This window comes from Cheilinus undulatus, linkage group 4 (assembly GCF_018320785.1).
Source record: "Cheilinus undulatus linkage group 4, ASM1832078v1, whole genome shotgun sequence".
Taxonomy (NCBI): domain Eukaryota; kingdom Metazoa; phylum Chordata; class Actinopteri; order Labriformes; family Labridae; genus Cheilinus; species Cheilinus undulatus.
This window is the reverse complement of record NC_054868.1, coordinates 18,446,648-18,558,517: the sequence shown is the minus strand read 5'-3', so window position 1 is coordinate 18,558,517 and position 111,870 is coordinate 18,446,648. Positions and strand designations below refer to the sequence as shown.

The window sequence follows — 111,870 nt, the reverse complement described above, 5'->3', positions numbered from 1 at the left end:
GGATAGCTCTGTGAAGCAGCACTCTGGTCAAAAATGAACATAGGAAACATGGATGCGGATAGCATGACTATCATACAGTTAAGTAGAATTCAGCGACTACAGATGGAGTAATTCATATTGAATCCTATTCCCCAGAAAAGAAAGATATCACCCAGAAAATTAACAGAGTTTAGACACCTGCTTGTCTGTCCCTAACTACATGTAGTAGGTCTCAAGAAGTCTAAATAATAGTGCCACCCACAGTCGGTTCCATGTACTGCATGTACAGCATGTGCAAGTGTATGTATGAGTCTGTGTGTGGGTCCGTCTATGTCTGTCAAGCTATCACTTACTCTTAAAGTTAAGATTCCCATTAAAATCTCCACTATCAGACTTTCAAGCCAAGTTACAGATCTTTCTGTAACTCTATTTCCGTGCTTGTTACTGATCTCCCTCCCTCTCTATCCCTGAACTTTCTCTGTGCTGGACTCTTTCCCTGCCTCCCTCTTTCCCAACTTGTCTATCCCTCCATCTCTCCTACATGTCCTTTTCCGCCATTCTTCTCTATCTGTCCCTATCAGTTAGTTTTTTCTGTGTCGGGTCCCTGCCTAGTTAATCTAGAGGTGTCCCTCTGTCCCTCCCTCCCACCCGCCTACCCTCCCTCTATGGACAAACACATAGGGCGTGGGGGCCGTCCGTCAGGGGGAGCGGCCAATAGCGTCCCTCTCCCTCCCCCCAGATCTGGGCAGTGCAATACACAGATGGATGAGTTTCCCATTCACCCTCCTCCTGCTGGCTCACCTGGGAGGACACACATGAGAGAGCAGGATACAAAAAGGTCAACTTCACACCATTATACCTTCAATTTGAGTTTAGTGAGGCTCTGAGGGGGGCTACCTCTTGGGTGGGTGTAGAGATTCTAAACGCCATAGCAGGCTGCCAGTCTCTCCTTTAGCAGTGGGGGGAACTGCTCTGAGAACTGTTGCCAGTTCTCCTCTCCGACCTGCTCCTTAAAGCCGTGCAGGATCTGTGATGAGGGGCAGAGGACAGGGGAAGATTTATCTCAGTTGCATCCTCAGGTGATCGTGAACTTAATCAGCATTCAGAGTATGTACTTTCACAGCTGAGACAGGGAACAGTATTTTTCCAACTATTTGATCCTCAAACAGTTCCTTTATCCATTCTTTTATAACAGTTTCTCACTAATGGTACATCACATTTCTCTGAACCAAACAGAAAAACCTTGAACACTTTTAACCTTGTTAGACACAATTTGCCAAACTCATTCACCCTTTCTTGGCAAAACTCAAGAAAAAGTGTATGTGAGAGGTGGGAGACAACAAGGTGGAGGAAGTAAATTCACAATTATGCTACGCATTGTGCCCCACCGATTCATAAATGTTCCTTTTAAAGAAAAAAGCAAACAAATAGAAATACTAAGCAAAGACTTGGACACACTGTTTTCTGCTATTTGAATTCCAATTGCTTCACATAATTGCGGTGCTCAAACCATCATAATGTTGATTTTGATGAAAAATCAGTCTGCTGAAGGCCTGAGTAACCCAACATTAATGCAGGAAATCTTGATATTATGCTGAAGAAGTGTGCTGGAGTGTTCCCTCCTATGCACCTGTCCAGTAGAGGTGGGAGAAAAAAAATTGATTCTTCAATGCATTGTGATATGGAGGTGGAAGATTCTGAATCAATTTATAAACATCCAATAATCAGTAATTTAAATATTTGATACTGTGGAATAGCAGGAGCAAAAAGGTGGAACCCTGACACCCAGCTCGTTAACAGCAAGATTTAGATTACCAGTTGTTCATCTGTTTAAAAGGACATTTTTATGTTTGTAATTTCAGATATGTTACAAGGAAAGGATGCTGTTACCTTTGGTTCAGTGCAATTGTACATTTCCAGTTTACACACATCTGCCATCAGAGGATAGTGGACATTTAAACTTTTTTCTAAACACAAATGTAATGTTTCATTATGTCTGACACAGTGAGAAGAACAGAAATGCAAAAAAAACCAAAACAAAACAAAACAAAACAAGTGCATCAATATCTATTAAGAATCGAATCATAGCTCTATGAATCATAATCAAATCGAACTGTCCAGGTGTGCTTGAGTTTTTGTTCTTCAAATATTTAATCACGAAAATTTACATAATAGCGATTTTAGTATTTCTATCATAATAAACTTCACTTTCTTACTAACTAAGCACAGTCTCAAAAATAAACTGGATCAGTCACTGACCAGCATTTTCTGCTTTGTGATGTAGTATTCAATGACTGCTCAGTAGTGTCTGACCTTTGACTGCTGTCAAAAACTGTGAAAACTGTATTTGATTCTGAGCACATTTAAGACTGTTTTGATTCTAACAGAAGAATCAGAGGTTTTAGTGAGGGTACTCTGAAAACTGGGTTTTGTGTTCACAGTTTAGAGAAGAGGCAGAGCGAATTTAAGATGTGTCTTAGCAATTGTGAAAAAGTAATCAAGAAGTGATCAAGTCTTTTGTTTGAGTTTGACTGACAACAAGATTGCTGAATACTCTAATCTCTCTGTGCTCCAAAATCCAATCAGAGTTTCATCAGAGTTTGTAATCCAGCAAGCTACCAATACAGTAGCTGGGCTCTCAGCCTGTGGCGATAGTTATGAAGTACAAACTTACAGTACTCAAGTCACACTGTCCAGCTCCAATGGTCACTCGATGTTTTTCCACTGAGGAGCCTTTTTCACCAAACTGTCCTCCACTAGGATCCTTTACTTAGCTGTACACAGCTTTTTCCTTTGAATTAAATATCTAAGTCTATAGAGAAAATCTTTATATTGTGCCTCATTCAAATGTTGTGGTATTGACAAGCAATTTAATCTTTATTTTTGAATTTTAGGATCTCTTAAATGTTAGTGTTTCAATACTAATAAAGCTTTTTGTATTTGCATAGCTGGGCCCCGTTCCTGAAGGCTGGCTAAGTCCACTCCTCCACGGTTGAATCGCGCTAAATCAGTGACGTTAATTTGAACCAGACATGAGTGATCAGGATACTTGCACATGAGGACAAATCCTAACCTAATTGTTCAGATATCTTTACATGTTGTAAAGTCTTGTATTGCTCAGCACTGATAGCTTATTTTAAGTCTGGATGCTGATCCTGCTAAGCAAAGCAAACAGCACTCAACTGCAAACACAATGGTAAAAATTTTTCTAGCAGCATATATTGAAAGTACGGTATAACGGGAATTCTTGCTATGTTATTGTTTCAGTAACTTTGTTGCAAACTTGTAGGCAGAGCAGTCTGGTGTTTATGTGGTAAACTCCCTCTCTGTCCATGCCGCTGAGCTTCAAAGAACAAAATCTGATTTAAGCTCCCTCTTCTCAGCCTGAGGACTCTACACCTCACAGTGACTCACACAGTAGGGGGAGACTCCTGTGAAGTTTGTGATGATGCTATGGTTAAAAAAAAAGCCTTTAGATCAGACTGGTTGTGTAAACACATGAACGTAGAGTCAGCCTGAGTTTGTTTCAACCCCTGATACACCAGAGTCCCTTGGTGGGTCCCTCACCTTGTAAAACATGTCTCTCAAATCATCTTTAGGATTCACCCAGGAGGCCACAGCGTCACAGAAGAAGATGAAGTCCTGAACAAACACAGAAGAAGACATTAGAAGTTATAATAATAACTACAATACAACTACAAGATAGCTATAATAACTTTAGAAAACCTGATCAGAATAATTAAAAAAGAAAGCTTCATAAGAACCCAAGCATTAATGAGAGATCATAGGTAGACATCATAAAACATTAAAAAAGACAGAAACCTAGCCAACACAGAAACCCAGTAACATCAGTGGAGACCAAGAGAACCAAAGATTTAAGAGAATGAAACAGGCAAAAAAACAGACACAACAAGAGAAGAGATGAAACAGTAAAAGGAAGGTTGAAGTGCTGAAATGAGATAAGAAAGATTAAGTGATAAGTCAATAAAAAACAACTAAAGAAGTTTACAATTAAAGAAATAAGAAGGAAATTCACTAAAACATAAAAGCAATAAAATAAATGTGAAACAAAAGCAATAAAAAAAATAAAAACAACATAAAAGGTACAAATCAAAGGAGAGAGAAAGGCAAAACCATCCAGACAAATAAATTAAAGCCAAAAGTGCAAGTTGATAATTTGATAATAAAATGGAATAAATGCAATTAAAAGAATGAAAGAAAACAAGACAGGGTAAAACATAAAAACAAGTCAAACTTAAGAGTAAAAATCCAACACATTAAGCCCCACATTTAATTTGGGTTAAAGCCACAAACAGACATGTAGAGTAGAAACTTGCTGCCTACAGTGAACAACATCTCACCTGCACCACACCCCCTGGATTCACACCAATCATCATGCAGATCCCTCTGAAGGCAGAGTCTTTCTCCTCGTTGTCTCGGATGTTTCGCAGAGATGTACACCTGCAGTTTATAATGGTAAATATTACACAACAGCACTTTTTAAACCTGAAGACTTTCAGAATTAACTCTGCGACCTTGTCTAGTACAGAATGTAGCTGAGAGTATGAAATGAGAATAAGTTAGATAAAACCAAATTTGTAAGAAAACCTAAATGGTTGTTAACATCCAAACTGTCATTATCTTGCTGCATTATAAGACTTTTAAGATGGAGAAAACCAGTGTAAATTTTGGCAGCTATTATTAACTTTAGTCTCAGTCTTAGTCTTTTGATGAAATGTATTCTTGTTTTAGTCACATTTTAGTCATTTCTATCCTTTTTAGTTTTAGTATATTTTTAGTCAAGGACAACTCAAAAACATTTTAGTCTAGTTTTAGTCCATAAAAAGTCCTCACATTTTAGTCTTTACTTTTAGTCCAAGCATTTATTTTCTTGCCTAAATCTGGTACCAAATCATGGTAGTGGGTTCTATGCACCCTGCCAAACCCTGCTTTCTTCAGCTGAGAGGCAGAAGGGATACTGCTGCAATGTCTTTTTTTGACAGCTTTATCCACAGTGGAGAAATATTATGGATATTGAATGCCCAATGAAAACTACATTACATTTTAAACTGGTTTTAGTCATCTTGATGAAAACTAAACTTAGTTTTTGTCAGTTTTAGTCATCATAGAACTATTTTTGTTAGTCTTGGTCTAGTTTTTGTCATGGAAAAAAGGCTGTCAATGAACATTTTTAGTCATAGTTTTAGTCGATGAAATTTTCACAAGAGAAAACACTGGCTCCAGTGTGAACTGCATCTCTTCTTGCTGATTCAGATCATTTCAGATATTTTCCAGTGAATGCCAAACACTGCTGCCTTTCAAATTCTGCCACTGTTTTAGACAGCAATGTATAAAATCCAACTACAAACAAATTTGTAATGCCTAACACAAAATCATGCAAATGTGTCATGTGCACAAGTTTGAAATGATTAAGTGCAGATTGACCACGGGGAGTGTTGGAATAAATGTCTAATTAGTGTGTGATAATATGAAGAATAAAATATTATACAGTGACTTACCAAGGTCGGATAAACTGTGGCAGCATGGGAGCGACCTCCTGAGGACACACATAGCCCAGTCGGCCGATAGTGATTGCTGGAGGAGGAAAAAGACCATCTGTTAGAAATAGTCTGTGTTCAAGTGAGCTGTTGAATCCCTTGCCTCAGTATTATCTTCAGTAAAATCTGTGTGTTCATGTACCAGTGTTTTCCAGTAGAGTCTTGGGGGTGTTGGGTCGATTAATGATCTCAACCAGTTGATTCAGAACCATGGCAATATATGGCTGCATCTCCACTCCTGATGGAGAAATCATTAAACAGAGACACAATGATGCACTCTGTCTCATACTGAAGCACTCTAACTGTAATCACAATCCCACATGAGTAGCTCACCCATCTGCATACAGATCTCTCCTATGGCCCAGGTTGCGTTGTTGCAAACAGAGATGAACTCTGGGTTCAGATTAGTTCCAAGAATTGGCATAAATTCAGCTGCAGGAAACACATTTTTATTACATGAGACACATCATGAGAGGATGAGGGGTGTATTTTGTGTGCACTATATGTGTATGGAAGAGCGAGATCATTACCAATGCACGGTTTCACATGAAGGAAGCAGGCCTTGGTTAAGTCTCCCAGGAGAGCAAAGGAACTCTGTCTGACTTCAGGCATTGTATCCTGTGACAAATAAAAGAAACGGGGCAAAGAAAAACAGACCTAAGAGATAGAAAAAAATGCAGTGGTGCCAGATCAGAAAGAAATTGAAATTGGTTTGGGCTTTATTTCTTGATCTCAAGTCTTACATTTTTCAGCTCTGATTTTATAAAAGCAACAGGCATGAGTGAGGCATAAAATCCTGCAAATGTACAAAATTTGTGTATGCTGACCATCTCAGGTAAACACTTTCTAAGCGCATGCATTCATACCATTAATGTATGCCACTAACTTCAAATTTTCATGTACCATCAACATCAATAACCTTATCTCTTCCTTAGAGTTCCTGAGCTTCCTTGTTTCATAGGTTCCTCTAGAGCAGGGATGCACCAATATCAGTTTGGATATCAGGGCTGATACCATGCTTGAAGATGGTGTGGTGTAATGTTTATAATAAATGCCTTAAGAATATGCGTCCATTTCCAACAGCAGCCCCACTGACTGTTTGTGAAAATGCTTTTAAAAAAATGGCAGAACTCCTGCAAATGATTCTGGGCTAATTTGTGAAATGACAAAAGCATGCATGTATACTGGCGTATGAATACTCGTACGTCATGGCAGGGTACTGCCCAAAAGCAGTAGCCCTAAAGGACGCCGTTCTAGCAAGCACGCAACTTTGGTGACTTTTCGGGGTCTTGAAAGATTAAATCCACTGCTTTAGATCTGATAATAAGCTTCTTTTTATCCATTTTAAGCCATTTTTGATCATTTTCTTTGGCTCTCTGCCATTGGAATCGCCATATTGTTTACCTGCAATGCATTGTGGGAGGGGCTGCCAACTAATGGCAAGCTGTTGCGATCTCTACTGCTTTCAGGAATGGCAAAAACTAATCTAACTGCAAAAAAGTGCATGGACTTTTTTTGTTTACATGTAAATGTTTTAAAAACAGTTAGTCACTGAAGGTTTATTTTTTACTTTGTCCCCAAGAGATTGGAGAACAAGTCTGTGCAAAGAAAAGGCTTAGTCACTATTGTTTACTGTGTGCTATTAATAAAGATCTTTGAGTTTCAAATTTCAATTGTTTTTTTTTCTTTTGTCTTTAGAGTCCTATAACTTTTTGAAAATTCAAGTGACATTACTGTAGTAGATATATTCTTAAAGCCCAGGTTGTCCTGAAAATAAGTATGTATAGAGCACCACAGGGTTGATGTTTTACATGCTTTTTAAGACGAAAAGTCCAGACTAGACATGATGGTGAAAATAAAATCTGAGCTGTAAAGGTTGACATAAATGAGGATGCAAAAACCAGTACTGAATGCCAATAAAGCAATGCCAAACTGCCGAGAGGAGGGGTGAGGAACATCTGACGACCGTTAATATTTTTGAATAATTAATATTGGTTTTGAAAAGGTGTTATTGGTGCATCCCTACTCTGGACTGCTGGTGTGGATCCACTTACCCCCAACTGATTATTTGTTGTTACAGCTATTGTTACCATTACTACCACAATAAGGTTTGTGCGATATTATAGACATGATATTGGTAACAACAGATATGAACATTTCTGCTGATGATTTTAACCAGTATTTTGACTATATACATCTGCCTATATCAGATGTAAATATCGGCCCTAAATACGTTAGTGGCGTTTTAAGGCAGGACCACCAGACCTACAGTGCTTAACAAATTTATTAGACCACCCTAACCCTAACCAAAGTAAGGTTTATGCCACAGCTGCCCTAAATTAACAGCACTGGTAATTACCAAAATCATTTTTTATGTTTCTGCAATGGTTAATACACCAATATGTAGAAGCTCTTTAACCCAAATGATATTTTTAATGCTAAAATATAATTATTATTGGTATCCATGAATTTTCAAATTGACTGATTAACAAAAAACCTGAAAAAATAGTAAAGCACATTAATATTTCTTGATTGATATGTCAAATTATAGTTATTTACGTGCATTCCTGAACAGAAAAAGGAGTTTTAGTGGTTGAATGTTATGCTTGATTAATTTCTGACTTCTCAGAGAAGCCCAGTGAGCTGGCTCAAATTTGGGTGAATTCAGTTTGAAATCCCTCATTCCTGTTCAAAATTGTAAAGCGTGGAGAGCTGACTGAAAATGAAAGAGTCCGCATTAAAGCACTTCATGATGCTGGATGGTCTTTGAGACAAATATGACAGGAGGTCTAATTAATTTGTTAAGCACTGTACGTCAGCTGAAGTCTTTTTCTTTATTCACCATCATGTCTTGCACTTTAAAGTGTTTTAAGGACTGAAATTTATGGATTTGGTTATCCTCAAAGTTTAAATTGTGTGTTTTAAGGACTGAAGTTTTCAGTCTGAAATTTCGATATAGCTATGGTAGCTTTAAATCAGTTTTAGCTGTTGTTTGCTGTTGCTCTGTTTGTCATTATCCATCTCTTTTTAAGCACATCCCTCCAACCCAATCCAAGCCCAACAAAGAGAAAACAGATGGCTGCTCAACATAATCCTGATCCTGCTTCTGATGTTTGGTCTTTGTTAATAATACAACAAAGAGTACGGTCAAATGCAGCCATGATTGTTAAGTATACTTAGATCAAATATGTGGAATAGGGGCTATAAAAAGAGACTGACTAATTAATTGGGTAACTGATGTCTGCACATATAAACAGCATTTTCTTTTCAATTCAAGAATACTAATGATGAGTTTCCACCCAGCAATCTGATTGGATCAGAAAATGCTGATCTTGCTTGCTTTTTCAGCTGTCTTTTAGAGCAGTGGTTCTCAACTGGTCATGCATCAGGACCCACCATCCCCTCCTTATGAGAAACCGCGACCCAAATTAAAAAAAAAAAAAAAAAAAAAAAAAAAAAGCTTTCAACCACCCAAATGTATTCAATGAAAAATTTTAGGGTTTGGAAATATGATGGGAGAAAACATGATTAAACAAGGAGAAAGTCCAAAAATGTGTTAAAAATAAACCATAACAAAAGCCCTGGAAGGACACACATGCATACCTTTTATTATACTCCATTTTCCTAGCATGGACATTTTGGTAATTTCTACAGGAATTATCTTGCTATTTTGGAAAAGCTAGCTTTGTTATCCTGAGAAAAGGGGATAAACATATTAAAATCCTGAGAAATTGACCAAAATTTGCTTTTTTATAATAGAAAAATCTAATGTATGGATGTATGCCCACTTAGGGCTTCCATACATCACAGACTTTTCCCCAAAATTTTTTCTCAGGCACACCTTCATGACCCACTGGAAACAGCTATGCAACCCACTTTTGGGTCCCAACCCACCAGTTGAGAACCACTGTTTTAGTGCCCCAGCTATTTGGCTCAGCTCAGTAATAAGAGCTAGTCTTTAGGTTCCTATTGAGTTCTTCATTCAGAATCAGTCTGGCTTTTCTGTTTATGAAATAACAAAAAAAAAAAGAAAAGAAAAAGAAACAAATAAATTAACTCTTAAACAGGAGGTGGTGCCTGTCGTTTAAAAACAGACCCATCTCTTCACTTGTTCCCCAACAACACATCACTTTGGCTCTTATTGGGTTCTTATTTCAGTCCAACCAGTACCCCACAAGGTTTTTCCCACACTTTTTCCTTTAAGAGCATGTTTGTAATAAATAGGGGAGGAAAGCTGTTCCACATTTTTACTGCTGCTGCACAGAAATGAAAGATGTCTTCAGACAATCAATGGACTGCAGTGAGTCTAGCTCCACTCTTTAGGGTCAGACAGGTACATTTGGTACTCCAACACAAGGGTGCCAAAAAACAGGATGTTTTAGATCATTAATTTGGTAACTTTTCTAACTTGCTGAAGACAGGGACTCAGCCCAGACCAGTAGTCATTGATAAGCTGCATTGCTTCACAGTCTTAACACACTAATAGAGACAATGAAGATAATACCGGTTAAAGCAGCTGTGCTATGAGATAGACTGTGCTGGAATTAAGAGTAAAGCATTTGTTTCCTTATGTAAATCAGCTCTAAACATATATTTGTCAGGGCTGTCCATAGTCAATTAGACAAAAGTTTGAATTCAGGCCTCTCTACTAGTCCAAAGGTTAGAATCCACTACATGTCTCAGATTGTTGTGATGAGCTATGTTATCTTTACTTCAAAAGGATCACAGCATCTGTGGGTAAAACTTCTCCAACTGGTTTGCTAAGCATGGCTAACAGTAGCAGAGCTAGCACGCTCTGCTCAACTGGTTGAATGTCCGTATAAGCAGACACAGCCCACATACAACTTTAGATCAAACACTGCCAAATGTTGCTGCTCTTAAGAAATGCCTTCCCCACACTGTGCTGGTTTCCTCTCCAATAGTAGTGGTGGGTGGATGCTTTACAGCTCAGACACAACATTGAACAGGAATTGTTGGCTTACATGTACAAAAATATAAATAATTCTTTAAACCGTCTGGTGCTGCCTAGCAAGGGTGAAAATGTTATGCTTACAAAAAATACAAATATTTTTGGAAAACAACTATGGGTGCTTAAGAACAGATGCTCAAATTCTGAGATGTTCACATGAATACTGAAGCTGCTGAGAGCCTTAATGAGTAAATTTCAGGCGGCTTATGCTGTCCACAATGAGCATTGTACAAGTCCCATTCCAAAAAAGTTGGGGCGCTGCATTAAATGTAAATAAAAATAGAATAAAATTGTATTCAAATCTCCTTAATCCATATTTTATTCACAATGGAATATAAACCCATATTAAATGTTGTTCATTACATAAAAAATATTAGCTCATTTTAATTTGATGGCAGCAACACATCTCAAAAAAGTAGGGACAGGGCAACAAAAGGCTGAAAAAGTGGTACCAACGAAAAACAGCTGCAGGAGGATTAAGGAACCAATCAGGTTGTATAAAGGTGTATGACAAGGTATAACGGGAGCATTTTAAAAAGCAGAGTCTCTCACAAGTAAAGCTGAGCAGAGGTTCACCAATCTGCAAAAACTATGTCTGAAAATTGTGGAACAATTTCAGGCAAAAACATACAATTGCAAAGACTTTGAATATCCCACCATCCACATTACATAATATCATCAAAGATTCAGACAATCTCCAGAAATCTGTGTGTGCAAAGGACAAGGCCCTGAGGTCAATACTGATTGCTTGTGATCTTCAGGCCCTTAGGTGGCACTGCATTAAAAACAGGCATGATTCTGTACTGGAAATCTCTGCATGGGCTCTGGAAAACTTCACAAAATCACTGCCTGGCAACAAAGTTTGCTGTGCCATCCACAAGTGCAAGTTAAAGCTGTATCATGCAAAGAAGAAGCCATACGTGATTACAATGCAGAAACGCCGTTGTCTTCTCTGGGTCAAAGTTCATTTAAAATGGGCTGAAGCAAAAATGGAAAACTGTTTTGTGGTCAGATGAATCAAAATTTTAAATTCTTTTTGGAAAACGGATGCTTTGTCCTGCAGACTAAGGAAGAGAGGGACCATCCAGCTTGTTATGAGCACACAGTTCAAAAGCCTTCTTCTCTAATCATACAGGGTTGCACTAGTGCCTACGGCATAGGCAGCTTACACATCTGGAAAGGCACCATCAGTTAGATTTCAGAGCAACATATGCTCCCATCCAGACAAATTCCCTTTCAGGGAAGGCCTTGCATATTTCAGCAAGACAATGCTAAACTGTATCCATACATTTTTAATATTTTTCCATGAAAACGAAAACTTCACAGTTTCAACATCTGTTATATTGTCTAAGTTGTATTATGAATAAAATATGGGTTTATGAGACTTGCACATCATCGCATTCTGTTTTTGGTATATTCTGTACTGTGTCCCAACTTTTTGGAATTGGGGTTGTAACTTTAATGCTTAGCTTTAGTAACCCTCTGTGTAATTTAATCTAATCCAATTCTCCAATTTGAAATTCAGGTAAAACACAATTGCTCTTAAACTCCAATTTTCTGACCTTTGGTTTTTAGCAAACCCTTCATAAGCTGCTTTGATCGAAGCATCTGCTGAATTAAAATTATAACTTAATGCAGCAAAAAGCCCCCACCTAGGTCAAAAAATAATAATAATACATACAGGCAAACAGCACCTCATTTTATCTCCTCGCCACTTTTCAGCAGTGTCATGAAAACAAAACCCAATATATCCTACCTGTGAATATTTCCCTGGAAAAAGGTGAATAAAATAGTGGTGTGGATCACCACATCTCACTCTAAATTTGTGGAAGCAGCAGCAGGTTTCAAATATCTCTAAAGAAATGATCAGTCTTCTTTCTGATTGCCTTGTTTGGTAACACAGTGGTGTAAGTATCATTTTCATTCTTTTTGATAAAGGTTTGGTTTGGCACACCTCACACAGGCTCTCCTTACCTGCATACACTGGAAAAGCAGTGTCATGATGTTGCTGCGGGCAACAAGAGTGTCGACGTGTCCCCCTAGTCCTTCAGCTAGGCCACTTAATAGGTCCAGAGCCACGATCATGAAGTCCTTGTCAGGCGCTTCATACTGGTCTGGCTGTTGACTGTACATCTGAGACGCAGAGAGAAGACGGTGGATGAAAGGTCAGAAATGTAATGGTGCCATAAAGTGTCATTCAAGTAAAGCAATGTGAGGATGCTTAGCTCACCATGGCCTGAGCCAGAGTCTTCTGGACCAAGGTGACGCAGCGCTGGTACACTGGTTCACAGTAGGGGAGGAAACCACTCTGCAGCGCAGTTGCAACCGATGACAGACACTCAAGCAGAGGAAAGAGATCTTTGTCTTCATCCTTCAGCTCGTTCCACTTGGCTATCAGTGGTGGCATCAGCTTCTGAATGTACTCCTATGAATGAGGTTACATTTTGTTCAGTGACTCACCAGATAATGCAGAATTAAAGAAAATCAGGTATTTGTTAAATATGTTCACATGCTCACAGGCTGGTTCAGATGATGTCCTACTGAGTCTGCTAATGTTCCTATTGCATCGTACAGGATGAGCAGGTTCTTGTGCTGGTACTTCCCAAAGGCAAAGACCAAGGTGTCCAGAATGAAACTCAGGTAAGGCACCAGCTCTGTACACGCCTCCTCCTCTAGGGTAGCAAATGCACTGAGGGAAAGAAGAGATGGGTTTAAGAGATGAGGAGCTTGTGAGACATACAGAGAGATGGAATAATTGGGAATAACTACGAGCAGTACCTGCACGCTGCTTCCTGTACCCTCTTATTGCCATCCAGGATGCGTTTAAGCAACTCAGTCATGAGGGGTTTTAGGTGGGCATCAGGAGGCTGGCTGACCACCCAGTGGGCATAACGGCTCAGGGTCCAGCAGGCGATGGAACGGACCAGAGCCTTCTTGTCACACAAACACTGAATGAGGTGGGGGATGAGCTCTGGCAAGTAAGGTACCATGCCCTGCATACAGCCTGAAAGGAGCAAAAAGGGTTAAATGGAAAACATGATTAAAGGCATTTTCTTGCAAAAAGGTGAAAAAATAAGTTTACTACCATCCCATGTCTGTAAATTAAATATCAAACAACCAACAGCAGATGTGCTGGAGCCAAAATGTGTTTTTTGCCCTCATTTCCCCCTTTGTATGAAAAACAAGGTAAAGTGTTTTGTATATGTGTTGTGTGTACTGGGTTCACTGGTGGCTAAGATGTGAATGTTGGCCTGTAGTTCCTCCAGCATGTCAGCCTGTAGAACCGTTCTATTCTACTGCATGTGAAGGTAAAGAAATATTATTTGCATAAAAGTTGAAATGTGCTGAAAATATTGGAAATATGCATGTATCCAGATTGGATGTTCATTGGATTTTTGTTGATGCTTTGAGCTGAACTCGCATCAAACTACTACTATTACAAACACTAGTCTACAACTCGTAACCCCTCAGTGACTTTCAGAGAATATATTAGGTCTTACAAATTGGTCACTACAAGCTGGTTAGCTTAGATCTGCAAAGCATCTCAACTACATATGTCCAACAAACTTACTAAGCTTTTCATTTACTGTTGTGAGCATCCTACATTTTAAATAAATTTCCTACCATTTTTTCTACAGTTTTGCAAATGGTGTCACGTAGCACGTAGCATAACCATATTAAATACTGAGGTGTTCCAAAAGTAGTGAAATATTCAGGCAAAACAGGAAAACGTCTTTAAAAAGTCAGAGAAATGATAACAGGGAAGAATTTTCAAAAAGCCTCCATCTAAAGCCTCGTATATGGTCCATTTCCACAAAGTGGCCTGGTTTGGTTCAGCACAGTTTTGCCATGTTCTGACAGATTAAACAGCCTCGTTCATTGTGACTGGAAATCTGCCTCTGAATCTTAGAGATCCAGATCATTTGGCTCAGCTAGGTAGAGCATTTGGCTCCCAAATGGCTCATCATCTGGTCACAATTTGGCTTTTTGTAAGTGGATTTAATAACGACAGAAAATTAAGGAAAAGAAACCGGCACTTAAACAGGAGCAAGCTACTGCGGCTAAGAGCCGTCGTGTAGTACAGGCTCATTTGTGAACAACTCATCGCTCGTCCCTCATCCCACAAAGTTTATTTGGATGATAACACACCACCACTTCAACTAAAACCATGTTTATGAAAAAATAAGGAATTCTTTCGTAGTTAACGGGGCTCAGCTAGCCTTTTAGCTCAGTACAAGACTCCTCTAGACTCTTGTCTCCCTTCATCTGGAAAGACGACACTAGACGCTAGGAAATCTGCAGGACTGAGGAAATTTTTAATATTGATCACCCCCACGCCAGATAAACCATTTAAACAGTGGTAAAAAAAAATTACTTTTTTATAAAGTGTAGGAATCGTACTCAGTGTATGTAGACATCATGTGATGATATTTGCAGCGTAGAGGTCCAGGTCCAGAGGTTTAGTTCTGATAAGTACAAAATTTCCTCCATTCCTTACAGCTGCCCACCCACTACCTGACACCCAATAGACATTCTGGATCATGTGATTGCAAAGAACCTCTAGCAATAGTAAGTGAATATCTTCAAAAGAAAAAGGACACAGAAAAGTATACAAAAATTTTGGAAGACCATTTGGATGAAAGAGCGTAATTGAGTCTAATCAATCAGTATGGCCCTGATATTCTTTCAGGCAGACTGGATCACTCTTGACGCTCTTCACACTACAGGAAAATCTGGCCAGATGATCTTTAGAACCATGAAAAAAATCTGCACTTTACCTAGTTTTGCCAGAAGGGCCTATTACCAGCCTGAATATCTTGTGCTGTGTATCCATCAGTTTTACATTCATGTTTTGCTAAGCCTCACCTTCAGCAATAGCCCCCAGCACCAAGATGCCTGACTCCTTGATAACCCAGTCAGGGTGGAACAGCAGGCCTTTGAGCAGGGGCAAGAGATGAGGAAGCAACTCTTCACGAAATACGTTGGCAAGAACATCCAGAGCTGCAGCAGAACACTTCCCTGGTAAGGGAGACACAATCAGCATTAGAGAACTATTAAACTGAAAAAACAAGACCAGTTATGTTGTCAAAAAATAGTTACACTTGATTTTAATTCCCAGACCCTCTCTTTAAAAATGTTTAAATCTAAGACAATAAGCCCTTCAAGAGGAAGCAGAGATTGTTCCTGAAGCCTCAAATCTGAAACTTACGGAGGTTCCAGTCAGACAGGGTATCATCGTCATCATCCTCGTCTTCATCAATGTCCTCCCCCTCCTCCCCCTCTCCTCCTTCGTGCTGCAGAGTGACAGTGCGGGACTTGTGGAAGCGAGGCTTGATGTCCTGTTCGCTGTCAGGAATTGCCTCATCTTCTTCAACGTCACCCTGGATGACAGCAGAGAGAAAAGGTCATCGCTGAATCAACATGTGGGAAAAGGAAAAAGATAAGGAGAGAGGGCCGAGGGGCTCACCTTTAGAAGAATAATGTCAATCTCAGAGTATTTCATCCCATTCACCAAGATAGGGATCAGTCTGAACAAAGACAAAGATAACCACAATGCTGCTTAGATTAAGTGTCAACAAAATTGATTTTTTTTCCCAAAAAGAAGAGTAACCATCTGGAATAAGCTGGTGGTATGTAAACACTTACTGGACCAAGTGACCTGACAGAGCCTCTTTGCAGATGGGCTGTTCAGCCAGAGTCAGCCAGAACTCACAGGCCTCCAGAGCCACATTCTCATCTGGGTCCTGTGTGCGCTGCAACATGTACTAGTGGGACATAACAAAAGGTGGTTATGAGGTAAAGGAGGTAGACTAGTAGAGGAGGATTAAACAGCGGTTCTATAAAGAGGGTGAGATCAAGTCTCATGCTTACTTGGATGATGCTGTGCATGTGTGGGATGAGGCGGTCAATGCGGACTTCCAGCAGCATCACCAAAGCCCTGCACACGTTCTTTCGCACTTCACTGTCCTCGTCACCGGCAAGCGCAAACAGACTCTGTGAAGGATAGAGACAAGAAGACAGAGATGGATGGAGTCAGGAACAATGTAGGTGGAAAGAATCAAGGTTAGCAGACAAAAGAAGCAGGCTCTAACTGGCACCGTAAATAAATTTGAATATGATGCGAATGTAATGACCAGCAAAATATCAATAGACGCTAATACATGTTGACTTTAGTAGATTAATGACAGTGTTTTCTAAGTGTATGCCATCTACAGAAAAACATTTGATTTCCACATTTACAAAAAAACTTTAAAACAGTCACCAGTAGGCTGCGGTTTGTGTAAAATGCACTCTGAGTAGTGATGTCATCTGGCTGCAGGCTTTTCACATCTTAGACTGTACACACTTCAATCTACATTACATTTACTTCTTCTTCAATGTCCTCTTTGCTTAAATTGATTTGGGTTTAAAACTGAAAAAAGGTTTTAAGGCTGGACCTCCGCTGTGAGAAGAAAAACGTAGCCATATGACATCCCTAACCAGAATGCACTGAAAAAAATGCCAGCATACATCAGCAAAAAAAAAATCTCCAAATAAATCTACTTTATTTCTTTGTACAACTTCAGTGTAAAATACATTTATGTCATTTCAGCTAACTCAACATCTCCTGTTATGCAAGGTTCCCTTTAAATATCAAGCACCTTTCTTTACATTTGTACTGAGGTGTGGATGTGTTTAATAATCACAGTGAAACCATCAGAAGAATCCATCCTTTTTATTTTTATTTTTCAAAGCAACATTTAGTCTCTTACTTCCACTCTATGAAACTTGACCACTGATGCTCTTTCTCTTTGTACATATGCCAGGCATGTAAGTGGCGCTGTAACGCTGCCACGGTAAAAATAAATAAATAAATAAAACAAGAGAAGATGATTATGGAGCAACCAGACCCAAAACTTTTCTCTTTTCTCTCTCCAAGACCACTTCTATATCCCATTTCCTTACTTTCATTTAGTATTGTCAATGGAGGGCTTGCATAAACAAAGCCTGGGTGTGTATCTAAACGGTCAGTTCCACTTTCAAATAAACTGTTACTACTGTACTCTCCTGCTCCACTTATCACGGATCTATTTCACTTCATAGAATCAACACAATCAACTGACAAGTCATTGATAAATTCCCCTCCCAACCACTGTGATAATCAATCATAGACGAGATTTCATACATCAGCTATTGTCTGTTTCTTCAGTATCAGGATTTGCTGCTGTCAACATAAGGATTTAAAAGTTGGTAGGAGAATAAAAGCTATTTCTTTTGAAATCTCATTTTACTTCATTTCAATTTTATAAACTAAAAGACTGATGACTCATGAAATAACACACAGCTCTTGACTGAAAAAATAACCACATAACAGCAAAAGAAGCTGATGCCTTGTAGCAAAGGCCATCTTCACAAAGGGGCTGAGGACAAATCAATAAAAAAGTACAGAGATTCATATGAGTTAAGCCAGGCATACACTGCGTAATTATTCAGAAAATTCAGACACTAGTTTGGAGTTCCAAGGCTCACTTGAAAGTCAGGCCAACTTCCAGCCCAATTGTGTTTGATTTGTTGTAAAGTGTACAGGGAGACATGACAACTGACCATGACCCAACACTGCCATGGACAAATTGGATTGAGACGGCATGTCTGATATTTTGGTTGTACGACTGCACAGAGAGTAGAACCACCAGTAGAAACTCCAACTATGGGGCACTTTTTTCCTTTGAAACCTGTTGGACAGCATCCTTAATCATCATGAAAATAGTAGAAATGCCTTTCTGATGTGCCTTCCCTATAATAAAGGACATAAACACACAGGAAATAGGCATACCTGCTGTATTCCAGTTGACATTAAATATTTTTCATTTAGCTGCTAGTTGTGTTTGCCAGCAATGCTGTTTATGTTGGTGTGAAAGAGAGATGGGGAGCTTTCTGCTGTTTGCAGCTATTTGAAACGTGAAATCAAAAGACAAGAGATCTGAATTTTAACTTCTATCTGTGAGAATTTTCAGTCCGCCCTGACTTCACTTGTACAGTGTGAGCACTCAGGTCATGACTCACAGCATGAGCACACAAATCGTGTGTCATGGATGATCCAGTCTTACAGTTTGAGCTGACATCCTACCACGACTGTCACAGTTCGTTTGAATTTGCACGGTGTATGCCTGGCTTAAGAAAGGTTTGAAAACAATAGAAATATTTCAAGTATGATAACTCTTAAATGCTCACCTCAATAAAAGTGTCAATGTTATCCATTAGAGCCTGAGCTCGACCGATGATGAACTGGTTCACACATGCTATAGCATGGGACCTGAGAAGAAGACAAACAGGTGAAATCAACAGTAAATACTCTGGCATGAAGCGTAAAAAGCTGAAAAAGGAGATACAAAAGAACCAGTAGGGGCAGAATCAGATCAAAATGAATGTTTAACTGACCTGATCTTAGGGCTGCAGTGTTTGAAAAACTGTAGGAATTTGGGGATCATGATGTTGAGAGGTCTGTTCAGCGCATCACTGTCCAACAACTCGGATGAATCCTCACAGATTTTCTGCAAGGCTCCAAAAGAACCCTAAGAGACAAAATAAACAAAGAAGAGATTAAGACATAATAATAAGGAAATGTGAGAAGCCATGAGTGCTCACAAGCGGCCGAGTCTTACCTCACAGGTGTTATAGTCCTCTGAGTTGAGCAGATTACAGAGCTGAGGCAGCAGTTCTGGCCACGTCTGCAGTTCTCCTTTGGAGGCTATGGTCGTGATGAGGATACCTTTAGAATGCAAAAGAAAAAGGTCACACAATGATGAATCTGGCCTTTAAAATTCAGTGAAAACGTAATAAGTTGCTATCGCCCTCAGTCATTTAAAGCATCTTGAAAATTCAGCTCTCTCTCCCACACAGAAGCATTACCTGCAGAAATTTTACCACCTACATAGTAATCTGACTCACAATAGGAAAGGCAGCCAACATTAGCTTTCTCTTTCTGCATCTTCTGTTTCACACTCAAACACCCACCGATCGTAGCTCTGATAAGCGGCGATGGGTCTCCGATGTTGTTGAGGCATTCTCGTTTGATAAAGTCAGCCACATTTGGAGGGAAGTTCTGGTAGTGAGCCTTAACATTGTTCTTCAGTATGAGACCACTCAGAGAGCGAGTGGGCTCGTCTTGAGAAGATGAGGAGCAGAGAGACAGTGTGTAAATACATTTTAAAATAGGGAAAGACAAAGATGAATAAAGAAATATTTGCACATCACATTACAGGAGTTATCCAGTGGTTGGTAATCAAGTTTAATTCTAAAGGCCCTTACACACAAACCTACCCTCTGATTTGAGGCTTGTGAGAACAAAGATGAGATAGTTATTAAAATCCGGGAATTGATTAAGTTGCTCCAGTTTCTGTAGGATCTGTTAAGGATTTCATGCAGATGCTTAAACAAACCAAAACCACACTAACTTGTTAACACCTGTTCATTTCACTTGAGCTGCACTAGACAAAACACCCTATCAGTCCATGACACCCTCTCTTACACACAAACTCTCACAGTTGAGGCAGATCTCCCACCTTTTCTGCCCCCTTCACACTCTAACATGCACAGATGTAAGGATACTTCTTGCACAGCTCTCTGGGTTGCTGTGTCTGGAGACTGGGAGTCTTTGAGCAGCTGAAGCACTTGCTGTAGACCCTGTTCATCCGGTTGCCACTCCATCCTATATGGCACACCACATATATAATAAACGTAATGTCAGTAAACAATTACCACACGTGGCCCTGTCTCTAACATCAGCTGTCAGCATGTTAATAAATCTGTCACATAGAAGAAAGCTGACGTTACGCAGTTACGATAACAGGCAGGACTAACGACTGCAAGGAGATATCTGCCGTGACTAATATCATCAACTTGCCATGTGTTAGCGTTCATCTTAAAATCAATAGCAAACTAAGGCGTAATACAAGACTAGATTTGAATGTTAGCTTGATATGTACAAAACACCGCCCTGAACGAGTTAATGCTGGTGGTGAAGATTTCAGGTTCGGCAGCGATAAATCCCCGAAAGCAGTCACTCGTTTATGAATTACAGCTGAATAAACAAGACGCCGCATCAACAACCAATCGTGATTTGAACAGTTATTTCCACATTAGGGCCCGGGCGCCATAGGTGCAAATGTCTTTCTCTGTCTCTATTCGGATAGCAAGCTAGCTTAGCATCCTTCCGATTCTTAACACGTACAAGATTCTTACAAAACATGCTACAATTAAGCATTTCACTGTCGATGCGCCACTATGTACCGCCAATGTGCTGTTTGTAATCAAAGCAGCAAAGGCGGTGCAAACGGGGCTCATCATTACGGAGTAGACACCTATCAATCTCCGGCAGCAGCAACTAGTAGCATGGCTAGCTAGCATCATATTGAAAGTACCGCGAAAGGTTTTACCTGGTCACTCCGGTGTGGTAGATCTATAATTCTATAGACAATAGTGTAGTTAGGCGGTTATAGCTTACATTAAATACAATATTACTGCAATGCGATGCTAATAACAAACTTCTGATCACAGTGGATCTGTTGGGCTGCTATGGTAGCTGGTATGTGACAGAGATTGCATGCCTTGCAATCAAGCCGGCTGATGGTTTTTTGTCATGGTCGGCTTCCGTACTGGACTGGATCCTAAGGTAAAATAACAAGAAGATCAGATACTGAGCTTATCACCTATTTGACAGCCTGTACACGCTGTGTCTGTTTCTACTGGTTCCCTAAAACATCGTTCATGTATATTAAACATCAAATATTTCTTATTTCGGTTGCAGAAATTTTGGCATATTTGAATTGTGTTTGTTTTTTGACCACCAGATGGCGTCAGCTCCAAATTCTTAAAGCTTTCTGAATAGTTATCTGTGTGGAGTGCTGCAGGGCGTGGGCACAAATCTGTGGACCTAGGTCCAGACTTACAACAACTTCACAACTAAGGATCTTTTTTTCCCCTATTTGATGATATATGTTATCAAACATATGAGCTTGTCTAGATTTTAATTGATGCCATGTTGTTTTGATTATTTGTATGTTTTTACATCTTCCTGCCCAAGGACCACAGATGTAAATTAGCTTTATCGCCAACTCTGGCTCAACAGTTGTATTGTGCATTGCCCCTGTCAAATAGATTAATAAGCTAAAACATGAACGTGATGATTAATTTTGAATAGGAGAATGAGCATATGGCTATGATCAAAGAAATAAACAAAGAACAGCCCTTACAGAGGAGATATGCAGGTTTATTATACTTGACTCAAGAGAAGTGTTACTCTTCTTATAGCCTATATGAGGGTTATTTCCATCAGAAGAGAAAGCAGCTATAATTCAATGACAGTGCCTCTGTGTTTCATAGTGAGTATCACTTCCTGTCATTTCACAATCCTCCTCACAACTGTTTCTCTGTTGCTTCAGAGACTTTGGAAATGTGGAAGTGCTTTAATAGAATTAAACATAATACGAGTGACTGACTTTTAAGAGGAACAGAAACTCAAAACAGCTACACAAAACTTTATTTCCTATGTATAACAATTTGATTATCACATTTTGGATATGTGTTCTTCCTGGTATTAGTGGTCTACACATGGAGGACAGTTTAACTAGATGCGTACATTTGTAAAATTGAAGCATTAAGACTCTTGAATTACATTGTCAAAGAGTAACATGTCAAGATATTTTACACAGTGAATAATGAAATATAAATCTTCAACATAATGAGCTGATTTCACCCTTGCTACAGCCCCACTTGCAGCAGGCATTGGAAAGTCCAACAACTACATCCCGTCCTTTTCTGTCTGCACTCCGCAGAGCCTCCAGCACCTCCTCTGAGATTGGTGAACGAGCTGAGCGGAAGAGTCCAGCAGCCACATTTGATGTATGATCTTTCCTTGTTTGGGACTTTGCAGGATCCTGCTCTCCAGCAATTTGAGGGATGGGATTTGAGTGCCATGGGTCAAAGGCCTCTTCTCCAATAAGAGCTAACAGAGAGTAAGGGTAGGTTAATTAATGAAAGCATGTCTCAAAAACAGTGTCTGTGTTTACAGTCTCGTTAATATGTTCTTACCTGAGTCTCCCACGCTTCTCCTCCAGCGGGAACCACCACAGGTAAAGATGACAGCTCGTATGAACTCTCTTCCACACAGTTTCACCCCATAGAAAGAGAGACTTTCATCATTAGACCGCACCTTGTCTACCAATGCCACCAACAAGCACAAAGTCAAGATTACTGGCCTCCACATGGTGAGTTTGAGAAGGTTTTGAGGATGGTTTGAAGTCCCCAATGTCTTGATGTGGCTCTGTGCTATGTGTGTGCCCTTATATAGGCCTCAACATCTCACGGAAGAACGTGGGCCTTCCTGCACTCTTCATCACGCCCTGAGATAAGACCAGAGACCTTTAGGAGTGACAATGAATGTGGATAATAAGAAAAGTCTTGATTAAGTAGCAGATGATGCCAGAGGTGATGTCAGTAGAGTCCCTGGCTATCTAATCACCTGTGACCTTTTGATGGCCTTTCTGTCCCAACATCAGTGTGGGTCACAAGCGCAGTCTCCATCTCACTGTCTGTTCTGTAGTGGATTGGATGGAGATCAGTATCCATTCACCCTGAGATAACTCAGTAGCTCTATTTTAGTTTTTCTTGGAGTCACATTTATAAACAAAGATATTCTAAACTCAAATGAGTAGTGACCCCTCAATGATTAGCAAATGCAATACCAGAAATGCATTAAGGAAGTAAGACACGCCTGAGGCTTAAAGTAAGCACAAACCATGTGTAAATAGCAGCTTTCTTGAGCAGCCTGATAGCTGAAGGGTAAATAAGGTTGAGTATTGATTTCCTGGGGGGTTGCATGATAGCGCTAACCCGAGAGCATCAAAGAAACAGATGAGAGCACATGTCCAGGCCCATTTGTACTGCTGTCCACATTATTATGCAAATGACATTTTTCTCTCATTTTCCTAAATATTAATGCAAATGACAGGATATTTTTCAAGTCATCAGCTGTTAGAGCATAATTCAAATGTTTTGAACAAAATTCATAATCATAACCATTATGTTTTTTTTAAATAAAAACTTCAAAATGCACTGTTCCATATCATTATGCAAAACAGAGTTTTAAAAGATTTTATAGGTTGTAAAGAACTGAAAATGGTCATTCATTGAATTTGCAACATTAGGAGGTCATATTTACTGAAATCAGAAGCTATTTCAATCAAAAACACCTTAACAGGCAAAGTTACATTTTAACATAGGAGCCCTTCTTTAATATCCCCTTCACTATTCTTTCATCCATTAAACTTACAAGTTTTTGGAGAGTTTCTGCTTGAATTTCTTTGCAGGATGTCAGAATAGCCTCCCAGAGCTGCTGTTTTGATGTGAACTGCCTCCCACCCTCATAGATTTTCAGCTTGAGGATGCTCAAAACATCTTAACAGGCAAAGTTACATGTTAACATAGAAGACATTTGTGGCTGATTCAGAGCACAGATGGGTTCTTGCAAATAAAGGAATAATGAGGAAGGTTTCTGACAGACAAATTCATCAGATTAAGAGAGCAGCTGCTAAAATGTCATTACAAAGCAGCAAACAGGTATTTGAAGCTGCTGGTGCCTCTGGAGTCCCACCAACCTCAAGGTGTAGGATCCTCTATAGGCTTGCAGTCGTGCATAAACCTACTATTCAGCCACCTCTAACCAATGCTCACAAGCAGAAACGGCCGAAGTGGACCCAGAAATACATGAAGACTCATTTTCTAACAGTCTTTTTTTTTAACTGATGAGTGCCGTGCAACCCTGGATGGTCCAGATGGAGGAGTAGTGGATGGTTGGCGGATGGCCACCATGTCCCAATGAGGCCGGGACGTCAACAAGGAGGGGGCGGAGTCATGTTTGGGCCGGAATCATGAGGAGAGAGCTGATAGGCCCCTTTAGGGTCCTTGAAGGTGTGAAAATGACCTCAGCAAAGTATATAGAGTTTCTGACTGACCACTTTCTTCCATGGTACAAAAAGAAGAACCATGCCTTCTGTAGCAACATTTTCTTCATGCATGACAATGCACCATCTCATGCTGCAAAGAATACCTCTGTGTCATTGGCTGCTATGGGCATAAAAGGAGAGAAACTCATGGTATGGCCCCCATCCTCCCCTGACCTCAACCCTACTGAGAACCTCTGGAGCCTTCCTCAAGCAAAAGATCTATGAGGGTGGGAGGCAGTTCACATCAAAACAGCAGCTCTGGGAGGATATTCTGACATCCTGCAAAGAAATTCAAGCAGAAACTCTCCAAAAACTTGTAAGTTTAATGGATGAAAGAATAGTGAAGGTGATATTAAAGAAGGGCTTTTATGTTAACATGTAACTTTGCCTGTTAAGATGTTTTTGATTGAAATAGTTTTTGATTTCAGTAAATATGACCTCCTAATGCTGCAAATTCAATGAATGACCATTTTCAGTTCTTTACAACCTATAAAATCTTTTAAAACGCTGTTTTGCATAATGATGTGGAACAGTGCATTTTGAGGTTTTTATTTAAAAAAACATAATGGTTATGATTATGAATTTTGTTCAAAACATTTGAATTATGCTCTAATGGCTGATGACTTGAAAAATATTCTGACTCTCATTTGCATTAATATTTAGGAAAATGAGAGAAAAATGTCATTTGCATAATAATGTGGAAAGCAGTGTATTATTCCCTTGGCTTTCTGGACCACACGTTCCTTTCTGAGGGAGCTCAGGTCCTTCAGCTGGACTTTGAAGGTCTGAAAAGACTTTTACAGGTTGGTTCAGACTGTTCTTGTCCTTCACAGACAACCCATTAAACCAGCAAATAAAAGAAAAAAGACTTTTAATAAAAGGATGATTAAAAACAAGATGAAATACCATCAGAGACACTTAAAGAGTTCAGCCTCTGAAACAAGTGGATTCTTTTTTCTTTTAAGATTTATTTTTGGGATTTTTTGAGCCTTTATTAGAGAGAGGACAGTGGATAGAGTTGGAAACAGGGAAGAGAGCGGGGAGAGACATGCAGGAAATAGTGCCACAGGCCGGCTACGAACCTGGGTCGCCTGCGTATATGGTGCGCGCCTTAACCACTTGACTACCGGCGCGCCCAAACAAGTGGATTCTTTGTTGTCAAGCTTACACTAATGACACACACTACCAAGGTATTTATAGGTATCAACAAATTCTGTTGAATTTCTTCCCTGTGGATAATGCTTGCTTCAGATACATTGCCTATAAAAGTATTTACACCCTCGGATGTTTTACCCCTATTGAATTTATAAATCAGTCATGATCAATATAATTTGGTTTTACTGACAAAAAAGACAATAAAAACCTCTTTTATATGAAAGTGAAAACAGATTTTTACAATGTTGTATCAGTTAAATAAAAATATGTAATATAAAATTAGTGACTGTATATGTTTACTCCCTTCTAGTCAGTATTTAGTACATGCACCTTTGGCTTCACCTTTGGCACCATTGGTTGATTGAAGTGTTCTTTTGCCTTCATGGTGTAATGGTAGCCAGGAATACTGATTAACCAGTGACTGGACCTTACAGACACAGTAGCCTTTATACTAGTGTCACTTGAGACATTCACTGTACTCAGGTGGTCCCCATTTAACTAATTGTGAGATTACTAGCACCTCTTGGCTAATGAAAGGTTATGAATTGGTAGGTGCGACCTGCAAGTCCATTTACCATTTACAGATGCAGTGATTCGTGCTTAAGGAGCTCCAACCAAGTACTCATTTCATGAGATTGAACTAAAATGTCTTGAAATATTTTACTTTGTTTGAGATGAAGATAGAATATATTAAAGTTTATTTTTAAATCACAGGGAAAAAACTTTTTCATGATTTTCTATTTTAGATGCACCTGTATAACGTTGGTCATGTGGCCATTTACTAAAACCAACTGAATTATGTTTGTTAAAAAATGTGAATGCAATAATAAACCAGGTCATTTAAAAGGATAGGATAGTCTCTAAATTAAAATATGAGACTGCATTTTATTAAAAGATGAGGAAAAGTCAGCAATATGATCAATAGAGAGACTGGGCAACGGCAGCAACAGTTCACTGGAAAAGAATGACATTTCATCGTTTTTCTTCAATCTGATTGACATTTTAGTCATCAGAAAGTAGAAGTGGGCAACTGACGGTAGGTGACGGACAAACACCGTCTACCAATTACAAACAAGTATTTTATTGACGCTGCGACCACCTCTTGTGCTAGCCAATCGCCATTTAGTGAGAGGCGGGGCTGGGCCGAGAGGGTAGCAACAGTTGCCCCGGTGAAGGCAAGGCGCCATAGTCACGGTAGTCCTGGCGACAAGAGCCAAGCAACGGGAGTCAACAATAACAACATAAATGTAAGGAAAAAAACTTAAACGATTAAAAAGACAAAACTGGGATAAAGGGGAGGTGAAGCAGTTAGATCTTTAAGAGTTATTAGTTAATTTACTCTCTGTTATAAAGGTGTCGTTGTCGGTACAGTTGCAGCTTTATTGAAACATGTCGATGTTGAGGAGATGACAGCAGTTGTAGCTTCCCTCCTAACGCAGACGGTTGTTATAGCGATGTCAGATCTTTGATAACAGCACAAGATGGCGGGTGTCTTAGGCAGTGACAGTCGTACTTTTAAATATAATCTGTTCTGGATTTCCCCTACATTTTCAAAAACTATGTAACTGTTATGTCACTAAACAAGTAACGTTTATTGGTCTGGCGACTCTCCAACCTGAGAAGCTAGCAGCGAGCTAAGTTAGCTTTAACGTCACAACTCAGCGTGAGCAGCTAGTTAGCTGAGGAAGCTATATCACTGTCGCTTCTACAACTCACTTTTCCACCGAGCTATTCAGAAACACAGGAGAGAGCTCACTCAACTTCGCCATATCTGATTTCTTAATGCTGAAGTATGACTAGAGCATGTTTTGTACTGGTTTCAAGACTTTGAAAAAGTTTTCGGTCTGACATTGAGTAGGGCAGGTCACTCCGTGGACACGGTGTGCCGGATGATCATCTGATTGTCCTGTTTGCAATGTTGGGTTACGCAGGAGTGGCTTATTCTAGAGTGGGATGGCCAAAAGTTCTGACTGACAGTGGGCCCACTACAAGTTTGGTTCTATTTTCAGAGCGTTATATCTGGGGCTGGCCTTGGTTGCGTATTTTCTTATTTTTAGTTAGTAATGTAGTCATTCTGTTTCACTTGGAATCAAGGCCGCCCATAAGGGGGAATGAGGGGGGAGAGTTTTCTGGGGGCCAGCCAAATAAGGGGCATATGGGTGTCAGGAAAATCATGGTCCAAGGTAAAGTTAATCTGTGATAATTTATATTAAACCTGAGTAATAACTATTCTTATCAAAGAAACAAACAAAAAATAATTGTATTTAACTATTGTTGTTGTAATACAGTGTAGCCTCTTTAAAATGTAAACCCCTTTTCTGAAAACAGACTTACCTTTTTTTGTTTACATGAATATTGAAATAAAGCATTTGGAAAATAATGTCAGACTTCATAGCTAGGCCATGACGTGCACAAATGTCAGGCTACCAGAGATAATAGTTGAAGTGATTGAAATAACTTTAAGGGAAAACTAATTTAACAATTGCAAAAAGAAACAGGGTTAAAATTGGCAAAAAATGGTAACAGGGTGGCATAATGGGTTAAAAGACACTGAAAAGAGACAACGATGGCAAAAATGGGCTAAGAAAAGGCAAAAAGGGACAAAAATGTATGAAGAAATGATGAAAAGCAGTTAAAAAGTAGTACAGGTTTGGTTAAAGTAGCAAAAATATGATGGCAAGAATGTGTCACTTGCAAAAATAAACAAAAAGAGGCAAAAATGAGTGTCTGAATTAGTGTATAGGGGTTAAAAAGTTGCAAAAATAAGTTAAAAGTAGCCTAACAAAAATTGGCCATTAGAAACCAAAAATAGTTTAAAGTGGAGAAAAGTGATAAAAATGGTGAAAAACTGTTAAAAAAAAGTGGCAAAATGTGTCTTAAGGTGTCTAAAACAGTGTAGGGTTAAAAGTAGCAAACATTGGTTATAAGAGACAGTAAATGGATTAAAGGTGGAAAAAATTGGTGGAAACAGTGATTAAAAGACATCTTAGAGTGGCATAAATAACTAATTTGAATACCAGTACCAAATAATAGTGTGGCACACTTTTCAGCTCCAAAATGAAGAAAACTGTTAGCCAGGATGCTAGCAGCAATGCTTCTGATCCATCACACATGCATTGATATCATTCATGGAGTTTTTCAGGAGCCCTGCCAGTTCTCTTAGCAGGCCTGCTTGGAATCCATACGGGTGAAAAAGCACACAGCTGTTGTCCTCAAGTAAAAGTACATTTACTCTGGGTGTAATTTAGTTAAGTAGAAATAAATTCACTATTCTATGAATCTACTCAATTAAAAGTAAAACCTGTTTCATTTAGTGTACTTTAAGTACTGAGTGGGATTTAAAATTTGCGGTAGGACATATTGTAATTTAATCTAAAATTCAGTGTATTGCCCAGCTTTAGTAGCTACAGAGGAGTTGTACAGTAAACTATTATCTTTCAGTTATATATACCAATACCAGCATAAGAATACAGATTTCCAACCAGGTTTTTCAGGTAAAGCCACACCTCTATAATGAAGTGAAATACAACAGCTGTTTTAGGATGTGATGTGGAATCATTCTTTCTCTGTGTGCTACTGTGTAGTCAACAGAAGTGGAAAAAGTACAGATTTTATGGTTAAAACTTGCTGAATTCTAAGTAAAATTAACCCTAACCCTACTCAAAAAAGTATGACTACAACAAAAAACTACTCAATTAAAGTACTTTGAGTAAATGTAATTAGTTATTTTCAATCTCTTGGAACCCAATATTTGGTAACAGTGAAACTCAGCTCGAGGTTATTGTTGATTAATTCAGGCTTTTATGGTTGCTCTGTATTTCATACTGTCGCAAACAGGAAAACATCTAGTCTACTGCCTAATATCAGAAAAAAGCCCTGCTTCCTCCTTGCTTTATGTTACAAACACACTCAAACAGCTTGTGTGTGCTCACATGTAAGCTCATACACGTGTAAGCACACACAAACTTGGTCACACATCAAAAAAGGAAATAGTAAGCCTTTTGTGTACATTTTATTTATAGTTACTTTGAATACTTTATTTACACACGATGACCATTTGTAGTCAAATCAAAAATAAAGATACAATAAGAAGAAAGTATTTATAGTAAACAAACATGAGGTATTGTTATTTTTTTCATAATAATGCCAACTTCCACATCTACATAATTTGATGTCCTATTTGTGTGTAGTTACTTCTATAAGATGCATTATGGTAAATGAGTGTCTTGTTGTTTTATTCACAGAACTAGTGCCTCAAAGCCTTGGTTGCCATGGCAACTTCAGGATACTCTGAGGACCTTCAGCCTCAGCAGGCCAACACAGTAACCATAGCAACACCTGCTTCCACCACGCCCTCATCTGCAAAGCCAGCACATTTCCTTTCTGACATCCCAGCAACCTCAGGAACCATTTCATCAGTGAACCAATCAACCAGCACCTCAAAAACGGGACAGGATGCACTTTGTTCTCAAGCAACATCCTCCCAGGCTCAGAGCCAGAAAGCCGTGGTTCTGACCGCTCCCACCCAACACTATGTAACCCCTGAAGTCCAGTCATCCGCGGTCCAGAAAAGTAATGGTCAGAGCACCTCACCCCAGTACATCATAGTGACTGTAACAGGTGAGCAACAAATGAATGATACATAATTGTACACATATATAGATTCATACGACACACTTTATTCTGGCATAGGCAGCAAGAAGACTGGAGATTTGTATAATGCTTAAGGTGCATCTACAGAGTTGTGTCTAAATTCTTTTTTTGCACAGTTTTAAATGGTAGATTTGCTAGGGCTCATCATGATCTTCTTTTTTGGCAGTTCAAAACATAAATCCTGATTTATTAAGTGTTTTTTTATCATTCATCCAAGGAAAAAAAAATATTTGCTGATTTCAATTGTTCAAATTTAAGGTTACTCATTTTCCTCTGGTTGTAGATCATTGTTAGCTGAATATCTTGACTTTAGACTGTCATACGTATTGACTATGGGTAACGCCCACTCCTTGGCATCTTGAAATTTCAAACAGGCACTATTAGTACCTTTATTTTTATGTACAGACTGAAAGTACAATGGATGAATAACTTTCATTTTATCAATAAATACTAGCACAAAAAGTAATAATCAAAATATTATTCAGTATGATTGACAAAAGTTTACCAGGTTGTGATCCTTTCTTTTTGTTCAGACATACACTCGAAGTGCTCAGTCATCTCTCTCCCATGCCTTGGTGTCACTCGCTCACAGCAGGACTTGTAAAAGATGTTCAGTGTGTTGTGAGCAGGTATCAGAAGATTTAGTTTGAGGTAGTATACTTAAATCTTTTAAGGGTATACTCAAATATTGAGGAAATATCCAACTAAAACTGCACAAAGTTTTAATATGCAAAAGAATTTTCCATTTATTAGTTATTATTTGAAATGTCTAAGATAAACATAAGCAGGGATCTAAGGCCCACCATAATTGTTAAACTGCTGCTGTAGTCTGCCTGTCTGTTCAGGGATTGCATACATTATTTGGACAAAACAAGCTGATGGACTTTTGCTAGGCTAGTTGCTAGGCTACGTGGTCCCAAATGTGGGAGTGAGAGTGATGGTGGGAACCTGAAGTCACTTCTACTCTGCTGCTTTTGCCTTAAAGAGAGTTTGTTATACAATTATCATCTTCACTATGTAGAAACTACTTATCTTTAAGTGTGCAGGTTCCACAGAAATAAGGTTTTTATTTAAACTAATGTGTGCTTACAAGGATTTTGATCTTTGCCATGCATTAGATCAAATTATTGAAGTTAAAATAGTTGAATTTATAGAGGTTAAACTTTATGAATAAACAAAATAAATGGTCAGTCCAAGAAAACAGTTTGTACTTTAAAACTATGAGAAATTGATTTGGGGTCTGTCTGTATGTTTATTTTGGGGACTTCTATTTGTAGATATTTTTGCCTGCTTGTATCAGGTAACACTATGCACTTTCACCCAGAGTTAGGCACTCGCATGCTGTGGCCCTACCTTATTCATGTAAAATAGGAAGGCTAAGTAAGCTTTATAACTGTGAGCATTAAAAATACCATCCTACCTAGATCATTAGTTTGAAGAGCTAGGTTCTACTCAATTGAAACTCTGTTTCTGTTACTCAGGTTTCTAAGAAATGCTGCATTTAAAAAAGTACATTTTTAAGTTTAGCTGTCAAAGATTTAACGCTTTTAATCACAATTGCAGAATTTCATCTCATAAGCATCAAGAAAATTAACCCGTAGTTATGGAATTCAATAAATCCTGATTAATGCGTTAAAGCTAACAGCCCTGATTTTCATAGTATTCACTTTTAATTCTTAGAAGCACTTAGAAGTAGTCAATCTTTCTTCAAATGATCAAATGATCTAATGTGTACATTATGACTTTTTTTTTGTGGAAAATAATGTAATTGCAATTGTTTTTTCAATATTGTGATTTAATGTGTGGTTTGTATGTTTTTTTTCGTTATTTTGGTGATAAAGGTGCTTTTTTCCTTTTATTCTTGTTACACAGCATTATTTTCACATCATCATATTTTTGCACTCATCTATTGCTTCTTTTTAGAGTGTTGAACATGTCCTAGATTAGGTAAGTGCATATGTTGCAGATGTATTCAAATCAGTGAATAATTGTGTTTCAGAATTGTGATCTCAAGGCCAATCAAATTATTCTGATTATGATTTTTGCCATAATTGGGCAGCCCTAAGATATAGTGGCTGGCATAGGGCTAGGCAATCTTTCATGTTTTTACATCATTATATTTCATCTATAATATATATAATACATACACAATTATTTTATTATGTTTTATTTAATGAGCATTTCAATTTAATTTATTTAATTTAATTTATTGAGCTCTTAGAGGTAGTTTTTTTAATGTCATTTTTTATGACATGTTGATATTGTGCTGCTGACAGTTGATAAAAGTGCCTGTGTGACATTTGGCATTCGTCCTATTTGGATTTGACTTAGAATTGACTTAGTTTTGGTTTTTCTTTAGAGAAAAAAACCATATAAATATATACAGAATATCATATCTTACCATTCATCAACGCCTGGCCCTAAACTGGCATGTTTGCTAAAGCACTTTCTAAATAATTTTTTATAAAGGGAAAAGGAGTTCCATTTTATCAGAATCTAAAAGTGAAAAATGATAAATAATAAAGTGAAAAATGAGGTGCAACCCATTGTGATGCACTGTGGAATAGAAGCAATGACAATTAAATGAGGATGCACAGCCCTAGCTTTGATGTGCTATTAATATAAATTTATAGACTATAGAATTCTGTACAAGCATAATTTCCATTGACTTATTAAAAATTAAACTGATAGATTATCACCTGTGTGTATACTTTATTTTGATTTTGTAATAAGGCATGGGTTTGTTGTCTTTTGGTGCATCACAAAACATTTATTTACCCTAGGGCTGAACTATTCTGTAAAAAAAACTAAATGTTTTTAATTTTAACTCATGTTGAGAATATGTCATGAATTGTTGTATTGAAGAGAATGATCATTTTATGCTATTTTCACTGATATAAGCAACACATACAAAAACAAGGAAAGTGGTGTATTTTATAGTTTAAAAAATTGACAGTTGAATGTTTTTAAGATGTGTAGAGCATAACATCAGCTGGTATTTTGACACACATCTCAGATTTATGAAATAATAGACCCTCTGCAACTTGAAAATTACAGTAGGTTATATTGTGATATTTTTATCCAAAAATGTCATTTAATTGCTTAGCCTTAGTTTATTCTAAGGACCATGTAAACAGACTAGAATGACTTGCACTGAATGGTGTCACTTTTACTCTTTAGTTCTATTGGTACCAGTCATTTTTACACTTTCCATCTGTTATGGAGCAGTGCTTTGTGCAGAGTCATGATGCCTCATGATGCCTACAAACATGTATGGCATGTTGGGAACTTTTTTCCAAGTTAAAAGTAAGTGGAATAAGCGATAAGGAATGGTTTCTCACCAGAAGGATGCAAATAAGTGAATATTTCCCCCATCTCTGTCAATCCTCCATCCTCTGTCTTTTTTTCCCATCTACCCTTCATCCCTCACTTCCCCCTCATTTGATCTTCATGTTTACAAGATAGAGTGATTTCTCTCTCCATCTGGGGAGATTAACTGTCCAAGGCTGTCCTACAGCATATAAGGATGACAAGAGAGTTAGATGAACACACTCTTCCACCTCTCCACTCTCCAGTTTAGCAAAAATAAACACTTTGTTGCAGAATGTTCTGTGCTGGCTGTTACTATGATTGGGAATCAGTTTGTTGTGAGTATTGAACTGGAAGTTATTGTGGCTTTCCTGTTAATTTCTCTGATCATTAATTTTACCCTCTCTGTGCTTTCCCTAGATGACTCTGTCCACTCTAATGACAGTCTGTCAGACTCTAGTCCACCTGCTCCTGGTGTTCCTACTCAGGTGGTCCAGCCACTACAGACCACCGCACAGGTAAGACACAACTTACATATATGCCACATGGGTTGGAACTTCTGTATGAGTTTTTTGACCATGCAGAAGTTAGTCACAACGGATGCTTGAGTGCCTAAGTGTCAGTCTGACACTGTGGCTTTGTCATCAGCAGAGGTCAGTGTTGCAAGCAGCTAAGAGGATTCAGAGTGGCCACGTCAACAGCCTGCAGTCTGTGCACATCAACCAGGAGGTAACACATGCAAAAAACAAAAAAACTAATAGTTTATTTTCTGGTTTATGTATTCTAATCACTTTCTAATCATTTCTATAATGAAAATTACACGACTCAAATTTGATTTCAGGTCTTTATTATACTATCTGTTATTAGAGTTAGACAGCAGGCTAGTGTATAATGTGGTACTACAAATTAAAAGCATTAACAACGAAACAGTTGCCTAGATATACAGCATGCCACTTGTTGTAAGCAGATAGCACAGACATAGGTGGAAGTAAATAAGAGCATGCCAACATATGGTCATAACTGTAGATTTCCAAAATCTTCCACCTGTGGCTCCAAAACCAGGAAAACTTGTCCTAACCATATGAGGTGCAAGAAATCTTCAACAACAAAGTCATATTAATTCCATCGTTTCCTGTTACAAAGTCCCAATAGTACGGGTGCGTAGCAATGTGACAAATCATTTTTTATGGGCTGAGATTTGTGCCACCAGAAACTGAATTTAAATAATGATATTGAATTTGAATAGCATGATTTGAATTTAATGTTTTGAAATGGAATTTATTGTTTTGAAACTGAATTTATTTGCTTTGAAATTGTATTTTATTCACTTAAGCATTCAACTTTATATATTCCTTAAATTAAAAAATAAAAAATTCAATTTCAGTTCATTCAATTCAAATTCAGTTCATTCAATTCAAATTCAGTTCAGCGTAGCATACCGTTTACCTCATCCACTTCCGGGAGGAAGAGTAATCGAGCACAGATAGTTCTCAACTGAGCGGGACTGCTGAAAATACATGTAGAAGAAGAAGTGAGTGGAGCTGCCGTCTGTTCCGCAATGTCTCAAGACCAGGAACGCAATAATCAGGTTTGTATTAAGCTTAAAATTATTCATATTTATCATTGTTTACAGGAAGAAAAGCGCAATCTAAGTCCTAACATTACTGCAGCTACTGGAGCTAGCTAGTAATATGGTTCAGCATAGCTTCAGTCAGTATGACAGGGATAGCTGGCTTACAGTATTTTTCTCCAGTGCATGTAATGCCCAGCTAGCTTGAAGTAGAAGCCAGCTGGGGGAGGGTGGTGGAAATTGTTCCTCTCAAACAGCCAAGTTACCTTAACGCCATTTAAAATAGTTAGTAAAAAATTTTGCACATAAGGAAACGGGACAGACAGGCTGTCTGACAGCGCAGGTTTTCACGTCAGTGACCGATTATACCTTGCCGACCGTTTTTCTTCCTGTAAATGATGATAAATATGAATAATTTTAAGCTTGATACCAGAGATGGGCACTCGAGTCTGCGACTTGGACTCGAGTTGCACTTAAGTCGCACACATCAGTGACTTGAGACTTGACTTGGACTCGTGCACAAGGGACTCAAGACTCGACTCAGACTCGTGATTTGGGATTTGTGCACAATCTTCGGTTTTTCATTTTTCCATCATGATCTCTTGTCCCCATGTTATTTTCTGCCTCGTTCCTCCCCTTTTCTTTGACGGTTCATGCACCTTTTTACGCAGCACCTACAGCTGCTCTCCTCTCTTCCTCATCTTCATTCATGCTGCATAACAATGACACGATGATCACGCACACACCTACTCTGAAACACACTAAAATGTTGGTAGATTGCAGACTTCAGTCTGTGGAGGGCAAAAGTTTCAGAAAACCTAAACTATTTTCTCCCCCATTAAAGCTCCCCTCTGACGTTGGAAGATCAGTGTCAGCGCTGTGGGTGGGTGTGGGTGTGTGTGTGTGTGTGGGGGGGGGGGGGGGCACTCTCCAGTTGTGTGTGTCTCTGTGTCACCCATGTGAGCCATGGGTGTGCGCAATGTTAAAATATAATTTGGTTAATATTCCCTTAATATAATATGTTTATGGGGGAACAAATTAAGGTTAGAAGCTCTGCATTGCTGCTTATTGATAACGAACGGACATAGAAGTCGATAGGAACATTAAAATTTTAAATACGGTTCATGGAGGCAGAGAACCAGAGATAGATGGATAAAAGACTGTAACAGATAAATCAGTAACTAAAGAGTCCAAGAGATTTCAGCTGAATAAAGTCAGATTTAGCTTGATTTTATGCATATAAAGAAATTTACACCATAAATGATGACAGAAGTTTCTTAAGAAGAATAGAGGGAGAAATACTCAGTATACTCTGTTGAAGATCTGACTGAGTGAGAATTAGAAATGCTTATTGGGTTTTTATTTTATTTCAGAATAAACAGTTCATTAACAGTAAGTGTTTTTGTGTTAGTATAAAATTACTACCATTAAAGAAATACATCTGACATATAACAAGAACATTTAATCTCCAATGTCTCAGTGTCTGTCTCTGTCAGTGAAGTCTGACTCATGTGTCTAGTGTTTCATATGTACACAGAGAGGAGCTTGATGAAGAGGGGAGCTGATATTGATCATGTTGATGAGGGAAAAAAGAGAGCCTGTTTCTCATCTTATAGCATATGATATATAGAACATACATTCGCAACAACAGAACTGTGGCTAGTGAAACACTGTGTGGCTATTAGCCAATAGTTACATTAGCTGGTGTGAAAAAAAGTTAATGTCAAGCCCTGTTCATATGTAAGTGTACACATGCGCACACCACGGCGAGCTGGCCACAGACAATACCTCACCCTACTGATGGTGATAACACAGTACAGGATTTAAATTCCTCAGATAGAAAAATGCAGTGGTCTAAGCAGACTGGACTTCAGAGGCAGATCATAGAACGCTCATTACAACCATCGGAGACTTGAGACTTGACTTGGACTTGTGGCCAAAGACTTGAGACTTGACTTGGACTCGTGACCAGAGACTTGAGACTTGACTTGGACTTGCAAAAAATGACTTGTGTGCATCTCTGCTTAATACAAACCTGATTATTGCGTCCCTGGTCCCATAAATTCAAGACGGCAGCTCCACTCAGTTCTTCTTCTACACGTATTTTCAGCTGTCCCGCTCAGTTGAGAACTATCTGTGCTCGATTACTCTTCCTCACGGAAGTGCATGACATAAACAGTGTGCCACACTAAACTGAAATTGAATTGAATGAACTGAATTTGAATTTTTTATTTTTGAATTTAAGGAATATATAGAGTTGAATGCTCAAGTGAATAAAATACAATTTCAAAGCAAAAAAATTCAATTTCAAAGCAAAAAAAATTCAGTTTCAAAGCAAATAAATTCAGTTTCAAAGCAAAAAAAAACAGCTTCAAAGCAAATAAATTCAGTTTCAAAACATTAAATTCAAATTCAAATCATGCTATTCAAATTCAGTATTATTCAAATTCAGTTTCTGGTGGCACAAACCTCAGCCCATAATTTTTGCCCTGAATTCCCATTTGAAGTTTCCTTTCTGCTGCTCTTGACATGAATGAGAATCAAGGGACACTGAAGAGGTGCTTCAGAGTGTCTGACAGGAAGATTTTATTGATTTTCTTTTACTTTTGTCACTTCAAAGATTGTGGGTGGATTTTATGATATCCATATCAATGTTTGAGATGTTATACCCTGGCATGCGCCATATAGACGAAAAATTTTGTCAACACCTGTTAAGCACTGAATTCGGGTGTTTTAATCAGACCTGTTACCACAGGTTTTTAGAATCTAGGACCTAGTCATGTAGTCTCCATTTACCAACATTTGTGATACAAAATGGGTTGCTCTGAAGAGCACAGTGACTTCAACCGTGGTACTGTGATGGATGCCACCTTTGCAATAAGATGGTTCATGAAATTTTATCCCTGCTGGATATTCCACACTGAACTTTTAGTGATATTATTAGAAAGTGGAAGTGTTCAGGAAAAACAGCAACTCAGGCACCAAGCCGTAGACCATGTTAAATCTGAATGCAGGGTCACGACTGCAAATCATGCGTAAAAGTCAGCAATATGTGCTGATTCTGTATCTGAAGAGTTCTGAACTTCCACCAGTAAGCACAAAAACTGCACGGCAGGAACTTCATGGAATAGGTTTCCATGCCCGAGCAGTTACATGCTGGCCTCATGTCACTAAGTCCAATACCAAGCGTTGGATGGAGTGGTGTAAAGCACACCAACTCTGGAATATGGAGAAGCTGGAACATGTTCTGTGGAGTGATGTATCACAAATCTCTGTTTGGCAGTCAGATGGGTAAGTCTTGGTTTGATAGATGTCGAGATTAAGTTCCCTGCCTGAATGCATTGAGCCGTCTGTGAAGTTTGGCAGAGGGATAATGTTATGGGGCTGTTTTTTCAAGGTTTGGGCTAGGCACTTGTTTCCCGAATTTGGGGAGGGCCCTTTTCTATTCCAACATGACTGTTTCCCAGTGCACAAAGTCAGGACTATAAAGACATGCTTTCATGAGTTTGGTGTGGAAGAACTGTGCATCTAGCACCAGGTGACTTCCAGTCGTGATTCTCTCTACAGGCATATTTTTTGCGCTCTGGTGTGAGATAAATGGCAACGATACAATTAGTCATATCTACTTGCCCGCATCCGGACAGTAACACCTGAAGAACATTTTATCTACATTTATTAGTCACCGAAAGATTTCAAAAACATTCCCTGTCCTCTGCCTCAGCTGATTCAGCAGCAGTACTGTCTATCCCATTTAATGTTTCCTCTTGTTTCTATTTGCTATAACTGCTGAATTGCAGCTCAGTATTTGTCAACTCCACCTCCAAAAAATGCGCCCAGTTTCTTTTGCCATGATTCCCTGTACACTAATCAGCTGAAATGTGGCAACAGAATTGGGAACTGAGATAAAAATCACACTGCCTAACCGCATTTAGACAGAGTATTGCAGTGCCGTGTGACTCAACAAGGCACAAGTATGCAGTGTTCATGACAGGGTAGGTCACTATGGTGTACAGCACTCTCCAAAAGTATTGGAACAGTGGGCCCGGTTCCTTTATTTTTGCTGTAGAATAAAAACATTTGGGTTTGACACAAAAAGATGAATATGAGACAAGAGATCAACATTTCAGCTTTAATTTCCAGATATTTACATCTGGATCTGATACACAACTATGAAGATAGCACCTTTTGTTTGATCCCACCCATTTCTCATGTAAGCAAAAGTATTGAAACATGTGACTGACAGGTGGGTTTTGTTGCCCAGGTGTGTCCTATTCTATTGATTATTCACACAGTAAACAGCGCTGAATGTCTACATTCAGTTTCAGATTTGGGTTTTGCCTGTGCAGATTGCATTTATATAGAGGTGGGTAAAAATATCGATTAATCGATGCATCGCAATATTTCCTCCCCCAATTCAATATCGATTCAGCAAAGCCTCTGAATCGATTCACCTCCTGGCCAGTGGGGGTTGTGATTCGTGTTGTATGGATGGAGGCCGCACTGACCAAACAACAACAACCAACCATCCAGCTTTTTTATCACTGGATTAAAAAAGATGTCTCTGTTATTTAATTCCACCTGTGGTACTGTAGAAACATTCAAGATACGTAGATGGCAGGAGGGGACTGTCTCTGCATATGACTAAAAGGCTTAGTCTGAGTTTAAAGAAGAAAAAGAAAGAATCAAAAAAAAAAAAAAGAACAATTGTATGTATTCAGGTAATCAAACTCTAATTTGCATAGGCATTGTAGAATGGACCTTAGGAGCAGTCAGACCATTGAAGGAGGCAGAGACAGGAAGTGGAGCAAACCCAAGAAAATGGGCATTTATTTTCTGTTTCCACAGTGCAGCGTCATAGTAGTGGACTTATTTGACAGCAAACCTCAGACAGACTAACCCTCCATGAAAGAATGAGTGCCCTTATATACCCCTCCCCCTTGGGTGCTACCACATGCAGGGATGCCATTTAAAATCAAACATTGAACAATATTAATAAAACCCCAGATCCGTAAATATATACAAATACTCAAAAATATTTACATTGAAAACAATTATTAATTTTAATTGATTAATCAAACCCCAAAAAGCTAGAAAAGAAATAAGTACATTTACTTCCCAACCCCTGTACCGATCAGCTGGATTGAACCCTCCAGGAACTATAAAGCGGTTGACTGTTGCCCCAGGGACTTTTTTACTTGCGCACCAGCCTGGGAGTGGAGACAGAGAGGCACAGGTAAGTGATCAGCGCATTCATCACCACATTTACCCATATTTTAATCCTGACAATTATTCTTTACACTACATAAATTAACTTAGCCACAGAATCCTCCATCTGAGCTAATAATTTACGTTCTCTCTCTTTAAGGTGCCGCGACGACCGGCAATGAGCTGAACAGCTGATCGGCTGTGGGACCTACACACACACACATACAGGTACATCTCAAAAAATTAGAATATTGTGAAAAAGTTCAATTTTTTGTGACTCTTTTCTGAAAGTGAAACCCATATATTAAACAGACTTGTTACACAAAGAGTGAAGTATTTCAAGCCTTTATTTCTGAAGATTTTGATGATTATGGCTTACAGTTAAGAATACCCAAAATTCAGTGTCTCAAAAAATTAGAATATTACATAAGATCAATAAAAAAGGATATTTTAAACAGGAATGCCAGTCTTCTGAAAAGTATGTTTATTTCTATGCACTCAATACTTGGTTGGGCCTCCTTTTGCATGAATTACTACATCAATGCAGCGTGGCATAGAGGCGATCAGCCTGTGGCACTGCTCAGATGTAATGGAAGCCCAGGTTGCTTTGATAGCGGCCTTCAGGTCATCTGCATTGTTGGGTCTAGTGTCTCTCATCTTCCTCTTGACAATACCCCATAGATTCTCTATGGGGTTCAGGTCAGGCCAGTTTGCTGGCCAGTCAAGCACAGTAGCACCACGGTCATTGAACCAGCTTTTGGTACCTTTGGCAGTTTGGACAGGTGCCGAGTCCTGCTGGAAAATGAAATCAGCATCTCCATGGTGCTTGTTAGCAGAAGGAAGCATGAAGGTCTCTAAAATGTCCTGGTAGATGGCTGCGTTGACTGTGGACTTCAGAAAACACAGTGGACCAACACCAGTAGATGCCATGGCAGCCCAAATCACTGACTGTGGAAACTTCACACTGGACTTAAAGCAACGCGGATTCTGTGCCTCTCCACCCTTCCTCCAGACTCTGGGACCTTGATTTCCAATGGCATACAAAATTTACTTTCATCTGAAAAGAAGACTTTGGACCACTGAGCTACAGTCCAGTTCTTTTTCTCTACAGCCCAGGTAAGACGCTTCTGACGTTGTCTCTGGTTCAGGAGTGGCTTGACATGAGGAATACCACATTTGTAGCCCATGTCTATTGGTCTGTGCCCCATTCCAGCCTCAGTCCACTCCTTGTGAAGCTCCCCCAAATTCTTGAATGGATTTTGCTTGACAATCCTCTCAAGGTTGTGGTTATCTCTTATGCTGGTGCATCTTTTCCTACCACAGCACTCTGTGAACAACCAGCTTCTTTAGCAATGACCTTTTGGGGCTTACCCTCCTTGTGGAGGGTGTCAATAACTGTCTTCTGGACATCTGTCAAGTCTGCAGTCTTCCCCATGATTGTGTAGCCTACTGACCCAGACTGAGAGACCATTTAAAGGCTCAGGAAACCTTTGCAGGCATTTTCAGTTAATTAGCTGATTAGGGTGTGACACCCTAACTTTCCAATATTGAACTTTTTCACAATATTCTAATTTTTTGAGACACTGGATTTTCTTATCTGTAAGCCATAATCATCAAAATTTCCAGAAATAAAGGCTTGAAATACTTCACTCTGTGTAACAAGTCTATTTAATATATGGGTTTCACTTTCAGAAGAGAGTGACAAAAAATAATGATTTTTTTCACAATATTCTAATTTTTTTAGATGTATCTGTACACATGCACTCCTAACAGTTACCAAAAGTAATTAATCAAATAAAGCTTTAAACTTCAACCAATCCCTGTCTGATTATTTACTCATTGTCATGTAACTGTCCACAATGCTATTTAAGCTACTTGTAAGCTAAACCGTAGCAACAATGCTGTGTGTCCTCAGCCTACTCTGCTAGTAACAGAGTCTAGCAGGATCTCTGTTACAGGCATACTTGTAAATATTATGTTTAGTTTTTACCTAATTTGTTCTGCTAAATCTTTCTGGGCTCCATTTTACACACTATACCTTTTAGCAGATCAAGAAAGTCAACAACTCTGAATTCATGTGAAAAAGAATGAAAAGGCCCCCAAAAAATCTTGATTGATTACTCTATTAGTTTCAAGTTGGATGTCTTGCAAAGGCAGGGCTAAAAGCTTTCTCCTTAATAATTTCATACTAGAGCCATGCATGGGACTCTTTTCTTAATCCTTGTCATGATGAATGATGTTACACATGCATAACAAAGAGCAGCAGCTAAGAGTCTCCGAGTGATTTAACTCCTAATAGCAGTTTCAAAGTAATATTAACCAACCTTATTTACACATAATTTATCATTTATTTTAGCTTGGTGTGGTGTTATTATTCCTGTAGAAACCCGCAGACCCACACAGCTGATTAGAGGATCAGTTTGCGAAGGGGGAAGGAGACAAAATGTCGAAAGCTGCATCGTAAATTAGTGCCTGACACAGGGTTTTTTGGGGAGAAATTAAGAGCTTTATACGTTTTCGACACAGCATACAGGCAAGCCAACATATTTTCTTGGCCCATTTTTATGTAAAACTTGTTAAACTACGCAGTTAAAACATTCTCATCTACAGCCATTATGCCGCGAATCTCTCTGAACTCTTTATAACCACAGGAGTAACATTCACAGAAATCACTGGAGGCTAATGCCACTACTATAGCCAAGTACCTCATATGACCCAACTTCAAAAATCCTGAAATATCCCTTTAACAATAAACTCTGCTATCATTGAGTGCTGCAGTAGCAATTTTCCACATAGCAGCAGAAATAGCCAGAAGACAAGGCTCTGTCACCTACTCTTATGAGTTTGTAGCAGCTTGGGTGTGACATCATTCCCAGCTCTGACATCCGCCTTCTGAGGTCAGTGGAATGCAGCAGAAGTCCACAAATGATGGCCCGGCGTAACATTTCGGAGTTTTAGAGAAAATCTGTACATGCTTATGATTTTTCATGGCAGCAGTTCTGAACCAATACACCCAAGAAGTCTTCTAAGATCTATTAAGGACAATTGGTGCAACAGTTTGGCGTGCAATTTGAGACAAACAGACACACAGACATGCCAGCAGTTATTTTTGTAAGATGTACAACAACATGATTGTAATCTGAAGTAGACAGGATAAAGAGCATTTATTTTGAGCTCTGTGGTTCATCTTTTTGCACAGCAGTTAAGCATCACAGCAGCTTTTGTTTTTTTCTTCAGTTTTACCATCCAGACTACTCTGTTTCTGCTCTTTCTTGTTACTGTAAAAAGTGTTTTGATGAGCTGCAGGCTGACAAAAACACAAAAACCCACCATACAGTAACTTCCCCTTAGCGTATCTTAGCATAGCAGCAGAGGAAGTTATCAGAGTGAAATTGAAAATATTTGATAAAGTTTTATAACATGAACACAAATATAAATAAATGTTATGCTTTAAGGGGCATGTTTGTGTGTTGATCAGGTGGACCATGTGTTCTCTGGCCAGGTGCAATATGTGGAAGGAGGAGGAGATGCAACTTATACCCCATCCACCATGTGAGTGTATGCATTTCCCGTACCTCAAGGGTATGCTCACACACACCTTACATCCTTCAGTAATGAATATTTCTGTGTTTACATCTCTTTTCCAGTCGCTCAAGCACCTACCCCTTCTCAGACTCACCCATCTACTCCCAGACTCCTCCCACGTCCTCTTCTTATTACGATACCACGCCTAATTCAGAGTCAGACCTCAGCAGCTCTGTGACCTCGCAGTCAGTTTCTGTGGCAACAGCAGGAGCCAATAACGGGGGAGCAACTGCGGGCGGAGGAGGTTTCGTCATTCAGGGAGGTTATGTTTTAGGAGGAGGGGGTGGAGCAGCAGGGGGAGGAGGTACAGGACAGAGTTACTCCAGCCCTAACTCTCGTGCCCCGCCTGCCACTGTGAGTACTTATGATTGAGTGAAAATGATGTCATAAAATGGTGATTTTCCATCAAATCAAAGACCATAAATTGTTTCTGTAGGTACAATGGTTGTGTGAGAACTACGAGGGGGCAGAGGGGGTGAGTTTACCACGCTGCACTCTCTACTACCACTACCTGCTGCACTGCCAGGAGCAGAAACTAGACCCTGTCAATGCTGCATCCTTTGGTAAACTCATCAGGTCTGTCTTCATGGGGCTACGTACACGGAGATTAGGAACCAGGTATACACACTTATATACATGCACTCCCTTTGACGTTGCTAAATAAGTTTGCCATTGGATTGTATCATCTGTAATGTCTATGTTTCAGAGGGAACTCGAAGTACCACTACTATGGCCTGAGGATCAAATCAGGCTCCCCTCTGCTCAGACTGATGGATGAACAACAGCACATGGCCATGAGGCAGCAACCTTTCTCACAGAAAAACAGGTATGTTTTAATTCATCCATTGTGCATATGTTGATATTATTAAATGTTATCTGGAAAGGGCCCATATACAGGGTCTTTCAGGGGCCCTGCCAATTCTGTAGTTTGGCATGCAGGGGCATATTGACCTCCCTCCACCAATCTGAATCCATGTTGCACACTTAAGTAAAGGTGTAACAGGGACAGAATATCTTGTCTTTAACTGCTAATGTTCGAGCCGAAAGTGTTTCTGCCTCATTTTAAGTGCTTAAACTGCAAAACAAAAATGCTGCAAAATGGTTTCATTGCCCCGTGTGATGATGGGTACTCTGTCCAATAGAATAAAGCCAGTTCAGAAGACACAGGGGATTGCCAATGGGACATCAAGTGGGATGAGTCAGCAGCAGGCTGCAGCACTCTGTGATATTTCAGCACAGGTGCAGCAGTATCAACAGTTTTTAGGTGAGCAAAACCTGCAATCTCAAACATATCTCCTACTAATTGATTCCTTCATAGTTAGTGATATCTTGCTTGAACTTTGTGCTTCCTCTTGCTTTATCTTGTTTAGAGGCATCAAGACCACTACCAGACTTTGTGGACCTTGATGTGCATGACCAAATCCTGCCTGATGGGATCCTTTTTGAGCACCTTAAGGCCTTTCAGACTCTCTACAGAGAACACTGTGAGGTAGACGGATTAAAATGTAGACCAGGATCATAACCCCTAATTTAGTTGTTAAAACTCAGATTAATCAACCTGATGTCACAGTTTGTATACATTTTGGAAAACCCAGGTGCTAAAGGACCATTTATGTTTTGACTGCTTCTTAAGTTTTAAAGATACTTTCAGAGGAACATATCAAGCAGCCATTGTTCTAGAGATTTTTACACAATTTAAAACCTCTTTTTTGTTTTATTTGATCTCCACAGGCCATACTGGATGTGATGGTTAACCTTCAGTTTACCCTTGTGGAGACACTGTGGAAATCCTTTTGGAGGTTCAGCCAGAACAGTGACTCAGAATCACTCAACCCGTAAGTTCCAACAATCCCCGAATCAGCTGGATTAAAGAAACATTTCACACATAAGTATCTCCACCACTGCTGTGACTGAGCAACAACAGTCCCATGTTCTCCCCCAGGCACAATGAGTCTGAGAAGCGTCTGCCCAAATCCTGCCTGGTGGTGCTGTGTAAGTTTGAGCCTGTGCTGCAGTGGACAAGAGAGTGTGACAACCTGCTTTACCAGACTCTGGTGGAGATCCTCATTCCTGATGTGCTGAGACCTATCCCCAGTGAGTTAATCCAGACTGTTTGAACTAATGAAGCATCATTCTTTTAAACTTGCTTATGTAAATATACGTGTAACCCTTTCTCCCTTCATTACTGCTATCCTGGCCACAGGTGCCTTAACTCAGGCCATACGTAACTTTGCCAAAAGTCTGGAGAGTTGGTTGACAGGTGCCATGATGAACATCCCAGAAGAAATGGTTCGCATAAAGGTATTAGTGTAATTATTGATCTTAATAATTTACCTTGACTTTTTTATTATTTTTGATGGGATCTGGCTGTATCATAGGTGTCCTGATATGGATTTTTCTCGCTTTTCTCCTGTGCTTGATCAACCGACAATTTGGGCAGCACTTGACTAAAGTTTTCTTAGCCAACTACGTGCCATAATCTTTTATTTAGACACATGTTCATGTTAGATTGTGTACTAGGTTCATTCTCATCCTTGTCTTAAATTCTACCCTCAACAAAACAGCTTACATCCATAGACTTAATAAAACATGGAGGTTGTGTGTGACGTCACCCATTAGAAGCCCTATGACAGCTGGAACCACATTAAAAATGCTTTGCCTAACTTTTGATCAATCTAGGAACAGGAAAAGATGTAGATCTGAAGCAAGCCCTCCAAGAATGCAGCTACAAGCACCTACTATATCTATCACGGAGCCATAATAACATGAATATTCAAATATGTCTAAGCTCAATGAATTAAAAACAGATGAGTTATAAGAAAATTCACCTATAATAGTTTGGGATTTTTCCATTGGTTTTTATTTTTATTTTTTGACTTTCTGTTTTCATTTTAAGTTTAGTTTTTATTATTTCTTGATGCTGGAGTATAGTTTAGATTAGTTGATAATTTACAAAAATGCTTAGTTTTAGTTTAGTTTTTTGTGTAATATGGAGAGCCATGGCAGAGAGCCTAAACAGCCAGAAAAAGTTAATATTATATAATTAAAAACATACAGATGTATTACTAAAAATTAGAATATCAAGTAAAATTTATTTTTACTTTGATAAGTTTAATTTTTATATATTCTAGATTCTTCTCATACAAAGTGAAATATTCCCAAACTTTTTTGTGTGTTTTAATGTCATAATTATGGTTTATGGCTCACAGAAATCTAAAATTCACTAACTCATATTATTAGAGTATTGTGGCAAAGTCCAACTGGCAAAGCTTTTCCTGAGCCTTTATTATCACTCTGGTTCAGTACACACAACTGCTATCTCGGGAAAACTGCTGACTTGACTGTTGTCCAGAAAACGATCATTGACATCCTCCACGAGGAGGGTAAGCAACAGGAGATCACTGCTGAAAGGGCAGGCTGTTCTCAGAGGCTGTTTAAAAGCATATTCAAGGAAAGTTGACTGGTGGAGAAAAGTGTGACAATAAATGCACAAGCAACAGGGATGAGTTCAACCTTTAGAAGACTGTCAAACAAAGCAGATTCAAGAACTTCACAAAGAGTGGACTGAAGCTGGAGTCAGTGTATCAAGAGCCACCAAAACACAGATGGGTCCAGGAAGTGGGCTACGAGTGTGTAAGAAAATAACCCATTTCTAACTTATGCACTGAACAAGTAACCTTGCAAAGCAGATGGATACACCCGTTTCCTTGTTTTTCACTGGCGAATCCATCTTGCAAAGCTCCCATCTGAACTGTTTGGGCCCAGTTAGAAAGTGACAGGACCAATCAGTGACAAGGGGCCATACTTTCAGGCGCAGCAGAATCGTGACGTAAACAAGCATGGATGCTGCTAAAGCGCCAGTTCTATCAGAACTTGACAACATTTCTTCATTAAAGAAGAACAAAGAACAGCAGTGAGTTGTTTTCTCATCAAAAACTACAAGAGTCGAGTACTTACATGTCCGTAGTCGCCATGTTTCGCGTTGTCAGTAGCTGCGCACGCGCAGCTTGACAGCGGCTACATCATGTTTTTTGTTGTGTGAAACACATCCATCTGGCGTGTCAGGTTAATGAACAAGCTCTTCTGAAATGTAAATCACCCTCAAGAGTCAAACATGACATGTCAGTCAGTATGATTGTATCAATGACTTAAAACTAAGGACATTTTTTCACAAGTTTTTATTTTTTTAGATTGTTTTTGTTTTTTCATTTGTAAAGTCAATTTTTCTTGTGGTTTCAGTTAATTAGGATTATTTTTTATATTTTAGTTTTAGTTATTTTATTAGTTTTAGGTAGCAATAATAACCCTGTCAGCCACACTACTTAAAAGTGAACTGTTCATTCCTTTTTTGAAACAGGTTTTGAAAATGTGTATAAAATTGGGATTTTAACCAGCTGAGCGGACACTTAAGGAACTGCAGTTTTTTGTTTGTTGCTGCTTGATTACGTTGCACTAATGTCTCACCTAAAAGACCAGCTACACTGCAAATAGTCCAAGCAAATACTCTAATCAATCAAGGTACACCTCCTGGATGTTTGAAGGTTTTTTCTGACTTAAGCTGGCTTTTCCTCAACTAAATTCCCATGTTATACATAATAAGATCTTAACTGTCCTCTACGGTCTGGATTTTCAGCATGGGAAGGTATTGGTTTTCCTCAGTAGTCATTTGTAGACCTAGCTGTGTTGACAAATGAAATGAACAAACAACATGTGAAATGTTATCTATGCTAATGACAGCTCCTATCAGTACTTTTTAGTGTTTAATTTGTCTCGAAAAAGACTTACCATTTTGCTTCATCACATTTTGGTACATTTAACCCTCATACATTGTGTGTAAATCATATGGAAATTGGTTTTCTGTTTTTTTTGGCTCATAATGTTAAAGTGAGTCAGAGTGAAGCTGCCGTGTAACTCTCGGTTGCTGTTGTACTGAGACTCAGCAGATGAATGGTTGCTACTCTGGGGTGTTACAAACCAAGAGGCAGTTTGGTTTAACAACAACAGGAAGTCATTCAGCGCTAACCCCTGACTTTGCTGGAATCACAGCTGAATTCCAGTTAAAATCCCTACTTAGAAGCATTCATATTCTATCAGACAGTCATTGGCTAAGGGTTCTGAGATTGACTAATGTTTGATTAATGTAATAAATTGTGATGTGGGCCTTGCTGTGCAGCCCTCCAGTCATCCATCATTCCTTTTCTCTCCTCTTTGGTTCCTTCAGGTGGTGTGTGTGAGCTCTTTCTCTCAGACGCTGCGCCGCTACACCAGCCTAAACCATCTGGCCCAAGCAGCACGTGCCGTCCTCCAGAACTCAGCCCAGATCAACCAGATGCTTTCAGACCTGAACAGAGTCGATTTCACTAACGTACAGGTTCGTCCAACATTCCCTTCTTTGACCCTTTCTTGTAAAACACAGCAGGACCCTAACACCAGCTGTGTCCCCCTCAGGAGCAGGCCTCCTGGGTGTGTCAGTGTGAAAACCATGTTGTACAGAGGATAGAGACGGACTTTAAAGCCACTCTGCAGCAGCAAAATTCCCTGGAGCAGTGGGCCACCTGGTTGGATGGTGTCGTCTCTAAGGCCCTTAAGCCATACGAGCACAACGCTGTCGCTCTACCAAGGGCTGCCAAGATCTTCTTGCTCAATTGGTCCTTTTATAGGTGAGGTGAAAACTCATCAAGAACAAGAATATTTGATTAGATATGAAAGATACTTGAACCTCCTCTGTTCTCTCCCTAGCTCTATGGTAATCAGAGACTTGACTCTGCGCAGTGCTGCCAGTTTTGGCTCCTTTCACCTGATCCGCCTGCTGTATGATGAGTACATGTACTACCTGATAGAACACAGGGTGGCCCAGGCCAAAGGAGTGACTCCAATTGCTGTCATGGGAGAAGTATGCACCTGAAGAAACAGCTTCTCACATAGTTCAGTTTGCATTTCATGCTCTTTGATTATAATCGTCCTGTCTTTTCATTTTGTTGCAGTTTGCAAGCACAGCCAAGAGCAGAAACTCTGCAGACCTAGAGAAAGGTAGATATAGTGGGATTTTTCTTTATTTAAAACTCCATTTACAAAAACTGGGGTGCTGTGCAAAATGTAAATGAAAACAGAATACAATGATTTGCCAATTTTCTAAAGCGGTATCTTACTCACAATAGGACATAAACATCTCAGATGTTGAAACGGAGACATTTTATCATTTCATGAAAAATATATAAACTAATCTGATAGGTTGTTTATGTTCTGTTGAGACTAAAATATAAGTTTATGAGATTTCAAAATCATGACTTTTGTTTTCATTTACAGCTTACACAGTATGTATTTCAGCATGTATTAAAGGTCTCATAAATGCCTTTCTCCACTAGAAGAAGAGGAGGAAGATGATGAAGAGGAGAGCGAGGATGAGACAGGAGATTTGGTGCTTCAGTCCAGCTCTCTGGGTGCAGTCGATGAGGAGAAGGATTCGATGGAGCCGCCCGCTAAGCAGCCCAGGACAAGTTTGAACCTGCACACTCTGGCAGAGAGTACATCACCTTAAATACAGATTTATAATCTCGACACACACTTTACAAACACTTGTGCTTTAGGTTCAGCATCATGCCATCTCATCCTGTCAGCCTGTGTACACTTCTCGTTTGCCAGCTGATGATGTTTTGTGGGTGTGGTCATGTGATGTGTGTAAACGTGAGGAAGTGGGAGAGCCCCTTTGCCAACTGTTTTCAGTGCTGCCATTTTTTCTCCTTTCTGCCTTCACTTGACAAGTCACAGACTTCCATGTCATGTTCTCTGTGCCTTCCCATCCATCCAGCGGTAGTACCCACTTCTGTCCAGCCTCAGCTTTATTGTACAGACCTATATTCGCCAATTCCCCTCCTGCCCCGCCTTAATCACTGCCCTGAGTGCTGTTGAGAGATGTTCTCCATTTGGCCCTTACTGTCACTCACCTTGCCTTAGCAATGACTATGCAAGGGAGCTGGAATTTAGGGAATGGCACTACTTTACATTTTTAAACCTCAGAGTAACATCTGGAATGATACTGCACCATGCCATTGGTATGTGGATGTTAAATGACAGGAATTTGCCATATTTTTATTTTGTACTTATTTTGTTTCTTAAACATGTGGCCATTTGACTGATAACCCTGTGCCTTTGAGAGATTTCTAGCCTAAACTGTATTCTACAAATTCTGTATTGGTGGATTAATAAATAATGATCCTGTGAAGTAGTCCATGTTGTCATAACATTTTACTCACCATAAAAAAAAAAACGGAGATGGTGACTGTCAAGCTTTGTTGAGCTTCTGCCTGGGTTCTCATCCGTCCCTGCCTTTTTTATCTTTTTATCACCCATGCATTCATTCAAGCCCTGATCTCTGATTTTGAAAAACATAGCTTAGGCGTTATCCCATCACACACTTTCAGAGATGCAGGTAAAGCTGTTCCCACCCAATCAGCAGCACTTAATTCACTGCATCCATGTCAACCCTTGGTAATCTAGAACTACCAGCTGAAGCTCTCTAAGCTTTTGTAGTGCAGAAGTAGATATTTATTTTCTGGATATCAATGTTGAATATTTTGTCGATAATTCTATATTATGTACCTTTTGTCAACCTTTTGCATATCCAAAGTATTTGTAATTTGTTGAACCATTATTGCCTTAACAAACATGTCATTCTGTGTCCCAAAACCGGGTTATTCAGCTATATTTCTGTTGTGATGATTACAATGGACCAAGTCTGTGGATATGGTGGCTTTCATTATGGCATGAACAGATGTTGATTTTATGCAGTGTATGAAAAAGATTTTAACTGGGTTGACCTGCTCTGACTACCCAGGTCCCACCAAAGAGCACTAACTTAAAAAAAAAATGTATTAGTTATGGAAAGGGGGAAAAACTCAGACTTAAAAATTAAACCCTCCGCTAACGATGTCGCTGGGCTAAAATTTGTGGCATGGATTCTGTCCTTGGATTGTGCTGCTGAACCTTTTTATAAACAAGTTCCTCCGTGTTATGAAGATCTTTGTACTTTATAATGTGATCCACGTTTGTAGCTTTATTCTCTGTTCACTAAAAGGATGTGATTACTGGTTAAACTTGTCATTGTTTTTCTAAATGTTCAGTCAAAGCTATTTCCTGCTGTTTCTGCAAACTTGCTGACAAAAAAACAGAAGTCTACTAAAACCATAAAAAGTTCTTGATGAGGATTTGGCAGGGTGAACTAAACAGAAGTAGGGTGAAATATGTGCTATTTAGTGATTTATGAGATCAGCTGTGTGCAGAAACTAGAGTCTTTCTCTGGTTTGTCAGTAGGGGTGAGCGAGGTAACATGAGCCAGTTTTTACCTGGCCATCTTCAAGGTGGATTTGACCGAAAACACATTTATTTCAAGATCTCTGCTATCAAATTAAATCAGCATGAATCTATAACAAAGCTGTCTGAAAACTTGAAATCAAGTGTTCTTTGTACACCATACATACAGATGAGGACAAAATTATTAGCCCCCTATGAAAATTTTACTTTTAAAAGTATTTCCCAATGCTGTTTAAAAGAGCAAGGATTTTTATAGTTTTTCCCAAACATCCTAGTTTTATTTGGGATGCTTACATAATTTTACTTCACATACAGAAATAAAATTGTTAGAAAAAAATAGGGTCTAAAATAGGGTTCACATGTCTTAGTTTGTCTTTCTTTTCCTCGACTCTTCAGCTGCCGGCAAAGTAAGTGAGCAGGGATTTGTATGTTTGATTTTGCATTCAGAATATTTCAAGTTGACTCAAAAAACTTCACAAAGAGGGCAGGTTTAGACCATAACTGTTTATGAATCTAAAGTTCTACTGACAAACAAAAGCACCAACTGATGCACGTTAGCCAGGGCTTCCACTCTGAGAGCACTAACTGAAACTCAAAATCATTTAGAGATTCTTAGCGTGACAAAAAAAGACTGATCAAAAAACAACCTTTTAAACATTTTATTTTGACAAAATAGTCCAATGGAACAGTTTTATGTGTATGCTGGTCAACAGTGTGTGATGTTAACCAGCTGAACCAAACCCTCCACTTCAATGACACACTAAAAAAAACATGTTGGACATGTTTACTTTAAATACTGCAGCATTACAAATGAACAAAGATACTTTAAACTGGTCCAGAGCAACAACTTGTTCAGAAGCAGCAGAATGTTTCAAATGTAACAAACACATTAAACATGCGTACACTCATACATACACACATTTATTCTCTGGATAATATACCCTTGTGGAAATCACACAGGTGCAGATAATGCATACGTTCATTTACAAACAGAAGTACAACAAACGTCCACACTATAATAACAGTACACAATGTATAAAAAAATGTAAAGCTAAATCTTGTTTCAGTCCAGCTCTTTGTTTTGGTGTTAATAACAAAAATATGAAACGTGTAAAATAAAACACAGGACATCTAAAAAATTCTTTACAGTATTTAACCTAGAGCGCTCATTTTCACTTTAAAATAGACGCATGTTTTAACTACATGTTAGATCCATTGAACGTGCGCAGTTTTGCTCAGAGTAAAGTTGAGCTCTGTACTGGCGATGAGGTCTTATTGAGGTGCATCTCTGAGTGTTTGTGGCCCCTATTCATAACACAATCCAGGTACATCGGTCACTGTCAGCTAACACTTGTAGGGATGAACCTGCAGGTGAGGAGATGGTCGAAGTTAAATTAATGCTTTTCTAATCAAACACAAAAATCAAAGATCAAACTGAAACTGCTGGTGGTGTGAGAAGCTCTGCCCATGGATATATTTCACCTTCATCTGATGTGTTTGGGAAGGGCAGGACTTTTCAAAAAGATCTCAGAAGGTGATTGGAGGAACGTTCTGTTTGTCACATTCATGACAGGCCAATCAGAGCGACAAGACAAAATCAGCTTGTACACATTACATAACAGCTACCGTAGTTCTGAATGGTGGAGCTCCTCAGTGAATAAAAGTGACGCCAAGGCCCTTCAGGAGGCGTGCAAAAACATCTTCTCTGCCAAGACAAGCTTTCGGTGTAACTCCTAGTACTTCTTCAACAGAAAATGTGATCCAGTTCTGATTACACTGCCACTTTCCTACAACTAGAGCCAAGCTAACAGTTACCGCAGCAGCAGTCATTGGATACACCAGTTACCCCACCCGTAACAAACAAACTCATACCGAAGCAGACTGGGAGAAGAGCGAAAACATCTTTTCTGCCATGAAAAGCTATCAGTGTTGCTCTCAGCCCTTTTTTTATTAGAAGAATGTGGTCCTATTTAGACAAAACCACTGCTGTGGAAAAGTCTGAGCTAATCACTCTTCTAGCAGCCATTGTATACAACCATTTACAGTACAACTAACCCTCTCCCTGTAATGATCATATACTCATGCCACAGTGGATTGGCAAATGAGGGAAAAAAAACATCTTTTCCATCATAAAAAGCTTTGTTGTTTTCACACTTTTTTTTTTTTTTTACACAGAAATATAGTCTAGTTGTGATAAAACTGCTGCTATTTTGTAGCTACATCCAACCTTATCACACTGAAGGCAACCATTGTACTAATTAACCACACCCCCAAAATCCTCAACTGACACTGATTGGTCTAAACAGTGTTCAATAGGACACATATGTCTGCAAAAATGTTAGAATAACTCGCCTTTGTGTAAAGCCTCGTTGGTCATGCGATTAATGTAGCGCGAGCTGCACTCAGGAACCAACCACTTCATCACGGTGTTCACACAAGACTTCCTGTAAGAGCTCCACACACTCCCACTGATGAGAGAGAGAGAGACAGATGTACAAACTTTATCACAACAGAACTTTAAAAAGGAAAAAAGACAGGAAGGTGTTCCGTGTGCTAAATCAGGTGGCAGTATTCCCTCACCTCGTCTGACCCTTGACCTCTGTAAGTTCACCTACACCTACAGTGCAACAGACACCTGAGTTCAGGTCCCAGCTCACCTGCAGGTTGGAATGGTACGTGTTTGGCCTGGTAAGAAAAGTGGAAAGAGCAGGCTGAAGATCAGAGCAGAAATGTTGGATTCAGGGCTGATGGTTGCTTTGGGTCATTTTAGGATGGATACCTGCAGTGCTCCTCGTCTGAGTTAGAGAAGGCCAGTAACAGCAGACCGATGTTGATCATCACAGTGTTGGTTTCCGGGCACACCTGACACACATCACATCAGTTTTCTTTAAGTCCAAAGTTAAATGTTCTCTCTTATTTGTTTGGCCTTAGTTCATTAGTACACTGGGTAGTAGGGGTGTAATGGTACAAAAAAAATTTCTGTTCGGTACGTACCTCGGTTTTGAATTCACGGTTCGGTATGTTTTCGGTACAGTAATTGAAGCGAATAAATTTTTTTTTTATTAAACTGTATTAAAATAAATTGGCTGAATAAAATATATTTAAATGATTAATAAAGCAGCACATCCTTCCAAAGGTTCTTCATTGATTGAAAATATTAATAAATACATTTTTGAATTACTAGGTTTTTTAATTGATATATTGACATATTTATACCCATTCTTTAAACACTAACACTTCCCAGCCACCTTGAACGCATCATCATATTACCATGCGTTAGCTTGTTAAGTATGCAAATTAGCGTCTATCCTGCCGATTTCAACACGGACTTCAGCACTGGATTACTTTTGTAACCAATGGGACCTATTACAAAGTTTGGGAAAACTTTTCACAGCCCATCTTGGCGGATAAAGAGGTTAGAGCCGTGCGAAATCTGAGGATAACTAACTATATGACGCAGCTGCAGACATGATGGAGGCCCCCCCCCCCCGAGGCTGACATTTGAAGGTAAAATTAATTGGATTCAAAGAGCCAGAGCACCATTGTTAGAATAAAAATGATCTAAAAGAATAGGAATTTATAACTGGCTGGTGAGACTTTGCTGTTCCTCCACCGATTTTTGTTCGAGTGCAGCCTTTTAAAATGCTTCGATCGGTCCGCTGGACGACGTGCTGTCAGCGACACAGCTGCTGATTAATGTCCGCGCTACTGTTGTCTTTGTCCACTGTTGTATTTTACTAGGAAACAAAGTGTTCCTAAACAGGACACTTTTATCTGGGAATATTCAGGCTGTTGCTGTCGTTTGCTGTGGTTACCAGGACAGTGTGACAGTGAGTTGCGCTCTGGTTTTCTGTCTTTCTATGTGAGCTTCGTTCCACATGTACTCGTTCGGTACACATCTGTACCTTACCGAGAAGCCCGTACCAAATCGATACGGTACGAGTACACATTACCTTTACACCCCTACTGGGTAGTAAAATTAAAAGTAAACTCAAGGGACAAATATGAACTTATTTCTTGAGAACGTTAAAATACTAACCTCCAGAATCACAACATCATAGTCGCTGAAGGAGCAGAACTGAGGGGCCCAGGAAGCATCGCTCCTGATAACCTCATTTATAAGATACTCAAAGTCCAGAGTTAGCTGCTCCACACACACACTCTGCAAGAATAAAAAACGTATAAATCATGTTACAGGTTAAAACTTTCACAACATTTTTATAGTACCAAAAGTAAAGAGGCAAACTGTCTCTACTGACACCGTCTCTTAGGGTGTTTTCACATTAGGCAGATTGTTTCGTACCCTGCCTGAGAACTACTGCCCCTGCACCAGGTCTGCCTTCACATTTGTAACATCATTCCATCCCTGAGCACAAATGCAAATGTACAGTCTGATACAGTTAGTAGCAGCAGGCAAGCAGACGTGGAAGGAGAACAAAATTACTTTACTAAAGTAAAAGTAAAGTTACTTTGGTTCTAATCTACTTAAGTAGATGTAAAATTACTGGCCGATAGGGATGCAACTAACGACTATTCCTATAGTCGATTAGTCGCCGACAACTGAAACGGTTAGCCAACTAGTCAGATGGCGTGCTGTGGGATCCCTTGATGGCTTTGGCAGCTCAACTTTTTTTTTTTAACTAACAGCTTAAAAAAAGAGCTTTTATATACTTACAAACATGTATGGACTAAAAATAAAGACAATAAATCAGAGCTCTTCATCCAAAATTTATAGCGACGTTTACTGAATTCAAAATGTACTTAAAAAGGTAAAACTACCAAATTACAGTAATTTGAGTTAATGTAACTAGTTACTTTCCACATCTTTTAGACATCAACAATTACCCTCTTCCTACTTCCAATTCTACAGTTCAGCTCAAAGGATGAAATGGTCCTATGCTTCCCTCGATACAACCGATTTAAAAAGACAGGAGATGTTTATAATTGCCTTTACAACTCCAACTGTTGACAAATAGCCCATACTTGAGCACATCTGCATTCACATACCCTGTGGACATGCTTTGGTACACATGTATTATGCCTGAGACCACCTCTTCAGGCGTGTTCACACTGAATGGATGAACAGGACTTTGGGGCCAAGTGTGCGCAGATCCTGGCCCTTTTGTAAAACCGTCCAGACTTAGCTGTTTAAAATGTATGATAAACCAGTTACATGCAGATTGTGCCACAAAAGTGATGTAACAGTTTTGCTTTTTCTGAATGGCAGGTTTAGGGGTTATTCGAGTTAAACCACTGCTTATGTAAGCCAGACTGTGAACTGGTGTATGTAAACACAGGAAGGGACATTGTGATGAGGCCTGGACATTTTTAGTACACAAAGAAGTCGAGCTTCTCTATTGCCCTTACTGCATTCACATCCAGTCTATTTAAAAACAAGGCAAAGGGCTTCAGGAGAGAGAGAAGATGCTGGTGAGTCTCCTAGCTCTCCTTGCTAGGTTACTTTTCTTCTTTGTGTGTTTTGTTATGCCTGCATCTTCAGTTGTTGTTTACTAGCACTTAAGGCTGGCTCAGGCTACATGATTTTTTTGGTTGTTCCCAACAGCACCATGTCAGACTATGCAACTAAAATCTTGACCCCCTACTTGACTGACTCAGTAGCCACTGCCGTGTTCGTGTCCAAACAGAAACTACTGGAGATGCCCCCTCACAAGCTCATCATCAATGTAGCAACGCTTTGTGAAGTGAAATTGTCCACTCAGGTAGTGAAAAGTAAAACTCCCAGCTGTACCCATTGTTTTCACCTCTAGCAAAAGCATGTCTCCCCAAAACAACCACTTCTGTCCCAGGTGAAAGAGTTTTTAACTGCAGAGGACATCGCAAATGTTCAGGAATCTGAGCTGATGTCTGAGAAAGTAGATATGTTGATATTCATTGAGAAAAACATGTAAATTTTAATTTAGGAACAAAAGCTGCACTGTTGCTATTTATTTGGAATTTAAAGAAAATGTAGTTAATATTTTGCTTTATTGTATTTGGGAATTGTATAAAATTGCCTTTTCATATCACATAGATATTTCCAAAAAGATATTCTCAGCTTCACTTTTTCAAGATTATAAATATGAAAAATATGTAGGTTTTTTGTTTTTTGATAGAAAAAGTAACTTTAAAATTGAAAAAGACTGCTTTTGTTATCAAAAAAATATACAAGAGGAAGATCAGGATTCAAATCGTATTGTGGGTGGAGTGTATCCTTACATCCCTTCGTCACACCCCTACTTGGAAATGTTCATTTTTTTTTTTACATTAAATGGTGGAATATATCATTGGCAGTATAACATCAAAGTAGAAGTTTTTTAAACTATGAACTGCCTCAGGTTGCCATTAATGAAAGCCAATCAGTAGCAGAAGTTCAGTGTCAAGCTTCAAACTAAGAGAGGTTGTTAGCTTTAGGCTATTAGCTCTACACTGTTAGGCTGTTGGCTTTGAAGAAAACATAATTTATATTTTACATTAGAAGACTATGAATGAACCCCAGCAGCACACAAACACACCTTAAAAAAAGACATGTCTCTGAAAAACAGCACTTAAAAGTCTGGTTCTTCACCTTTCAAAGACTAAAGAATGATGAAGTTGAAAAGACTAAATGAAAAATGTGAACTTTAACATTTCTTTGGTCTAACTCAGTAATGAAACAACTGAAAACCACCTTATTAGCTGAGAGCGACCGAATATCATCGCTTCAACCAGGCTGATGAGGTGTATCAAGATAAATACCCGTTCCCTTGAAATATTTCTTACAGAGTCAGATTAACTAACATAGCGTCTGGATAAATTAAAAGCCACAGCTTTACAATATAAAAACTCACCTGTCCACTGTGCGGCCCTGTAACCAGCTGCAGGTTTCTTCCTTTAAGGTCAGTGACTGTGAACGGTAGCTGAACTTTATCATCTTCATAACCTGGAGAGACAGAAAGAGAGGAAAACCCAGATCATCAGTGATCTGATAAAAGTTTTTTTAATGCCATCACTTGTTCTCTGTGTAGTCCTCCTCCTCTCACCTCCTGTATTCTGCTCTGCTGCCCCTGGCTGTTGGAGGCGGTAGTGAAGGCGTGAATAGTTGACATAACCAGGCTCACTAGAGGAAGCCTCCTGGGATGAAGGAGTGGGAGGTGATGATGGTGACAAACACAAGGAGGCAGGAGACATCACTTGTTCAGAGCAAGACGACAGACTGTGGTTCACACTTGATGTTGATGCTTCAGGTAAACTAGTTCTCCTCTCTGCCTCCTTACTCTCTCTACGGTCCTCCTCCTCTCTCCTCCTCTCATCTACATTTATACTCTCATCTCGGGATGTCTGTGCTGCCTCTTTTTCAACACCATCAGCTGTTTTCCTTTCTGTCTGGCCTTCACTTTCTTTCCCTCCTCCTCCTCCTCCTCCTCCCTGGGCCCGTCTGAAGAGGTCAGCAGCAAACTCTCGGGCTCGCACGGCTGCTTGTGACTGGCAAGGAGAAGAGGGAACTGGAGTGGGTCTGCAAGCTGGCACTTGGCTTTCTGTACATCCCTGAGGTAGCGAAGAAGAAGATGCCGAAGAAGTGGTGGGTAAAGATGCAGCGGTTTGATTTGAAAAAGCTGCCTTCTTTGTGTAGAGGATCTGTGATGACTGACCCTTTTTACCTACAGCAGACATTCAAAAGACAGAAAAAAACCTTAATGAATCACCGAAATCAGGTTACAAAACACCTCTGGTTTAAAAAGAAAAAAAAAAAAGATGAAATTAATGATGATGGAAATGAGAGTCCGTAAAATCAAGGTCATCTCTGCTTTATCAGTGTAAGATAAGGTCAGTATATTTTGGGCCTTTATTCTCTTTAGCTCTTTTCTCTCTACACGTGGACTCCTAAAACTTTCCAGAAAGTTTCAAGTGGCTTTCACATACATATCCCTCACAGCATGAAGTTTAACCTGTATATGCATTTCATGTGCATGACAATCACGCCAAGACCCACTCTTCTGATAAAAATCATCACAATGTGCTCCAGCTTTCTGGCAGTTAATTTTGTGAGTGTTTCCTACCACTCTGACACATCAGCTTTCTCTGACTTCACATGAAATTTAACTGAAGCTGGCAGGAAAATGTCTAAAGTGAAGTCAGGGGTCAAAAATTGCACTCACACATTTAGCTTCCCCTGAAAACGTATAAATACGAGGTATGGCTATCAGATAATGTGACACAGTAGGGGTGGGAATCACGTAACGAGTTATTATCACAATACTTGGGTCACGATTTGATATTGTTGCAATTTTAAACATTTTTCCAACTGTTTAGCTGATTTAGCATCAGTTTTGCCCTCATGTTTGTCGTATTTCTGCAGTATTTTATTTTCATGTAGCACATCTTGCAAGCCTTATGTGTCATATCCATCTCATTCGTGTCCTGTTTGCATTCCTAATGTCCTTACCCCATGTTTCCGCCATGTTTGTTGTACTAACATTTCTCCTGCTTTTTGACTGTCACTTCTGCCAACCTGCCAACAAACAATTGTCCAAACAATTGATTTTATTTTTAACTTGGCAGCTGATTGGATGAACGTTCTGTCTGTCACACCTTTATGGGCCAATCAGAGCAACAAAACACGTAACATAGCCACTACCGAGCTGCGCCCCTACCGAAGGAGTAAACTCCATAGAGAACTGCATAACGCCACAAATCATGGCAACTGTAGACATGTCAGTACACGATTTTTGTTGATTTTGAAAAGAAAAAACTCAGTGCTGTTCTTTGTTCTTCTTTTAACAAAGAAAGTTCTGATAAAACTGGCGCTTTAGCAGCGTCCACACTAATGTCTTCCACCATAACTGCACTGGCCTCTTGTTGCTGCTTGCATTATGTCATGACTCTGCCACGCCTGAGAGTACTGCACCTCGACGCTGATTGGTCCTGTCACTTTCAAACCGGGCCCAAATGGTTCATACGGGAGCTTTGTAAGATGGATTCGCCAGTGAGAAACATGGAAACGGGCGTATCCATCTGTTTTGTGAGGTTAGTATGTATGTATGTATATATATATATATATATATATATATATATATATATATATATATATATACACATGTGTGTGTGTATGGTAAATACAAGCCTCTGTATAACATCTCGTTCGAATGAAGCAATTTTGTTGCCCTTAAGTTTAGATCAATCCAAGACCTCATGATTATTTGTTTTTTGTGATTTTATTTTGTTTTTGTTTCTTGCTTTCCTTTTTACTTGAATGTACCTGCGATTTTGTTCTATCTAATAATAAAAAAAAAAACTTTCAATAAAGAGTATTAAAAAAAAGAAAATTGAAAGATCGTTTAAAATGATCAACAACTCAGAATGACAAGGACAGCAGAAATGGTTTCCATTGATAAAAGAGATTGTTCAGCAAATTTTGCATGAAAATTAGAACAAAAGTGTGTGCCAAAACTTCTGACTCATGACCAAAAGGAAAAGCACAAGCAAATTTGTGCAGACATTTTGGGTCAAATTGAAGGAAAGCAAAATTTTTACAAGGAGTGATTATATGTGATGAAACTTGGATCTTTCAATACGATCCTGAGACAAAACAGCAGTCAATGCACTGGAAAACACCATCGTCTCCAAGGATGGAAAGCGGGAAGCATGACAAGGCAAGTCCAAATTCAAGGCCAAGTCGATTGTTTTCTTTGACATTAAGGGGATCATTTTGGATGAGTGGTTTCCAGAATGGTCAACACTATAACAGGTTCTAGAAAAACTGTGAGGAAAAAGTCTGAAATAGGAGACCACAATTGTGGTCATCAAGACAACGAGCCAGCTCACACTGCGCTTTCAGTGCTTATTCACCCTCCCTCTTCACCTGATCTAGCACTGTGGACTTCTTCCTTTTTCCTGAGATCAAATCTCTGCTCAAAGGAACACATTTTGAGTCTGTGTCAGAAGTTTAAAAAAAACAACAACAGAGGATCTGATATAACTCCCTGAAGTAGACCTGCTGCACTGCTCTCATCAGTGGAAGACCTGAATACAGCAGTGTGTTGATGCAGAGGGGGAGTATAATGAAGGAGAAAGGCACTGAAAAATGTTTTTGTTCAATAAAACTGTAATACAGCATTGGCAATGCTGAGTTGGTGCGATATCATTCCCTCATCTGAACGGTCAAGCTTTTAAAGAAGTGGTCAAATCCAACCTTTTCCCTACATACTCTTGATGCAAGTTTGCAGTGATCAGATTCAAAGAACAGTACGGTATATAATGTGTAAAGAACTGCACTGATACTATGGCTGAGCATTTAATAAAAATCTAGATTTAATCACAATCCTCCTGCATTTTTCAAATCAGAGGGTGAAATATTTTTTTGACCTAAAATGCGTCAAAATACCAGTTTAAAGCATTTTTTGAAGCAGGGTTACACTACACAGCACACACATTCAAAAATCAATTTTTTAGAGTTTTACAAAAAAATCCTACTTTGTTACTGTTTTTCAATCAACACAAAAATAACATAAAAGGATCATTCTCTTCAGTAAAACAATTCATATTGATTTTGAGTTAAAATAATTGCAGTTAGATACCTTTTCAAAACTGTTCAGCTCTTTCTTTGTATCAGATAATGATGGTGATACTAGCCTGTGCTTTACATGCATTTTCACTACAAAGTGTCACCGATAAGCTGTTGTATTAACTAACAGTCATGGATGAAAATATTGGCACCCCTGTAATTTTCCAGATAATACACCACATGTTTATTTTCTTCATGTGCATTGGAAAAACACAAAAAATCCAAAGAAAAAAGACAAAATTGACACAATTTTACACAAAACTCAAAAATGGGCTGGACAAAATTATTGGCACCATTTTAAAACTGTGGGTAAATCATTTTATTTTCAAGCATGTGATGTTCATTTAAACTCATCTGTTGCAGTAACAGGTGCTTGCAATCTAGACATCACAGCTGAAGCCAGTTAGAATGTATAAAAGTTGACTCAACCGTTGTGTTGTGTGCCTGTGTGTGTCACACCAAGCATGGAGAAGAGAAAGTAGAGCCGCGAATTGTCTGAGGACTTAATAAGCAAAATTGTGGAAAAATAGGAACAATCTCAATGTTTCAAGACCATCTCCAGAGATCTTGAAATTCCTTTGTCCACTGTGCATAATATAATCAATAAGTTTATAACCCATTGAACTGTGGCTAATCTCCCTGGATGTGGACGGAAGAGAAAAATTGACAAAAGAATGCAACGCAGGATAGTTTGAATGGTGGATAAACATCCTCAGTCAACTTCCACACAAATTCAGGCTGTCCTGCAGACTCAGGGTGCAAAAGTGTCGGCTCAGACCATACGTGGTCATCTGAATGAGATGAAGTGCTATGGCAGGAGACAGAGGAGAACCCCACTGTTGACAAAGAGACATAAAAAAGCCAGACTGGAGTTTGCAAAAATGTACCTGAGTAAGCCTCAATCCTTTTGGGAGAACATTTTGTGGACAGATGGGACTAAGGTAGAGCTTTTTGGAAAAGCGCGTCATTCCACTGTTTACAGAAAACGGAATGAGGCCTACAAAGAAAAAAACACAGTACCTACAGTCAAACATGGTGGAGGTTCAAAGATGTTTTGGAGTTGTTTTGCTGCCTCTGTCACTGGGCGCCTTGATTGTCTGCAAGGAATCATGAAATCTGGAGACTATCAAAAAATTTTGGGCCACAATGTAGGGCCTAGCGTCAGAAAACTAGGTTTGCATCCGAGGTCATGGGTGTTCCAGCAGGACAATGACCTAAAACATACCTCAAAAGCACCAAGAAATGGTTGGAGACAAAGCGCTGGAGAGTTCTGAGGTGGCCAGCAATGAGTCCAGATCTAAATCCCATTGAACAACTATGAAGAGATCTCAAAACTGCTGTTGCAAGAAGGAACCCTTCAAATCTGAGAGACCTGGAGCAGTTTGCAAAAGAAGAGTTGTCCAAAATTCCAGTTGAGAGGTGTAAGAAGCTTGTTGATGGTTATAGGAAGTGATTGGTTTCAGTTTTTTTTTTCCAAGGGTGTGCAACCAAATATTAAGTTGAGGGTGCCAATAATTTTGTCCGGCCCATTTTTTGAGTTTTGTTACATCAATTTTGTCTTTTTTCTTCTGATTTTTTGTGTTGCTCCAATGCACATAAAGGAAATGAACGTGTATACCAAAAACATTTGTAACTGCAACAACTTCTGGGAGAAATGGTGTATTTTCTGGAAAACTTCCAGAGGTGCTAATACTTGCGTCCATGACTGTACTTTTTTTCTGTAAAGAGGTCCACCAATAACAATGACAGAAAGTCAGAAAAAATGTAAACAAGAAAATCAAAATGTCTGAACTATAAGGCTGAACAGTTAAATGAAACTGTATTGGAAATGGATTATGGATTCTGCTATTTATAAATGGCAGGATTTGCAATGTCTCTTTTAGGTGAAATTTGTGTCCAAGATCCATTTCAAGTACCAATTTGATTTAAATATTTTGCAGCACAGGCATTCTGGTACACTTTTTTACACGTCAGAATAAATGATCTTTCTTTGTGCAGAAATTGCAAAAAAATCATCCTCATCGATCACATTCATACTCTTTTAATAATCATTTACTGCAATATGATTTTCAACTAAGGAGAAAAAGTAATGGAAAATCATCACTCATATTGTAAATGCAGTATAAGTCTAAGTAATCACAATTATTATTATAACTATTTTTTAAATTGTTCAGCCCTAGTTGATGCTGCTGTTGGTGTTTGTGTTACCTGGGCAGAGAGAGATCCCACAGGCCACTAGAGAATAGCTTGTGTTCAACAGAATGACCTGGTCTTTCTTCAGCTGGAAAGCAGGCTGGAACGTGGGAAACGGATACACCACCTGGTACCTGCTGTTGAGAACATAGCCATGCTCCAGACACTCACCACTTCCTGGAGAGGGAAAAGGATAAGGTAAGTAAGAAGAAAACAAGAGGAGGTGTATAGGCAAAAGAAGGCTCATTTCTGTGTGTGTTTACCTGTGCGTATGGTTGAGGCTGTTGGAACAGGGCAGCAGTGGGAACAAGGTTTAGGAGGAGGCATGGAGGCGATGGTGATGTAGATGTCTCTGTTGTTCTCATCACTCATCATTAGGTTCATCAGAACAGAGCTTGAACTGCGTGTACTGGCAGAAGCAACATTATTACTTATCATTACCTGTGCACTACCTTAACAAAATCTGAACATAAAATGCATCAGCTTGGAGCGCTTCTTGAGCGTTATATGTTTAAAATACGTACTTGAAGCCAAAGATGACTATTTTAGAGTGGTCATTAGGCCACTCACACACAGTCAAGTACAGGTCACTGTAGATTTCTTCTCCAGCAAACAGACGTACATGATGGACCTAAAGAGGAGAGGGAAAGAAAACATGAGACAAATGACATGATACCTGTACATGAGGGTGACATATCTGGGTAACAAATGAAAATTGAGAGTAAATTTATAGGTCTCTACCTGTTTGAGTCGACTGTGAAGGTTGAACTCCCACCAGTACAGATGGTAGGTATAGAAAGAAAAGTCATCATCTTCTCCACAGTCGCTTGTGTAGGACAGCACGTAGCGGCCACATTTTGTGAAACCAAGAAAGATATGTCTGGAACCAAAAAGGCATGCACCAATGTCATACATGTATATATTCAAACCATATTACACATGGTAAATCCTCGCTCAGAGTGTGACTCTATGAAGCTAAGCAGCTGTCAGCTACAGATTTAATGTATAAAGTTTCTTTGTGATTGCCAATATGAAGAGTGTTTCCTTCAATAGTTATATTTATTCAATCATAGTGCCCAGTGCACCAGCAAGCCCTGCCTTCATGCTATCTATACAAGTAGTTTGCAGATAATGTCATGTCACAACAAGGAACTCCAGATCAGAGGCAGGAGGGGATTTTTGCATAAAGAAGCACTATCTATTTCTATTACTATTACTGGTATTTTTCACTTCCTACCCCCCATTTGACTTTTGTGCAACATCACAGGACTGCAAACCATCTTTACATTAAAACACCATCACCACTTGAAGTGTACTCTGTCTCGATCCATACCCTGGGTAAAGGTAAAAAGTACTAGAGTACTTAGAATATATAACCTTTAGCATAATCATATCTTGACAGAGCATCAATAATTATAATTACCACACCACTACTTGGTCTGAACTGTTCTAAGAACTAAGCAATCTCAATAGTAGGCCACAAAACAATACATGATTCTTAATAACAGAAAGTTTAAAAACACAGAAGCTGACCCTGCTCTCAGGAACTCCTCGCTGACTATGTTTTTCAGAGGGACACATACTCGAGGTGGCAGCTTTCTGAACAGCCGCTGAGAAAACTGCCCTGAAAGCTGCAGATGAGAAGAGAGAGTAAATACAGATGGAGACAACAGAATAAACAAAAATATGATAATACAGGGGGCATAAGGAAGGGTGCAGGATATACTGGGCTAGTAGTGAATCATTGGCACATTAATCTGTTCAGTAATGCAAATATCTAATAAGCCAATCACATTATATAGCCAGTGCATTAAGGCATTTAGGCACGGTCAAGATGATCTGCATAAGCTCAAACCGAGTTACAGGCTGGAAAGAAAGGTAATTTAATTGACTTTCTAGCATGGTTGTTGGTCATCTGACAGGCTGTCAGGTTAACACCAAACTCTGACCCTACCGTTCAAGGGCAGCAGCAGGAATCAAGACTCATCAGACCAGGTAACAACTGTCCTACTATGACTGTCCAATTCTGGTGAGTCCATGCAAGTTGTAGCAACAGATTACTCTTCTTAGTCAACAGATGTGGCAACTGGCAGATGTAATCCTCTGTTGTTGTAGCCCATGTGCATCAACCTCTTGTTCATTCAGAGATTCTCCCCTTCATACCTCAGTTGTGACAAGCGGTTATTTGAGTTATTGCTTGCTTTTCAGTGAGTTTGAATCAGTCTGGTCTTTCTCTTCTATCCTCTGCCATCAACAAGGCATTCTGGCAGTTGGAACGGTCTCTCACTGAGCATTTTCAGACAATTTCTGCAAATCCTGGAAATGCATGAGCCCGAAAATCCCTGCCTATATACAAATTCTGAAACACTCAGGCCAGCCTGTTTGGCACCAGCAGTCATGATGTGTTCAAAATCACATAAACCACCTTTCCTGAAAGATTTTCCGATGCTAGGTTTGAACTTCAGCAGACTGTTGTGACCATGTCAACATGACTTAATGCAGTGCTTCCCAAAGTGTGGTCCAGGGCTGACTGGTGGGCCATGGGGGTACATCAGGGCAGGTGGGCCTCAACACAGCCAAAACATTTAAACTAACATGCCACCTTTTAATGATTTATTTTTGTCTGATGCACAGAGTGGGTGTTATGGTTTGACAAGTGCTGAATTCACTGGTGGCACTTCATCAATCATATCACTCTGCTGCATTAATGTTACTGGGAAAGGGTTTATGGAGTCACAATGTACATTTCAAGGAACTGATATTAAAAAAGTAAAAATGGCTGACTTTGCCAAGGCCCATTTAAACAAAATTAAAGCTGATGGCCAATTAGATGTACTCAATGACTATGCCAACACTTTCTTGTGGCGTCAAGATATTCCTTTATTAGTCCCACAAGGGGAAATTTAGTGTCTCTGAATACTGGGTAGGCATTTGCTTTGAACTACTCCGTTTACGAAATTAAATTAAGAAGGTATAAATTAAGTGTTATGGTTGAAGGAAGGGTTATGTGGTCACCAGAAGATTTTCAGGTCTAGAACTGGGCGGCAGCACACCGAAGTTTGGGGAAGGCTGTTTAAAAGAAGTGGTTGCAGTACTGTGATTGGCTGATTGGATTTTGCGTTGATGAGCAGCTGAACAGGTGTATCTAATCAGTGAGTGTAAAGCTGTGCATTTGACATCAGTTTCCTCAAACTCGTCTCTTTACAAATTAACACAACCACATACACAGTCATGAACCCGTCTTTTCAATCATGTTGGTTAAAGATTAACTTAAATATATAACGCCCAACAGAGTACCTGTGTATTTAAAATACTCTGTGTGCATAGACACATCATTCAATAACAAACATAATATCCAAGGGCTGTTGTTGCACAAGTGAGCTGTGAACTAATGCAAGCTGCTAGTGTGGTTTAGCTGAAGCTAACGCCGACTCGGTTTAACATTACAATAAAAAATACTCATGCTGGCTGATAGTTAGCATGCTACCTGTAGTAATGTGCCTTCGCAGATTCGTGTATATTCAGAAGACTGTTGGCAAATCAGATAAAAGAGACAAATACCAGAAAAGCTGGTAGCACTCGGTATTTTCTTAGTTTGAAACATAAGCTAATAAGCTACCTGCCTGCCACTAGACGACGGTTAGCACTGAGCTAGTTAGCAGGTAGCTGCCGAGGCTACAGAAAATAAGAAGCCTCTTAATGAGGCACCGTAGGGATATTACTAAAATACAATTTATATTTTAATGTCAAACATTGTGGTGTATTCGCCCCTACCTTGCCCCGCATTAGAAGCTTCACGACATGATCTTTGCGTTTTCTTTGAGCCTTCTGTTTGCTGTCGTCCTTTTCGGATTTCGAGCTGGGCGCCATCACCCCCTAAACTGTTGTCCCTCGCTGCCGTATGCTCTGCTGTGATTGGTCCACAGAGTGCACGAGACTGCCCTCACTCGCCCACGGATGTATCCAATAAAACCAAAACAAAGGTGGGTTAGCTATGATTGCACACCCTGCAGGCAGTCCTGTCTCGAGTGTCACTTTTTACTGTCACTTCCAATCTGAGACATTTAATATTGATGTTTCATGTTATATCCAATTATAAACCTTGGGAACAGGTGTTCAACTTACCAACTCAAACACAAAGCAGTCAATAATGAATGGACAACACAGGTAAAGTCAATGTTTTTATTTAAGTATTTAAAAACAAGCTGTAAAAAAATAACATTAAAAAAACAGCATACATAAACAGAACCTAATAAGAAAAAAATATAACCAGAGGGTAACCAAGCACACAAAACACACATGCTTACACAACCAGCTTACACACAGCAAGACATTTATCGTCTTATTACAGCCACATGTTTCTGTTCAGAAGCATACTCTTTGTAAAGACACACACAACCCCCTTATGGAAAAAAATAATTACAAAGAATAAGATTTAAGCTAAAAAAAAAAAAATCATGAGGGCAGGGAGAAATACACCTGCAAATTAAACACTGGGAATGTTCTTTTAAAATGACCTTTAAAAAAAAGTACCAAGAACAACTACAGAAAAATCAGTCCTTTTGAAACAAAAAAGAAATTCTTAGTATAATCAAAATACTGCTAGACTGTTTTACCCTCACATTAACAGGGAAACTCTTGAAATGTGAGTCAGTGTTGAGATACTGTTGTGCTAGCTTGCAAGCAAAGATGCTTATTTCACATTTTTTTTTAAATTCAGATGTACAAGGTGTGTATGAAGTGAATGGACAAAACATAACCAAAAAAGTTAATTAGTGCTTGTTTGATGTATGGGCAAGATGTGTTCCCTTTTTCCTTTTTACATTGTCGACAATTTAACACAAAACAAGAAGGTTGTTAAAATATGACTGCGTAGATGAGCAAGCCAGGGTCTCGTCTTTTTAAAGCGAAAAAAGGAAATCTCATGATAGAAAAAAAGTCCACAGAGCCACTGCAACTGTCCAACTGCCTGAGCCACAATCATTACTGGGCCTGAAATAAAACAGAAAAATTACAATTTAATCAGTCTTTGCTTAGGTAAGAAATTCTAGATGCTCAAAGTTTACTGCCCACTTTAACACCACCCTAAACTAGAGTTATTTCACAAAATTCATTTGACAACATCAATTGTTACCAACAATGATTGAATACAGCTTAAAATAAAACTCAGGAAAAAATACAGAACTGAGTCATTACTTGTAGTTCTACTCACTCAAATGACCAAAAGCTTTAGAAATCAAACTTTTCTTTAAGAAGATATTCATCACTTTGGCCAGTAGATGTTTTCTATGCAGGTCACGGATTTACTTGGCCTTGGTTGGGTAAATTACTGACAGTGGTCATGGATGTGCTACCTGTTGTCCCTGCTGTGGACCAGCAGCTTGTCCTGGTGCCTGCCCTCCCTGTCCATAGTAAGCAGCCTGCTGCCTGTAGTACTCAGCCCAGGCTGCACTGTAGTCCTGCTGCCCCCCAGCTGCAGCTCCTCCAGCTGCTGCAGTGGCAGCTGCACCTGGAGCAGCTGCTGCCCCTCCAGCTGGCTGGGCTGAAAAAACATTCACACAGTTATGTATTAATTTACTGGATAGTACTGGGATCTGAATGACTCAAGTACTAATACCTCTCCCAACACTTGCTTTAAGCACAAATAATCATTATTCCCCATTACTATTAAACAATTTATCAGACAGAACCTTGTAGTTGAGGTCACGTTCACCCTGAAACACACAGACTCAGTACAGCAAACTTACTCATGCCCATCTTCTTGTAGTACTCCTCCCAAGCTTTAGTGTAATCAGGCTGCCCCCCAGAGGCCTGTGCAGCCTGGCCCTGATCCCCTGGTCCTGCAGCAGCAGGGGTTCCTGGAGCCTGACCTGGCATGGCTCCCCCTGGCTGTTGACCGTAGTACTGTGCATAGTAAGCTGCCCATGCAGCATTTGGGTCTGCTGCTGCTGCTGCCACTTTACCTGATGTAATAAAATGAAAACTTTAAAAACTCAGATCATTTTCAAAAAGCTCAACTTACTAGAGATGTGCAGTTTGAGTTTGATTGGCGATTTTGATTTCTTCCTAGTCTGACCTACCAATACCAATTTGGCTGATACTATTTTTTCTTTCTTTGAAAAAAGTAATGTTGCCCTAGTGGTTAGGTCATGCCACATGTACGTGGGTGGCCCGGGTTCAAGCCAGGCTATGGCCCTTTCACCACACATCATTCCCTATTCTCTTATTGTCTTTAATGTTTACTTTTAATCCATTCTTTAAGGTGGGTGTGTTTTATATTTGTTAAGTAAACAGACAAGAATAAATGACATTAGACAAATCTAATGTCTGCATTAAGTTCATATTGTAGAAAGATTTCAACAGCAAGTCAAGAATAAATCAAATCACAGACAGAGAAGTTTACTCCTCTACTCTCTTCAGGTGTATTCCTTGTGATTCTTGGAGGAATTAGGAGTTTTCCAAATAACTAAAATCAGTGTCTTTAAATCAAATATTGCTTAAAAATCTTATTCCTGGCTGCCCCTTTCTTTTTTGCAGCCTAAGTGAATGGGATTTTTTGTAGCAAAGAGGTTTTTTTAAATCATTATTTTATCTGTCAATAAGGAATACCTACAATATTCACTGGACAGCGATGCATCTGACCACAGTTCAGTCTTTTAAATCACAAGCTCACATGCTGAGGTTTTGTCATTCAAGATACGAATATCACCGGCTATTAATACAATAATATACCAACCACTACACTAACGGCCTGCCACTAACGTGTGTGATAAATGGAAACAGGGGAAGTGAGCACATGACATGAAATGGCAAGGAAAGGCATGAAACAGCTTGCATATGGTTGTCTGGGATTGGAAAATAAATCTATAATAAAGGAGTGGACTGGCTGGTCATTGGTAAGAGCTTAACAGACCGAAAAACCAGCTATTTCTGGCCTTCGGCTGGTATATTGGTGCAACTTTATTATCTACTTTGGAAAAAAAACTGAAGTAGTTAATGAATTAACTTTAGAGGTTATATGGTACTCACTGGGGTCATGAGGAGCCGGAGCTTGCCATTGCTGATAAGTATTTCCCCAACCCTGAGGACAGAACTGGGGGCCACCAGGTGCTCCTCCACTACAGAAACAAGGAATTGTTTGAAAAAAACCATACCAGTTTCAACTTAAAGGGAAGATTCAAGAGTTGATTGTAGAGTGTACTTACTGAGGAGCACCACCAGGAGGGCCTGCATTATAAGGATTGGGATTATAGGGACCACCCATTGGACCACCTGGCCCACCTGGGCCAGGACCACCACCAACTGGACACAATGGAGCCTAAGGAAACAGAAAGAAGTAGCTTATACTAACGAAAAGCGGAAAAGGGATTTGATGTATTTCAGGTGTTGCACTGATATCCCTTCATGAACAAACCTCAATCTTCTCTTCTATGAGCTGCTTTGCGTGGTCTATCTGTTGAGGGGACCCACGGATGATGAACAATTTGAAGTTCGGGTCACCGTTTGGGGGTGGTTGGCGAGATATCTCAACAAACGCACCGGTCTGTTGGTTGATGGACTTGACATTCTCTCCTCCTCGGCCAATCACGAGCCCACATTTGTGAGCCGGAATGGAGAAGGTCATCTCTCCTCCCCCTGGAGGGCCCCAGTTTCCCTGGCCTCTACCCCGACCTCGGCCTCCAGGTGGCATTCCACCACCAGAGCCTGGAGGACCCTGTTGAGGAAACAAAACTAGAATAAGGTTCAACATTTCCATAGAAAACCTCAGATCTGAGCTCTGATGTCAGCACACAATTAACACAAATCAAAAGCCTGACCCCACAGACTATACTTACCCCCTGACCTCCCTCTTCTCGGGCACGGATGCTCTGTAGCAGGTCAGTGATGATGGATGCTGCATGCTGACACTGATCGGGTGGACCCATAATATGGGCTATTTTATCAGGGCCTGTACCATCATCTGATAGGAATGACAAAAGGACAGGCAGCATTTATTGATAAACAAAACTAAACTGTAGCAGAGCCCAACAGGACGATCTTGGATCATGAAGGATTAGAGCATGTTGATCTGATAAAGCAGAGAGATTTTGTACGAGGCTTTAGTGTGCATTTTAACTGCAGTGGTTCTACACTCAAATGGACACATTCAAAGTTTATTATCTTTTGTTATCATTCTTCACAACAGACATAAATAAACCTATTGGTTATACACCCAATCAGTATTGGACAGGTTCAAATTTGAGCAAACTACACATGTAAGACATTGAATTAGGGAATGAAATTATAATAAAATCTCTAGATAAACACAAAAAGAGGCTGTCTTTCAAATAAAGAGGTAAAAATGAAGGATTTAATGAAAAGGAATGTTTTCTTATTCAATTTTTTCATCAAGCTTTAGTCTCAAATGGTTCTGCAATATTAAAGAACAATTCAAAAGCTCGCCTGGTTTAAACTGTATCTTCACTCCAGCATCACTCTGGATCTTCTTGATCATCTCCCCACTTCGACCAATTACAACTCCCACAGAGTGACGGGGGACGGCTATCTGTAGAAAAAAACAAAGACAATCGTTCAGAGTCTGAGCCTCAGTCAATTATTACTAGTATGTTTGACACGCATTAAACTTTTCACACTATTCCACTGTCAAGTTTGTCCATTTCATGGATTTGTAAATCTGCTTGCTAATGTTAAAAATAAAGGCCTTTTCTGAAGAGTACACTACTTACGTCAATACCACCTCCTCCCATCCTTGAACCGTATTCATTCCTGTCTCCAAAACCTGCATGATCCCTTTCTCGTAGAATCTCATTAACCATTTCTTTAGCTTGCTGAAAAAAGTCAACGTAGACAATGACATTATGGGTTAATTGAAGTATGAAACATCTCTTTCTTTGCCATCTTCCCTGTGTTGAGAGCGTACCTGAACTTTGTAGGGGTCTCCAATAATGCGCAGGGGTTTGTCAATGTTGGGTGGCTGGGATCCATCTTGAATAAGAATCATTTTGACTCCAGCCCGCTCCTTAGATTAAGCAGTATTGGTATGTTACACTGATTACTCAGAAGGCAAACTGAACTGGAGCATGAACATGTTTCACTATTTAGTGACTGGAGTGCACTTTACACAAGAACTTGTTACACTTTAGTAATTAACAATTTCATAGTAAAGCCCTGTGTATTAAGTAATTACAGAGATGCACAAAGGTACCCTGTGATCCTGACCTGTAGCTGTTTGATAGTCTCGCCTCCTTTGCCAATAATGAGACCAGCTTTGCCTGCAGGGATGATCATCTCCTGCATGGATCCTGTCTGCCCATTGGTCGTCTCATGTCCCCTAGACACTATATCGTCTATAAGTGCTTTGGCTCTCCTGGAATCAAATTCAGATTAAAAAAAACAATGAAGAAGTAATTTAACACACACGCTCACACTTTTTTGACTTATCACAAACATTTTCCAGAGATGAGTCTAAAGTAGGGCTGAACAATTTTGAAAAATATTGAATAGCGATTATTTTGGCTTGTACTGCAATTTCAGTAGGATCTGTAGGGCCCTATGAAATCCATTTTATTTTTTTCCAAATTCCGTTTTAGTTTTTTGGAATTCCATTTTTTAACCTTTCCACTAATTTTACCATAAAAAAATAGTTTCCTGTTTATGTAAATGAATAAAATGTTCACTAATTAAATAGCAATAACCTTAAATTTATTGAAAAGAGGCTACAGGGGGCCAAGGAGTCGTTATTTGGATAACCCTGATATAAAATAATTATAACCGCGGATACTGTCAGATATTTCCTTAATTTTGAAACACATCCACATATATAATCACATCCTAACTGATGTTTATAATATAAATATTTTCTCAGAGTAATAGTAACTTAATAAGTAACATTAAAGTTAAATGGTTAAAAGTAAACCTGTTACCTAAATATTCTTTACCCTCACAGTCTGTAACAGTCCATGCAGTTTGATGCTGCATTGTTCTACTCCTGACTTTAACAGTTTTCTCCTCATCTCCCTCCATACATTGCTGTCCGTCCGTCTGCCTCATAGACCGGTACATTAATGCAGACACGTGTTGGCTCGTTAAGCAACAGAAGGGAAGTACAGTATCTACCGGAGAAATTATTAAGCTAATTGTTACTCGAATGTAACATCATTTAGACTACGGGACTTTATATAATCTCAAGTCCGTCTGACTCAAGTCTGAAGTCTCTGAGGGATGAGCAGGTCTTCAAGGTGTGCCTTGCGCACAGACACACCTCTCTGTCTCTCTGTAACTCTCTGGTGTGGTGAGGTAGAATAACTAAAAGCACGGATGAGTATTCTTGAAGGTGCAACATTATGTCGCCCTGTACTGCCCCGTGTTGAGCTACGTGAAGTTTGCCAGTGTTTTGTGCAGCTGCTTTGACATGCTGTCATTGTTTAGGAGGGCGCGGGGTGAGTGTTTGTGAAGTGAAGCACAAGTTGTGCCCCGCTTTAGTGATTCCCCGGAACATATTCCCCAGATATAAGTTCCTCTATCTAAAAACACAGCATTTCAGTCAAATTCATTCAATTTCTGCGTTAAATAGTAGATTATGTTTTTATCGGCCAATTCTGCGATTCTGTTAATGCTGAAATCATAGGGCCCTAGATCTGTGGTATTAAGAGTAACACATCTTATATCTTCTCTTTTTAACTGAAACACATTAAATGACCACTGAAAGAGAATGAACATGAATGATGAGTGTGAGTTTTTGCAATTCCTGCACAAAGATAATTTCATTTTACATCTGTGTATGAATATGCACCCAAATACCTCTGCTGAAAAATATTTAAATTAAAATGGTATCTGAAACTGATTTTTTACACACATTTTGCCTGAAAGAGACATTCCCCCTCCTGTGGTTGGAAACTGCAGAAGGCCATACTGTGATATGAAATTTCAGTTACTTGTTAAGCCCAGTCTTCACACCTAAGCAGGCAAACCATGACATACAAAACATGTGCAAAGATGGCAGTACAAGAAAAGAGTCTAATGCACTGAGGACAGTTTTTGCCTTTCTATCAATGCTATTTGTGATTGGGTTGTCAAAGCAATTGTAAACCTCAGTTTTTAAAGGTGCTATACAAATAAAGTTTATTATTATTATTATAAAATGAAAAGTGGATAAGAACAAAATGATGAGCAGAACACACAATGAAGCAATTCCAGAATTAAAACTGGGCTATTTGTATTCATGCAGATCCCCACCTTAATTCCAGGAAGATTTTCAGAGTTTTGTGCATTTGTGGCTAAAACTTCTGACACTCCAGCTGCAATATTTGTTAGGCTTGGCTAAAGTCAAGTGAGTCCTGGGAACAGTGTAGCATCTACTTTTAAAAAAGCAGACAAAGGCACTTTATTTTAGGCCGGATTTGAGCCTCTTAAACGTCATTAACCTGGCTCAAACAAATTTCACCTATCAATAGAAGCAGATCAAAATAATCCTCACATTTTGCACATTTCTCTGTTGACCTCATCAGATTGTTAACTATCACTGATAGTTAATGGGCACTGTAAACGACGGAGTAAAGACAGGGGTCAAAGCTTAAGTTTTGCAAAGCCAACAGAGGGAATCTGAAGAAATACTGTTCAAAAACAGTTTCAGAAAAGCTCCATTTAACAAAAAGTTTCCATAGCACAGGAAAAAAGTAATGTTTTGATGTGAGTACACATGGACTCTAAAGTCCAGTTCATTTGGCCTGTGTGAACACAAAGCGCACTGCTCTAATGCACAGTGACCGAGTCTGCTTAAAAAGATGGTTTTGGGTGCAGAAGATATGAACACGAGTACGGGGTACTCGTCAAGGAGTTTAGCTGTGAGGGCAATTCTAAACATTTCCTGTTCCTCTAAAAACCGCCATAACCGTGTAGCATGCAGCCATTTTGTTCTAAGCTGCAGGCTAGATAAAGAGGTAGGAAGAGGGTTTTTGTTGGTGTCTTAAATATAATAAACATACATAGTATACTGCAGGATTGACCACAATGTCTGCACAGAGCACGTGCAAATGTAGATGCAAGTGGTTGCCATGGTTGCCTCTTCTTCTCAGTAGATTTGCAAAACATATGCCTATGTCGCCACCTGCTGTATGAGACTGTACAAGTGTGCTGGGGCATGAAGCGCTGTTACCAGTGTGAAATCAAACCGCTGAACAATCGCATTCACCCAAGGTATGGAAACAATCGAGCGTAACGCCACAATGCCCTATGACTCAACTTGAGTTACTTGTATGACATCAGATCACATCAGATATCAATAAATGGAGACTCTTTCAACTTAAAGCACAGCTGTTACTTCATCCCATTAAAAAATATCTGGACTATTGTCAAACATTGAAATAACAGCAAACTTAGGACACATTAGGAACTCATTAACAGTTGAAGCCTCTAAAACATATCTATATGACATAATTCAATCTTATTTTCATTGTTGTATATCGTGTTGGTCTCAGGCAAACAAGACTGTATTAAAACCCCCAACAAGCCCTGAAAATCCTAGACAGAAAATCTCGACAGCATCATCACCGTGACTTACTTTGCAATACCAAGTATAAAATGCTCAGCTTTAATAATTAAATCTTGTATTCAGATATCTGTTTGGTGTATAAAATAATCTATAATGCAGCTCATCCCCCACTGAAAAACTTTGTTAAACTTCGCTCTGCGCACATTAGCAGAACATCAAGGTCTGCCATGAATGGAGATTGTAGTATCCCTAAGTGTGGCACTGTCTTTGCACAGTCTGTTTTTTTCTTTTTAAAAGCTATCAAAGTGTGGAATAATCTTCCCACCAATCTGAAACTCTGCAAAGACTTCCATTTTTTTCTTGAGAAGTCAAAAAGTGGATTTGAACGCTCTGAGCCATAAGCTATTTTTAACCATTGTGTCTCGCCTGGAATTTTGTCTTAAAAAGCTTGAAAATCATCACCCTGTAGTGCACAGTCAAGCTTTAAACAGCTCCTTCAGGACAACCTGGGCTTTGAGAATGTGTGTGCTGCAGAAATGTCACTTGAATTTAAAAACAGTTATGGGACTATAAAGACAAAAGAAAACTAATTGGAAATAAAAAACTTAAAGTTTTTTAAGTTATTCTTATGTTTTGCACATAGAAAACATCAATGACTAGGAGCTTATCTGCACAAACCTATTCTATCTCTTTGGGACCAAAGAATTAAAAAATACGCATTTTGCGACAAAAAGTCTTCAAAATTTCCTATTTTTACAAAAATTTCCATTGCGCTTTGGGGAATTTGAGTCATTATTTAAAGCAGTTCCTGTCTGCAGTGACAGAGGGACACATCACAGCCTCTCTGTTTCTCTTTCTCTCCGTGGAGTCATTCAGGCTTTCTTTTCAAGTTTCTAAGTCTGTGTACTTGCATTGTCAAAGCATGACGTGATGACAGAACAGCCCGCCATTGGTTCTCAGAGCCCTGTCATAATGCATTCTGGGATACAAACAGACCATATCGCAGCAGGTTATCCCACTAGCTGCAGGAATGATCGAAAAATGAATATAAATGGATAAAAAGACATCCCAGATTGGAGTTACTGGTATGAATTTATTCTTTAAAAACCCTGATAGTCACACAGGCTCTTACGTACTGTGTGTGGACGACTGATTGGTTCAATATTTTATTGTTGTTGTTTACAGTTTACCTGTCTACAGATGGAAATTAGCTAGCAAGCTAAATTTGGTACAAAACATCTTTTTTTCATACAGAAACAAATGCAATTTTGTACATTGTTCCTGATACAAATAAACGTAATAAACTAAAATTAATGTAAACGCATTAATTTGTGAACATGAACTTACTCGACGGCATCTGGTGATCCGGTCAGAGAAATACTTCTTTCTGAAAGACCAGCACTGTCTGTAATTGACATAGAAAGAGCTTGTTATTTTAAGAACAGCTGGAAAAAACTGAATTCTTTACTTTCATAGCAATGCAGAAGCTAGAACATAGCTCACCGTGTGCAATCTGGACCTTGCAGCCAGAGTCCTGCTGGATTTTGTTAATCTGTTCACCTCCTCGGCCAATGACTTTACAGACAAACATAAGGGTATTTTATATTTTTTTAAATCACATGTGACAGAGCAACACAGGAATGACAACTATGCTTTAGGAAATTAACGTTCATGTACTCACTGAGACCGACCATGCCATCAGGCACCCTGTGCTCCTCTGTCATTGTGGACGGCCTCACACTGCAGATAAAAAACATATACAGGGATGAACGATATCATCGGTATGTTATCACTATCAGCAGATATTAGCTTAAAAAGTTAAATGTGTGTATTGAAAGATATGAACATTTCTATTGATATTTGGGCTATAAAAATCTGCCTATATAAGCTGTAAATATTGACCTTATGAATAATTAAGTTAGTGGAGTTTTAGGTGAAACCAACTAATCTACATCAGCTAAATTCTTTTTATATTCATCATCATTCCTTACACTTTAAAGTGTGTTTCAATGACTGAAACACGTAACAGAGACAGTAAAATAAAATACCTCTGTTGGGACAGGGCAGCCAGCTGAGCTGAAACAGCTGTAAGGAAAAAAAATTGATGAGCGTTTGGAAACAGAGCAGAGCAAATATACATAAAAGGTTCAAAGTGTGAATAAAACGTACACAATGCAGAATCTATGTTGCTCTGTGATGCTACCTTCTTAGCATCAGGTTCATCTGGAAACAGAGGAAAATAAGTCTAAAAATGTGGATAAACACATGCAGAAAGTAAAGTGAATGTGTGTGATGAATTTTAACCTGCTTCTTCCAAGGAACGTTTCTGCGCTGCAAATGGATAACTCTCAGCTCCTCCATTATTGCTTACTGAGGGAACACCATCACCACCGATTTTAGCTGCAATCTGGAGAAACACACAAAATAGATGTCTGTAATGAACATAAAAAAATGAAGAGACCTCAAGGATGCAAGCTTTGGTAAAAATATTTCAAGGTCACCATCACAAGTGAGAATGATGATTTCTTTTTAAAATATGTGAAAAGCCTGTGTTTCAAATAAATAAAGCAACGCAATTTAAGGGGAGGATGAGAATAGGGATGCACAATACTGGATTTTTGTAGAACAACTAATATTTACAGAACCATTTTAGCTTATCTCAATACCGACTTCTAAACGTAGTTTAGACCTAAAATTTCTGTCCTTAAAACACACATTTTAAACTTTAAGGATGACCAAATTAACCATTTCAGTTCTTAAAATACACATTAAAGTGTAAGGAATGACGATGAATAAAGAGAGAGACTTCAGCTTATGTAGTTCAGTTAGTCCAGCCAAAAACGCAACTCACTTTTTGTTCTTAATGCCAATACGTACAGCATATACAGGCAGATTTTTGTAGCCAAAATTAGGGCTGAATGGATTGAGAAAGTAATCAAATTGTGACACGCCCCCAACATTGTGATTTATATGGGATTTTTTTCTAAGTTCCTCATCTTATGTATTCGCAACAAACAAGCAATAAATCATTCTATATTAGAATGAACACAATACTTTATAGATTTAACTAAGGCTAACAATTTTTTAATTGTGATTTTGACTCATTGCAAATTCGAACAAAGGAAGCAGGATTTTTGCAAATCATTCTAGAAAAACTGACACTTTAATGTTTGCATGATGTGCAGAGCATAAACATCTGACTCAAAAAATGTTCTAAACTGGTATTCTGAAACACATTGCACGTCAAAGAAATACTGTACCTTCTGCAATTTGAAAACTGCAGTAGGACATATTTTGGTTTTATCTAAATTTCAATTAAATGCCCAGCCTTAGCCAAAATATCGGTTGTAAATATAGGCAGAAATGTTTTAAATCTGCAGATATGATGATTTGCCTTTTCAGCCAATATCTGCCAATACCAATGTTGTACTGTGCTGATATTGCGCAATGCTTGCTCATATATAATTCAATTTATTCATTGGAACAACTGCACAGATAACATCTAGGGCCTATCTAGGCTTGGAAAAAGAAAAGAATTTGACCATTTTTCATAAGTTTCAAGCATGAAAAAAACAACATTAACGAGGCAAGAAGAGCCCTATGTGCCAAGTTGCATTATGATGGTATCATTGTGTAGGATCAAGTCATTTTTCATTTTGGCTTGCAAAAAAATCTGTTTTTTTCTGCCATCAAATTTGACCTTTTTTAATCATCCAAACAGCTTTAACATTTAGATTTTAAAAAACACACACACAATGTACTACTGAAATAGGAACAGGGACTGAGCAGCATCTGGAATAGGCTAATCCATTATTAACTGATTTTTCAATAAAATAATTGGTTTATGCTTGGGCTAGAAAAACCCAGTGTAGACTTTTTAACTTCTTTTTTAACTAATTTTACAACCATGTCCCTTATGTATCAATATTGCTATATATAAAATCATTAGCTTTCAACTGTTAACAGGAAAAAATACTTTACATGCAGGGGCTTTAAAAAAAAAAAGACATGTTTTATACATTGTAATACCAAACGTGATGAAAATACCAAAGGAGCAAACAAGACGTTTTATACCAGTGTCAATTTTGGCAGCTATTTGAAATTCTAGTTTTGGTCTGTAGATTGAAATGTTATTTAGGTTAAGTCAATAAAAAATCATTACATTTCATCTTTATTTTTCGTCATAGCATTTATTCACATTAATTTAATCAGGCATATTGTAAAAAAAATGAACATATATACATATACATATATGGCTCGTATTAATGCACGATCAATATTTTAACTGATTGAAAATACGTCGATTGAAACACTGACATACCTTATTTGTACAGCATTTTAGCCACGTTTTAGTCTCCTTTACGAAAAACAAACGTACTTTTCGTCAGTTAATTACCAAGTATCTATTTCCAGCAAGTGGCATTTTAGTTTTCCTCGAGGGGAAAAAAGAAAGTAGATTAACATTTTTGTCGTCCATGTTTTAGTTTGTAAAATCAACACCGTTTTAGACCCGACGTCGGTGACCCACAGATCTGTAATTTAGCATCCCAAACCTGAGCTTTGTATCTTTTACACCACTTATAACCTCACAGCTGAATAAGATGGTCACTTTACCTCGCGTTATGATGCTCATAAAACCGCCGCATTGATGTGGATTGTGAAAGTCGTCTGAATGTTGTTTCATGCTTTGAGAGTGATCATTTATAATCTCTAACGTTAAGAAAACCAACAACAACCTTGCTGATACAGCTAGTCCATTTAACTTGCTCCACTGATCCCGGTGGAGACAAGCTATTTAATTAACATTACCCTGCAGAGTGACCCACAATGGCCCAGCTGTTTAATCCACCTCTGACATAAGTTCATTTTAACGCCTAAACCGCTACGCGTGTTAAATGAAATGCTTTGCTATCAGCTAGCATGCTCACCGGCTAGTTGGTAACCAAAGCTAACGCTAACGTGACGGGCGATTAAGCTAGCTGCAGTTTCCAACCAGCTAACTAGCTCGCCGGCTGTCCTCACTTTGAGCGGAGCTGTCGAGTTACCTGTCTGGCTCGTTGTACGGCATCAGCAAAAGCGTCTTTTTTCATCCCAGCGCCGACTCCATTTGTCGGTAGAGAGCCGTAATCGGACATGCTGCTCAACGGGGGCAAATAGACAAGGGGGCAGGCGGGATGGCTTTGGCCGGGTCGAGCTGCGCAGAAGCGGGAAGGCTAAACAAGAGCGTACGTGGGACACCAATGTGAGGGAGAATGCTAACCACGCCGGCAAACTTCACAGCTCAAAATAACCAATCAAAGCACCTTCAATGCCCGGGTCTTCTGCTCTCTCTTCTTCTTTATGCCTTTGAGTGTCGATGCGTAGCATCACAGAGCATCAATACTGCCCTCTAAAGGGCTGGAGGAGGATAGACAGACATGTAGAGCAGCCTTTCACAAACTTCAGTACGCTGCGGCCAAATTTGAGATCTGTAAATCTTCTGGGGGTCTACACAAATACCACCATGACATGAGGCTCAAGTATTTACCCTTTAGTCCTCGTAGTTTTGTTAAACAGGGAATTTCAACGGAAATGCTTTGCTTACAGAGACACATTACTGGGAAAGTCTTTGTGGTGTTACAAAGTACAGCCACTGCATTTGATTTTGTTTTGATCAGGTAACTGCAAAGTCAGTTAAACTCCATTTTCTTATATTCATTTCTATCATCATATATCCCGATGACCTTGTTCCAAGTAGAATTATTGTCTCAGAAGATACTTATAAAATCTTATAACTGGGCAGCAGGCATAATAGTAGAATGCCTAACAGAGTGTCACCAGTTAATCCAACACCAGTTAAACCATGACACTGGCTCCATACATCAGACAAAATAGGTGATTAAAGAGGTGACATGAGTTAAAACTTCTGGCTGCATTTTCCCTTTAAGGACTACAAAATAAAAAGTAATCAAGTATTTTATGTAAATTTAAAATGTGATTTAATTCAGGTGTTAGAATTTGTATGATTCTTATTTATTGAAAATGACTGGTCACCAGCAATACCTGTGGGGCACACCAGTGAGCAGCAGCCTGCACTTTGGGAAGTGCTGCTGTAGAGGACAACAGTGTTCATAGTATATAGCACAGATGGATTAAGTACCAGACTATTGTACTTCAGTTAAAATAGTTATTTTTCATACTTGTATATATGCATTTGTTTTGTTTATTCTGGACTGTTGGTAATATATATTAAATGTTTACTATGCATATGCATACAATTTGTCGTGGCATTGATGTTTTTATTTTATTTATTTATTTATTTTAAAGTTTGAGATAAATGAAAATCAAATCAAATCAAATCAAATCAAATGGTCAAAATTTACTTAAGTAGAAGTGAGATTACTGACCAGTTAATCTACTAGTAAAAGTTGACAGTATTCAATTTAAAGTTGACATAGAGTACTGAGTAGCTTAATTATTCAACAATCCTGTCTTTGCGCGTTGAGACAGCAACCTTTGACCTCATTGCTTAGATGCATTGTCAGCTGTGAGGCCTTCTATAGAGATGTATTCTTTTGCAAATAATGTCCAATGAATTTAATTTACCACAGCTGGACTCCAATCAAGGCATAGAAACATCTCAGCAAAGATCAAGAGAAATGGAAAGCACCTAAGCTGAACTTCAAGTGTTGTTACAAAGGGTGTCAATACTTACGTAAATGTGATATTCAGTTTTTTCTTGAGTAAATTTGTAAAAAAAACATTATTTAATTCTGTTTTCACTTCGTCAGGACCGGGCACTGACTGATTAATGAGAATGAAATGTTAATTTTTTTTACTGTGGCATCAGTCTGCAATAAAAGAAAAGTGAAAAAAGGGGGTCTGAATACTTTATGAATGCACTGTATATATGCCAGTATAAATGAACAAAGGCACACTCGTTTAAAAAAAATGAGTGGAGATGGAGACTTGTCTGAGAATTATCAACAACAGAGAAAAATATAAAGCATTTTTAAAAACGACAATATTTATATGCTGAACAAGTGGAAGTGAATTTATACTTTGTTGTGGTGTCTGTGTTCATAAAGGCAGCATTATTTAACATAAAAGTTCTCTAGAAAGAAAGCACTTTGAAAGCATTTATTTGTTGCATTTATGATATTGGCACATTAAAACTCATGTTGTTCATGATAAAGAGAAAAATATATTAATACTTTGTGCTAAACCTGTATATTGTGCAAATACAGTGCATAAATTATTTTTTGGCACTGGACCCTGTAATGCATTACAAACATAAGAATAAAGCTATACACTTCTCTGTATAGAAAACATTTTTAAACATGAGCATTTAGCATGAGGTCAGGTTGTCATGAATACTCTCCTTAAATGAGCAGTGTTGGTAGTTCCCCCTGTAAAGATGAAACCCATTGGTGTGCTCTGCTTAGAAGTACTATATGAAAGTTTAGACTGTCATACAGTCTTTCACTTCCAAACTTACACAGTTGTAGTCATAAAAAGAAAAAAAATCTGTCTTTTCTGTATTTTTGTGCGTGTAACATTTCATTAAGACGTGTCAAAGACTGAACTCTGTAGCGCCGTCACTGAGCAGAAACTCCTGGTTCCTCTCACTCACAGAGCAGGAAATTTGATCATTCTTCATATCACTCCTGTATCTTCCTTATATACCACCTGGAAGAAAAAACAGTGCTGTAGAATGTAACATGGTTTCTTAGTTTAGGTACATCTCTCTCCTTTGTTCACAGGCAACTCCATGCAGGTCTTTGTTGGTCTGTGTTAATGCAGAAGCAGGAGACCAGCCGATTAACTTGCACACCTGCAGACATGCATGATGATGCAATCACACATGGAAGTGATCACAACAGTTGCCGGTTCAGGTGAGGTCCTCCAAATACGGGAAACAGAACACAACAGATAAAGATGATCCACTGTTTTCTCTTATCCTTTTATGGTGCATTTTCAATCCTGTAGCTGGCATGCTGAAAAACTTCTTTGAACTGAATTATCAATCCAGTAAAGATGCATCTCTTCATGCTGTGCAATCAGTTGCATACATACTTAAAGTTGAAAATCACTCCAAATCATCCATCTTTTCCTTTTCCTTTCCCTCCCCGCCTACCCTCAATGTCCACTCCTAGCATCATCCTCGTGTATTCATAGACAACGTAAGACACGCTGACAGCCGGGATAACTTTGAGCAGGTTAGGGGAAATTCCTCGGTAAAGCCCGGTGATGCCTTCCTGAGTCACGATGTTGTGAATCAAAGCTGCCATGGAGGGTCTAGGAGAACCCTTAATCAGTGCTGAGGGGAGAGAAAGAAAAAGATCAATAAAATGGTTCTGGTCTCTCATTTATATCACTTTGTGAGGCAGATTTTTTTTTGAAAGCCTTCTTTTTTGAAAAACAGCCATAAAAACCCAAAACTGTCACTGTCTTTTAGTTTTCAGAGCTCATAAGTATTTCATTGTTTTCTTGATCTATGGAGGCAGCTTAGTAGTCAGTGGCTAACTATTCTGTTCTATACAAGGGAGGCTTAGTAAACCATCCCATATAACGTAGCATATATTGTCACTAAAAGCTGCTGTCAGAAGAAAGAAAGTAAAACTGGCTGTTAGGCACACTTTTTTTTTTTTCAACAAAATTGTTAATTTTAATATTTAATGTTAAAAATATATGTAGTCTCTGTTTTAAGCATCATTATGAGATGACTAGATTTTCATATCATACTAAAATAAAACTAAAACTAGAAAAGCACTCGAAGAGCACAGATCTCCGCCATTGGCCCTATCTCCCAATAGTACAGAATCCTTAAAAAAAATTTCCTGGATCCAGACGGTGATCCAGATCACTCCCAAAATCTAACCAGTTCTCCCTTAAGCCATTTCTGACATTTCCTGAAAATTTCATCAAAATCCGTCCACAACTTTTTGAGTTATGTTGCTAGTTATGTTGCATTGTTGCGACTGATGTTATCCTGACCTTGAGCCTGCATGCGGGTGCGGATCAGTGCGAGTGGGTAACTTGCCAGTTGACCACATGTGCTAGAAACGGCCCCACAGCCAACCAGCACCATGACTCCTGGGTCTGCTAAACCTCTGTTCCTGTTTAGCCAGGCAAACTTCAGAGTCTGTGGGATTAGGAGCAATCAGGAGGTCAACACTGAGGAGATGCTGAAAGAAAACTTTGTGCTTTCATTTTTCTCACCTCATAGACAGCCAGGTCGATGCCGGCATAAGGAACAATACTCAGCAAGTTGGGTAAGTAGCCCTTGTAGAAGGCTGTGACACCTTCTCTCTGCAGGATCTGTTTGGCACAGTCTGCTATCCCTGAGTATTGTCCAGTGTTTCTGAGTGTGAGACGTGTCTTCAGCACCTGACAAAAAATAAGAGTAATAAAGAAAACAATGAGACAGATATAAAGACAGAGACAGAGTTTCACTTTTCTTAATGAATGTCTCTATGTTTTTACCTCAAGCGGGTAAATGGCTGTCTGAGCTGTTGCTCCAGCCAAAGAGCCAGCAGCAAATCTCTCATGAACTCTCAGATTTCTGCTTTCATCATTGCCACGCATCACAGTCTTTATCTATACAGAGGAAAGTGTAAAGCACATAAAAAGATAATTAAATATAGCTGTAATCATAGAAAAAAGGCAGTAATATTTATGGAAAATATATTAAGTGTTCTTAAACATAAAAGGAAATACACTTTTGCTTGGGCTTAAAAACAGAATCACCAGTGTTATTTTCTTTTCAGTTTTTTTATTTTTAAGATCTACTTCAAGCATTTATGCCACTTTTTATATGATAGGAAGGGGAGTGACATGCAGTGAAGGAGCCTGAGAGTTAGAGCCAATCCCAGGCCGCCTGCTCTAAGGACAGCAGCTCCTGTACACTTGCAAACTTACCACTCAGCCAGTGCTTCCCAACCCTTTAACCTCAAGCCCCCATTACTTTTACTAAGAGAAGCTGAACCCCCCTAACCTGGCACGCCAGATGGATGTGTGGTAAAACTTCCATAGATGGCATTTGGGAAAGGGCAAAGCCTTTGAAAAAAACTCAGAGGGTGACAGGATGAACGTTCTGTCACATCTTTACAGGCCAATCAGAGCAACAAAACACGTGATGTCGTAGCCCCAAACCAAGCTTGCTCCCCTTCCAAAGGAGTATACTCCATAAAGAGCTGCATAACGCGAACCATGGCGACATGTCAGTACACAGCTTTTGTTGTTTTTCAAAGAAAACAACTCGATGCTGTTCTTTGTTCTTCTTTTGGCGAAGAAATGTCGTCAAGTTCTGATAAAAATGGTGCTTTAGCAGCATCCACGCTAAAGTCTTCCGCCATAATTACAGTTACTGGGTGCCCAGTAAAGCTGGGTGTAGAGGCTCCAAGCAGGCACCCTGGGTTCAACTCTATTTTGTTGAATGTCATTCCCCACTCTCCAGGGATCTAACAATGCCTTACAACACCTTTACAAATAAATACAAATTGGTCAATTTAATGGTCAATTTGAATAAATGTGACAAAAATACAGATTGCAATGCTATTTTGCAGTAGGAGAGTAGACATGAGGTGAGAATGAACATGCAAATATTACACAGACCGGTGGACACAAATAGCACAACCAACATGATGTAGCATGTGCAATAGTGCCACATCACTGCTAGTGATTGAAATTAATAGGTCCTATTTATTTCATAAAGGACTTCAATTGTATGTCTCCATAAAAATGACAAAATCCTATAAATGTGATAAAATCATATGATGAAACCTGTGTCATGGCACAAATATTGTAAGCTGATTGTATTGTCACAACCAGTCCATGCTTTCATCCCAGTACTTAATCCACTCTTCTGTCCTCTAAATAAAGGCATAAAATCTCTGTAAGCTGATATATGATTGACCAGTGGCCCACCTCAAGTCTAATTTCAGTAGCGGAGCTAATATTCACCTTCACTTTTTAACCATGAGTTAGGCAGTATGGGAAAGAAAGGTAAACTGTGATGGAGAGAAAACATTCATGTTTGTCAAAAAAAAAAACCTCAGGTCTCAGATCTACTCCACCTGCTCGTAGGCTGTGAACTTGATTGCAGTTTCAGGGGCAATTTTAAGAACATTCATTCCATTTCCTCTCCACAAGGAGCGCAGCCCTCCCTCATTAATCATGTACCGAAAACCACTCAGCACATTTCCTTTAAAATCAACGGAGCCGTGAACCTGGCAGAACAAAGTCAAAGAGAAATATTTGGTGTTAAATAGCCGGGTTGGCTCAAGGTTCCATTTAAAGTCTCTCGCTGAAAACATATTTCAAAAAAATGTCTTACATAAGCAGAGACATTTTACCTATCACTGAGTTTAGACCGGTCCAAGCAATGAGCTCCACACTGGGACTAAACTGACCTGTCTGAAGACTTTGAGCCGGTCTAACGGGGCAGTACCAGTCCGAGATACAGATCCAGCCAAGGCTCCAGCCATCAGCTGACGCCACACATAACCAGACTTCTTCTCCTCTTCAGAAAATTCATCTGGGACTGTCAGCTGCTCACCTATATCCAACATCTACTGGACCCAGTGACCACATGAGGATTGGAAAAAAGATTATGAGGGTGAAACAGGGAGAGAGAAAGGGCAGAGAAAAAAAGGTTTTTCAGTCAAAGCTGGGGCATTAACACATCACTTGCAACCTTTTTTTTTAATAAGAGTGAAATACAGTGGCCTTCTTGTTAACACTGTGAGTGGTTGAGGAATGTTTTGCTAATAGCTGGTAGCGTGGACCAAGAAGACCACTTTTAACAGCTTTTCTCCCTCACTGTGTGAAATTTCTCCCTGCAATAAAAACAAAGGCTTACTGTTGAGTGAACACACCTTATGGAGTGCTGTTTTTTTAAACATATTCCTCAATATCAAAACAAATGTAAGCAACTGTGTGGGGCAGAGCTGTGTAACGCAAAGCAGCACCTCTTTACTCATCTTCTTCTGTTACTGCTTTGATTAAGAACCCCCTGAAGGCAAAATTTAGACACTGAGTGTTTCAGTGTGTGACCTTACCATTGAACGTTTCCAGTAGCGTGCCACATCCTCCATGTTGGTGAGAGGGTTGAACAGGAAGTAGTCTCGCCACTCACTCCAGTCAATGGTCATGGTTCCATCTCTGTCCATACTGACAGACACATTAAGATACCAGTGAGTTATGAGGAGTAGGATTTAGACATGACAACAGATGCTTCTGCAGTGATGCATAACAGGACAGAATATCCCAAACTGTCAATGCAAATTGTACAACTAAGTACAACATGCATTCAGCCATGTACACATTCACAGCTACAATGATTAGAAAAAGTATTGAAAATACATTACTGCCCATCTATCCACTGACTGCGAGGCTGAGCTCAACTGCAGACTTGAACTTGTGCATGGGGCGATAGGTTCTCTGAGCAAGACAGTGTGGCATTCCCGGTATCTGAGTATGCACACGAAAGTTAGTAATTCGGACCTTGGTCCTTCTGGTCTTACTATACTTTTGTGAGGCCTGGACATTGACTGATGGCCAGACTGGACATCCCCTAAGCTCATCTTTGGGAATCATTAGGAACACCGTGTGTCTAATAGGAAGCGTCAGCTTCCTGATACACGAACTGAAGCTGCGCTTTTACAGGCACCTGGTGCACTCTCCTATCCCTGATCCAGCTCACCACAAACTGGGTGCCCAGCACCCAGTTGGCTGGTTCAGACACTGGGGGCAACTATATGTACTGCAGGGGAGTAGCTGGGAGGATACCAGGAGAGGCGGGGCATGGGCCTGAAGAAGGCCTAGAGGATGGCCATCAGGAGGCCAGAGCAGTACAGGACCAAGGTTGAAGTGTTGTTAGTTTATTAAAAAAAAAAAAAAAAAAAAAAAAAGGTATTTCATAAAGTATGTATTTCTAAGCCGCTGGCACTGCAGCTTTTATTCAAAGTAACACTAAGCAAAGATTAGCATAAGACTAAGTATAAGCTTATCCCTCTAGGCTCTCCACAGCCTACCATGTCCTTCTTCTCTGATATTCTTCATAATGACACACATACCTTATCTTGCCCTTCTCCATAATCCTCAGTACTTCCTGCCAGCTTAAGCTCTATTAGGATCTCACAGAGGACCGTGTAGCTCTTTGTCTCTGTAACTATCTCCCATAAGCCATCCATGACACTGACTCTCTCCATATTTTTAATTCCTGCCTTAAAACTCACCTTTTTAAAGCCTACTTATTGTAACCATGTCCCTTTCTGTCTTTTATCGCAAGTCTTTCTTGCACTGTTTATCCTTCTAGGGGGAGAGGTGTGTGTCTTTCCAAATCATTCCAAATAAATTTACCACAGATGGACTCTAATTAAAGTGTAGAAACTTTTAAGCATTTCAGGTCCAGAGAAATAGGAGACACTTGTTGTTGTAAAGGGTCTGAATACTTATGTCAAAGGGATATTTCAGTTTTTAATTTCTAATTAATTTACAAACATTACTAAAATTCAGGTTTCCCTTATCATTATGGGGTACTGAGTGAAGATTAATGAGAGTAAAAATGTTTTTTTCCCCTGTAGCATCAGGCTGACGTAAAAACTGACAGAAGTGAAGGAGTTCTGAATACTTTCTGAAAGCACTGTTCTTGTTCTTTTCTTGTCTTTGTTTGAGCTGTGTTCAGTGTTGTTTCTGTAAGGTGACTTGGCCTTATCCTGCAAATAACATATTAGTATCATCAAGCACTAAAGTTGCAGCTAAACATCTAAAATACAATGTGTGGAAGATTTTTGGAAACCCTACTTTACTTGCAAATATTTGCATATAATCAGCAGCAGCATTATAAACGCATATGATGTTTGATGGATTATCTTAGTAGGGATAAACTAGAAATATGCATCAAGAAGAAAATCAGACAGAAAGGACCACTGAGGATCTGTTATGAACTGATTTTAAAACAATGCAAGTCTCTACAGTTTATGATGACCTTTGTCTGTTTTTTTGTGGTGTTTGTCCTTTAAACCTAAATGTTATCAGATATCAAATTTCAACAATTAAACTCAAGTTTAACTGTTCGCAGACCTTTTCAAGATCCTAGTAGCGTCTCTGAGACTGATGTCAACACCGATGGAGCGCAGAGACTGTTGGATTTCTGCTGCATCAATCTGACCTGAAAAAATTTATGTTAAGAAGAAAAGAGTATGAGGAAAATTGTACATTGATCTCAATTTCTTTTCAATTGCAGGGCATGATATTTTGCTTTTTACCATCATTGTTCTTGTCCAAGCTTTTAAACATGAGTTTGAGCCGTTTTTCATGGGCAAGAAGATACTGTGTGAACTCTTCAAAGTCCAGCACTCCATCCTGGTTAGTGTCTCCAGCCTTCACCATCTGAAAACACAGACATGTAGGATGTTTAAAACTTGAACTGAAAATACCTTTATCTATTATCTAGTCCCATTGAGATCAAAGATCTCTTTGTCAGGGGGGACCTGACCAAGAATGGCAGCAATACAGTTTCAAAATCAAACACACTCAAGCACACAGTGTTCATAATAAACAACAGGTACAGTAATAGTAAAACATCAGCTAAAACAGTGGCATACAGACAATTTGATTTCAAGAGTTTTCACTAAAGATTTGAAAACATTCAGAGACACGAGGTTCTGCAGCTTAAATTCAGTCTGCAGATTGTTCCATGCAAAAGGAGCAGAAAACCTAAAAGCCTTTATTCCCAGCTCAGTTCGGACTTTGGGAACAACAAACTGCACAAAGTCAAACGAACGCAAGTTGTGCAATCCATCCTTCAAGATCAACAGAGAGGAAAGGTAATCTGGAATGTTGCCTAGAATAGCTTTATAGATGAAGACATACCAATTTCCAAGACAACGTGTACTCAAAGAAGTCCAATTGACTTTTAAATATAAGATACAATGGTGAGTAAGAAATCCACAGTTAGTGATAAATCTCACAGCTCCATGATAAACACTGTCCAACATCTGCAGACTCTGAGCAGAAGCATTCATATACAAAACATCACCATAGTCAAGAACAGAAGAAAAAGGCTGACTCAACAAGTCTCTTTTTGACCATAAAAGAAAAACAGGACTTGTTTCTGTAGTAAAAACCAGGTAAAACGTTCAGCTTTTTAGCAACATACTGAATGTGTTCCTTGAAAGACAAGTTTTCATCAAGCAGAAACCCTAGGTATTTAAAGGAAGATACCAACTCAATTTCTTGGCTGTCCTTTCTAACAATTTTCCCAGACAATGTTCATTAAGCTGCTCTTGAGGCTGTAAAGAACATGAGTTTAGTTTTATATGCATTTAGAACAAGCTGCAGCTGGCTAAGCTGCTCTTGGGCTAAATCAAGAGCATCAGCATAAAAATGAAGTGAGGAATTAGAAACATTTTGTTCAAGCCAATGTATATATAAAGTAAGCAACAGGGGGCCCAGTACAGACCCTTGAGGAACCCCCTTCTCAATTTTTAGTACCTTAGAGGTAACACCTTCTAACTGAACAACCTGGGTTCCATCAGTCAGAAAGTTAGCAAACCAACAAACAGCATGTTCCGAAAACTGAGTATCTCTAAGACGGTCCAATAAAACACCATCATCTACAGCATCAAAGGCCTCGGAAAAGTCAATAAAAAGAGACAAACAACACTTAGACAATGTTTGTTGTCCAAGGCTTCAAGAATGTAGTTCACAACTTTCAAGGCAGCAGTAGTCTTACTGCGTTTTTTTTTTCTGAAACCTGACTGGAAATTAGACAATAGAGCGTTGGAAGTCACATATTCTTTTACTTGATGACTAATCAGCGATTCAAGCACTTTGGACAACACCGACAGTTAAGAAATAGGCCTGTAATTGTTTAAGACATCTGGCTTTCGGCCAGACCAATCTGGTTTATAATTTTCAAGGATTAAAAAATCAACAGTATTTTAGAAGGCACAATTTTAATATAACTTCAGAAAAATGTTTCACACTATTATGCCTGTATCTGCTCAGAGAGCTGCTGATTTCCTTGAAATGGTGGCTGGAAAAATTTATATTTCAGCTAATTCACACTAAGAACATCGAGGTTCACTTAGACTGACATCTGATCTTTAGCAAATTCTCTTTAGCAGCAAAAGTTGTTTACGCTCTGAGTCAAATATAACAGAAGTGGGCCATAGAGCTGTGTAATACCATAAGATTAAATGTTTATTCCAGATTAAGAGTCTTTAAATATTCCTTGTCTTTGCTGTATTTTAAACTAACAAGCCAGATGTGCACTCTGGGAAAGCCCAACATATAAAAATTCGGATAATTTGTCTATTCAGTAATCATTGAGTTTAACAGGATCCATATAACATCATCACAACCAGTAGGAAAAGGCACAGAGGAAAAGGTTAACACTGCTGACAATGATTGATATGTGAAAAGAGATCAAGTGTAGGACTGAGAGAAAGGCTATCATCTCATCTTACAAAGTCCTGCTCCTTGTACCAAAATAGACGGAATGCTGCCCTTTACATATGAGCTCACGCTGAAACACAAAAACACACACACTGACTTTGACTTAATGCAAAAGTTCACAGAATACTTTGTGGGTAGTTATTTTATGAATGGGGGGCAGGTATCTGCAAAATATCTGTAAACTATTCGTTCATTTTGCAACAAAATGTTTGCTGACACGCACAAACGATCACAGCAGAGTGAGGGAGAAGCAGCTTAGATTAAAGAGACTCCTTTCTGAGACCCACACACTTTTGGCCAAAACAAACAGCCTGTGAGCAGACCGTGTGTATTCACAATAATGTTGTGCTGTTGATGTTCTTGGCTGTTGCTGTAGCACAAACAGAGACAGCAGATCAGAGGAGCTAAAGAAAAATGAGATGGATGTCACAGGCTTTTTAAGGCTGTCAAAATTTTACTACTTTGATATTTTATTTGATACTATAGGTTGTAAAATGGTGTGTAATTTATAGTACCAAAAAAGAAGTAAAATGTAAAAATGAAAAACATCTGTTTTCAAGACAGATGCAAGAGAGATAAATTAATCTATTAAAAATTTGCAGGAGTAAGCCTGCTAAATTTTTGTGATTGAAAACCAAATTACCCAACATTAGGTGCCTACGACTTCTGTTTCGATGCCATGGTGTCAGAATAGTTATCCAATTGTGTCATATTAAAGTTTAACTTTGGGAAGGGCAGGACTTTTCAAAAAGGTGTTTGGACCAAAGTTCTGTCTGTCAGAGTCATGATGGGCCAATCAGAACGACAAGACAAAATGAGGTTGTATGCATGCAGTAGTAACTGAGCTTGACAGGCTGGTGCTGCCATAGGTTATGAACGGTAGAGCTTGTTGGTGGATAAAACTCGCCTGAGGCCAGTCAGAAAAAGAGCGATAACATCTTCTCTGCCAAGAGAATCTTTCAGTAGAGTTGTTCCAATTCCGATACCAGTATTGGATATAAATCTGATACTGCTTAAAATGTAGGTTTTGGTATCAGCAAGTACACCGATTCAATGCCATCTTGTTTAACTTTATATTTTGCTTCATTTAGCCATGCTAGATGTAATTGTTATAAACTGGAAATCAATTCTTCTTCACTGCTGAAAAACACTGCATGCATGAGCAACTGTTTTTAGAACAGGGAAGGAGGCAGTTTATTAAAATTTAAATAACTTTTGAACCATTAATCGTAGCCTCTTACTTGTTTTTCTTCTTAAAGCTAGCTGTTGTACTGTCCCATATGCTATCCATGCTTTTGAATGCCTTACAGCAGCATTTCTAGCGAGCCTGGAAGTCGGGGGACTTTTTGGGACTTTAAAGATTAAAACCACATCAGTAAACCTGATATTGAATGCCTTTTTAATCAATTTTTATTCCATTTTCCATCGTTTATTGCTAATTGTCATATTGTACTGTTTACCCTTTGTTAGGGTCTGTCAACCAATGCTGTTCTGTCATCAAGTCACGCTGCCTGAATCGAGCATAATGGGAGAAAGAAAGAGAGGGCCTTTGATGCAGCCTCCTGTGTTGTTGTTATTTCAAGATTTAGCAGTAAAACTGACAATACTCCACAGGAAAGCAACATTAAGTATCACAGTGAGACTGTTTATTATGATTCTATTTGTTTGGTTATGCTTTGAGTCATATGTAGGGCTAAAATCAGAGTCTTCCACAGCACAGTCTATCCAGAAAGTTTAAACTGGTATCGGATCAATACTCGGTATCGGCCGATACCTAATGCTGTGGTATTGGTATCTGGGAGGATAAAAGGTATTGGAATATCTCTAGCTTTCAGTGAGGCTCTTTGCTCTTGTTTTAATAAAAAACTAGTCCAGTTCTGATAAAACAGTCAGAAACTGACAAACTGAGTAAAACTATACTATAGCTACATCTTAGCTAAACCTTACACCAGCAGAAGCCATTGCTACCCTATCATTCTCCTCAAATGAGGCTGATTGGTCTGATCTGTATTCAAATCTGGCACAATCATTTCAGATGGGAGCCTTGCAAGATGGACCAGCCTGATGACTGACATGGAGTATGCCCAATTCATCTGCTGTGCAAGTTAACAGTTTAGTACCAAATGACATAAACATCCCTGTTTCTGGTTGAATTTTTAAGGAAAGCTAGTCTTAGGTTGGACAACAAACCTTTAGGTCCTAGTGTGTGTTGGTAAGCACAGATAATATGGCTCATAAGGGATCCTTTTTAAGAGAACAATGATGATGTTGTGTACGTTGATTAGCAAAATCAGGAGTTTTTTAAGAACTATTAAAGCATTAATTACTTAATGTGAAGTAAACTGTGAGGAACACCCACACTGACATATTGATACCTTCTTGAGTGGGGATAATACTGTCGTCCTGTCGTCTCACCTTCTCCAAGGAGCTTCTGGAAAGCCCTCGGCCTGCCAACCCTGTCCGCAGCTCACTGATGTCAATGTGTCCATCTTTATTAAGATCCAGCTGATCAAACAGCTCAGCCCAGCGCTTCTGCCTCTCGGGGTCTGGACCAGGATGCTCTCTGTTCTGACAGTGTGCTACAGGAAACCAGGTCCATCTGGGTCCCATAATTGGTGCCAGTCTGAGTCAGCTGATGGGAAACAGGGGCATCAGTTTAATCACTGCAGTCTGACACAGAACAGACCTGAAGATTTCATCAGCTGGACAAACTCTGATTCATCTTCATGGTCAAATTAAAAAAAAAAAAAAAGAAAAAACAAATCAAAGTTACTGTCTTGAAGAAAGATCAGTTTTTAGGGCATTCATATTCAAAGAATAATTAACAACAGTTTGCATGTATCCAATCACACTGCTAATCTAAAAATCGGACTTGAAGACTTATATAGAAATACTGGAAATAACATCTGTGTCAGGATTGGCTTTTGCAGTGGTTCCCATCTAGTCAAACCTCAGGACCCACCACATTCTCACCTTGAGATAAGAAATAACAACCCAAATTGCTGAAACTTTTCAACCAATCAAACTGAAAATTATAATGAAAAAAATCTGGAATTTTACCTTTAGATTGAACAAAATGTGACTGAACAGAGAAGGACAAAACTAACAATGTTCAAAACTAAAATCAAAATCAAATGTGGAAAAGACGTGGAGAACGCAGTGCTGATTGCTGCACTGGATGAAGAATGGGATGCCATCCCACAGCAGTGTATGACCAGGCTGATGACCAACATGAGGAGGAGGTGCCAGACTCTTGTGTCTGTGTATGGGTCTTCTACACGCTACTGAGACTCCTGTTCGTTGAATGAATACATTTTTAGATTGCCAATATGTCTTGTTTCTTCAGACTTTAGTCATACAATCCACCAAACACAAGGTCAATGGCAGAATAAGCTGTTTGACATTGGCAGAGAAAATTTGGTTACATTTTTCATAGACACAACCAACATAATCAGCTCTGCTGCTCATCTGACAAATGCATGTTCCTTACAAATGTGACACCATTTAAAAGGTAAATGAACGGACTTTCCAACAGTAGGATTGTTAAAAAACAGGAATAATCTCCCAAACACAAATTTCCTTACTTTTTGTGCAAGGTTTAGTTATCTTTAATGCTATTAATTATCTTGGCAGGACAGCTGCCAAACAGATGGTGACATTTTTTGCAGCAATGGTTCACAGTGAGCAATATGGATGATAAATAAAGCTGTAGGATTGTTTTAATCAGAAAAAATAAGCACCAAGTCCATATGACTAAATACTCAAAGAAATAGGAGACATTTTTCCCACAGGGGGCACCAAATCCACAAACCAAAGGTTCTTCACAGGAGCTTTAAACTCCGTAACTCTAATATTAAGGAACCTTTCACAAAATGATCTTGGGCATTATGTGTTATTGTTCATTAAGTAATATGGGTTTCAATATGGGGTTCAGCGACTCAAATTTCTCTTATTTAGATCTGGACGGTGGTTGTCATCTAGTTTTTCTCCCTTCAAAAAGTCAGTGTGCCTGATAGGACAGTGCCCACTCTCTCTTTTAAAAATATGCCAAAATAACCAGAAAGTAAAACTAGCATAATCTATCTGTTCGTAAACACCATAAGAAATGGAAAAGCATCAATGTTTAGGTAAATTATTGGTTATTACCAATGTATGCGTACAGGTAAAATGATCGCAAATTAACAGGATTCATCCTGGTAGTAAAGAGCTATTAGTCTGCTGCATTCATGTCTGCCTTTAGTGATCCCCACACTGTCCTTGACTCTGTTGTGGTCTAATAAGAAAAACATTAGAGACCATTTTGTGTCTCACTCACTGCGTGTTTATCTCCAATCCGTCCCTCATGGTAGGATGCAAAGATTCAGGACTACAGCGGGACCGCCGGGTCCGGAGCTCGGTTCAATGTATTAATCCGGATTTTACACTAAAAATAAGCGGCTTCAGGATCGGTGAATTATATAACTACCACTCCGTCTTGTAGATTTTACAGCGACTCCAGCTGAAGAAGCAGGAAGCAGCCTGCTGTCAGAGCCCTGCGGTAGTCTGTGTGTCTGTGTGGAGGCTGGACTGGGTGTTAACCTGCTGAGGAACCAGTACGAACCACAGACACTGGATTTCAACAGCCTGACAGTCAGTAATGTTGGGGATTAGGTTGTTTTATATTAAAGACATCACGTGAACACAGATTCTTACAGGGCCGTAGCTAGGATTTTCAGAGCCCCCCAAAAGCCAAAAAAAGCTCTTAAACAGGGGCGGAGGCAGTAGTGTTTACTATCTGGGGAGCTTAGCCCAAACTAAGCCGGTCAAGGATGAATATTTTTGCTGATCAGGCAGGTATAAACCAGAGCAACCCATCCGGGTACTTTGCCCAAACAATGCCAGCCCCTCCCCTTTCTGGGGGATACCATTCCTTAAAAATGAATGGCAGTTTATGGGTAAGATGGGTCATCAGGGGTTTAAAAGCTTAAAATATGAAAATTGTTCTATTAAACCGTTATTGAGAGCCAAATTCTTATGGCCAGTGAGATAAGCTTTTCATATAGGACGTTTATGAAAAAACACTTGCATCGTAACAATACGAAATAAATGAAATTATAGATGTACATGGGAATATGTTCAGGCTCTCTCCATCAAACTGGAAAACCAGTCCCACCTTTTGTCATAAACCGACATCACATACAGTGCTTAACAAATTTATTAGACCAACTGTCATATTTGTCTCAAAGACCATCCAGCATCATGAAGTGCTTTAATGCGGACTCTTTCATTTTCAGTCAGCTCTCCACGTTTTACCGTTTTGAACAGGAATGAGGGATTTCAAACTGAATTCACCCAAATTTGAGCCGGCTCACCGGGCTTCTCTGAGAAGTGAGCATAACATTCAACTACTAAAGCTATTTTTTCTGTTCAGGAATGCAAGTAAATAACTATAATTTGATGTACTAATCAAGGAATATTAATGTGCTTTACTATTTTTCCAGTTTTCTTGTAAATCAGTAAATTTGAAAATTCATGGATAACAATAATAATCATATTTTAGCATTAAAAATATCATTTGGGTTAAAGAGCTTCTACATATTGGTGTATTAACCATTGCAGAAACCTAAAAAATGATTTTGGTAATTACCAATGCTGTTAATTTAGGACAGCTGTGGCATAAACCTTACTTTGCTGAGGGTTAGGGTGGTCTAATTTGTTAAGCACTGTTCCTTACTGTATGTGTTTGACACTTGAATGAGGATAAGAAGTCAATGAATGTGGGAAAAAGCTGTTAACAGGCAGACAAAATACAGCACCTGCTGTTTACAGAGTGATTGATACTTTGAAGTCATTAAGAACACAGCACCAGTCCAACATTTTCCCACTTTAGTCCTCTCTAGTTTCAGCCAAAAGACACAGAACTATTTTTTGAAACTCTGTCATCATTTGAGAAAAAGAAAACATGCCTTAAATGATGGCTTTTTAATTGTTTAAGGGACAAAACACAACAATATGGCTTTAAATCATATCATTACCAATGTTTTCTAACCAACCACCATTCAATCTGAGGGCCTGTTTTCCCCCAAATGGGGACGTGGTCCCATTTGAAAACGGGCAGCGACGTTGCACTGTGCTGATCTATAGGCACTGTTTTTAAGTAATCTGGGAGTGACTCTCAGCTGGAAGGTCATGGGTGGTTTCACCGGTTCAATCCCAGCCCAATGTCAATGTGCTGATCTGCAAAATGTTTAACCCCAATTAGCGCTAACAGCTGTGTCAGTGGCATGTGAATCTGTATGGATGCATAACAATTAGGGTAACTTTTTTGTGTTGCAAACATCAAATTTAAAATGAGCTATATTTTTCATTAAATGGTCAAATCTCAGTTTTAACATTTGACATGTTGTGTATGTTCTATTGTGAATAAAATATGTTAATGAGATTTGTAAACCTTTGCATTCTGTTTTTATCTACATTTTACATATTGAGGTTTAAATTGTCTGTTTTTCATTATCATTATTTGTTGACAAAATGCTTTTTATTGCAAATGTGCTCTTTCACCATAAATAAAGATTTTAAAAAGTCTCTGTTTTGTTTGTTTTTTATACATTATTCTAAGAGTTAACTGTTAAATATCTGTCATGAGTATACGAAAGGCCTCAAGTTCATTCACCATACTTACTGTGATTTAAATGAATTAGTATGTACTGTATCACTCAGTAGTCACACAAAGGGGTGCCACTGGCGGGGTGGCTGCAGTGTGAAGATCAAACATTCAAGGGCCTAAAAATAAAACAAGCTTAATGTGTGAAAGGGGGCTTTAAGCACAATATCTGAGTGTTTCTTTCAACACTGTTAAATAACTTGTGCTTCTAATTGGATTTTTATCTTTTTTATGTATCAGTCTATAAAAAAGCTTTCAATAAGGAGGGATTTGGAACTACATCCTAGACAATTTACTGTTACCCACATTACACAAAACTCACTAATAAAGACCTGAATAGATTTTTCAAACCACAAATTTAAAAAAATGAAATCCAGCAAAAGTTATGGCAGACAATATCCAAGTAAAGTTTTCAAAACAAACGATAAGAAACAATAGATAAAAAAATAGAGCAAGAACAGCCCATCTGCTCATCAATCATCAAGTAATTCTCTTGATAACCGCTTCAAAGACCATCCAAGGTTGTGTTCATCACTTACTGTAAGGACCGTAATGATCCCTGACGATACTCACAAACACCGGAGGCCCTCTTTCCTTAATTTTCCTTTTTTACATGGACTGGTGTTGTGTTACTTGTTGACAGGCCTCCCTGGCTTTTCACACGTACACCATCTTTCTCATTCAGCTGCTGATTCACACCTGCTGGTTGGAGGGGGACAGATTGACACGCCAGACAGCAAACAGGTAGACTATAAAAGCCCTCTGTGGTATGAGAGGCAGACTGGCTGATGGAAACAGCAGATTTAATTTAATGTTATCAGCTTGATTTCTTTTTACAGGTTTTTTCCAGAGCAAACACATCAATGTGTAAGGGGCTCTCGTCCCTGCCCTCCTCATGCCGGGAGAAGTAAGTATCACTCTGGAATATCATGAATTATAAGAAAAATAATTGATTTGTTTGCTTTTTTTAATAGGAATCATGCTTTAAATCATTATTTTGTCTCAACAGGGCAAAGGAGATGCGGGTGAAGTTAAGCCATCTGACTGAGACACACCACAAGCACAAGTAAAGCTGCTAAAGTCTTATTGTGAATTAGTACCCATCCATTCATCCTCCAGTGATCTCAATGAAGCTGAAGTATTCTCCGTTTCTGTCTCTGCTCTTAGGGTTCAGGAGGTAAAAGCTCCACAGGACCTAGAAACTCTGCTGACCAACAAAAGTAAGAAGTCTAGTGACCTTTAATTTCTTTGAGTATTTTCTAATTTAGTCCAGTATTTCAGTTACACCTACAGCATGTTGTTACAGGTCAAAAGTGAACTCCCACAGTAGAAGTTCAATACTGTAACACTGAATTTAACTCATTTAGCTGCTCGAGTTGAGAGCCTCTGTGTTGTACACGCTGCTGTTGCAGGCTGAGACAAAAGGAAGACACCATTGTGTTTTTCTTTAGTTTTCAAAACTTCTAAAATAAAATATGGCCAAAAAAGCCCTGTAGAGGGCTTGTATGGGAGGCCGTGCTGATAGAAAGTTTTCTTCCCCTTGGATGTTTTACACTTTTATGGAGTTTATACAGTGGCCTGCAAAAGTATTCATACCCCTTGAACTTTTCCACACTTCTTCAAGTTGTAACCACATATATTTTATTGGGATTTCATGTGATCACCATAAAGTGGTGCATAATTGTGAAATGAAAGGAAAATTATACATGCTTTCAAAAGATTTTTTACAAATAAAAATCTGAAAAGTGTAGTGTGCAAAAGTATTCAGCCCCCTGAAGTCAATATTATGTAGAGCCGCCTTTCCCTGCAATTACAGCTGCAAGTCTTTAGGGGTATGTCTCTACCACCTTTGCACATCTAGAGACTGAAATTTTTGCCCATTCCTCTATTCATAATAGTTCAAGCTCAGTCAGATTTGATCAAGAGTGTCTGTGAACAGTAATTTTCAAGTCCCACCAAAGATTCCCAATGAGTTTGAGTAGATAAATAACCCAGCATTTCTTAGTGTGTATGGGATAGTGGCAAAGAGAAAGCCACTGTTGAAGAAAACTCGGATTAAATCTAAGCTAAAGTTTGCCAAAAGACATGTGTAAGACTATGATAAAGTGGAATTAAGTTCTTTGGTCTGATGAGACCTAAATGGTGCTTTTTGGCCATCAGACGAGACACTATGTTTGGGGGGCACCTAACACTGCAGATCACCACATACACACCATCAACACTGTGAAGCACAGTGGCGGCAGCATCATGCTGTGGGGATGCTTGTCTGCAGCTGGTAGACTGCTTCAGGGAGTAATGATCATTATGAAATTTATAGCCAAAGAAGAGCGGATTTTACCATCTTCACAGCCCCACATGACTGCATTTTGAGTTTATTATTCCATATTCCTCAGCAGTGTTGGGTGTAATCTCTTATAAAGCAATGTACTGGTGTACTCTGATTACTTTGCGTTGCCTTTGCCAACCTAGGAGAGGGGATTTAAAGTGGGTATCCTCAGTGGATCTCAGTCGGTGAGTGGTGTGTTCCTGGAAACAAAAACTGTACCATAAAGTCCATGACACTCTTTAAAACATGCTTGTTTTGCCTTGTCTTTGAATTTTTTACTATATTTCATTAAATAAATCCAACTGGTTGAGAAATATATGAAATTCATTCAGTTCAGAATTTTTCATTGAGGAGTTGATGATGGGTTTGAGGGTTGAACAGCAGAGGACCACTGCTCTAAGGGGACTAAAATTAGTGGCTAACTCTACTAGAGTTAGAGAAGTGTCAGCACTCAAAATGTCCTTTTTAGTAGTTTTATTCAAGGAAGCAAGGCACAACAGACACCTATAGATATGAAGCTTGCACTACATTACTGATCTCCATGATCTACTGTTCAATGTTTTATTACCCTCTATTGGCTTTTGTATTAAGTGCAATAACAACCCAAAATAAAGCAACACCAGGCAACTTCCCATAAAATTAATAACATTGTTTTATTGAAATTAGCATTTTGTAAATTACAAACATGTAGCAGTGAAATTTTGTGTGCTGTTGAATATTAGACCAGTTTGATCTGGACTAAACAGCAGTTTTATGGTTATTTAAGAGGACTTCTGTAGCACTTTTCCAACTCAAAAACCTAGGTCACTTTTTTATTCTTGTGATCATTTCACAGCATACAAGCCACTGCAACTTATTAGCTTTAGTGTAATTCTAATATATATATTCAATTGCATGAAAAACCCACTTCCTTGTTAACTGGCTTAAAGCTAAATTCACACCATTAATTTTGTGCCTGAATCCCAATGGGATACCAAATATATTTAATGGTGTGTATTTCCATAGATATTTTATTTTACAGTTCCCCATGGAAGAAGTGGCATGTGATGAATATGTTTCTTGTAACTTTCTTTTTCACTGTGACATTGAGTTTGTCTTTTCCTGTACCACACCTCTGATTTGTTCTTCTTTCTTCCTCTTTGATCATCTTTCTGGCAGGTGGTCTGCAGTTGTTTCGTGGGTTCCTTCGTTCGGAGTTCAGTGAGGAGAACCTGGAGTTTTGGTTGGCCTGTGAGGACTACAGAGTTTCTCCCTCACACCTGCAGAAGACCAAGGGCAGCAACATCTACAGTCAGTTCATCAACCCTGACGCCCCACAGGAGGTCAGTAGAGAACAGTCAACCCATACATGATAGTAACACTTAAAGAACACTAGGGACAATGTAATATAAAACATAATAAATGTGACTTTGTTCCACACATAAAGGGCTAATGAGTCAGCAATTGGGATGAGTATTGAGATCAACACATCAGATCTATACTGGACTGAATTTAAACATAGAAATCAATGCTTCATTTTGGGGCCCTGCCACCCTAAATGAAAGACAAGAAAATTGCTATGCAATTTGTTTTACTCATATGTGTTGACACTGGTTTCCTTTCCAGGTAAACTTGGATGCTGAGACCCGGGAGGCTCTGCTGAGTGTGATGGACTCTCTGCATGTTGACACATTTAACATGGCGCAGCAGAGAATCTACACTTTGATGGCCAAAGACTCCTTCCCCAGGTTCCTGCGCTCCCTGCAACGCATGGACAGTATCAAAGCAATCTAAGCATGTCGTTTATTTTGGTAGAATTGCTTTAGAAATAAGTGTTGATCTATCTGTGCCACTGCTGTTAGACATGGTGATTGTATTTCAAAAGATATCCTAAAAAGAAGCTTGTTTTGTGATAGTTTTTCATTTCATTTTGTGCACAGTAGTTTTATTGCATGTTGTTATTAGTACGCTAGCTTGTAGTTGTGTCTGAAAATTATAACATTATAAAGCTTGGAATCTGAATTAGACAGCATCTTTGGACTGTAAGCTACAATAAATACCACATATAATAGAGCTCCTTTGTGCCACAGGATTTTTATTCTAAAATTAGTACCAAAAATGAGGAAATTTGTGTTTGGTAGATTACAAATTTCTCAGTTTCTCAATGGACCATTGAAGTGATGACAAGCTCTTAAGCAGTTAGTGTTAAAAGGCTTCTTCTGAAAAATTAAAGCTGGTATAAAATTTATATAAACTTAGCACAAAAAGCAAAAGACAGCCTACGGTACCAAAGTGCTGACAGGGTGAGGAAACAGTCTTCTTGTGACGCCCACTTCGCATCCTGTCTCTTACATCCCCCGTTATATGTAACTTGGCCTTCAGTTTGGAGATGGTACTAGGGTTCACTCCAAACAATGCTGTAACTTGGTTTTTGCGGAACACCAGCTTGATGTTGCCCTATCGCAGGGGCCCTGTCCAGATCAGTGAAACGTGGCATGCCGATTCTTGGAGCAGACACCTACTGACCACTGTAGCAGGGTCCATACTCACAGTTGCTGCCAATCAGGCATCTGATTGACAGCACCTGTGGGTACCAGAAGCTCAAAACAAGAGTCAGTAGCAGCAGCAAAATAAGCTGTTTGGCACTGGCAGGGATTAGGCTAATTTTTCATGGGCGACCCACATACTCAGCTCTGCTGCTCATCCCACAAATGCATGTCGTCACAAATGTGACATCATTTAAAAAATAAATAAACAGGCTTTCCAACGGTATAAGATTTATTGCCAAGAAGCATTGTTACAACAAAGAAATAATCTACCAAACACAAATTTCCTTACCTTTTGTGCCAAGTTTATATACATTTTATACCAGCTTTAATTTTCAATAGAAGCCTTTTAACACTAACTGCTTAAGAGCTTGTCATCACTTCAATGGTCCATTGAGAAATTTTTGGGCTTGTGTAAATTTGGACTTTATTGCTAGTACAATGTTTTATCATAGGGTATATCCCAAAAAAAACATGGTGCAATACTGCATTGACTTAGTAACCTATAGCAGGCTGCTTAGCCTAATTGCTGTTCTTAAGGTAATATGTTTGAATTCGATGATTAAAACTTTGGCATTTTATGGGGAATTTAACAACCTATAGCTTTAAAACATAGATGGATACTAAACATTGTGTGGCTCCACATAAGGACATCTAAGAGGACACCAAAAGACACAAGTTATACAAAGTCACAGTTTTTTCTGTATTTGTAGCAGAAAAAATGAGCACAGTTAAGAGAGTCAGTTTAGTTCTGTGGTGCCCCATAGTGGGGAACAACGCAGGCCCAACTACATGAAGTCGATTCCTTTCATTTAAATAGTTCCCATATATACACTTAAAGGAGAATCTGTGCAGGAGTTAAGGATACATTTATTTGCTTTGAGTCATTTAGGAATAAAACTGGAGGGTTGGCAAGACCCTCAGATCCGAGACAAGGGATCACTGAACCCATGAGTTTGTCCTTAAGTTGAGCGCACTAAGCCTTACTTCGGCACTTGCGCGGTTGTGTATGAGTTGCTATTTAGAGCTGGTTCCTGGTCGGGCTGATCCTTGTTTGTCTTTACCCTCCGGCCCTTTTACTACACTCAGTGGCTTGTGGAGGGATGAGCTTGCCTTCTGGGTCACCTCCTGTTCAATCCTGTTCCTGATGGCAACCTCCAGGCCCTTCAAGAAGCAGCAAAGAAAGTATATATGAGTTCGGTTAACAGTTATGGTCAGAGATGTATTTATAAGGGTGTTCTTGCAATATTTTAGAGCCAAAATGAGAGAAAGCATCAAACAGCTCCTGTAACTTTTGTTACACGTGTCCTTACCTTCTTCAGCTTCTGTTGCTGAACAACTTGAGCCTTCTTGGGTGCAATGATCCTCCCTTTACAAAAGAAAAGCAGAAGTAGACCTTTTCTAAAGGCTGTATTGACAACTATGCAACAATACTCACAACTTGTCTCAGAGGATTTGTTTACTTCTGTAGTTCATTTATAGAGTCATTAATCTTGATTTAAGCGTTTATCATCACCAGTAAGCGAGGAGCTTTAAAATAGTACAGAATACTACCACAGCCCTGGTAGACATTTTGAAGGCTGTATTGTTTTAGTTTGGGCAGTTGGTGCAGTTACAAATATTGAATATCATGTAAAAGTCTATGGGTAAAATGAACTTTTACATAATACTCTACTTTTTTAGATGCTCCATGTGGCGTTATACTCCGGGTTTATTTTAAACTTATGTCTACATGCCATGCTATTGAAACAACGATAATAAAACACGAGCTACATTAAGGACGTTGGCAGCTACTTCCATGAGGCTCACGTGCTAATGCTGTTTGGACTAAAACAATTTCCAAACCGTTTCAGAGAGTCACAGAAAATGAATTAGTTTTATAATACGTACCCCCTTTCTTTGGTCCTTTCTGTTTGTTATGTTGATGTTTTTTAGAGCCTCCAGGCCGCTGAGCTTTAAACTTCTGAGATCCTTGAGCCATATCTGCTAACCGGAAAAGCACGCGGGGTACTTCTTCTTCTACGCTTTAAAAGTGTATTTCCTTTCCATTTGTTACATTACTGCCATCTACAGGAGCTTCAGACAACACATTGAATTGGACACAGAAAATTAATCCCATTTCATTGTGGTTTTATTTTTTTTTAACTGTATTGAGGTGAAAGAGAAAATCTCGTAATTCATGACTGCACTTTACAGCATTATATTCATATACGTATATATAAAAAAATCCAGTTTTGACCTATTTCCACATGTTACAAAATAAACCCAGATCAAGTGATTATCAATAACAACAATAACATACTTGCACTTAAAGAGGCCATCTGAACAACACTCCTTCCATGGTAATTGCAGGCCTTAATAATCATTGAGAGAATAATACACAAGCACCTGGTGTAACTGATCAAATCAATGTGGAAAATTCATGGCAAGCAGCACTGCTCTTCAGCACCAGACCATTGGTATTCGTCTGGTGTCTTAAGGAGGAGTTTGTTGAACATCTTTTAAAATACAGTACTATATTGCTGCTGGTTCAAAAGCATGAAGTAAAAACATTTTGTTATGCAGAAACTATTCAGCTGCAACCCAACATAACACACTCGCCTAAACCTAGGCTACTTTTGGCAAACTTAAAGCACCGACGCCACAATTTATTTGTCACACTGGATTTACAACACAATATTAGTGAGAAGTGGAGAAAATTTAATCCAGTTTTTACAGCCATCTGTCAATCAGTGCTGTTGTAGCCTTGCACATCGAGTGCTTGTGTTCATGCATTTCAGTGTTTGAGTCTGTGTAGGCAGACGGAGAGGTAGTGTGTATGGTTGAGGAGGCCTCCCCAGTGTGGTGTACTAATGGCCAAGTCACAAGGAATCACAATGTCATGAAATAAAACAACAAACCACAGTCAGTTATAATCATGATGTACAGACAAAAAAAATCTTGTACCTTGTAAGAATAAAGAAAGAAATTATATGTGGCAGGTCTGACAGCCACAAAGTTGCTACATACGTCTGGAACACTTTCTAAATCTGCCCCAAAACACGTAAAGTCTTAGACTGTACAAAACCAAAGAAAAAAAATTCTAATACACAAGTGTCTTTGTGTAACTAACAGCATCTTTGTAAGTCAAGGTTTAATGGTTGAGTGGAGGACAAACAAAGAGGAAGAAGATAAAACACAAGAAGAAGCCAGCTTATATTACAGCAAGATAGGGATTATGCTATTGATACTGCAGTGATTATTATTAGTGATATCTTAAAGTGTTTTCACTGGACTGCTGTGTATTAAGTGTGCATTTTTAAAAATGAAGTTCACAGGAGCAGTGTGTGAGGTCAGAAGAAGTGTTTAAAAGTTACCCACGTGTTCTGCGGCCGGACCTCTGACCTCTGTCTCACTGAGCTCACCGAGCACAGATCATAAAATCAGCCACACTGTTCACCCTAAATAAATAGGTTTTTGGTTCACTGGAAACAATGCATACATGGAATTTCAGATACCTGGTAACTGATTTTCTTAACATGCATGATGATAACATTATCAAGACAAACTATCTTTATGATTCGTGGCTCAGGCTAAAGACATGTTGGTATGTGGCTGTTACTGATTTGTTTCACTTAAGACGCTGCAAAATCTCAAATCTAACCCTGCGTATTTGTCATACTTCTAGTAAAAAAAAAAAGTAAGTTTGACATCTTATTTCAAGACACTTCAGTGATATTTTCCAGCCCAATTGGCAGAAAAAAATATTGTTTCAAGCAATGCAGGCCCATTTTTTTTTACCTCTTGAAATAAGATGTTTATCTGGACTTGTCAGGTGAACATGGTTTAGGAGACTTGCAAGTGAACTTGCTTAGATTTCAGTTTTGCAGTGCAATCTGTTGGATTTAGCATCCTTTGATACACATTTTTTTGGTTTAAAGGGAAATTAATATGCAGCTTTAGTTGATGCAGATTTACAGAAAACATTTCTCAGATAATGGTTAACCCAGGTTCTCCAAACCCTTGGTTCTCAACTGGTAGTTAAAATATGTGGCAAAGTCTATGATATTCTTTTATTTTGAAAGATATATCTCTGTATCGTTCTGTCACATCTTTTGTCTCATCCCTCGGTCCAAACTGGCCCTTTTTTCATTAAAAACATTTGGTTATGATTGAAAAATGTAAGAAATTTGGGTTGCAATATGTTGCTGCATTGGTGTTGGCAGGTCCTAAAGCTAGACCAGTTGAGATTCACTATTCTAAATCATAATGTGATGTTTAACTATGACAGCCAGCATTTACAGAATGAAATGTCCTCTTTAGGAGCCCCGTTATCATGAGGTTTTTAATAAATATGTCACCACACATCAATGAACTTGATGGGATTGTGGTCGGTCTATATGGTATGAGCTACGGTACAGGAAGAAGTGACTGGCTGCTGACTCTCTGGTTACTTTCAGTGAGCTATGCTGGTGCTGCACCTGTAAGGCAGTGAGCAGGGTAACATTCAGTACAGAGAGGAGGACCGGACCGTAGACATCTTAGAACATGAACACGTGGTAGGATTACTGTTCGGGCAAAGAAAATACAGGGACCTAGTTATGCACCCTTCACACACAAAACCTGGGGAGAACACTGGATAGTAAACAAGGGTTCAATTGCCATTGTAACAATCAAAAACAGGCTACGGGGTTTAGATAAATACAAGATCACTGTCCGTTTTTAACTGGTGGCCCCATATTTTTGTTGTTTGTTTTTGTAAAATAGGGCATCTTAAAGGGCTGGGATTGTTGATAGTGTCCATTTTACACTAATCTATTAACTATTTTTAGCTTTTTTAAAATAGTGAAGAATGATTGCATACTTCAATACAAGATTATCTGTCCCATAACCCTAGTCTGTGAACACCAGGAGAAGAAGAGAGAGACAGACTTAGCAGGTTACCGAGGAGAAGACGATTCATGTACTCTGAATGGCTACCTGAACTAGTCTGTTGGCCTGGAAGTCAGTATGGAGTAAAACGGCATCCCAGTTATGAGTCCAAACACATTCTGATTAAAGCATAAAAGGCAGAAGTGACTGAGGTCTGTCCTGAACACAGCCCCTAAAAACAAGAGCGTGCTTATCTGAGTTCAATGTTACATTCTGATTGATTGTTGCTTAAATCCAGCTATGTGTTGCAGAGCGATTGTATTTTACTGAGGAACTTTTTAACGGTGTGGATGAGAGCTTGACAACTTTACTCCTTAAAGGAGTAGTTCATCCCAAAATAAATACCACAGGTCATCCATTTCTTTAGACCTTTAAATGCACTGTTTTAGAACTTCCAACATCTACATAGTGTCACCACAGTGCTTTTATAACTATGTATCTGAGCTTTTCAATCACTTAGGGCAGCACAAAAAAGATTAAAATAAAACTGACAGGTTTCTAGCTTTTAAGAGTAGACATTGAGACTGTTTACACAGCCTCTGGGCACAAAGCAACACCACTTTTCAGTTGGAGTCATGTTTGCATACAACTGACAAATTGAAGTCAAATATTAACTCTTATTTCATGGGCCTTTACAAAATGCTAAGGTAAATATGTGGCTCCCCCACCACTAAATGCCCCGATAAGTTCACAGGCTTGTTTCTTCCGATTTCTCTCAACTATTAGGAGCAGAGTGAGTAGCATTAAACTGGTTAATAAGCTGCCTTTTGCGACAAAAAAAAACTGACACGAGTAATGACTGCTTAGTAACATTGTAAACTGTGAAACAAAAACAATAAGCTGACAGAAGAAAGACAGTTCGGTCAGTTCTTCACTAAGAGCTACACCTGTCACACTGTTAGTCATTTGTAATCATCCATATATCAATCTTTGCAGCCTTCAAATCAAATTTTTAGCCTTATTTGCATAGTAAATAAGTGGGTTGAAAGCTTTAGAGAAATATCAAGTTATAACAGTGTGTTCAGATTACAAAAAGTATAGATGATACTCCTGTATCATCTACAGCAACCCAAGTACAGTGGCTACAAAAAGAATTCACCCCCTTGGATGTTTCACCTTTTAATTGGTTTTATAAATAAACCATGGTTAATATTATTTGGCTTTTAGTTCTAAATTGCAAAAAACCCTTTTAGTGTCAAACTGAAAACTAATGTCTACAAAGTAATGTCAGTTAAATAAAAAATATTGTAAATAATTCATTGCTTAAATATTAAACCACTTTAAAGTGACTGACCTAATTCAGCAGAGGTGCAGCCAATAGAAGCTACTAGTCTCACAATTTGTGAAATGGGGATCACCTGAGTGCAGTGAATGTGTCTCAAGTGATAGCAGTACAAAGACACCTGTGTCTGGAAGGTCAAGTCACTGGTTGATCAGTATTCCTGGCTACCATTTCACCATGAAGACAAAAGAACACTCCAAGCAAGTCAGAGAGAAGGTTATTGAGAAGCATAAGTCAGG

At 39.0% G+C, this 111,870-nt stretch overlaps 8 protein-coding genes across 20 annotated transcripts; 2 read left to right on the top strand and 6 right to left on the bottom strand.

Annotated features, from left to right (window-relative positions):
- Nucleotides 1-639: 639 nt before the first annotated feature.
- Nucleotides 640-21,099, bottom strand: LOC121508319 (transportin-2). Its single transcript, XM_041785083.1, has 24 exons — nt 20,922-21,099; nt 20,095-20,194; nt 19,807-19,882; nt 19,501-19,650; nt 19,149-19,255; nt 18,925-19,058; nt 18,718-18,799; nt 16,378-16,500; nt 16,153-16,271; nt 15,974-16,034; nt 15,716-15,887; nt 15,373-15,525; nt 13,285-13,510; nt 13,024-13,195; nt 12,737-12,931; nt 12,481-12,639; nt 6,068-6,155; nt 5,871-5,969; nt 5,680-5,775; nt 5,499-5,574; nt 4,341-4,440; nt 3,547-3,621; nt 877-1,006; nt 640-780 (listed from the first exon to the last, which is right to left on the bottom strand). The coding sequence occupies exons 2-23, from the start codon at nt 20,191-20,193 to the stop codon at nt 899-901; spliced, it is 2,670 nt and encodes an 889-aa protein (XP_041641017.1). The 5' UTR covers nt 20,194; nt 20,922-21,099; the 3' UTR covers nt 640-780; nt 877-898.
- Nucleotides 21,100-22,217: 1,118 nt separating this feature from the next.
- On the bottom strand, nt 22,218-22,771 carry rln3b (relaxin 3b). Its single transcript, XM_041785112.1, has 2 exons — nt 22,576-22,771; nt 22,218-22,489 (listed from the first exon to the last, which is right to left on the bottom strand). The coding sequence occupies exons 1-2, from the start codon at nt 22,748-22,750 to the stop codon at nt 22,218-22,220; spliced, it is 447 nt and encodes a 148-aa protein (XP_041641046.1). The 5' UTR covers nt 22,751-22,771.
- A 4,028-nt stretch (nt 22,772-26,799) lies between these two features.
- Nucleotides 26,800-52,046, top strand: rfx1b (regulatory factor X, 1b (influences HLA class II expression)). Of its 8 annotated transcripts, XM_041785091.1 has the most exons (19): nt 26,800-26,890; nt 29,888-30,263; nt 34,026-34,123; nt 34,254-34,334; nt 43,859-43,932; nt 44,028-44,227; nt 44,267-44,319; nt 44,402-44,583; nt 44,672-44,791; nt 45,108-45,229; nt 45,336-45,454; nt 45,697-45,800; nt 45,890-46,059; nt 46,169-46,266; nt 49,187-49,336; nt 49,414-49,625; nt 49,705-49,858; nt 49,950-49,995; nt 50,331-52,046. In XM_041785091.1, exons 2-19 carry the CDS (start codon nt 29,915-29,917, stop codon nt 50,501-50,503), a joined length of 2,505 nt encoding a protein of 834 aa, XP_041641025.1. In that variant the 5' UTR covers nt 26,800-26,890; nt 29,888-29,914; the 3' UTR covers nt 50,504-52,046. The 8 variants fall into 8 exon arrangements, with proteins under 8 accessions (XP_041641025.1, XP_041641023.1, XP_041641020.1 ...); XM_041785089.1 differs by having other exon boundaries at nt 34,257-34,334; nt 44,028-44,319; nt 45,908-46,059; XM_041785086.1 differs by having other exon boundaries at nt 34,257-34,334; nt 44,028-44,319.
- Nucleotides 52,047-52,919: 873 nt separating this feature from the next.
- Nucleotides 52,920-68,940, bottom strand: dcaf15 (DDB1 and CUL4 associated factor 15). Its single transcript, XM_041785095.1, has 13 exons — nt 68,783-68,940; nt 66,542-66,639; nt 65,750-65,888; nt 65,533-65,639; nt 65,272-65,417; nt 65,024-65,185; nt 59,295-59,912; nt 59,103-59,194; nt 56,315-56,437; nt 55,055-55,137; nt 54,856-54,960; nt 54,628-54,743; nt 52,920-53,640 (listed from the first exon to the last, which is right to left on the bottom strand). Exons 1-13 carry the CDS (start codon nt 68,876-68,878, stop codon nt 53,585-53,587), a joined length of 1,941 nt encoding a protein of 646 aa, XP_041641029.1. The 5' UTR covers nt 68,879-68,940; the 3' UTR covers nt 52,920-53,584.
- Nucleotides 68,941-69,244: 304 nt separating this feature from the next.
- Nucleotides 69,245-82,806, bottom strand: LOC121508323 (KH-type splicing regulatory protein). 2 transcript variants are annotated; one of them, XM_041785094.1, is made up of 18 exons: nt 82,544-82,805; nt 79,803-79,905; nt 79,668-79,721; nt 79,547-79,583; nt 79,180-79,238; nt 79,002-79,073; nt 78,846-78,903; nt 74,228-74,375; nt 73,929-74,027; nt 73,735-73,836; nt 73,451-73,553; nt 72,844-72,968; nt 72,423-72,722; nt 72,214-72,326; nt 72,038-72,126; nt 70,756-70,971; nt 70,363-70,550; nt 69,245-70,000 (listed from the first exon to the last, which is right to left on the bottom strand). In XM_041785094.1, the coding sequence occupies exons 1-18, from the start codon at nt 82,631-82,633 to the stop codon at nt 69,992-69,994; spliced, it is 1,965 nt and encodes a 654-aa protein (XP_041641028.1). In that variant the 5' UTR covers nt 82,634-82,805; the 3' UTR covers nt 69,245-69,991. The 2 variants fall into 2 exon arrangements, with proteins under 2 accessions (XP_041641028.1, XP_041641027.1); XM_041785093.1 differs by lacking the exon at nt 69,245-70,000 and having other exon boundaries at nt 70,348-70,550; nt 82,544-82,806.
- A 1,755-nt stretch (nt 82,807-84,561) lies between these two features.
- slc25a23a (solute carrier family 25 member 23a) lies at nt 84,562-98,556 on the bottom strand. Of its 3 annotated transcripts, XM_041785099.1 has the most exons (12): nt 98,260-98,556; nt 96,360-96,576; nt 91,751-91,874; nt 91,566-91,653; nt 89,540-89,651; nt 88,892-89,050; nt 88,556-88,708; nt 86,964-87,077; nt 86,700-86,867; nt 86,475-86,622; nt 85,615-85,797; nt 84,562-85,166 (listed from the first exon to the last, which is right to left on the bottom strand). In XM_041785099.1, the coding sequence occupies exons 2-12, from the start codon at nt 96,552-96,554 to the stop codon at nt 85,156-85,158; spliced, it is 1,455 nt and encodes a 484-aa protein (XP_041641033.1). In that variant the 5' UTR covers nt 96,555-96,576; nt 98,260-98,556; the 3' UTR covers nt 84,562-85,155. The 3 variants fall into 3 exon arrangements, with proteins under 3 accessions (XP_041641033.1, XP_041641032.1, XP_041641034.1); XM_041785098.1 differs by having other exon boundaries at nt 84,563-85,797; XM_041785100.1 differs by lacking the exon at nt 84,562-85,166 and having other exon boundaries at nt 85,675-85,797; nt 86,521-86,622.
- A 2,894-nt stretch (nt 98,557-101,450) lies between these two features.
- si:ch211-196h16.12 (regulator of G-protein signaling 5) lies at nt 101,451-105,588 on the top strand. Its single transcript, XM_041785108.1, has 5 exons — nt 101,451-101,494; nt 101,597-101,653; nt 101,755-101,807; nt 104,072-104,235; nt 104,519-105,588. The coding sequence occupies exons 1-5, from the start codon at nt 101,451-101,453 to the stop codon at nt 104,684-104,686; spliced, it is 486 nt and encodes a 161-aa protein (XP_041641042.1). The 3' UTR covers nt 104,687-105,588.
- Nucleotides 103,548-107,450, bottom strand: c4h19orf53 (chromosome 4 C19orf53 homolog). 3 transcript variants are annotated; one of them, XR_005991798.1, is made up of 5 exons: nt 107,329-107,450; nt 106,752-106,807; nt 106,426-106,602; nt 104,488-104,653; nt 103,548-104,172 (listed from the first exon to the last, which is right to left on the bottom strand). XR_005991798.1 is itself a non-coding variant. In XM_041785110.1 (4 exons), exons 1-3 carry the CDS (start codon nt 107,417-107,419, stop codon nt 106,456-106,458), a joined length of 294 nt encoding a protein of 97 aa, XP_041641044.1. In that variant the 5' UTR covers nt 107,420-107,450; the 3' UTR covers nt 103,548-104,172; nt 106,426-106,455. The 3 variants fall into 3 exon arrangements, 2 of the variants coding, with proteins under 2 accessions (XP_041641044.1, XP_041641043.1); XM_041785110.1 differs by lacking the exon at nt 104,488-104,653; XM_041785109.1 differs by lacking the exons at nt 103,548-104,172; nt 104,488-104,653 and having other exon boundaries at nt 106,292-106,602.
- Between the last annotated feature and the right edge of the window lie 4,420 nt (nt 107,451-111,870).

What these genes read in the sequence shown, in the direction of transcription:
- LOC121508319 (XM_041785083.1), bottom strand. Translation starts at nt 20,193, where the DNA reads ATGGAGTGGCAACCGGATGAACAGGGTCTACAGCAAGTGCTTCAGCTG. An exon ending in TTGACATTATTCTTCTAAAG is followed by an intron (nt 15,888 to 15,973) that starts GTGAGCCCCTCG and finishes GCTGTCATCCAG; the next exon opens with GGTGACGTTGAAGAAGATGA. An exon ending in GCTGGGGGCTATTGCTGAAG is followed by an intron (nt 13,511 to 15,372) that starts GTGAGGCTTAGC and finishes TGCTCCTTTCAG; the next exon opens with GCTGTATGCAGGGCATGGTA.
- si:ch211-196h16.12 (XM_041785108.1), top strand. Translation starts at nt 101,451, where the DNA reads ATGTGTAAGGGGCTCTCGTCCCTGCCCTCCTCATGCCGGGAGAA. An exon ending in GAGACACACCACAAGCACAA is followed by an intron (nt 101,654 to 101,754) that starts GTAAAGCTGCTA and finishes CTCTGCTCTTAG; the next exon opens with GGTTCAGGAGGTAAAAGCTC. An exon ending in AACTCTGCTGACCAACAAAA is followed by an intron (nt 101,808 to 104,071) that starts GTAAGAAGTCTA and finishes TCTTTCTGGCAG; the next exon opens with GTGGTCTGCAGTTGTTTCGT.
- dcaf15 (XM_041785095.1), bottom strand. Translation starts at nt 68,878, where the DNA reads ATGGCGCCCAGCTCGAAATCCGAAAAGGACGACAGCAAACAGAAGGCT. An exon ending in TTCACAGTCGACTCAAACAG is followed by an intron (nt 65,640 to 65,749) that starts GTAGAGACCTAT and finishes TCTCCTCTTTAG; the next exon opens with GTCCATCATGTACGTCTGTT. An exon ending in CAGGGCCGCACAGTGGACAG is followed by an intron (nt 56,438 to 59,102) that starts GTGAGTTTTTAT and finishes TTATTCTTGCAG; the next exon opens with AGTGTGTGTGTGGAGCAGCT.
- rln3b (XM_041785112.1), bottom strand. Translation starts at nt 22,750, where the DNA reads ATGTGGAGGCCAGTAATCTTGACTTTGTGCTTGTTGGTGGCATTGGTA. An exon ending in GAGAAGCGTGGGAGACTCAG is followed by an intron (nt 22,490 to 22,575) that starts GTAAGAACATAT and finishes ACTCTCTGTTAG; the next exon opens with CTCTTATTGGAGAAGAGGCC.
- c4h19orf53 (XM_041785110.1), bottom strand. Translation starts at nt 107,419, where the DNA reads ATGGCTCAAGGATCTCAGAAGTTTAAAGCTCAGCGGCCTGGAGGCTCT. An exon ending in GAAAGGACCAAAGAAAGGGG is followed by an intron (nt 106,808 to 107,328) that starts GTACGTATTATA and finishes TCTTTTGTAAAG; the next exon opens with GGAGGATCATTGCACCCAAG. An exon ending in AGCAACAGAAGCTGAAGAAG is followed by an intron (nt 106,603 to 106,751) that starts GTAAGGACACGT and finishes TGCTTCTTGAAG; the next exon opens with GGCCTGGAGGTTGCCATCAG.
- LOC121508323 (XM_041785093.1), bottom strand. Translation starts at nt 82,633, where the DNA reads ATGTCCGATTACGGCTCTCTACCGACAAATGGAGTCGGCGCTGGGATG. An exon ending in CAAGGTCCAGATTGCACACG is followed by an intron (nt 78,904 to 79,001) that starts GTGAGCTATGTT and finishes TGTCAATTACAG; the next exon opens with ACAGTGCTGGTCTTTCAGAA. An exon ending in TCATAGAAGAGAAGATTGAG is followed by an intron (nt 72,327 to 72,422) that starts GTTTGTTCATGA and finishes CTGTTTCCTTAG; the next exon opens with GCTCCATTGTGTCCAGTTGG.
- slc25a23a (XM_041785098.1), bottom strand. Translation starts at nt 96,554, where the DNA reads ATGGGACCCAGATGGACCTGGTTTCCTGTAGCACACTGTCAGAACAGA. An exon ending in CAGCCATTTACCCGCTTGAG is followed by an intron (nt 86,868 to 86,963) that starts GTAAAAACATAG and finishes ATTTTTTGTCAG; the next exon opens with GTGCTGAAGACACGTCTCAC. An exon ending in TCGACCTGGCTGTCTATGAG is followed by an intron (nt 86,623 to 86,699) that starts GTGAGAAAAATG and finishes CTAATCCCACAG; the next exon opens with ACTCTGAAGTTTGCCTGGCT.
- rfx1b (XM_041785085.1), top strand. Translation starts at nt 29,915, where the DNA reads ATGGCAACTTCAGGATACTCTGAGGACCTTCAGCCTCAGCAGGCCAAC. An exon ending in GCAGTATCAACAGTTTTTAG is followed by an intron (nt 45,230 to 45,335) that starts GTGAGCAAAACC and finishes TATCTTGTTTAG; the next exon opens with AGGCATCAAGACCACTACCA. An exon ending in GACTCAGAATCACTCAACCC is followed by an intron (nt 45,801 to 45,889) that starts GTAAGTTCCAAC and finishes GAGCAACAACAG; the next exon opens with TCCCATGTTCTCCCCCAGGC.